At 38.3% G+C, this 144,179-nt stretch overlaps 4 protein-coding genes across 6 annotated transcripts in view; 1 reads left to right on the top strand and 3 right to left on the bottom strand.

Annotated features, from left to right (window-relative positions):
• LOC114652027 (H(+)/Cl(-) exchange transporter 3) overlaps positions 1 to 7,412 on the bottom strand; it is a 183,311-nt gene extending 175,899 nt beyond the window's left edge. For both annotated transcript variants that reach the window (XM_028802180.2, XM_028802184.2), the window contains exon 1: positions 7,283 to 7,412. The gene's annotated coding sequence lies outside the window, so the exon portion shown is untranslated. The remainder of the gene's footprint in view (positions 1 to 7,282) is intronic.
• A 32,374-nt stretch (positions 7,413 to 39,786) lies between these two features.
• LOC127527801 (E3 ubiquitin-protein ligase RNF12-B-like) lies at positions 39,787 to 45,676 on the bottom strand. The gene is made up of 2 exons (XM_051927655.1): positions 45,552 to 45,676; positions 39,787 to 41,395 (listed from the first exon to the last, which is right to left on the bottom strand). Exons 1-2 carry the CDS (start codon positions 45,601 to 45,603, stop codon positions 39,915 to 39,917), a joined length of 1,533 nt encoding a protein of 510 aa, XP_051783615.1. The 5' UTR covers positions 45,604 to 45,676; the 3' UTR covers positions 39,787 to 39,914.
• A 5,293-nt stretch (positions 45,677 to 50,969) lies between these two features.
• Positions 50,970 to 68,416, top strand: ccna2 (cyclin A2). Its single transcript, XM_028802178.2, has 8 exons — positions 50,970 to 51,490; positions 56,779 to 57,010; positions 59,521 to 59,633; positions 60,890 to 61,113; positions 61,202 to 61,406; positions 62,013 to 62,126; positions 62,794 to 62,927; positions 68,217 to 68,416. The coding sequence occupies exons 1-8, from the start codon at positions 51,293 to 51,295 to the stop codon at positions 68,266 to 68,268; spliced, it is 1,272 nt and encodes a 423-aa protein (XP_028658011.1). The 5' UTR covers positions 50,970 to 51,292; the 3' UTR covers positions 68,269 to 68,416.
• A 10,919-nt stretch (positions 68,417 to 79,335) lies between these two features.
• exosc9 (exosome component 9) lies at positions 79,336 to 139,045 on the bottom strand. 2 transcript variants are annotated; one of them, XM_028802177.2, is made up of 12 exons: positions 138,903 to 139,045; positions 135,077 to 135,171; positions 132,918 to 133,037; positions 129,947 to 130,049; positions 127,206 to 127,343; positions 124,120 to 124,202; positions 108,758 to 108,890; positions 101,485 to 101,573; positions 86,298 to 86,444; positions 85,736 to 85,896; positions 81,684 to 81,759; positions 79,336 to 79,634 (listed from the first exon to the last, which is right to left on the bottom strand). In XM_028802177.2, exons 1-12 carry the CDS (start codon positions 138,966 to 138,968, stop codon positions 79,550 to 79,552), a joined length of 1,296 nt encoding a protein of 431 aa, XP_028658010.1. In that variant the 5' UTR covers positions 138,969 to 139,045; the 3' UTR covers positions 79,336 to 79,549. The 2 variants fall into 2 exon arrangements, with proteins under 2 accessions (XP_028658010.1, XP_051783616.1); XM_051927656.1 differs by lacking the exons at positions 132,918 to 133,037; positions 135,077 to 135,171; positions 138,903 to 139,045 and adding an exon at positions 130,351 to 130,978.
• Between the last annotated feature and the right edge of the window lie 5,134 nt (positions 139,046 to 144,179).

The following is a 144,179-nucleotide window of genomic DNA, read 5'->3' as shown; positions in this document are numbered from 1 at the left end:
GGCAAGATCAGTAATATGAACGCCATGCTCATACTTTTCAGTAATTTCTTTCTTTACTTCGATTTCAATTTTCTGCAAAACTTTCTTCTCACCACTCTTCACTTGCTTAGAAGCCATAGTTAACTGCAAAAGCACACGAAATACTGTAGAGCACAAAGAGTTCACAGGTAAAGCACGCACATCTGACTGAGAACAATGAACAGGGTGAGGCTGAACACGTGCTTAAATACAGTAATCAGCGTGTACGAACCGGAAGGGAAATGAAATAGAGCACAAAGAGTTCACAGCGAAAGCACGCACGCATGTCTGACCGAGAACAATGCAATACGTGCGGAAATCATCGGCGCGCACAAATCGAAAGGGAAACTTGCTTGTTCGTATACTGAGTGTGTGGTCGTGAACCGAGGCAAAAGTTTGGTGAACTTTTTGGTCGTAAACCGAGTTGTACGTGTACCGAGACGTTCGTGAACTGAGGTTCCACTGTATGCTAAGGATGTTCTGCCACATCCTTAATTTGTTAAATGGATACTCAACCCAAAAATTATAATTTTTTAATATGTTTTCATGGATATATATACATACACAGACACACACACACACACACATATATATATATATATATATATATATATATATATACATACATACATACATACATACATACATATACATTTTGGGTATGTAAAGGAATATATACTCAAAAAGTAAATGTTAATCCTTAATGCACTAAGGGGTTTTTGACATTGTTTAGTCTAAATTAAATATCCAAAAAAAATGATATATAAAGGAGCTGTAAATGGCTAAAGATTATAACACTCCAAATATTTTAAAAGATTAAAGTATATACAGTGCATCTGGAAAGTATTCACAGCGCATCACTTTTCCCACATTTTGTTATGTTACAGCCTTATTCCAAAATGGATTAAATTCATTTTTTTTACTCAGAATTCTACACACAACACCCCATAATGACAACGTGAAAAAAGTTTACTTGAGATTTTTGCAAATTTATTAAAAATAAAAAAAACTGAGAAATCACATGCACATATATATATATATATTATATATATATATATATAATATATATATATATATATATATATATACACACATATATTCTGCATTCGTCCTGGGTAGGACGTTAATCTGCATCCAGCCCTGCCAAAAGGTCCTCCGATTTACAGGAATACATTTTCATACTAGCTTCTTCCAGTTCTGGGTTATGACATTGGGAACAATTTCTTTCCTAGTAGCCCTGGGCACAGGGCAGAAAACAGCCCTGAACATGGGCCCTCCACACATCACACACACCACACATACACCTAAACCACTGTTTATCAGCAACTTTTGGGTTGCAGGTGGCTATCACTGCGTAGCAAGCACATGAGACTTGTTTACGGTATAATCCATCCCAATTTCCTCCCCACATCGCCACCACCGATTCTAAATGCACTCTCTACAACTTCATGTCACAAAGCCACTCTAAAATTTTTATTTCCGGTCTGTAATTGTGCACATTTCTGCCTTTCTGTGGGGTGTTTGGAGTGTTTCCAGGATGGTCATGAGGGGGTGAGCACACAAGTACTTTAAGTGGGCACGCAAGAAGTGGAAACTGAAAGAGCACTGCTCAGAAAACTAATGTAGTGAGAACATGCAGCAGACAGAGTTCAGATATAGTAATTTCTGAATATGGTATGCAAAATTTCACATCACAACAATTACAATATGCAAGCTGTCAAGGTAACTCAGGCCCATTCTCCAGGCAAGATGCAGATGCCTGAAAAAGGAGCCTGACTTGCATCGAAAGCTTGAATAGTGTAATCTTTTTAGTTAGCCAATAAATTTTGAAATATGGTGGTATCCCACTGTGTGCACAAGTGGTTAATATCCAAGAAAGCTAGTAAATGTTTAGTCTGAAGAATGAAAACTGTGCAGATGTTCTCAAAAAACTTATAACTTAATACCATATTACAGCAGCTTAAAGGTGTCTGATTTAAATTTTCAGCACATTTTTGCATATTCTGCTGAGCACTGGCATGTAATGTGGACCACTCTCTGATATCTGCTAGCATGACAGGGTGACTCCACTGCTTATTCTGTGTTTCATACCTACAAACATTTATCATGCCAATGCTTTTCCACAGTGAGAAAGAATACAGTCTACAAATGCAAGATTTGCTTATTTCAAATGAAAATGTAAACTTACAATCTCATAAAAAGAAAATTCACAAGAATTGGGGCACCAAAAATAAGAGAGGCTAAACCAAAATCATGATGCCTTCTTTACAAGGTTAATTTTTTTCTCATTGATTTTCTTCTAAAGTGCCATTCAAAGAGGACACTGGCACACAGATTGCTACTTTGAACCAACACATCATTTGGGAAAGGACTCGATTGACTCCTTTGGCAAAAGCTCATGACATTTTCCTTTGCTGAGAGATTGAACACACTGTGCAAGCCTGTAAAAAAGTTTTCTACACCACTATGCCACTAAAACTTACTTAAATCAGTAGTGACAATCTGTAAGTTTTGACTGCAGTCACATTAAGTCACTAGAATATGAGAGCGTATATTGAAATGATTCTACTAAAGATGTACACTTTCTCTCTACTTTGCTATAATCTGAATGTTGCTTCCATGCCCATGTTAGAAAATGTGCCATGCCAGAAACACACATATTACTTATAAGTTCTCATTGTGCACCTCAGTCCTCCCCTGTTTGCATGCTTTGAAGAGAAAGGGTTTCACGACCAGTTTTACCTGGGACAGTCAGAGTTGGCTTTGTCATTACGCTTGATTTGAAACTGTTGTGCAAATCTGATTTATAGGATTTATGTAGTTTTACAAGAAAGCTATACTAAAATCGTGTTTGCTTTGTAAAGTGCATTGTGATTGAAGGCGTAGAGTAGGAAGGGAAAGGGACAGAGCCTTAGGTGCTAACAGTTTTTACTTCCTAAACAGTTTTTAATCTTTAAATTTAGCTAAATGCTTCAACATTTTTTATTCACACCCTTAAAATACACACATACAACACACTTAAAAATTTCATTTTTATTTATTCTGAGTGTTAATAATAATGCACTCTAATATTAGAACTGCATTTTAAAATCCAAATTCAGAATTTACAGACACAGAAAGGAGATAACTAACACAAGAAGACATAGAACCTTTACGCAAAAAAGAGACCAGGACACTGAGGTTGATAAACTAAAGTAGTACACCAATCCAAAGGTAAGGTCTACTATCATAACTCCAAAATTAGAAAGATTAAAAATCTCTTTACATCTTAAAAGAAATGTGTCACTGTACAACTGTAGCAGAACAAATGCCAATGAGCATCCTTTACAAACACTGACCATTAGAGATAAGATTCAAGTAATCAATGATCAAATATCAATAATACAACACAAAGAGCTTAATTTTATCAACGTTTCACTTCTGGACAGATTTTTTTGCCCTAATTATGAGTTTAACACTTTGCAAAAATGTATACTGTTACCTTTTTTAGCTTATGTAGTAAGAGAGAAGTAAAGCAGCTGATAGTGCATAAGGTTATGTGAACATAGTTCACTAGTACACTACAGTATGCTAATGCTCCCAACACTCCAGTTGATAGCATCTTTGTTACTGCAATAGTATCAAAAATCATAAAAACACAATGCAATTCTACCTCTTACATCAGTAAATCCATGTATTTTTTATCTGACCTTTTACAAGAATGATTTGACTTAATACAATTTTAAGAATAACAGTGGAGCCTAAGCTGGCAGCACTGGTACAAAGTAAACCCTGACTGGGTGCCAAATCATCTCAGTGGACTCCCATACACACACTCATTCTACTATTCTAGAAGTGCAAGGCAAGAACCACAAATGAGGTGTAAGTTCATCACACAGTACACTTGCACACCAACAATGATTTAACTGGGTCACTTAAGAGTTACCAGATAGCACTAACATATTTTGTGATCTTTGAGTGATGCAACTCAAAATACAGACAGAAAAATCTATATGGACAACAGGCCAAAAATTAGCAAACTGCTTTCAGCTAGTGCCTGGGCTACAATTCCATCTTAAGCTGCACAGCTCCAATGTAAAACATTCCTTGGCCTCTGTGCTACCATTTCCTCTTTCAGTCTTCTACGATATTTAACACACAAAATAGATGACACATAGATTGAAGCTATTTAGAATGCACTTACCAAATGTCAAAAGGAGCAAATCTAAAAGCAAAAAAAAAAAAAAAAATTATACGCACTCTGTGCCGACAGAAGAGCAAAAAGTGAGGAGCAAATAAGGGGTCTTTAAAAAAAACTCATTAAAGCATGCACTATCAAAGAACTGGACAATTTAAAGGGTGAATGCGGAAAACAACAGAACTGTGTACTATCATTTCTGACAAGTTCAGAACAGGAAAACATTTTAATCCACTGTATTCTTAAAACACTTTTTAAAAGGACACACACAAAACTCTTACCCAAACTGTTAAATATAAAACAGCATCAGAAATGTTAAAAAGGCAGCAAATGATATACTTTTAAAGTGAACCATGTCAAACAAAGGTAGAAACCTTGTCTCCGCTGATGCAAAGGTACAATTACAAAACAAATAACAGCACCCAATATTTTTTCCTCTATCAAAAATTTCAGAAACTGAAACTAGGTTAGAACAATCAAGCTCTAAAATACCCAAAATGGCCAAGCAAGTCCAGAGTATAATTTTAAGTTTATCACATATCCTGTTTCAGAACATAAATACTTTAATATGAACAAGAGATATCCATTAAGTCTATTGAGCTCATTATCTTACTTGATAGCTAGGCTGTGATAATCTCATTCTGATATGTTATAAAAGCTCAAAAAAATTAAACTTTTACCTCATTAATTGGTAGTTTGTTCCAAATTCCAACAATCATTTACATGAAGAGGTGACCTTTGGATTATATCTTAAATGCACCTTATTTAATTATCACTAGCATCCTAGAATGTTTCATCCACTATTTAATTAAACGAATTATGCTGGATCAACCTTTACAACTTTAAGAATTCTAAAGACCTGGATTAGGTATGCATGCAGTTTTCTATGCTGAAAATCTTCAGGATTTATTCCTTAGTCTGTCTAGGGAAGGCATGTACTTTAGCCTAAGGATGCATTTGGTTGCTCTTTTCTGTACAGTTTCTAAAGCTGTGGCGTCCAGTAAGGCACAAAATACTCCCAATGTGATCTCATTGGCACAATATAGAGACTCAGCATAATGTCATTAAACACTCCTTAGAGCACAGTGTAAAATGTTTTGCATGCAAACCAACACGTTGTTTGCGTTTTGTCTGATTATACCCAATGCCTAGACCAGTAGAATGTTGACTCAACAGAAACCACTAAATCCTTTAAATCCTACAGTTGCTTCCTGTAGGGCACTGTTAAACATCTTTGCCAGTGTGTGGAACTATGAACTTCTCTAGAACTGTGTTTTAGGGGGTTTCTCTGTTCTGAAGATTGTCCAGGTCATGTTATGTTAAATGCCTTCTCTTGACTTCTCTGTGATTACAACTCTTGTTTTAATAAAATTACTTTATCTACAGCAAAAAAAATCATATTTGTTGATTACTACAATTAAGCAGAATTAAGTAAGAAATTGGAATTATATTTTAGGGTGTTATGACAGTTATTCCCAAATCAACATAAAAAACAAGAAATAAACCAAAATACAAATAACACATATCACAACTATTTTTAATAACCAATTCTAGATCCAGCACTTTTCAAAAAAGCCTGATGACCTACTACATTCTAAAATGTTTAACTAAAATTAAAACAGTGCCTTCAGTACACGTTTATGAAAGTGCGAAGAGTAATCAAACACAAGCCGAACTGAAAGATTTAGTAAGATATTGTTTAAACATATAATGAAAATGCATAATCAAATTGACAAACCTGTTATCAGTTGAGTAACCTACTATGAAAAGTGTCAGACTTCAGACCAAACCATTTTATTTCACTGTTTGGATATGTACAGTCAACTGAAAATTCCTTGTATTTATTTTAATCAAGGTAATATTGAATGATTAATCACAAGGTCAAAACTTCAAATGTCATCACTGCTGTGGAGAGTCCGAAACAGAGCGGTTAATGGAAGGCACCACATAGCTGGGGAATACAGTTTGGCTTTCCAAGTTTCTTTGGTCATAGGCTTAAGCGAAACAGATATAAATTCAGATGCCGTATTCTCCAAAGAAACCCCATAAGATGATGATTTCTTCATAGCGTCTCTTTGTTATTTGTATTTGAAAATTCGTCTCTCACTTAAGGTCAGTAAGAAAACAAAACGACTCCTTGTCGTAAGATGACCTACAGAGACTGCCCAGCGCGGAATGTGCGCCTTCAAATCCTCCTACACCGCACATAAAACACATTCAATGACTTTATAGCCACAATTATAAAAGGAAGACTGTAAACGCAAAAGTCCACTAAAACAACTTGGTCATCGTTAGTTTGCGACAGTGCAGTCGTTCGATCCTTAGGGTCTCCTTTAAAACTATATAAAAAACTATTACAATGAAGATCATACTATAGCAAAATGCTTTTACAAAAGCCGTCCTCATTAGGTGACACGATTTCTATATATCTGAATGGGAAAGAAGGAATTCGTAATATAGAAAGATGCCCAGCAATATGAAAGTGCAGACAGCACAAGATAAGCGCATGATGCCCTAACCACCTCTGTTCTCATCACACGCAAGGAGGCCAGAGTCTTCAGCCTGGGAATTCTGTTCGCAATGCTGCAATCACAATTTACTTTTCTTACGAGTACAGCGTATACCTTATATACCCAATTTGTGAGGATGATTAAAACCCCAAAAAGAAATAAAATTTCAGCAAGAATTATTACAAATACAAAAGGCAGCTGTACGGGGTTTTCGCCGTCAAATTGAGGACGCGCCAAGGTAAGCATGTTAAATCACAAAAAAAAAACTAAAAACTTAATTGAATATTAATTAAAGTGTGTCATATGACGAGATTAGGCCTGGCTATGGTACTTCATTGCATCTCTGCGTCATTCAGGTGCGTTTTCGCTTAGCTGCTTGTTTGTTTTACAATAACCGCCGCATCACCTTTTCCTATTATAATTAGACTGTCGCTTCGAGAAAAAAATAACCTCCCACCAGTACATTTATCATTTACTCCGCCAGCATTCATACTCGATTTGGCGAGGACACGGCGTTTTCTCAAAACTAAAATGACAACTTGCAACCACCCAGGACAGAAGTGTGTTTCAACCCTACCTGCCCCAGACAGTGAAGCCCCCTCGGGTAGCTCTACACATCCTCTCGAGACAAACAGGTGACACTCTTGCTCTCCCTAGAAGAACGACCAGCACACTGCTGAAAATGACGTCAGATTCCGGTTTCGGGTTGGCGCACGCGCACGCGCATTGCTCTACTTCCGATAAGACGCGACATGTTAACGTTTTCCTTAAGAACTGTACAGTGTTGGAAGGTGTGAAAGCTCTTGTGCAATTTTTGTTACTGATTGCTATAATATAGAAGTAAAGAGCTTTCCACCTCGCCTCGTATAGTGTTAGTTAAGAATGGAGGAGGAGGAAGGTAGGAGTTTGTTTAGTACACGAAAACGAGGTGATCACGAGTGAAAAAGTTCAAAGAAAGCTCTTAAAGGTTATTTTACGCTGGTTATGCTGCGTTTGTTGGATACAAATCATTGGCGCGTCTAGGGTCAGTAAATATCTGGGTCTTATCCCTGCTGTGACGTATATAAAATCCAAGAGCTGAGGGAGTGCCCCTTGGAGTTTCACATACGTTCATATAATGATGTAACTTACATTAATTAGAGCGTAGATCGTTTATAGTGGACAGAAACAACAACAACATTTATTTATATAGCACATTTCCATACAAAAAGTAGCTCAAAGTGCTTTATATAATGAAGAAAAGAAAAATAAAGGACAAAATAAATTTAAATAAGACAACATTAGTTAACATAGAAAAGGAGTAAGGTCCGATGGCCAGGGTGGACAGAAAAAACAAAAAAAACTCCAGAAAGCTGGAGAAAAAAATAAAATCTGTAGGGGTTCCAGGCCACGAGACCGCCCAGTCCCCTCTTGGCATTCTACCTAACATAAATGAAATAGTCCTCTTTGTAGTTAGGGTTCTCACGGAGTCACTTGATGCTGATGGTCATACAGACTTCTGGCTTTTAATCCATCCATCATTGTTGGAACATCATGGTGCTTTGAGTAGATGGTGGTGGCAAAAGGACACCGGAAAAGGAAACAGAAGATAGAGTAGGGGTTAGTACAGATTTTAGAGCCACCATGAATAGTTATTATAATGAATTGGATATACAGAGTATCAGGATTTAAATTACAGTGAAGTTATGAAAAGGCCATGTTAAAGTAATGTGTTTTCAGCAGTTTTTTAAAGTGCTCCACTGTATTAGCCTGGCGAATTCCTACTGGCAGGCTATTCCAGATTTTAGGTGCATAACAGCAGAAGGCCGCCTCACCACTTCTTTTAAGTTTTGCTCTTGGAATTCTAAGGAGACACTCAGTTGAGGATTTGAGGTTTCAATTTGGAATATAAGACGTCAGACATTCCGATATATAAGATGGGGCGAGATTATTTAAGGCTTTATAAACCATAAGCAGAATTTTAAAGTCAATCCTGAATGACACAGGTAACCAGTGTAGTGACATCAAAACTGGAGAGATGTGCTCGGATTTTCTTTTCCTGGTAAGAATTCTAGCAGCTGCATTCTGCACTAGTTGCAAACGATTTATGTCTTTTTTGGGTAGTCCTGAGAGGAGTGCGTTACAGTAATCTAGTTGACTGAAAACAAACGCGTGAACTAATTTCTCAGCATCTTTCAATGATATAAGAGGTCTAACGTTTGCTATGTTTCTTAAGTGAAAAAATGCTGTCCTAGTGATCTGATTAATATGCAATTTAAAATTTAGATTACAGTCAACAGTTACCCCTAAGCTTTTACCTCCGTTTTGACTTTTAATCCTAATGCATCCAGTTTATTTCTAATAGCCTCATTGTATCCATTATTGCCAATCACTAAGATTTCAGTTTTCTCTTTATTTAATTTGAGAAAGTTACTATTCATCCATTCTGAGATACAAGTTAGACATTGTGTTAGTGAATCAAGAGAATCGGGATCATCAGGTGCAATTGATAAATACAGCTGTGTGTCATCAGCATAGCTGTGGTAGCTCATATTGTGCCCTGAGATAATCTGACATAATGGAAGCATGTAAATTGAGAAGAGCAGCGGACCCAGGATAGAGCCTTGTGGAACACCATATAGGATATCATGTGTCTTTGAGTTGTAATTACCACAACTAACAAAGAATTTTCTCCCTGCCAGGTAGGATTCAAACCAATTTAAGATGCTGCTAGAGAGGCCCACCCATTGACTAAGGCAATTTCTCAGAATATTATGATCAATGGTGTCAAATGCGGCTCTCAGATCTAAGAGGATGAGAACAGATAAATGACCTCTGTCTGCATTTACCCGCAAATCATTTGCTACTTTAACAAGTGCAGTTTCTGTGCTGTGATTTGTTCTAAAACCTGATTGAAATTTATCAAGAATAGCATGTTTATTGAGGTGCTCATTTAACTGCATAATGACTGCCTTCTCTAGAATTTTACTTAAGAAAGGCAGGTTAGAGATGGGTCTAAAATGTTCAAGAGCAGAGGGGTCGAGATTATTTTTCTTAAGTAGGGGTTTAACTACAGCAGTCTTAAGACAGTCTGGGAAGACCCCCGTATCTAATGACGAATTTACTATGTCAAGAACATTATAAATTAGCACGCCCGATACTTCTTTGAAAAAATTTGTTGGTATTGGGTCAAGGACGCAGGTGGAGGGTTTCATTTGAGAAATTATTTTATGTAAATCAGGTAAATCTATCCTAGTGAAAGAGTTTAATTTGTTTATAACAGAATACTGGGGTTTAGGAGGATCCTTAGTGTTGGGGAGATATACTATGTTATTTCTAATATCATTAATTTTTTGATTGAAAAATACAGCGATAGCCTCACAGGTTTTACTGGAAGTACTTAGGAGGCATACCTTTGAGTTACCTGGGTTTAACAGACGATCAATCGTCGAGAATAAGACTCTGGGATTACTAGCATTGTTATTTATAATCTTAAGAGAAATAGCAGCACCTCTCAAGACGGACTGTGTTATTGTATTCTGTTATTTTAACTTTTAATATTTCATAGTGGATAGTTAGTTTAGTCTTCCTCCATTTACGCTCAGCTCTACAGCATGTTCTCTTTAAAACAGACACTCTTTGGGTCTCCCATGGTATAACAATGCTAGAAAAATTTTTAACTGTCTTTTCAGGTGCAACTATGTCAACAGCAGCTCTCACCTTTGTATTAAATCTTTCTGCCTTACTATTTACATTATCCTCGCTATTATAGTTGGCACTATAAACGGACTGATTGCTTAGAATGTTTGTAAGTTTTAGATAGATAGATTTTAAAGCTGCTGATGAGTCAAAGAAGCGTTTTTTAACAATATGCTTCTCATGAGTGTTTTCTATCATTATTTCTATATTAAAAAGTAGAAGAAAATGTTCTGATAGACCCGTATCAATGACCTGCTTTATATCAACTTTTAGTCCTTTAGTAATCACTAAGTCTAACGTATGACCTGCTTTATGTGTAGGCTGATTAACGAGCTGTCTCAAATCAAAAGAGTCCAGGAGGTTCATAAATTCTTTTACTTTTTGGTCACACTGATTATCTATATGAAAATTAAAGTCGCCGACTATTAAGAGTGTGTCATAGTTCGTAATTAAAATTGACATTAAGTCAGAGAATTCCTCAAAAAAAGACGCGTTGAATTTTGGAAGTCTATACACAGATAATACTAGAACGTGACAATCTCCATGGATAACAAGGGCGAGATACTCAAAGGACTTGAATTTACCAAAACTGACATCTTTACATTTTAACCGGTTTGAGTAAATGTTTGCCAAGCCACCGCCTCTTTTCCCTTGGTGATCTGCACAAGTAAAACTGTAATCCGGAGGCGCATATTCGATTAAAACAGCTGCGCCATCTGAGCTTAGCCACGTTTTACTTAGTGCAATAAAATCTATTTTTTTATCACTAATAAGATCGCTGATAAAAAATGTCTTTTTAGTTAAAGCTCTAACATTTAATAGAGCCATATTTAATGTTTCGGAGGTGTAGAGATGAATACTATGTGCGTTATTGATATTTGGAACAGGAATTAAGTTATTTTTATTAGCGCCGCTCTGTGTGTATTTTTTGTTTAATCTATAATCTGTGTTTATAGTTTTAATACATTGTTCATCTAAAGTAGTAATTTTTATAAAATTTTAATTAAAGACCAGGTGCTTGACGTAATAGATAAGCAACTTGAGACTCTGAAGCCCTCCTTCACGACGTCACTGATACAAATTATTACCATCGAAGTAAGAGTTAAAAACAACGGTTAATGACTGAGTAATAATAAGTTTGAAAACAATTGTTTAACATCTACTATTATTGGTGAATTACTGGTGGAGCCACACATTCCTCAGTGAGGGTGGTCATTTCGGAGATCGCACAGATCAAACTGAGAAATTTTTAAAGGAATTTCAAAATTAAAATTACATATTAAATAACTGTGGTTTAGAATTAGTGGGGTGAAAGTGTCATAACTGTGTCATATGTTTTGGGTTAAGCTATGTATTGCAAATCTATCGAGGTATTTTAATTGTCACTGTTCTTGACATATAACTAAGTGCCTGTCTAAAGAACTAAAGTGGTGGGGTTCTTTTCTGCAGGATTAAAAGTTCCAGATATACAATTTAATCATCCATTTACAGAACCTGCAGTAAATAAATAAATACGTTTCAGGAGTGTAGAGAGTTGTAAAAAAAAAAAAAAGACAAAAAAATTAGACGGGGCCCCAGTCCATTGTAAGGTTTTCAGATATGAGAGGACAACTGAAGTCTTCAGAGGAAAAAAACCCCTCACAAATGTGTTCAGAGCATGTAAACTCTACACATATAGTAACTGGGGTGGATTTCTAAAGTCTACAGGACCTGAGGTAGTAGTTAGTGCTGCTGCTTTACATCATGCTGCTATAAACAGTTAAATTCAAGAAAATGGATGGATGATATGAAGCTAATACAAATAATATTTGAAGTGCTTAAAAGTCGTAATTATTGGGTATTTATTATGACACAGTTGCTGTATAAGCAGTTACAGACTGAGCCATAAACACTGTTACCTTCTTTCTAAAAGCTGAATACATCAATGATATTTAATGCTCCATTAATGATGATTTATGACTAGGGTGACCAGACATCCCATATTATCCAGGATAGTTCCATACATTATCCTCAGTTTAGATATGTCAACTTATCCCTCACAAGTGTTTATTTGTCCTGTATTTCTTCTGTTGATTGTTCAGTGCACATTTTCTGCACCATCTGGTTTTGTGATGTACATTTAAGCACCAATCATATAAGTTCTTTAAAAAAAAAGATGACCTATAAGATGTAGTACTATCAGTCAAATATCCACCTGTTTAAGCAAACAGTTTCTCACCCATAAAAGTTTGTTTCAAGAGAAGCACATCCTTCCAGCTGACAGAGAACATTTTAAAATGTTGTTTTTGTGTACTATAGCATCACAGTCAGTGGCGCTGTTATTAACTTTGCTGAGTGGTTTTTCTATCAAGTTCAGACTTTGTTGACAGTGGTTTGTTTCCTTTCCCATTTTTTGTTGTTGCTGTTGGCTGATGTGCGTATCTGGTTGTTTGTGATTCCCCCATAATGTTGTGTGTATGATGTTAATGGCTGTTCAAGGCCTCCCAATTCTGTGGAGTGGTCATATGAGAAATTAGTATTAGCAAGGAATAAATACTGTTTGTTTTACTAAAAAATAAAAAGTAAAACTTAGAAGTTAACTAAAACAAAAGAGCTCAACAGCTTGAACCTCCCCTGGGTTAAGAAAATGGATTGGTGGATTAAGTATATGAATGTGCATTTTAATACCAACACAGAATTAAGAAAATCTGAAACAATATAAATTATACATATGCCTCATCATGGATTTCTTTTACCCACCCAGAGAGGGTGGTTTTGGCTTCTTGCCCCTTGCACAGGCAGGGTCTGCTCTAAAGAGACTGACAGTTGTAGAGATCCAGTCAAACTCCACACACCATAATGCACATTTTCTAAAGTGAGCATATGAAGGCCAGAAACCGCTTGCAGAGTAGAAGATCAAAAACTTGTTTGATCTTAATTTTGATTGTGAGAAAACAATCTGTTTTTCTGGGTGTTAAGCAGGAAGTATCAGTAAAGATACCATAGAGATGACTGTCTTTTGGCAGCCCAAGTGTTCATGCTGTTTTTTGATCCCTTTGAAATCAGCTCTTACTGTCACTAGAAGCTCACCAAATATTGAATTGTTTATCCACTAACAGCGAAAGTGAGCTGGTCGTGAGTCTGGTAAGTCTTATGTTACTGGTGTGATGTAGCAACAGCAAACCTATCAGTACAGGAGAAACTGAAGATTCAGACTTTAAACGAGCCAAGCACCAACTCCAGCTCCAGGAGGGCTGCCCATTCTGTGGCAGTCCATCACAGTACAGAATATACCTGTATAAAATGTGAATAATGTGATCAAAGAAATGTTATAATCTCCTTGAAAGCCTCTTGAAATTAGTTTATGTTTTGATTGTTTTGAAAGAAATCCATGCACACTTAATTGTTAAATTATGACAAGAACACATACAGTATTAGCATTCATTGGAAACATCACAGTACTAAGTAATGTCCAATATATTTCTTTCTGTGTTTTTGGTATTTATAATCATGTTTTGTGATCATTTTTTAAAAATATTATAACAAAACAAAGAACAATACAAAAATTGCAGATAGCACATGTAGTAGGGCTGTGATGAAACTCCAGTTCATGGATGTGGCATCTCCCATGGATCTATGAGCAGACTGATGACTCGCAGTTTTCACAGTTGTGAATCCTCATTCAATGTGAGACTCCAGTGTGATACCTGATACTGATTTACCATCAGTATTGTTCGTTTACTTTATGTTCAGTTAGGTCAGTGGTTTATTCAGAGTTAAAAAAGCAGCAAAACACTGCTTTAGTTCAACTCAGTTCAATTTTCATGTTATTACTTTACCAAGAATTATATAACGTGTATCATCACCATATTATTTTTGCAATGTGTACATTAAAGATGTTGCTTCCATTCCCTTGTTTATAGCATTCATTTTTTGATTCTAACTGTAACACTTTGTAAATACTACTATCTGATATGTTTAGCCAGCCTTGAGCATGGGAAAGGTGCTATATAAATAAAATGTTGTATTATTATTAGTCACTCTGTTGTCATAACAGTATCACTTTTCTATGACAATCAGTGCAGGCTGAATTTTAGTAAGCCACACTCCTCATGGATGCATTGAAGACTGTGAAGTATTCCTCCTTTAGTGTGTTTGTGGCCTGACAAACACTGCAAGTACTGACAGAATTACTTTTATGAAAAGATCTTGCAGACAGCTTGTCCAATTGTTTTTGAGGCTGTCTTTTGGATGATAAGTCTTCTGCATTCATGAGTTAAAACATTACATTGCCTTTTCACCGATAATAAGCAAATTCTTCACTCTCATTTTTGGCAGTGACATTCATGTCTCTGGTGACTCTTCCTATGAAGTCAGTAGATGGATTGGGAGACCATGGGGGATCATGAGGTCGCTGGAAAAGGGTGTGTGGCACTCCCAATATCTATGCAAAAGGACGAAGGTCCAAGTCTTTAGAGTCCTGGTGCTTCCTGTCTTGCTATATGGTTGCGAGACATGGATGCTATCCAGTGACCTCAGACGAAGACTGGACTCCTTTGGTACTGTGTCTCTTCGGAGAATCCTTGGGTACCATTGCTTTGACTTTGTGCTGAATGAGCGGTTGCTCATGGAGTCTCGAATGAGGCACAATACCTGCATTGTGTGGGAGTGTCAGTTACGGCACTACGGCCATGTGACGTGTTTCCCAGAGGGTGATCCGGCTTGTAAGATCCTCATTGTTGGGGACCTGAGTGGCTAGACCAGGCCAAGGGGTCACCCACCTAACACCTGAATGTGGCAGATAGAGAGTATTTTCTGGAGGGTGGGACTGGACCACGTGTCTGCCTGGGGGGTTGCAAACTGGGATCCCGAGTTGTTTCGTCGTGTGGTGGGTGCGGCAACGCACTGTACCAGTGCATGCTCCCCAACTTGACTTGACTTTTGAAACAGTCTGTCTTTCTAATTATTTCCTCTACCTCCAGCAAAGTAACAAGAACACAATAATCTGGTTATATACTCTCATCACTGCCTTTTTTGAGAACTTTCAGAAGAATCATCCTGACCATTCATTCTTCAGAGCCAGTAATACCATCATCAGATTAATCACTTTCATTAATCTTCCCATCAGAATTCCAGTTTCTAGGAGAATCAGTTTTTTTAACATCCCAAACTCTTCGGTTATGGTAGCATAATCAAACCCCTCACTTTCATTGGTGCTGCCTTTTGAGCTGTCGCCTATAGCAACAAAATTCATGCCTCTTACAATTGACAGTGATTTACTTACAGTAGCATAACATATCCCCTCACTGTTAATGCTGATGCTTTCTGATCTCTCACTTTAACATGTCTACTTTATGTATACTGATGTCCTAAAATAAAAGTGTGATTTGGCCCCTTACTTGTACCACTGCTGCTTTTTTGTCTCTTAACATTGGCATTTATTTGCATTCTGTAGTAAGATTTTGAAATTTTGACTCATCACTGCTGCTGCTTTCAGGTGCTTTAATTTATAATTACTTTTTGTTTCAAAGCATACCCATATTCTTAAACAATGCAACACAATCTGGTCCCTCGCTTTTATCACTGCTGCTGTTTATCTTCTTGTTTTGAGCAGAATTCAGGTCTCTTAATATTGCCATCACTTCCTTTGGAATGACTTATCCCTTCAATTTAATTGTTAGCATTAACAGTATCCACGTCTCTTGCATCTCTACTACATTAGATGACACAGCATGCTTTATTTTTTCACCCTTCTTACTACTGATATCTGCAATCTCTTGGTTAGCACACTTCACATTTCTGAACACTGGCAAAATCTCAGATCTAGAAGCATTGGAGTCTTGTGAAACCCCATGCATACCTTCTTCCTTTTCTGGTAATATTAGTTCTAGTTTTGTGCATATTTGTGGACAGGCCTAGAAATTACCAGCAGGTAAATGATGATCCGTTATTCTGGTTACTGCAGTTTTTTTTTTTTTACAGAGATTCCACTTGTCCTCCCTGAGCTGAGTCACTGGCAGGATAGTGAAGGTCAATTAGACCAGAAGGTAATTGGTTTGTCTTGCCATAGACCAAAATGAAAATTGGTTTGTCTCACCATTTCTAAACTCTTACAATGATAATGTTTTTATCTGAGTGCTCCATTTTGATTTGGGTTAATCTAAATGGAGAACTGTACTAGTATTTCTATTGTTCTACTCTAAAAGTGACCTGAGATGAAGACTGGACTCCTTTGGTATTGTGTCTCTTCAGAGAATCTTTGGGTACCGCTAGTTTGACTTTGTGTCAAATGAGCAGTTGCTCACAGAGTCCCAAATGAGGCACATTACCTGCATTGTGAGTGAGCATCAGTTACAGCACTACAGCCATGTGGCACGATTATTCAAGGGTGATAGATGGTCATTTCCAGGAGGGTGGGACTGGACCATGTGTCTGCCTGGGAGTTGCCAACTGGGATCCTGAGCTGTTTCATTGTGTGGTAGGGGCAGCAATGTGCTGTACCAGTGCATGCTACCCAACCTGACCTGACTCTAAAAGAAATAATACTGTTAAATCAGTTGTATGCTTGGTTCCAACTGATAGGCACATCTGTTATCAGGAGCATTACTTTCTTTTCCATATTAAGTATAGCGTTCCATGTGAAACTATGTTACTAAATGCTACAGTACCAATTTAAGAAGTATACTAAGTATTAGCAGATACTTTTTTATTTTTTGGGTGTGAGAAATAAACCACATGATTACATGAAATATGAGATAATTGAAAATTTAAATATAAAAATAATTTATAGAATTCAGCCCCCTTCTGTAATCCTTTTTCATCTCTGTACATCCAAATTGTTAAATCTGTTGATGACCCCACCATCATGTGTCTGATCACCAACAATGATTAAGCAGCTTACAGGGAAGAGGTTTACCTGTTGACTCAGTGCTGCCAGGACAGCAATGCTTCCCTTAATGTCAGGAGAATGAAGAAGCGGGTTATAGTTCTCAAAAGGCAGACCACACTTACATCTACTTAAGAAGTGATGCTGTTGAAAGAGTGAGTGGCTTTAAATTTCTTGTATTGACTGTTCCTTAACAACTGAAGTGGGCACAACACATATAATCTTTTGTCAAAAATGCAAACCAACACCTCTACTGCCTCAGACATCTGAGGACAGCTTGCATTTATCCATCTGTTCTCACAAACTTCTAGCGATATACAGTGGAGTCCATAATCACTGGTTGCATCACATCTGGTGTGGCAGCTACCTGGCTGCAGAATGTGATGAATGTGGCACAGAACATTATTGGCACTCAGCTGATTTCTATTAAGGATATATGGATCACTCACTGCTTTAGAAAGGCAAACAGGATAACTAAAGACCTCAGCTGTCACCCACAGCCATTTTCACTCCTACCTACTGGTGATCAGTCCAAGACCATCATACTAGTAGATTCAGGGATAGTTTCTACCCACAAGTCATAAACTTCAAGAACAAATATTGTAATATATAATGTATGTGTATAATATACAATATTTGAAAATATATATTTTTATATATCTTATATTGTGAGCTGCGAAGCTGATCGCACCCCCAGAAGTTACAGACGCCCCTGGGAAAACCCCTAAGAAACATGGACAGATTACCTTCACATTCCTCCTTTCCCTTCTAGCCAGCTCTGTCGCGTAATATGCCTCTCGCGCGGTGCTCCGCCTTCTTAAAAAGCCTGCTTGCTTCTCCTTATCTCTCTCTCAGACATTCTCTGCTCCTGGCAGAACTGTCATCTCTGACTTGTCATGGAGCACGTTTAAACTTTTGAAAAAAAGACAAATGTTTGTTTGCAGTGCTTTGAATAAAGTTCCTTTTTTTCTACAACCTCCTGTGTCTCTGTGCAAATCTGTGACCCAAGCATGACAATATATAAACATGGAAGTGTGTGTGTCTGTCCGGCCCGGAAGTGAGAGGTGAACTTGGGGTAAGGGCTCCACCTCCAAGGAAACAGAAAACTCGCTTAGCTGCTAATAACACAAGTAGGGCCAGCACGTCAGCAAAACAAAACCACAGAAGAAAGACAAAGTCGCTTAGCTGCTAACATCGGCAAAACGGTATCCCTTTTACTTTTCTTCCCACTGCTAATGCACAAGCGATGCGAGCATGTTGGCAAAACAAATACCCCTAGGAGAGAGATGCCCAGAGTAGTTCCTTTCAATTACCTGACATCTCTACATTTCAGTTTTTTTTTCTGACAATTTCAATAGTTTCTAGGACCCCAGGCTTTTTACAGCATGGGCTTACACAGCTAGTGTATATATATATATATATATATATATATATATATATATATATATATATATATATATATATATATATATATATATATATTATAAAAAAAATCCTGGGAGAGAAAGACTAGGGAGACGAGACGTGATCTTCACGTGAAGATCACGGAAGACACTTAAAAGACCTGCAAGACGATAGAGATTGGCCACAGAGCGTCTTGCGGGGACCTTAAACATGAGACTTTGTGCCAAGAGACTGACTCAGGACTGTCTCGCGGGGATGTAGAACATAAAATTCTTGCAAGACACGCCCTACTTACAACCAATATCAAATAAGACCACGGGCAGCAAAATACTCAGTCATGTAAAGGATTTCAGCACACACAGATCCAGGGCTCTCCACGCATATAAAGCGTATAAGGACAATACATTATAGATGAAACGTCGACGACTAAGCAAAGAAGAAAGAGCAGAACGGAGAAAAGAGACTCAAAAGCGTTGGAGAGAGAAAAAATGCAAAAAAGAAAAAGAATAATCTAGGTGCAAATTCAGAAAGTAAGGAAAGTAATAATCAGCTCGGAACAAGTGGAATTGAAAAAAAGCATGTCCAATCGGGCTCAGAATTAAAAGACAAAGAATAAAAGACAAAGTAGAACTTCATAAAGATGTTCAACAACGTTGGCGCTATACACATGCAGAACAGGTTAGAGATTATGAAAGCAGTGGAATTCGAAAGGCTCAAACAAACGGCGCAATACAAATGCAGCGAAAGTTAAAGAATATGAAAGCAGGAAAATTAGAATGTATCAAAAAAAAAGAAAGTAAAGATCACAGTAGCGCAAACAAACGGAAATTATTACTCAAAACAAGGGAAAATAATCACCACGGACCAGGTATCATTAAAAAAACAGGACAAAGCAAAGAATGGAGATCGAGTATATGGACGTAGGTGATATGTCAGAAGTATGTAAATATTGTAAGGCTTTGAAGTTTAAGTCAGAGTATTTAAAAAATGGGGTTTACCTCACATGCATTTATTGGTTATGTGGCAAAAAAAATTATTAACTGCTGATGATGTAGATCGTTTTGTCTGTGCTGAAATTCCAAACAGAGAAACTTATCCTGAATTTTGGTACAAAGTCATTAAACACATGTCCCACGGACCTCATTTAAAAGATTCGGCATGTTGGGACTCGAAAGATTCCAAATATTGTTTTTAACGAAGTTCTGAAATAAAAGTGAAACTAATGAAATAGCAACAATTCAAAGAAAAAAAATATCATGAAATTGTGTATCCGGAAAACCAAACACGGGGGTTGGCGAGCGAAGTGAGCAGGGGGCAAAGCCCCCTAGTGTATATATATACTGTATACTAGACAGAGAGCCCGTTTCGACAACATAAGATGAAACGGGCACGAGTTTGTGTCAGCAGTGTATGAAGAACAAATGATAAGTAACGAAGAAGTTGTTTTGTAATGATTGTAGTCCGCTTTACTCATTACTGTACAGGCTTGTACTGTTAGTTGATGAATTTTCCAGGCCTATAGTATAATATTGAATGATGAATGTTCCAGTACAATATGGAATAGTAATAAGTATAAGCACCACAAACCTGATATAGGTGTATTGAATGAATGCGTAAGTGAATCAGAATGCGTAATTAGGCCTCGAGCTGTAGTCGAAATCGCCTTTCAGGCCTCTAGAGCTTTAATTGAAGTCGCCTTTCTCTTTGCATTTTTGCGGCCGTAAATCCGCCGCCTGCCGCGATGTTGGGGTTGGATGTCGGTCTCGTAAGGTTTTTCGGGCAGCTGCACAGAAGGCGACTGCGCATTCGGCTTCGGACGGACATGAGTGAGTGAGTGAGTGAGTGAGTGAGTGAGTGAGTGAGTGAGGAGGCAGGCGAATTATGTATTAAGATATATATATATATATATACAGGGTATATATATATATATATATATATATATATATATATATATATATATATATATATATATATATATATTGTCACAGACGGGTGCTTGGGTAGCAGCTAATGGATTCAACGACGCGGGATAACACAGAGAAAGTGTGTTTTGTACAGGGCATTAATGTCTCTCTCGTTCAACAGAAAAATGAAGAATAAAACACACCGTTGGAAGACTGGCAGACGGTTCCACACACCCGTTAACAAATTCATAACTTCCGACCTCACCTGACGGCTGCACTTCCAGCCTCAACGTTCCACGTCATTTCCGCTCAACCTTCTTCCCAGCAATTTTCTTCCAGTCTTACTATATAAAAGCCTCTCATTCATTTCAATGTTGTCCTCTGTATGATTTATTTTGAATGCATAAGCCAGGAAAGGCTACTTTGGACCTTACAGTACACAGGGCTAACACCCCAAATCTTTATGAGCGTGTTGTCTCAAGTTCTTCTTTTCACAATATATATAAATATATATATTGTAAAACAGGAGACACAAAGCAGAAAAAGAGTTGGGGATCCACCCCATATATTGTGTACAACTGCACAATAAAGAAAAATAACTCCAGAGTACTGTCTGTTTTTTTTTTTTTTTTAATTAATTTTTATTGTAATCATTCCATACAAATAGATCAATTTATAACCAAGCAAAATTGAAGACAAATCAAACCTCACCCCTGAGAAGGAGAGCTTAGCCAGGAGAATCTGCATCCCAGCTGGGAAGGAGTATGGTTTTTGACCCGGAGGGGAGGCCAGAGTCGAACGACAGATGGAGTGGCCAGCAGGATGGAAAAATAACTTTGTGTCCGGCTGGCATGATATTATGGATAGACCAGAAGAAGCCGAGAGTCGGGAGCTGTTCTATCCCCCATACGCCAAATGGCAGTGGTCCTCTTATGGCAACCCAGGTGGGACACCCACAGGGTTGCTCGAGAGTTGGAGTGCAGCCATGTCGGGGTCTCTGGGTGTCAGTAAAGCATGCTGTCGGGTGAGGATCTCTCGACTTTCTTCATGGCCTAGAAGTTCTTTCTAGGATACATGGGAGTGGAACCAGAAGAATTCCCGGGTCCGGCTTAAAAGGGAGCCCACAGCCTCACATCAGTGAATAACAGTCAGGCAGTGGGCAACACTCCATGGAGGACAGAAGGAGGAAGATTTGAAAAATTTATTGTTTTGTATTGCGTTGTGGCTGATTACTGGAGAGAGGATTGTGGAGAAGTGCCTGAAGAGAATAAAAAAAAAACTTTACTTTATCCTAATAACATGTAGTGCTTTACTGTATCTGTGGTTTGAGGCTCTCTGGCGTCCCATTGTGATCACACTTATATTTGCAAATGAAATACTAAATTATAAAAAGTAAACTCTCCCCAGAAGTGAGTTTACTAATGATGACTCATTGAGCAACAAAAGATAATCTGTTTCACTGATAGGGGTGAAGCACATATCCCAAGAGGGTAAGCGGCAAGTTAAAAGCCAAGTTTCCATGGGGTGTAAGTCCAGAACACACACCCCAACACTTACACATATTTTACCAATTTATTGTTTTTATTAAACCTGGCGTGGCAGAGTTTACAAAAGCGCATATTTGTATCTGATAGACTTTGTGTGTAGATTCTGTGACTTAGTAGCAAAACCTCAAGATTTAAATTTAATGACTGCAGTAAGTCACTTAGCTAGCCTGACTGTGGTTTAATTGCAAAAACAATGTACAGAGTTTATTAAAATCTGTGAAGGAGGCCACATTTCACTGATATTATGTACAGTTGTACTAAATCAAAGCACATAGGCTAAAATGATTATCAACAAGGATCAGTAAGGGACTCACTCACCTCAAAAGATGTATTATTTAAAATTATTTAAAAATCTAAATTCTTAAATATAGAACCATTTCACTAGAGGCCGTTCTTGTAATATAAAGTTAAGTTTTTGATGGTTAGACATGTAAGCAGTGGTTGTGTTTTATGTATATATGGCAAGAAGATAAAGGGATGCAGATCTTGTTCCCACTTGTGGTGTAATTGAAAGCCATGTTTTAGTCTGACTTCTGCAGATACTGTATATGACTATGCCTGTCCACAGGGCTCCTGATAACATAGAGTAATTACTCAACTGTCCTTCAGGGCCTAACTGCTTCCTTAAGCACTACTTTAACAATTATTTGTTAACTCAAACATATTTTTCTTTTGCGAAATTTGCCCCTACATCAAGATTTTATATTCCTGTTACCAATCATTTTTCACTAGTATCTTTTGTTTATATTATTGCTTTGTTAAGGGTTTTTGATCCTGTGCCTGACCTTGACTATATCTTCTCCAAGTTTCGTTCTTGTTCTTGTTCATACCAGTTTGAATCACTGACGATTTAGTAGTTGTTTATCTTATATCCACCTATCATTTTTAATCTAATTTTAAAAAATATCATTGGGGACTTTTGCCTCTTTTCAGATTCATTTGATTAGCAAAATATAAGGATCAAAGAAAGAGACAAACTAACTTTGGAGTGATGTCTTCAAATGGAGACTTGCATGTATATAAAGTGGCGTCAAATCAAGCTCCACCTAGACTACTGATTGTATTGTCAGATATTATTTACTTAATTGAAGACTTACAAGTGACTTGAAATATGTGGGCATTCTGGCTGATTTCACAATACATATTATAGCCCAAGTCAACTTCCTTCTAAGCTATTGAGTCAATCATTATGTCACCCAATTTAAACTGACCTTGAAGTTGATGAGACTGATAGATAGATAGATAGATAGATAGATAGATAGATAGATAGATAGATAGATAGATAGATAGATAGATAGATAGATAGATAGATAGATAGATAGATAGATAGATAGATAGATAGATAGATAGATAGATAGATAGATAGATAGATAGATAGATAGATAGATACTTTATTAATCCCAATGGGAAATTCACAGTATCCATCCATCCATTTTCATAGTTTATTTACTCCAACACAGGATCACAACCAGCATCAGACCAAAGGCAGAAATCAACTCTGCACAGATTATTAATCCATTATACAGCACATAGATGCACTTAGCCATTCAGGATCAATTTTGTGTTACCCATAAACTAGCATGATGTCTTGGGATGTGAAATGAGCTTGAAACAGCAGGATGAAGTTCAAAGAGACAAGGAATTTATGAAAAGGGGATTGGACTGAAATTTGAACTCGAGCAAATCAGGCTAACAACTAAGTCACCAGGAAGCCCCAAAGGTATCATGGCTGCTATATAAAGCAGAAAAGTATTGGTTTATGTGGATTTTTACAGTTACTAAGATGTATTTATACATTTCGCCTTTTTACTTTGTACAACTAGAATGCAGATGTAAATTTCCAAACACTTTAGAATCATATGAAACAGCCAGAAGATATTCAAGATATGCTAGAAAGCAAATTCATTTTATGTCATTGGCTCTTTCAAAGAGAAAATAAAGACAAGAAAAACTGAAATTTAACATATTGTGACCACTAGCAAATGTTCAATAAACCAAGAGATTATATTTCTTAAACCAGGCATTCTAATGTATATCAAGTAACTATTGGACAATGACCCCTTTACCTTTTGGTATTGCCTTTCTAAACTTTCTTTTAACTTGCAGGATGCCTAGAGCAGCCCACAGACTTGAGTTTTATTCTTTAAAGAGGAGTGTTTTTCCTTCTGCCAACATCCCAAGCTGTTACGTTCTGTTTGCACTTGATGGGTGTGTCTTGGTTTACACATTCTGTGTCTTCCTGGAAGAAGATAATGATACATGTAAGCCTTGAAACATTCAGAGCTTTCAGCCATTATGGTACAACATATAGATAAATATCAGTGTTGTGATGTGAAATTTTGCATACAAGTTGATAAATATTTTGTATGTCTTTATTTGTAATTTAGGCAAAGCAATGTAATTTTAGTGTTACATCAGCGAGAAGCAGTCATGTTTACAACCATGACTGAATCTCTTTGAATTTTACAGGATTTGGGGGAAGAGCCTGAAATAAGTTTGGCTAATGTTTCTCTGAAGTCTCTCAACTCCCACACAATCCCAGGCTGCCTAACTGCCAAGCTTTACCTTAAACATATGGTTTTGGGGGATGGCAGGAGTTAAGATGTTCTTTGCCCCATTGGTCTGAAGTATGGCTGTTTGGAACTGGCTTGTATCAGAAGCCTTTAAGTACCATGACGTCCTATTGGCTCTAGGGTTGGACAGAACATCTATAAATTTGCTCACTCTCTCTCTCTCTCTCTCTCTCTCTCTCTCTCTCTCTCTCTCTCTCTCTCTCTCTCTCTCTCTCTCTCTTACTAACATCTGATGAAGGAGCATCTCTTACCAACTGATGAAGGAGCAGCTTATACACACCATGAACTGACAAGGACAACACAATGAAGAGCACAGCTCGACAACCGTATTGAGACAGGCATGCAGCCTGTTCTGAAGAAAGCTGACCACAAATGAAGCCTTAACTAGAGACATTCTAAGTAACTAACAAGTCTGTGTGCCGCCTGAACTACACATCAGGTTGTATGGTTGTCAATATTCAAAAGTACTTTGCATATTGTTATTATTTATGAATATTATCAATAATACATTGTTTAAGTTGTAACTTAACTCCTGCTTGTCTTTTACTACACCTAATTGCCTGAGGTTATAGATGTAGGAGAGAAGGTGGGGAGAAGTTATATACTATAATAACTTATAAACAGTGGTAAGTCTGGGAGATTTGAGGCATTCTGACAAAGGCTACTTATTAATAATACAAAAGGGGAAAGTAGAGCAATTTATTACTTTACCAAGACAAAACAATCAGAAAAATGATTAATCCACTTCCCTAAGAAAGAAAGAAAATAAGAAAAGTCAAAATACAAATTAAAACCTCAAAACGTTTTATTTTTAAATTGATTTGTTATATCATTTTCTGTTCCTTGTTATCAATTATTTAAAGCCTACAAAATGGACAATAATGAATTGACATATTCTTGAGAAAATGTTTTAAGCATTCATCTATTTTATATAGTCCTTTCTTAGTGAATATTATCACAATGGTGCCCTGTCTATATGTTGCTCCTGCCTTGCATCCTATGATTGCAAGGATAGGCTCCAGCTGGCCTGCAACCCTGTCCTGAAAAGCGACTTGAGAAGATGGTTGCCTTGTGTCATCAGAGCAAGTAATGTTTATCTTATATTATGCCTTTAGCAGTAAGTGGAATTACAAAAATTAAATAATGCAACTAGCAGAAATACAGATTTGTTATAATAATATTGCAAGCAGGTGGCACAGCTTAAAATTTAAAATGGAATGTGATATCTGTTGTGATGTAGCCGTTGGCACATCTTAAGAAGTAAAATGTAATGTGGTATCTGTTGCAAAATTTTGTTTTCTTCCTTAGTTTGGGTGGTTGGCTAGCAACAGGTTGCCAGGGACAAAGGCACCATCAAATTGATAAAAAAAAATGGGTTACCATGCAGTAAACTTCAAACAGAGAAACCTGCATTGGCGGGGGTACTGGTACTCAGTATTCTGGAATGGGAAGGTAGGGGTTGATAGGTTATGTATAACTCTTGACATGTTTATTGAACCAAAAAACAATAAAAGAAAGAGCACTATTGCAAGAGAAACAGAGAACTCGTGATATGACTTGTATTTGATGTTGAGATATCCTCTTCTTGTAATAAATATGGGGATTTTATAGATTTGGGTGTAAAATTTTAGTGTAGGTTTTAGCAGTATTGGAAATAAATGTAGGTAAAAGGACCACAGAGATATAACATTCTTCATGTTTCATGGGACTCATAGAACTATTAAATTGTGGACAATATTTAAGAAACCAGCTCCTGCATTTAATAAAGAAATGGAGGTAGAAGGAAAACAATATTAAATAAATTCCACATGAACTTTTTAAGTTCTGTCTTGTGCTAAATGAAAAGTAAATGATAAACAAGTGCAGATTAATTGTCTGTTATCCTTACTTCAAGTTGTGTAATTTTTTTCCAGTGACAAAAATTTTGTATACTAAATTTATTTTGTGTAAAGATTTTTTTCCAAATACAGTTAGGTCCATAAATATTTGGACAGAGACAACTTTTTTCTAATTTTGGTTCTGTACATTACCACAATGAATTTAAATGAAACAACTCCGATGCAGTTGAAATGCAGACTTTCGGCTTTAATTCAGTGGGGTGAACAAAATGATTGCATAAAAATGTGAGGCAACTAAAGCATTTTTTTAACACAATCCTTTCATTTCCGGGGCTCAAAAGTAATTGGACAAATTAAATAACTGGAAATAAAATGTTAATTTCTAATACTTGGTTGAAAACCCTGGTACTGACGGGGCTGGCGACCATGGTGAAGGTGGCTCCATGTACCTTGACTTTGTAAAAGGTTAGGGGCTACGGATCATTGGACCCTCGTTCCAGCGCCCTGAGCTGCAATACATGTGATGTGGTTAAAGTGATTGATCACATCCTCATGGGCAGACTCTGGAGGCTCCTACAGAACTTCAGGGTCTACAGAAGTCCCTAATTTCTGAATTGTAAACACAGACTTGTTGAAGATCCAACTTAGGTCCAGGAGGCTAAAACCTAGTAGCAAACGAGGCTGGACCTGGCCAGACTCCAAGATCAGGTGGTTTCTAATGAGTTTGCATGCAGTTTGTGTTAGGAACTTGGGTGTGACTGCTGATCCTAATATGATATTGGAGACGTTCCATAACAAAACCCTGAAGGTTGCTGAGAGTTGTGTTGGTGTTGCTGGTGTTCTCAGAAGGAGGTATTTCATCACTCACAGAACCCTGGATATCATTGACAGGAGTCGCAGCGCACAGCTTGATGGCAACTCTGGTCTGTGCCAAGAATTGAGAAGTACAGCTGCAAGGGCTCTGAGCGAAGATAAGGAGGCATTTGTTAGAACAATCTGTGTGCAAGTGACACACATCCTGCTTACTGAGGAATTGCAGCATTACGCTCATCCAAATTTGTTCCTCTGAGAGTCTCAGTTAGGACCGGTGATGGAACAATCCATATGGATGACGCTGCAGTTGTGACCTGCTTGGCTGGCTACTTTGAGCAGCTCTTTAAAGCTGATCCTCCAGCAATGATGTTGGACATCTCTGGGTCCACGGTCCTTGAGGCTGATCTTCTAATTAGCTGTGAACCACCCAGTCTCACTGGCATTGCACAGGTGGTGAACCAGCTGAGGGTACGGTAGGCTGCAGGGATCTGTGGTATCCAGGGTAAACTTCTCCAGGCTGGTGAGAAGGCTGTCCTCCTAATAAAAACTGACTGGAAAGCAGGGCTTGTAGTCCCTATCTGGAAAGGGAAGGGTGATCGCCTGGATTGTGGTAACTACAAGGAATAACACTGCTGTCTGTGCCAGGTAAGATCCTTGCTAGGGTCATCTTCAATAAAATCTGTGATCACTTGCTTACCTACCAGCAACCGGAACAGTCTGGTTTTACGCATTAAGAAGTCTACCATCAACCGCATCCTGGCACTGATTGTTCTCACCAAGTGCAAATGCGAATATTGGCAGAGTTTCTTTGCAGCCATTGCTGATTTTCATAATCAACTCATTTCATCAAGCTGCCCTGTGGGGCATCCTAAGACTTTGCGGGATCCCCCCGAAGTTGCTGGATATCATGTCCAGCCAGTACACTGGTACTGTGAGTGCTGAGCAGAGTAGAGGCAGAACCTCAGTGTTTTTTTACAATTGATCCTGGAGTTCTTCAGAGGTGTGTTTTTGCTCCTGCTCTGTTCAATGCTTGAATGGACTTGTTGTTGGGCAGGGTCGTGGGGTATCTGTTGCTGAAGAGAGAATCACTGATCTTGACTTTGACAATGATTCTGTGATCTTTGCAGAGTCCAGAGAGGCCCTGAATGAGGCTCTTGAGAGACTGAGCAAGGAGTCTTAATGCTTGGGCTTGCAAGTGTCCTGGATAAAAATCAAGATCCAGGCCTTTAGTGACCTCTTGGGCACAGCCATCAGCAGTGTCTCTATCTGCAGAGAAAATGTTGACCCCTTTGAGAGGTTTACTTACCTCAGCAATGACATTCATGTCTCTGGTGACTTTTCCTATGAAGTCAGTAGACAGATTGGGAGAGCATAGTGGGGGGATTCATGAGATCACTGGAAAGGGGTGTATGGCGCTTCCGATATCTTTGCAAAAGGACAAAGGTCCAAGTCTGTAGAGTCCTGATGCTTCCTGTTTTGCTATATGGTTGCGAGACATGGACGCTAACAAATGACCTGAGATGAAGTACTGTGTCTCTTCGGAGAATCCTTGGGTACTGCTGGTTTGACCTTGTGTCAAAGAAGTAGTTGATTACAGAGTCCAAAATTAGGCATACTGTATTACCTGCATTGTGAGGGAGTGTCAGTTATGGTACTAGAGCCATTTGGCGCTATTCCCTGAAGTTGATCTGACTCACAGGATCCTTAATGTTGAGGACCCGAGCTGCTGGACCAGGCCAAGAGGATGCCCATGTAATATCTGGTTGCAGCAGATGGATGTTTTTTTTTCCAGGGGGTGGGACTGGACCACTTGTCTGCCTGGGGGGTTGCCAATCAGCATTTCAAGCTGTTTCATCATGTGGTGGGTGTGGCAACGTGCTGTACTACTGCATGCTCCCCAACCTGACTTGACCTGATTTATACAGTGCGGAATGCAGGAATTTTATTCTTTTGGCCAGTGTATTGACTAGTCAGTAAATAACTTACATCACTAAAAGAGCTTACCTCACCTTGGAAAAAATACAGAATTATCTAAAGGTTCAGATATTTTAATGAGTCACGAGATAGTATGTACTGGTATATTGCTGATAATTTCTAATATGCACACAAGATAATGAATAGCTAAGCAATTAACGCTGCCTCCAGTTATTTTTTTATAGAATATAAATGGAAAAAGTGATGTCACCTTCCAGAGTATTCATATCTACTAAATTTCTAGGGCCGTATTTCAGTATGGAATTATTCAAATTTTCTTCCTCAAAGTACTCAGTCAGTGTCTCATAGTTTCTTTGCTTGCTGCACAAAATGTCTGGGTAACTACCTGACTTAAGTCTGAAATTTTCTTAGTTTTTATTGTTGGCTTAGAAAATAATTATATTTATATTGCTCATGAGTTGTAATATTTGGCATTATCTTCACTTATTTCCATGCTTCACAAGTGCCCTGATACTCATACTAGGCAGCATATTTGCCCAGCATCACTGATGCACTTTCCAGTGTAAATAACACTATTTTCCACAGGTTAATACTGTGGTTTGTGTAAAACTGCTTGATTGCCAACAATAGAAGAAGCACCATATGCACTATTCCACCAAACAGTCTGATGTATAATAAAATTTTAAGTCTAAATTTAAAGTACAATTTGAGGCATTTGTTGACAGATATATATGTGCTTTCATCAACTGTTAATGTATGAAAATGTCCTAATGTGATTTCTTCAATCAATTAAATGCGGCTGGTAATCTAAAGATTCAAACCTTTAATTTTTGATTCATCAGCTGTCAGGAATTTTAAAATATTTTGCAATATTTTCATTAATTTTAGAAATTGTGAGGCCAGAGTTATTTATTTTAACGGCTAACTAAACACTTTATTCACCTCTGGGTTTAATAGTCTTCATTCTCATTCATCTGGACTTTTCCGCAGCATATGCAACAGTCCTGTAATTGGTAGGGAAGGATTTTGGTTGAGTTTTTGTAGACTGTCAATATGTAATTTTTTCGTTAGATGACATATTAAAACATTTTTTTCAAATATCTCCCCACCTCTTTCCACTAGTAAATCTCTTGGAACTTTTGCATCATGTCAGTACAAACACATAAAGCCATTTTGTATAAGTATTTCTCACAATGGTGGTGCAGTAGTATTGGTGCAGCCTTACAATAAGGAGACCAGGGTTTGTGCCCCAGGTTCTCCTTACATGGTGTTTGGATGTTGTTCATGTGGATGAGCGAGCAAGGATGAGAAGTGTGAATAAAAACTGTATCAAAAGGCTTAAGAGGTACAAAACTGTATGAGCACAGTTACTGATCACTGATTTACAATTTGGGACTCTTGCAGTCAGTTTTATATTTGTCAGTTAGCACCTGGTTTTGTTTTATTATTATCACTTTTTTATTTTTATTTTTTTATGCACAGTTCAGTTTCATAAATTTGCTAATTTCAAACCCTAGAGGGAACATAGATTTATTTTCAGTCCTACTGGCTTGGTTCAGAATTGGCAATTTCCAATAACACATATGCCTTTGGATTGTGCAAAACCAACATTGAAATGGTGATAACTTGCAAAGTCCACACTGGCAATTCTTTTTTTTTTTTTTTTAATTTTATTAATTTTATTGTAATCATTCGTACAAATCGATAAATTTTTACAAAAAATAGGATTGAAAAACAAGTCGACCCCCACCTCTGAGAGAGAGAGCATGGCCAATGAGGTAAAACTTAAATTGATGAGTTTAATAGGCCAGTAGAGATGAATGGAGAGGAAAAAGAAATGCGGAGATAATTACTTCCTCTGTGCTTTAAGAGCTTATTCTAAAATTTTATTGATTATATCCTGCCAGGTTTTAAAAAAATTCTGTACAGATCCTTTAACTGAATATTTGATTTTTTTCCAATTTCAAATAGCATAAAACATCGGTTACCCACTGATTTAAAAGAGGAGAGTTAGCAAAATAAGTCTGCGTGCCAAAGGTGTAGTGAATGCAATCACCATTTGTTTGTCCTACTCCAATTTAAACCCATCTGGAAGAACACCAAACACAGCTGTTAATGGGTTAGGAGGGATTGTGACACCAAGGCTGTCTTAGAGGCACTTTAAAAATTTTGGTCCAAAATGATGTTAATTTGGCGCAGGCCCAAAACATGTGACCCAGTGAGGCTGGGACCTGATTGCAGCGTTCGCAGGTTGGATCTTGCCCTGGAAACATTTTGGACAGTTTTAGGCGAGACAGATGTGCTCGATATATAATTTTGAGTTGAATAATTGTACAGTATGTTTTGGAGCTCAAGTGAATTCTCTGCATTGCTACTTTCCACTCCCTTTCTGATATATTGATTAAGAGATCTTTTTCCCATTGTCCTCTCAGATCTTTGAAAGGGAGGGACTATAAAATAATTTTATATATTGCAGAGATGGTATCTAAGTCCTTGAAGTTGAGCAATATTTTTTCCAGCATGGATGAGGGTGCAAGATGAGGACAATCGGGCAGGTTCTGTTTAACAAAGTTCCTAATTTGAAGATAGCAAAAAAAAAATCTGAGCAATTTAATCTCAATTTTTTTCCAGATATTAAAAACTGCATATGTTTGCGAGGGTTGAAAGTGGTGGTTCTCTTGCAGAGGTGCCACAGATAAAAGTTTCTCCATCTTAAAATGCTTTCTACATTGGTTCCATATTCTAAGTGAGTCAAGCCCAATTGGGTTATTAGTATATTGCCGATACCTTGCATTTATTGGGGCACAAAGCAGGGAATATAAAGAAGTACTGCAGGATTTTACTTCTATTGTGGACCAAGCCTGTGCATGTTCATTTATTTGTGTCCAGGTTTTTATAGCTTGTATGTTTGCTGCCCAGTAATAAAACTGAAAGTTAGGTAGAGCCATGCCACCTTCTGCCTTAGGTCTTTGTAGGGTTGCTCTTTGGATACGTGGATGTTTTGAGTTCCAAATAAATGAGGTTATTGTTGAATCTAATTGCTTAAAAAATTATTTATTGATGTATATTGGAATGTTTTGAAATAAAAAAAGAAGCTTAGAAAGAATATTCATCTTAACAACGTTAATTCTTCCAGCTAGAGTGAGATGAAGGGTTGACCATCTATGCAAGTCTTGCTTAATTTTTTCCATACAGATGGCGAAATTTTGTTGATAAAGAGCTTTGTGTTTACTTGTGATGTTTACCCCTAGGTATTTAAACTGATCTGCAATAATAAAAGGAAAGGTGATCAATATGATATTGTGTGCTTGAGAATTCACTGGAAAGAGTACACTTTTATTCAGATTAATTCTGAGACCAGAGATCTTTTGAAATTCTGTAAGTGCTGTTAAGACTGCAGGCACAGAATTTTGTGGGTCATATATATACAGTACCATATCATCTGCATATAGAGAAATTTTCTGTTCCAGTCCTTCTCTGATAATCCTATTTATCTGATCAGCATTTCAACAGTGAACCGCCAGTGGTTCAATGGTGATTGCAAATAGCAGTGGTGTCAAGGGGCATCCTTGTCTGGTACCATGTTCTAGTTTAAAGTAGTCTGAACAAATGTTGTTAATACAAACTGAAACTTCTGGATTGGTATACAGTAGTTTGATCCATGCACAAATGTTCGGGCCAAACCCAAATTTCTCTAATGTAGTGAAAAGGTATTTCCATTCAATCATGTCAAATGCTTTTTTTGCATCCAATGATAATAATATTTCTGGGGTGTTTGACTTTGTTGGTGAGTATATTACATTAAACAGGCGTTGAAGATTGCAGGATAAGTGTCGACCCTTGATAAATCCAGTTGATCTTGTGATATTACCGAAGGAGGCACTTTCTCCATCCTTCTAGCTATGATTTTTGAAAGTATCTTAACATCATTATTCAGAAGTGAAATTGGTCTATATGATGCACATTGTAATAAGTCCTTATTTTGTTTAGGAAAGACGGTGATTAATGATTGGCGAAAAGTTTGAGGTAGAATTTGATTGTCTCTAGCTTCTGTAAATGTTGCTAATAGGAGGGGAGCTAGCTGAGCAGAGAATTTCTTATAAAATTCTACAGGGTAGCCATCAGGGCCTGCTGCTTTCCCACATTGGCAATTCTTGGCACGTGATTCAAACTTTGTCTCTCTCAAACTTTGTTTCTGGATCTTCCCACACTGGCCATCACAGAGTTGTAGAAGATGTAAAAGATGTCACTTCGCAAATTAAAGGAACGTAGTCTCTTAAGGAAAAAGAGCTTGCTCTGCCATTTCTTATATTGTTTTTCTGTGTTACAAGACCATTCCAAAGTGTTATTGATGTGGACCCCCAAGTACTTGTAGGAGTGCACTATCTCTACATCCTCTCTCTGAATAGGGACCAGACATAGGGGCCCCTTCATGCAGTGAAAGTCAATAACCAGTTCCTTGGTTTTGCTGATGTTAAGCTGTAGACAATTCTTTCTGCACCAAGAAACAAAAGTTCTCCACCTGACTCCTATACTCTGTCTCATCCCCCTTATCAATGCACCCCATAAGAGCAGAATCATTTGAGAATTTCTGCAAGTAAAATGACCTGTTGTTATATTTACAGTCTGAGGTTTACAAAGTGAAGAGAATAGGAGACAGGACTGTTCCTCATGGCGATCCAGTGTTGCTCACACCTGTATCAGAAACACACTCCTTGAGTCTCAGAAATTGCAGCCTTCACAGCTCCTTCTCTTTCTAGAGAATGTCAGTTTCTCACAGGCCAGCAAAAGGATGTAATTTTTCCAACATATTCTATGTCTGTCCACAGGTTTTCTTTTCAACCAGCCTGTATCCAGAGCATCTCTCACAGGAACAGTATTGTATCTACTTCTAGTTCTTTCCAGTTTGCTGAGTTTCAAGGTTTAAGGTTTTACACCAAAAGAATGAGAGTGATTTACAATTAGTAAATTCAAATTTGATTCCAATAATAACTCTGTATTATGTGACTTACTATTTCCAAAATACATATCAGGGTAATGGCTCTAAGTCTGCCTGTTTTAATTATTGTTATTATTTAAAACATTCACTAATGTATTTTCTTTATCCATCTATCTATAGCACACATTTTGGAATAAAACAGATTAGGGAGGCTTTTCCTTTTTGGCATGTGTTTCAACAGCACAGTTGTGAGGTTAGGCTCCTATCACACAAGCAGCCGGACATCAGAAATTAGTCTTCTGATTGGGTTGTAACTTTGGCTCTGCCAGATTTATTTCTATCAGAGTTTCTTCCAGTTTCCAGTTGCCTTTGGATAGTGTAGGACATCATACTCACTGGCATTTTGATTTTTTTTTTTTTGCAATTTCTCTCAATGAAAGGCCTGCACTTCTAAGGGTAATGATGCTCTGTCTCATTTCATTTGTTAATTGCCATTTTCTTGCTATTGTCACTGGAATATTGTCCAAGAAGTACTTCAGAGGGAATAGCAACACAATCTGTTCCAGCTCTGCTCTAAGACAAATAGAGGGTTTTTAAGTAGTCAACAGAGGTTGGGACACATGTGCAAACTGTTTGCTTCAACTTGCAAGGCTTAATTTACTTTAATTGCTACAGAACATCTGTAGTTTCTAACCTATTAGTTGTTTCCTGAAGAAGGCTCATTTGTAATATTCTGATATTTCCTTTTTCAGTTTTTTCTAACTTAAACTTTAAATTTAAACCTGTGGCAATTTACTGCTTACCCTTTTCACCATTTAGTGAAATTCAGGCAAAAAAACGTAAGATATTATAAATCACTGTTTTGCAGAACCTGCGGTGGGTTGGCACCCTGCCCGGGATTGGTTCCTGCCTTGTGCCCTGTGTTGGCTGGGATTGGCTCTGGCAGACCCCCGTGACCCTGTGTTCGGATTCAGTGGGTTGGAAAATGGATGGATGGATGAATGGATGTTTTGCAGAACAGTGCTGTGGCATGTTACACACAGCCGAGGGTTGTGTCTGTTTAAAGCTAAATTAAATGTTCAGACAAACTAAACTTATTAATTAAGTAGTAGAGAGTTAGGACTGTTGCAGAAGGGAACTCAAATGTACCCTGAGTTTTAACAATTTAAGCGATCATGCAATATAGTAAAATCAAACCAGATTCAAAACCGGAAAATTCTAACCAGAAGATTTCCCCAAAAAATGTTTCTTCACTAAGTATCTCCTTTATTTTACATCAAAGTTCAGACACTACTTTAACTGCCTGGCCATCTCATATGATATGGCTGCCATGATTTTATGGGTCATATGGCATATGTATTATTTTCCTAGTAACCACACAGCATCATAGTAACTTGATATACAAAATGAAAGTGCCCAAGAAAAATTACTTTTATAGAATGATGCCAAGGATTATGTTATATTATTATTATAAACCAAGAAAAAAAATATGAAAAATTAAAACTTTCCCAGCAGCAGATGTCCCAGATGTGTCACTGAAGACACAAATGGACTGGCACACGGCTGTGCTGGTGATGGTTCCTTACCTGGCAGGGAGGCCAGTGTAATGGATTGACTGCTGGTTATTGCCTCCCAAGACCACATACTCCCCCAACAAATGAGATGGCAGCATTCTTGGGCCAGTATCCCAACCTGTCACCCACCACAACCATTCATGACCAGCCTGTCCGATGACATTTTGCAACAAAGTGATACCCTTAACACAGTGGCAATCTTCCAAGAATTTACTTTTTTACTCCAATACCCTTGCTTATTTATTTATCAGGGCAAGTGTGATATATTGCAGGAGGGTTGCTAGTGCTAGCTAATGGTCCACACCATGTCTTGCATGTACTCTACCACAGTATGCACACCATAGAGATTTTGCCATTGCATGTAGCCACTTACAGATTTAACTTTACTTGTCCTCTGGGGGAAATTTGGCTTTTTACAGAAACTCGCTAAATACATACATAGATATATATAGACAAACACACACTATGGACTGGATATACACCAAAATGACTAGAAAGAAAAAAAATCTGACTTAGCTGTCACAGTCACAGTGAGAAATTAGGGAGCCATACTACTCCTGGTATAAAGGAGCCTTGGTAACTTTTGACACACTTCTCTTGAATAATTTATTGGCTGAATGTACTCCATATTAGTATAATGGCCCAGTTTTGTTTTAACTCTTTCCTTTGCTACTTACATCCATGGGTTGAAATTAGTGCCATGTAATGGACTGGCATCCTGTCTAGAGCTAGTTTTGGCCTTTAAAAGTTGCTGTGAGATTAGGTTCCAGACCCCATCCATATTACTAACCGAGAATGCTAAACCGGATGATGGACGCAGGCACATCCGGCAATGGGCCGTAGCTGCAAAAAGACGTACTGCGCAGGCGCTAAAAACAGTCCGCGAGAGTCGGCTGAGGAGCCGAGAAAGGCGGACAAAAGAGGGCGAGAGAGGCGGATGAGGGGCCGCGAGAGGCGGACAAGACCACAGAAAAAAGGAGTGAGCACAGGAAAAATGGAGAAATGAGGAAACGCAGGCAAAGCACGAAACACATTGCACACGAGACTAGACCCAAAAAAAAAAAAAAATAGAGGCTCGCGCACAACAGCAAGGCACCCCCCCCCCCCCCCCCTACAGGCACCGGACGGGACACACACCAAGAGGGGGATTCAACAAGCCCATGGAACACAAAAAAAAGAACACAAAACCACCCCACAGACCCTACAAGCAAGGGACGGGACACACACAAACAGGGGGATTCAACAAGACACAGGAACACAAAAAGAAAGAAGACGCTCGCGCGACAACAATCCTCAACCCCCCCCCCCCCCCCCCCACACACACACATCCATAAGAAGTGACACCCAAAGCCACATATTCTAAAGTGAACATCAACACCTTCACACTAGACAGCATAGGTGTCAGCATTGGTGGATCTCCTTACAATAAAGCACTATTAACCGTTCAACTGCAGAAAAGGAAACATATTAACAGTGACTGCGATCCTCCATATTACTTATCCATATTTCGCATGCTGAGAAAGAAACAAGTCATGAATACACGGTCACGGGTACAAAACGAAAAGGAAAGGATAACAGGAACAAACACACGAACACGAAAGAAACAACAAAATAGACGGCTATGCAGCATAGGTGGATCTCATTACAATAAGGCACTATTAACCGTTCAACCGCAGAAAAGGCTCCATATTAACAGTGAGTGCAATACTCCTTATTACTTATCCATATTTCTAAAAGAAAAAATGACTCGACTCCAAATACGCAAAGCTCAACTAAAGCTTCTAACTAACGATGTACCTAAAAGTAAAAACTTTATGAACTGCATTAGATCCTACAATAGTTCATTTAATATGCACAAATCTACATCCTAGATCCACATGACGCAAACTATCAATCAAAGTGCTGCATCGCAACAGGCACGGATTCAAAACGAAACACCTCCCGTCTCAGACATACGTTAATGGCAGCGAAGGCTACAACGGGCTTCTCACACAGCACAGGCAAATCGATTACAGCTCCAAAACAACATGTCCCAAATAATACACATGCGACAACGCGCCTCTCAAACGGCACGAGCAAAACATACACCAGGAAAATTCATTCGGATTAATGAATGTCATTTGCAATCATTGTCATTCAGTTCACTTCCCTGAAGAAACAACTGGCAATACAAGTTATACATTTACACGTTGTTGTCAAAAGGGTCAAATTAGACTGCCTTCTTTACATTCATATACTGAATATCTACAGAAGCTTATAACTGACGATGTACCTGAAAGTGAAATCTTTATCAACTACATTAGATCCTACAAATCGGAATCCACTATGAACATTAACGGTGGCACTGCACGTGACATCCGTCTTGAAAAAATGTTGTTTATTGATGAATGTTCAATGGCATGAACAAACGTTTATGAATAATAATATTCGATTTGGAGGAAAGGTACTTTTATGAGGAGGAGATTTTAGACAGTGATTAGCTATTTTTCCAGATGCCATGCAATCAGCTATTGTTCAGTGCACCTTAAAATACGCAGACAATTGGCATTGCTTTCAAAAGATACAGTTAGTAAAAAAGATACGATGTCCAGAAACAGATCATAACAATTGCTTATTACAACTGAGAGATGGTACACTCACCAATACAGATGGACTTCACCCACATATTATTACAATTCCTCAAGCCTTTATCTGCGACGACTTAGTTACAGAGAGATTTGGAACAGCAATCTCATTAGACCAAATGCCCCTTTTAACACAACGCACTATATTATGTCCAAAAAATATTAATGTGGAAAACATAAATACCCAAGTCATTCCATTACTTCCTGGAAAGACACAACTCTTTCTAAGCTCTGACAAACTTGACTCTGATCACAACAATAACCATCTTAAATGACCTTACAAGTTCTGAGCTGGAATTACCTTTTACACTTAAACGGCGTGTGCAAAGAAATTTTCAAATAAACCTTTATACTGTGCCACACACTTTATTGTTTGCTTTCTATTTGCATGATCTACACCGTCACACTATTCTATATCTCATTCATACATCACGCTCTTTGTCATTCCCAACACCAGGGGTTGGCGAGCGAAGCGAGCAGGGGGCGGAGCCCCCTAGTAAAGAGAGATTGGGATTAGATTGGGAGCATGTGCTGCTTTTACAATGTTGTTGCATCCACCACACAACAAACCACCCGGATTGGGACCAAAGTGCAGCTGTGCAAAGGGTGACACCTCACTACCACACTGGAACAGTGTGAAAAAAACTGATTTTTTTGCAAAGGGTGACACCTCACTACCACACTGGAACAGTGTGAAAAAAACAATGATTTTTTTTTTATTTTTTTTTTTTTTTTACAGTGGCTAGAGTGCCAATTCTGCTACCAACCCACAAGTTTTCCCTGAAAGTTGGAGGACCTGCTTGCAGGGCTGGATGCAGATTAGCATCATACACAGGATGAAGTAATTGTGCAGATGCTGTGAAATTAGGCTCCAGTTCCCATAACCATAAATTGCATTAATCAGGTTCATTAAAGCCTAATTCTGGGTTTTTCCCAGTTGCTGCCTTTACAGACTAATTTTACACTAAATAAAATTAATCAATTTCAAAAATGGGTGGATAGTTGAATAGAATGGCTGACTAACTGGAATCATACTTTGGAATTCGGGAACAAGACAGGCAAAGAATCCTTGAATTTTTTTTCCCCAAGAGTGCTATTATTGCTAACATACCCAAAATTTCTGCTGCCTGCAATCAGTTTGAGAGCCATTATTCTATATTGACACCAATAAAGGGGTATTCGTACAACCTTATTGTGAGGAATGGTGCCAGTAAAAAAACAAAAATGTTACTTGAAGACCAATAGTCTCAGTATACAGTATATACATTTATAGTCTTGTGCTCAGTAGAGGCTGGTCAATTATGAATGGTTTACATGAGGCTAGAAAAGCAGTCAAAACAATGATCAGGTCAACATTTTTTTTTGCTTTATTATTTACCAATACAATTTTATTTGTGCAATACATAACATGCAACATTTTATTATTTTAAATATTAATTTTCAGATGCAAGTAGCAGCAGCAGTAACATTTTACCATATTGGAACCACTCTGTTTGGCTAGTCTCATAACATGAATCACGGCAACACATTTGCACGACAAATTGGGCATGTTGAATTTTTAGAAAGCCATTGGTCAGAGCAGTTCATGTGAAATTCATGAGAACATGGAAGATTGCGAAGTATGTCACCCTCAATGAATGCGGCCAAACAGACGCTACAAGTGGTGACAGAATTATTTTCATGAAAAGTCTTTGTTGACAACTTGTCCAGTTGTCTTTGAGACAGACCTTGGGGATAACAATCTTCTATATTCATAAACTGGGACCTGTATACTTCACCGACATGATCAAATCCTTCACTCTCATCACTGCTTTCGGGGCTCTCACTTTCAAAAGAGCCAGTGTCTCTGACTATCCCCACCACCTCAGATACAGAAACAAGAGAAGCATCTGCTTCCTCACTCTCATCACTGCTGGTTTCTGAGCATTCACTCTCTGAAAAATCCACATTTCGTACCATTCCCAGAACTTCAGACACAGTAGTAATAGTAACATGTCCAGGTTCTTCATATTCATCATTGTTGCCTTCAGAATTCCAACTTCCTGAGGAATCTCTCTCTCTTGACATGCCAAACTCCTCAGACACTGTAGCATGATCAACCCCTTCACTGTCATCACTGCTATCTGAGCTCTCACTTTCAGATGACTCTGTATTTCTGAGCTTACACAAAACTTGGGACAATGCAGCACTATCTGGGCCCTCACTTTCATCACTGCTGCTTGAACTTTCACTTTGCCCATAATTCTGGACTCTTCGCAGTGACATTACTTCACATGCAGCAGAATGACTTGGCTCTTCACTCTCACCACTGCTGCTTTCTGATACTTCACTTTCAGAGGATGTTGTGTTTCTAAGCATACTTAAGACCTCAGACACTGCAGCACAGTTTGGTTCCTCACTTTCATCGCTGCTGCTTTTTGAGCTCTCACTTTCAGCAGTGTTGATTTCTTTTAACACTGGAATTACTTTATATGCAGTAGCTTGCCTAGGCATTTCATTCTCATCGCTACTGCTTTCTGAGCATCTGTTGTCAATTGTATCTGAATCTCTTACAATCTTGAGCACCTCAGATACTGTAACACAATCTGGCCCCTCACTTTCATCACTGCTGCTTATTGAGCTCTCACTTTCAGTGGAATTCATGTTTCTTAGCAAAAACAACATCGCAGATGGAGAAGCACTGGAATCTTGTGAATACAGGCAATTTTTTTCCTCTCCAAGGGATGGACACATTAGTTCTTTTGTCGGTGAAGAACCCCAGTGTTTGTTGGGAGCTAAATGATTATAAGATACTCTGGTAACAGATGGTCTTTTTTCAGTCTGAGATCTCTCTGGTTGTCTCCAACCTGATGCTTCAACAGGACCAAGATGATGACTGGCATGACCTGCCACCTCTGAACATTCACAATTTTCCAGTTCGTTGGAATGCTCCATTACCTTTGGATTTGTTGGAAAGTTAAGCTCTCTGAGTGATCTTGCATTCCTCTTGTTTTGCCCTAAAAGAAATGCAACATTTATACAACTCCATTAGGTGAGTCTAAAATTACCAGCATAATTTTTAATAATTATGCATTTTATATAATGCAAAATTACAGCATAAATGAAATACAAGTATATGTATAGGTGTATTTAAGATGTTTATTACAAATAAAGTGTCAGTGCGTTTAAGATTAACAATATTGAATGCTTATGTGTAAGTTTACAGAAAGTGAAATACTGAATTACAGTATCTTGTGAATATGAAGACAAGCTAAATGAACTAAACATTTGTTGTAGACATAGATCTCTGTTTCTAACCAATAAGCAATACAAAACTGAGCTAAAATGTTTGCAAACAATATACTGTTGTATCTAGGGAACTGTGTGTAGACAGTATAACCCAGAGGCTAATTCATTAAACTCAAATAAAAAGGGATCCCTTCCTTTAACTCCTTAGGTAAATAATTGTAACTTTATAGCTCTGTACATGTAAATCACTTTCGGGTTAAAGTATTTGTTTGGTATATTCAGGTCTCTCGCGTACTCAATATAAAAGTCTGTGTAGCCTTTATACTTTCTGCATTTCAAAATGTCCCAAATTTACATAAAATAATAAAAACATATGCCTGTGTTTCAGGTAACTCCATGTCACAGTCTGATATAAAGCATATGGTCTCACATGTGCATATCCAAATATTCCTGTGCCTCTCTTATCTGCTGTACTGACAGAATTGTCATTCTTTGCATTATTATACTCTAAAATGGCACACAGGTGGGTACACCTGAGAATCAGTTATAAACCAATCAATTTTGATGTCATGATATTTATAAGCTTCTGGTACATTTAAATGGCATTATTATTCTGTATTTCTAGGAATGTAGAAATTGGCAAATAAGTGTGTTCTATAGAAAAAAAACCTTTCTTCCATCCATTAGTCCATCTATTCTCTAAACCCATTTGGTACTAAACAGGGTAGCTTAGACTCCATTCCAGCTAGCAGAGGACAGGAACAATCCCTGGACAGAGCGTTTAGTCCACCTCAGGGTGAACACACATACACATGCAAGACATACGCTAGGGCAAATTTAGAAATGCCAATCGACCTAACCTGCATGGAAATGAAATTTGATGTGAATCAGTGCAATGGCCAGACTAACCAAAAACATGGCCAATATTTTATCAGTTAGCCAAGTATTCACATCTTTGCAGATACAGGAATGATTTGGAAAATGCAAGATACTTGTCTTGTGTTTATTTAATCAAGCAGTTCAGGTTTACTGCCCAATATAGATCTTTGCCAATCATCCTTTCATTTTGGGATGCCTGAAGCAGCTGCTCGGGCAGAGTTGGACTTCCTACTTAGAAGACAAAATGTCCTTCATCTCCACTCTTAACTTTTTATTCACTTCCTGATGGAGCTAAAAGTTACGAGTTGGTCTCTCTACTCCCCTCCCTGAACTTCCTGGGTGTTTTAGATTTCCAGATGCCAGTATAGGCATGTTTTGGTCTAAGATATGAAGGTGCTACTTTCTTGTGAAGAGAAGAGGGTCAAGCTAGATGCTTGCATAGGTCTCTGGCTCATTTTTGTGGTCTTCCCTGTGCTCCAAGAGTCTTTGATATATGGTGATGGAGCCAGCTGTGACAATTTCTAACCTTACATGATAAAGTGAAAAAACTCTAAAAGGTTTAATATATTTTACAATGTAAAAATGAAACATAAAACTTACTGATTTGCTATATCATTACATAATTTATTTCTTTATAAATTAAACAGTGCTTATAGTAATAATGAAGAACTGACTTTTGATTTCTTTGGCAAAATATTTTCCTTTCATTTATTTTATCTAGTGAACATTACCACAAAGCTTTATAAACAACTGCAACTGTGGCAATCAAGGTTATCTCAAATAGTGCCTTACACAGCAAATACCATTCCAAAAATGAAATAAAACTAGTAGATATAGATTTCAATGCATTTACACAAGGTAACAGTCAACATTTAACTTTGCATCTATAGTGATTTAAATTTAAAAAATTAAAAATTTTATTTCTTCCACAGTATTATATAGGTTGTTGGCTGGAAAGTTGTTGCCAGGAGCAAAGAGTTGTTCTACATAAAATCTCCAAAGACAAACACTCAGCATGGCAATATCTAAAGGTAGTGACCATCCTCTAGTAGAGGCAGGGTCAAATCTTGATGTGTTTTGCAAGCTGGAAATGATACAATCGGAGTGGGCAGAAGCTCAAAGAGATTCTGCAGCACATTAGAGGGCAGATGGTCTAGCTGGTGCTAGAGGACCCTTGTTCTGTTTTTGGAGATTAAGGCAATAGGGATTATCAAGATAACACAAGACTTTCTCTGCCTGGGGAAACTGCAGTCAGCTTACATAAGGCTTACAAGAAGCAAGTGTTTCCACAAGGGGCAGCATAAAGTCCCCCTTTTCTCTTTCAAAGAAGCAGCAGCTGGTTAACTGTTGTAGCCTTTAAAGGCTCCAGATGCAACTAGGTTGCAAGAAAACAGGGGTACAGGGTTAATAGAATATACCTGGTATATGTACAGGTATACGTATTTAAAGCCTACAAAATTATTGCCATGAAAAAGGTTTAAAGGGATCTTAAAGCAGAAATAGGAAATTAAATGAGGGTGCTTTTTCATGTTACTTAAAAATGTGGTCAAGAAGGAACCCCCACCGCCCCAAACACACACACACACACTTGACTGATAAAAGTTAAAGCCTGGTTAGGTGGGCCCAGAGGATGGTGGGCTTGTTTAGTCCAACCATATTTTAATTTTATGTTTTCTCTTATTTACTCCTCATTTTTGTGTATGTTTCATTTTTATAATTAATGACCCATTGGCACTATTCAATAAAAATAAAATCATATATTGACTCCTCATTATGTGCTCTGCTAATTAGCCTTGGTTGTTTCCATCAGTGCTGTGTAATTTCTTATAATGAATTCTTTAAATTTTAATGCAGATCCAATCTTGAAATTAGTTAACATGCATTTATGAAAACCTTCATACATTTCAGTCTAGAGCTTTCTTCCAAAATGAAAATATGTGGAAACTCAATAAATGGATTCTAACTACACTACCAGTAGCAAAATATCATGGTACAGTTTTTGGACAGTTAATGTAAGCCACAGAGCAATTGCAGTTTTAGTACCTACATGGGGAAACCAAGAAGGGGGGCAGTGAGAAATGTTAAGAAAAAAGAAATTCCACATTCTTAATCTGATTTTTTTTATTAATTAATGACAAATAAGCACAAGGTGTACATCATTTGCCTATTTTAACTTAAGTATGACAATCAGTCCTATCCAGTGGGAAGGAGATTCAATGTTTAAATTTACCTAGTCTGCTACATCCTTCCCCGGTAGAAGAGAAAATCATGTCCATTTGGGTTTTCATAGGGAATCACAGACTCTATAAAGTGCTAGGAGGAAGAAAAGAAAAATGTTTTTCACAGATTACATGCTAGCATTCTGTCTTTCTGTTGGAGTAAAAGCAAACAACTGTATATTAACTTGTAATTATAAAAACAGTACTGGTGGTGGAAAACAGTGGTTATCTATTTAATTGGTCATTCCTTAGTATTACTAAATGCCTAAAGTACTCAGACCTTTTAAACTCAACTGTTGCTTTAGTGGTGTGCATGAGGCAATGGTAATATCAACATTTAACATGCATTTCAATTTCTCTTCCCAGAAAAGTCTAAAAATATAGATAATGTATTGCATCTACCCATCCATCGTCTAAACTCACTTATTCCATTACAGCGTCACAGGAAGCTGGAGACTATCCCGACGGCATCAGGCACAAGACAGGATTCACCCCACTTTCATTCTTACAGGGCCAAAGTAGAGTTTCCAATCAACCTAATGAGCACATGTTTGAGATTCAGAAAACTTCTACCTAGGTCCATGGAGCTGTAAGGCAGCATCATTAATCACTCTGTGCAGCCTAATGCATTTCAGAAAGAGCACACCATTTTAGCAGCTTTACTAAACTGGTAGTGAAAAAGGCAAAAATTACATAAAACATTAAGTTAGTTTGTTTTAATGTATAGCACAAATGCAAAAGAGTGATAAATAGGTAATTTTTTTTCCATTAAACATACATATTCATATCCTGAGCTTTGTTTACTACAATCTTTATTTAATCTCACCCTCACTCTGTCTTCTCTCAGAATTTGGCTCTCCATAGGTTTTTTCTGACATCTTCTCTTTAAATGTATTTAATCTTAGCTTCTGAAGCAATACTTAATTAAGACTAGTTAACCATCTAGAATCAGGTTCCAACTTTCAATGTGGTGATGGTCATGTGTTTTCAAAGTTTAATAACAGGTAATGATGTCACACTTCATAAATTATTCATTTACTAGTGCTTAGCAACAGCCAATTGCCAAGTGTCTGCATTCATGAATTATTCATATTACTGCAATAACAGGAAATTAAAGTTTTAAGTTTTTACACTTTTTTCAACATTGCAGTTCCCTTTCTGTATAGGTACTGTTTGAGTAAAAATAGTTCACAACTGTTTATGTTCAAATTTAATTGTGAAAATTTTACCTCTAAGAGGGTTGTTATATGAACACAACTATTACTTGAATTGTGTATGAAAAATGGTCTGAAAACTTAAAATTCATTTAAAAAAAACCAAACAGTTGCCATGGGGATAAAAAAAAAATCCAAAATAAGAGATGGCTTTTCTTAAAGGTTGGTTACATATACACAAGGAAACATATGGTATAAACAAGACAAGGTAGAATAATGATTATATACCCAACCAATAACCAAACAGTACTCCCTTCCCCTTGGTCCCACCAGCTGAGCCCTGTGCATAACTGTAGTTTCAACTTCTAGCTCAACAAGCATATGGCCAGGAGGCGATTTTAATCTCCAGCCATGACCTACTTCCAGATGTCCCCTAGGACAAGTACAAGTAATATATAATATAATAAAAGGATAAGTATATGTTAAATTGAAGCACAAAGGCCTGTAAAACCTCCAACACTTCTATACATAAAATAACAAGCTCCAGATAGGCTGCATTTCCCAATAATAATTGAGGAGCCCACATCTACTACATAATACCCTCCAGTGACACAAGGTACTTCCATTATACTGTACTTATAGGATTTCCTATGGTTTTTCCGTAATTACTTAAGGATTCTGCTTAACTTAATTTTGGTTTGCTAGTAACTCCCTGGTAATCCCAAATGGGTTCATTATACAGGTTTGTTTCACAAAACCAATTTGAATTTTGCTTTTAACTTGGAGAACAGGAGCAGGAAATGATGGCGTCATTTAGTAACGCATAGCAACAACCAATTGCCTATGATCAGCATTCATGAATTATTAATAATACTGAGCAATCATCAAAAATAACAGAAACCTCAATTCATCTGAAATTTTTAGACTTCAATATTTTCACTATTGCATTTATTTTTCTGTATGTACTTGAATATTAGGCTATTTATTTTTTGGAGCAAGTATCACGACCTACAATTATAACTATAAAGTGCAATCATATGTTTAAAGCTATAAAGATAAAAGCTTTTTTCATGGCTACATTTCCCTCCATTTGCATTTAGAAAGACACTAAAATGTTTATTTCACTATACGTTGTGAATGTCTTAGCTGCTTTAACTTAAAGAATGGCAGTGCATACCTTCATTACAAGATACAGGGATTTTTAAAATTCAACCATCCATTTTATAAAAACCTTTCAATCCAGTATGGGTTTGTTGGGAGCTGCAGCTTTTCCTGGAAAATCAGGTACAGTACAGGAGTCAGTCCTGGATAGGATGCCATTTGACTGAAGAGGATGTTGACATGCATATGCACACTTATACCTGGGCTGTTTCAAAATGGGAATCAAGCTATTACACACATCTGTGGGATATGCAAGTACATTATCCCATGCAGGTTAAAGGACAACATATATACTTCATATCTCTCTGGAGTTGAAATAGTGCAATGATGTCGGCTGTGCCACCTTGTCACCTGTCATTAGTGTGACAATTATGAGGTTGAGTTGTGGCTAACCTTTTTTTTTTTCCTTTTTCACTTAATCCCCTAATAATCCCAATGAGACATTTTCTGCCATTGCTGCCTTTACCAAGTTATTCCTCTACAGTATTTTGACCATCAGTATGGGCTGTCCATGACTGATGACTGGGTGAGGAGACAATGGAGGATGCTACACACGGGAAAAACTGCTGAAATGGATGGAGTTAGTCCTTAAGTAATAAGGCCTGTGTTGCCAAGCTTTGTGGTATCATGTTCTACCTGTTCAGTATGGCACTAAGCTTCCAGAAAGTGTGGAAAATATCCTGTATTGTTGCAGTTTCAAGAAAGGCAGGCATCTATTTACTTAATGACTGCAGACCAAAGGGCCCTTACATTCCACATCATGAAGACCTTTGAGAAGCTGGTCCTAGACTATATGAGTCCTCTTGTAAAAGGCCATTTAGATCCTCAATAGTTTGCCAATCAGACAAATGCTGAAGTGAAGGATTCAGTTATTTAAAAGCTCCACAAGGCTCATACCCATTGGGACAAACCAGGCAGCACTGTGAATGCTTTTTGATTTTGCCAGTAAATTCAATACCACCCATTCATCCCTGTGAAGAGGTAAGCTCAGTAATATGAAGCAGATGGATGAGCCAATGGAGTCCTGGATAATGGACTATCTATTTGTTGGGCATACCACAGTTCATGAGACAACAATGGAGCAGGAATGATCCTATCCCCTTTTCTCTTCACTCTCTACAACTTGAACTATAAGTATAATTCAAAGTCAGGTCACTTGCAGAAATTCTCAGATAATTCAGTATCAATGAGGTGCATTGATAAGGTGAACGAGACAGAGTATAGAAGTCAGGTGAATAACTTTGTTTCTTGATTCAGGAACAATTGTCTGCAACTTAACAGCAGCAAAACCAAGGAACTGGTTACTGACATTCATCACATCAAACAGCCTCTAAGTCTAGTCACTATTCAGGGAGTGAATATGAAGGGGATATATTGCTATAATTTCTTTGGAGACCACATTAATGACAGGCTGGATTGGTCTAGTAACACAACAAAATTATATAGCAAAGGGTATAGCAGACACGTTTTTCTTAGGAGACTGTAGTTTTATAATGTGGGTAGAGACATCCTATACATGTACATAAACTCAGTTATAGCCAGTGTAATTTTTACACTGTGGTGTGCTGGGCAAGTAGGATTGCTTCAAGAGAGGCCCACTGAATTAAGAGGCTGATTAAGAAATCAGGCTCAGTTATGAGTTGCATTGTTGATCCACTCAAGGTAATAATGTATGAAACGAAACTGATGGTCATTGTGAACAATGTTGCCTATCCTCTCTCTATCATTTAGTATTTTAAGCCAAGTTGAGACGTGCATAGGGGATATGTTATACATACAGGAATATGCCTTTATAATACCTCACTGTGACTGCTCTCTTATCTTTAGCCAAGTCAGAATTTTGCTTCTATTTTTGTAATTCTTATGTGTGTTTGAAGTGGTTGTTGTTTGTTATAGTGTTTCTTCAACTTGGAATTTCTTGGAATGAACCATCAGGACAGATGGGAGATAGTGGCATGAACAAAGACAAACACATTAATCATGATATTATTCTCATAGACACAACCCTGCATACAATTAAATGGTACAATACCCAGGAAATGCAAATCAGCCATTTGAGCTTGAGACTGGCTATATCTTTTCCTTAAAAGGATTATACAACTCCAAATGAAAAATATGAAATCCAGGCTAGTCTGTGAGCTAAGCCCCTCTGAATGACACAGAAGCACCTCTACAAGATAAGTTGAGAAACTTTGGGAAAAACTTTTTTTAGAATTAAAATGACCAATTACCTGTATTAATATTTGAATTTATTTTAGACTCACAATTAAAAAAATATATTTTGTTTGTCACAAGTTTTAATTTTTTGGCAACTTTCTGCAAATTTATTAAAAATAAAAATATCAAATTGACACAAGTATTCAGATCTTTACTCAGTAGTTCCTTAAAGCAATTTTGGCAGCAGTTACGACTGGGAGCCTTCCTGATGGAACAAGCTTCACATACCTGGATTTGGGAATTTCCTGCAATTCTCTTCTGCATATCCTCTCAAGCTCTGTCGGGTTGGATGGAGATCATCAGTGGACAGCTATTTTCAGGCCTCTCCAGAGTCAGTTGAGTCAGGTCTGGACTATCGCTGGGCCACTCATGGACATTCACAGAGTTGTTTCCAAGCTATTCCTGCATTGTGTTTGCTTTGTGCCTAGGGTCATTGTTCTGTTGGAATATAAACCTTTGGCCCAGTCCAAGATCCAGAACATTCCCTGTGATTCTACTCAGGATAAAATGGGTTTAGAAAATGGATGGATAAATGGATAAATCTGCCTTTTCCTCCATTCAGCTTTCCTTCAACCCTGACTAGTCTCCTAAATGTATGCAACCTAAATGTATGCCAATACCCTTAAATTAAAGTCTGCAATGTGCCCTTTAATCATGTCTGAATTGCTTGATTTGTAATTTAAAATGGTGGAGCAGAGGGGTAAATCAAGGAAAAATGTGTCTTTGTCCCAAACATGGAGGGAAATACAGCTGTAGCTTATCCAAGCAACACTGAAAGTGATACTGAAAACAGCCAATCCATCACAAGTCACACTTACCCACTCTCTGCCAGTTTACCTAACCTGTCTTTGTGGACGTGAGTAGGCAACTAGAGCATCCAGAGAAAAGTCCACACAGACAAGGGAGATGAGAGAAAAAAACTCCACACAGACAAGAACCAGACAGATTTCAAACCCAGGATGCTGGATTCATAAAAACATCAGTGCTAGCCATTGTGGCATGCAGTTCAATTTATAATTTGTAATGTATTACTTAAAATACATCTAGAGACCAATAAAAATAGTGTTTTTTAAATATGTAACTCAACATAGAGTATAATGTAACTTCAGAAATCAAGATAAGAGCAGGATATTTAAATTTGGCACGTCATACGCGTGTGGAAATTAAAAAAAATATATATAGTTAATTAAAATTGAAAGCTGTTAATTTTTTAACACTATCCACGAAAAGGCATAAGGGATAGATCTGGAAGAGATCAGTCCTAAAACCGACATCTTTCCACTGAGCAGCATGTTCTCACACACACAGACTCCCAAACTGAGCTAAAAGTGCGATTTCCCTAGAAACCGCACAGACTGTCCTGAAGTAAAACAATTCATCCATCCTACGAGCGATGGGGAAATATATTTAATAAAATAAGAATACATTTTACAGAATATATTAGACCCGTAAAATAGTACATAACATTTCACACAGAGCTCGAAGGCCGTAAGTAAATGAACTTTCTAACGTTCAAGAAAAAACAGAACCTTTTCTATGCCCTTTAAATTGCGTCACTCGTCAGACTAGTCCTTACAAATTGTTGTACGCCGGCCACCGTAGTACAGTGACGCGTACAGTGAGGGGCTCATTTATTGGCTAGTTTCAATAGTCGCGGGCTACTTGAATCCTAAATTGAACAGTTTAGTTGCAGGCAGTAAAGGGAGCTGTGATTACACATTAATTCAGAGCTGTTATAGTTTTTAATTGCAGCGAAAAGGTTAAGAACAAAACATCTTTAGGATGTCAAATTAGCAGCCGAGTTATTAGCAAACCCCCCCCCCATTTTGTTTAAGTTTTAAGATTCTTCTGGGCTGCAACCATCCAGTGGGGGCCTCGGCAAATGCTGTTGTGCTTTCGGAGTCGTTTGTTTTAATCTGTATATATCCTTTTCAAAGGCAAGAGAAGCCTGATTTTATTTTCTAGTCAGTAAAACGCGTTTTGGATTTGTTTTTATATTTTTCTTTAAGTTTTATCGGCTTGCGGGGCTACAAAAATGTTTCCGAATAGTCAGCGGACAGCGGCGGCCATAAGGCCAGAAAATTACTCGCAAGAAAACCAAGAAAACCTTTTGGGAAGACAGAGAGCTGTCGGAAAGAGTCGACTGGAAAATCAAGAAAACGTGAACCCCGGTCGGAAGGCGCTCGGAGTCCTAGAAAGCAACCGTGTGCAAGTGCAGCGCGGGATAAAACAGGTATGGGGCTACAGAGGAGCGTCAAAGTAGGCTAGGGGGTGCCGGCAGGGTAACGTCAAATGTTTGAAGTGGAAAAATATTGCTTAAAATTAAAGAGAGGTGTCCTTGTCAAATGAAAGTGGCGCGTTTAAAATTGGGTGGGGGTGGATGAGGATACATAAGTCGGTGTACAACTCAAATGCAAACATTTTCTAACTATGATTTGAGGTGTGTGTTTTTGGATACCTTTATGGACAGTTGCTTTGAATTGCACACTATAACTTGAGTTTTGTAGCAATTGTCGAAGTCCGCCATTTTTTCCATTCTGACGTGGTACTGGGTGAAGCAGCCAGTTGGGGATTAGTTATCTGCTGATTCTTACGTCAACACGTATCGTAAACGAATGTTACCAAAACGCCCTTTGTTTGAACATCCGTTATCGTGATCCACTTTCAGGGTGCAACATTCTTGGCAGCTAAGTATTTAGTTTTTAACGTATATGTGACTTATTTCTGAAGCGATTGGTATGTACATTAAGTGTCCTTGGTGCACTAGCACTTCAAATAGCAAACATTTCTGTGTATCTCATTTTAAGGAGCACCAGTTTTTCTAATGGCTTCAAGATCTAAATCCTCCATCAGTATTCCAATCCTTTTTTTAAACGTCTCATTTTACGTTTCATCTGTAGTACTAGGGTGTTGTACCGTGTTAGCCATTATGAATGTAGAGAAAAGCCAAGCAAAATGACACCTTTTATTGGCTAACTAAAAAGATTACAATATGCAAGCTTTCGAGGCAACTCAGGCCCCATCTTCAGGCAAGATGTAATCGATTGATCGAACGAAATGATTACATCTTGCCTGAAGATGGGGCCTGAGTTGCCTCGAAAGCTTGCATATTGTAATCTTTTTAGTTAGCCAATAAAAGGTGTCATTTTGCTTGGCTTTTCTCTACGTTTCATCTGCAAAGTCTTAGACGACGCAAGCTGCTTACGATATACTGAAATGCATCAGCCGCAAACAAAGCCTGCAGAACATAAAGTAACGATCCATCCATTATCCAACCCGCTATATCCTAAATATGTAAAACCAACCAAGTCTGGTTGTCAGTAATATTTAAGGAAAAAATATTCCACCCATCAGATTTCCACTAGTGAGTCTTCTGAAGCTACTTCGCTCAATACAGTATAAGGATTCACAAATTTATCTGGTATAAAGCGAGATCTAGCCCTGGACGTATCGTCTGACCTGATCAGGATGTTTCCATTTAAATTGGTCCCTCGTAATATATTGCAACGTGAGATGCCACTTCCGAGGTGAAAGTATGTTGTGGATAGCAAAACTGGATTTGACACGTAGTGGAAAATACTGAAAACTGAAAAATTACACGGTTTCTTTACGGAACCGCTCGTACAGAATACGTGTAAAATCCCTCAGTTCTTGTTTAACTATTTTCTGTTAACTAAAGGCGTATTTACGGAGGCTTTTTTTATGTAGGATTGTGTTTGCAAAAAACACAACTGGGCACGGGACTGGTAAGGGCAGACTTGGGCCCTTGATCGGTAAGATTGTGAATGGATATCTAGAACATAAAAAGTGGGAGTTGATTCTGAAGGCATTCGATTAACGTAGGAAAAAAACTTTCTAAGCCATAGTTGGGGCACTTTCAGAAAATCCAATGCGTTAATTGACCAACCCTTAATTTCTAAATAGGTGTAAACTAACTTGTTTAATTTTTTGAATAGGTGATCTACTGTTTCTTTCAAGGTATACTGATTTCTTCTTAAAACACAATGGAAGTGTCAGCAGCAGATTAAAGCAAATGGAATTTGTAATGCTTGTGTACAAAACTGGGGTGAAAATATCACCTTGTGCTTATGCCTCTTGATATGTTTAGATAATAGTTTTTGTCCCCAAAGGGAAGTTAAGACTACATAAGATCAAGAAAATGTAAATATAAAATCACAACTTCTAAATGTACACAAGAACTTTTGGCTTGGGTGATAAAAGAGCTGCTGCCGTTTGATAGCTGGCTAGGATGTTGGATATCCCTGGGTCCTCGGTTCTTGCAGCTCATCCTCCAATCAGCTGTGAACTATCCAGTCTCACTGACATTGCACAGGTGGTGAACCAGCTGAGGGTAGGGAAGGCATCAGGGATCTGTGGTACCTGGTGTGAACTTCTCCAGGCTGGTGGTGAGACTATCCTCCTTGCATTGCAAGCAATCTTTGCATCCATTTAGGAGATGGGCATCATCCCAACTGACTGGAAAACGGGATTTGTCCTTATCTGGGTGATTGCCTGGGTTGCAGCAACCTAGGGTCAACCTCAATAGGATCCATGATCACTTGCTTGCCTACCCGTGACTGGAGCAGTCTGTTTTTATGCATAAGTCGTCTACCAACTGGAACTGAGTGTTCTCCTGGAGCACAAATGCGAAAATCGGCAGTTTCTTTGCAACGTTTTTTTTTTTCTTTTTCCCCCTCTTTCCCTCTCCCCATAAAGTGTTCAAATCGGTTGATTGAGCTGCCCCGTGGGACATCCGCAGACTCTGTGGGATACCCCCAAAGTTGCTGGTTATCATGACCAGCCTGGACACTGGTATTGTGAATGCTGTGAAGAGTCAAAGCAGAACCTCTGTTTTTCCCTAGATGATCCTAGAGTTTGTCGGGAGTGTATTCTAGCTCCAACTCTGTGCAGTGCTTGCAAGGATTAGGTGTAGGGCAGGGTTGTGGGGTTCAGTGGCTGTGGGGCATCTGTTGGTGAAGAACGATTCACTGATCTTGACTTTGCCAATAATGCTGTGATCTTCGTGGAGAGCCTCTGATCTGGGCTCTCGAAAGACTTAGCGAGGAGTTTGTGTGTCTGGGCTTGCGAGTATCCTGGATAAAAACCAAGATCCAGGCCTTTACTGACCTCTTGGGCACAGCCATCAGCAGTGTGTCTGTCTACAGAGAATGTTGACCTTGTTGAGAGGTTTACTTACCTTGGCAGTGACATTCATGTCTCTGGTGACTCTTCCTATGAAGTCAGTAGGCAGATTGGGAGAGCTTTGGGAGTCATGAGGTCGATAGTAAAGGGTGTGTGGTGCTTCTGATATCTTTGCAAAAGGACAAAGGTCCAAGTCTAAAGATTCCTGCTGCTTCCTGCTTTGCTATGTGGTGGTTGTGAGACATGGATGCTAGCCAGTGACCTGAGATGAAGACTGGACTCCTTCAGTACTGTCTGTCTTCAGAGAATCCTTGGGTACCGCTGGTTTGACCTTGTGTCAAAGAAGTGGTTGATTTAGAGTCCCAGATGAGGCACAGTGCCTGCATTGCGAGGAAGTATCTGCTACAGCACTACAGCCATGTGGTGTGATTCCCTAAGGTTGATTCGACTCGCAGGATCCTCCTTGTTGAGGACCGGAGTGGCTGGACCAGGCCAAGGTGGGACTAGAATGGATGTCTGCCTCTGGGGTTGCCAACCAGCATTTCGAGCTGTGTTGTCATGTAGTGGGTGCGGCAACGTGTTGTACCAGTACGTGCTCGCCAACCTGACGTAGTAAGATGATGTCAAATCTGCCCAGTTGTGCCACAGGTTTACATTTACCCAGCATTAACATTAAGATGGTACCATTTGTGTACACAACAAACTGTCTGATTTTGGAAGAAAAAAAAAAAAAAGATTCCCTGGTTGAAATCGGCAGCATACTAGGGTAAGAATGATTCATCATTCGTGTTAAATTGCATGATCCTTTGGTAATGATGATCACCTTTTGGCATGTGGACAAATTCATAGTATTTAGATTATTGGATTACACATTTTATTTCTAATTGTAATGTGCAAGCTTTTTTTTTTTTTTTTTTCTATTGCTTATTCAGAAAGATGTCCAGTCACTCTCCGCCTTTTTCAGTTCATCTGATCATCACATGAAACCTGTCTAGCACTAAAATAATGTCTGAACTTGGTTTCAGCTGTTCTCCACAGTACTAAAAAGCCTCTGTACCAGAACTCCCCATGAGATGTGACCGTTCATTCAACTTATGTAAAACCAACTGAACATTCATCATTATATGGAGGAAGGCCAGTTTTGAAACTTCTCCACCTTACTTTTATCCCCCCCCCATCCCCCCCGCCCCCGATCTTTGTAATGGAGTTCCATAGGTAGTAGTGATGCATAATAGAATAATACCAGAAAATGTAATACAAATCTAGACTGATTTAACAAGATTAAATAGGCCAAAATTAACTTGTGTGTTTTTATTTAACTCTGCTGTTTACCTTGGTATTTCCAAAAGGAGGTACAACATTCTGCTAGCTGCGTAAGGAAGACATTTATTAGATTGACCTTTTTCTTTTACTGAATGAGTGAGCTTTGAGTAGAATGTTGAGAATGTGAGGTGTCTATAAGCCTCCAGTAGTTATAGGCATCTGTAATAGAGCTGCTGAGTGGATGGCTATTTGAAAATGGATAAGTGACAGTTGTAGCAAATCTGAAACAAGTATTTAGGGTATATCTACCCAAAGATGGGATAAGCCAGTGACTCTTATGCTGTCATTGTATGACAGAAATATATTATTTTTTTGAATGTCAAAACTGTCTGATTTAATGCTGCAAAATTGGTACATGCTTTTTGTATGTTTTGACTATTGTAACTCTTGTTTACCATTAAAGACCAATTGGATTATATTCATAAGTGTTAACACATTACCTTTTCTAAAAATTGCATAAGCCTCTTAAGGTTGGTTGCCTATAAAAAAAATTTCTAATATGTGGTCTGTGTTTTATTCTTTATTGCCTCTGCTTTTATATATTCACAAGACTCTTGTATGTAGCTTCTCCAAATTAACATCTATTCTTGTACATAAGGCTGTTTACTGTGGGTGACCTTTTAGATTTTTTTTTTTTTTTTAGGCCCAGTCTGTATGCAAAATATCCTGAATCTCCTGCAGCTTCTGTAAGAGTTGTAATGGTTTGTTTCTAAAATTGCATTTGGAAATTCAGTGATTGATCCCAATTCCTGGTTGTGATCTGTCTTTTGGTTTTAGTCTTCAGGAATTTTTAAAGTTAAGTGCAAGTATCAACCTATTCTACAAAATTGAAAAACACTAGTTTATGAAGGTGTTTATTGTAGATGTCCCCAAACATCTTATATTTTGTTGTAGGAAAAAAAGCTAAATTGTTTGTTTTAAAGAGGCATTGCCCCTGTCAAATGATTTCTTGCATTTACTCAAAAGAGCATTATTTTCAGGTTTGACCTGTCACATTTGTTTGAACTAATTATTAATCCTTTCCAAATGTATGCTTGTTTCATTTATTGCATGTAGACTACATTAGGATCCTGCACCAACAATGAAAACCATAGCAAGCTTTCTGCTGAAAATACTGGTACAAAACAGCCAGCTTTCACAATTCATGTGGATGAGCCTGGTGGTGCATGCATCAAGATGCAAAAGGCATCGAGTGACAAGTCTCTACTCTCCATAAATCCTACTGTAACCTCTCTTGGGATTAGGCAACCACTTGCAACAATTGAGTGCTCTATGGACACCAGTTTTGGTAAGTATCTCGCAATGCTCAATATAGGGTTGTGCCCCCCAACCCCAATTATTTGTCCACTCAGGTCTATAGAGTATGGAATGGTATTTACATGCTGTAGTCGGTCATACTCCAAACAGGGCTGTTAGATGATTAGGAAATATTGTGAATCCAAGTCTTGAATAAAATTGTTTGCTCATTTATCAGAAAGTAAGATCCAAATAGGAACATACCTGCTTCACTGGATCACATCCTTCAGAGATCTTACAGCATGTTTTACAATTCTGAATCTGAGCTGGGTACACATTGGTTAGTCTTAAGTGAGAGTGTTCTGTCTTTTTAAATCAAGCCAGTTATGTTTTGCACACACAGATACAGAAAGTATTCCTCATTATCTGGTAATTGATAATTTGAGGCAGCCTTAGGTACAAGATCTTTTAAGACATTATTTTGAAAACGCTGGAATGGTTTGGAAATAATCCCTGTAGCTTTATCACATAATGTACAATCTGTGAAGTAGCTAGTGACGAGAGGCTGGTTTTGGTTAACTCTCTAATTTGTGTGTAATAAAGCTTTAATGGGGTAATGTTTTAGCCACCATTATTCAAATGATACAAATACATTGTTAATATACAGAAATGAGTGATGGTTTACTCCGTTCTAGTTCTAGGCTAATACATTAGTGGAGCTCAAAGTAGACACTATGCTCTTCAAATGGCAAGGCATGCTGATGCTCTGCTCAGTTATGCCTGACCAATATCAAGTCTGTGGTTAAGAAGGGAAAACGTTACTTGGCTAAAGTTTCTCCCAAAAATATCCATGTGAAACAATTGTGTGTAGAGAACACCTGTTTAAAACCATCCTTTTTCAAGGGGGGAAAAACTCCTTTCTGTCAAACAAGATTGTTCAGCATTCAAACACATCACTTGTAGTGAAAGTGAACAATGCACTGTTTGACTGTATGTGGTCAATGCTATTCAGATATGAGGTACTAAGAATTGACTGCTATGTTCACAAAATTTAACCATTGTATCTTTGTACTAAACGTTGTGCCATCACACTAAGTAAAAAGGAGATGAGTTCTTGTTAATCAAGGTCGTCTTGCTATTGATGAAAAGGCACAGGACATGCAGATTTCTGTGCACGGTATGTTGGAAACAGTTAATGTGCTGAAGGATATACTAATATTACCATGCCATAATCCAGAATATAGTCCGTGTTTTAACATTGTGTGTGTGTATAGACCACGGTAGCTCTTTGAAGTAGGCATATCCGTCTCTCTTGACTGACTATTGTTCTGGTGTTCCAAAGAGAGTGCTGAAAGTGCCAGAGGTTATTTTCTCATACATTTCTGTATTGTGACCTATATACGCAGCTGGGATCCCCTTTGCATTTTTTTTAAAAAACAAACTTGCTCCTCCATTATAGATGTTAGTGGATGGATAGCCAAAACTTGGTAAAATAAACTTTTCCTCTATTCTGTTAAAACCTTTCATTTACCCTGAGTAAGTGATTCAAGCAGCTTCTGAAATCACTTCCGTAAACTGACTTGTGCATCAAGCACCCCCAACAGAACCAAATTGTTTTTAATACATCCATTTTGAAAACTTTCAAACTGTTAATGTTACCTTAAAGTGAATAAATGTTTAACCCGGATTTTGCTTTGCGGAGTGCACAGACTGGAGGAAGTTAATTAACCTGGTGTTTCGGAAGAAACCTTGTGGGTGGAGCCTTTTCAGCGGTGGAGTTCGCTTCTTTTTAACTACAAACTATAAAGAGTTGTCCCTCGACATGTCCTTGTTCGAGTATTGCATCCAGCTCCATGGGATTACTAAAATACAATCTCCAAATTGTTTTAGATCTTTTTGAATATTTGAAATATAAAGAAGCCATGCAATACATTGGAATGCACTGAAACAAAGACTTAGATATTTAAACTATTTTTTCCCCACTAAAGTTAGATGAATTTGAGTTTAACTCTTTCCATCCGGGTAGCTGTTAAATTTGAAAAGGTCTTTAAATGGTTGTGTGAAGATTACTAAATATGAGACTTTTTAAAAGAAAATTGATCAATACTTAAGGGTATAAGCAGGAAATATTCTGTATCTTTTAATATTCCATCTTTTTTGGAGGTGTTGCCATAATTGAAGTGAAAAACCTGTCCAATCCATCTCAGCCTAGGCTGATGTTTAAACGTGTCCTATAAAATGCTATATATGACTTAAGTAAAATATGTTGCTTTTCAATTCTTCTTTCAGAACAGTAGCATTCTAACAAAGTTTATTGAATGTTGTTTCTATAGTCTTTGATTTTCGCAATTCTGGTGAAAGAGGTTGAGAATGCCCCCCCCAATTAAATTTCTACTATACTTACGATACTGGTAAAAATTTTGAATCTTTTTTTTTTTTTCCCCATGTGAAAAATCATTGTTACCAGTAACGGTTGTGAGTTGTGTTGAATTTAATATTGGTTTACCTTTAAGCATATTAAACCTTTACACTTTTCTTTTTTTTAAACTTGTGTATATATAGACTCCCCAATGGTTACAGATATGTCATTAATAGAAACTGAAGAGAAAGTAGCTAATGCAAATGAAGTTCCAGACTATGCAGAAGAAATCTACCAATACTTAAGGAAGATGGAGGTACAATATACTTTTATTTTGTTGTAGAAACTGCTAGAGGACTATAAAAGGAAAACTCTCCTGTCTCTTTGGGATACACGTGATCTGATCATGGTTGGGGGGTGGCGGCATGTGCATATCCATATGTGATACTTGTGGTAGCTGTACTGAATGCCTAAGTCTCTATCTGACTTTTTTATTTTTGGATTTGAGCACTTAAGATGGCAAAGTATCATGACATGAAACAACTTTTATATTGTGACGTTCATAGTATGGATTACCATGAACTGTGTTTCAGCACAATGAGCCCATTTACATGCTGAATACAGGCAAACTCAGATAAAAGCAGTACATTTCGGTGGGCATTATATTGTGAAGGAAGGGAAAGATGAGTTATTTTAAGCACTGACGTTAGCGGTGGTGTTCCTTTTTTTTTTTTGTCTTTGCAATTACTGTAAAAAAAAAAAAAAAAAAAAGGTGCCTTCTGTGTTGTTAAGCAGAGTTCATGGGTAGTAATTTTGTAGTGGAGCAGAACTAGCATTTGTTTCTAGAACTGTATTAAGCTAAATGTTCAGTCATCCTGTTACAGGATTGCATAATCATTTTCATTGGCTGGATTTTTGTCTGGCTAAAGGAATATTTTGGGCTTTGGCACAAATGCCATACCTATTTTCTTTGGAATCTTGCTTTGTTGAATTGTGTAAAAGAATCATTTATCCACTTGAAGCCTGTAAACATCTGGATAAGTTGTATTTAAATGGATTTACATTGCCAATCTTCTGCTTTATGTAATATCTTTCCAGGTTTGATATACATTTTTTACTTGGAGAATGACTTCTGTACTGCGTAATTATCTTAATGGTTCATGTATATAAACATTTTGAAGTGTGGCGTATTTGGCGTTTTTGTGGGGGTCAGAAGATTGTTCTCCTTAGGCTGTTAAATGAGATCTGTAAGTGAAATCCAGTCAATCCTCAAAATTTGACAAGCATTTTCACAATTTTGTGACTTTTTTTTTTTTTTTACTTTCATGTTGACATCCTTACACATTTGACTCACAAACTTCAAGGTCTGACATTTTTGCCAGAATTGGATATAATACTTGTCTTGTTCATCCTAATGTGGTAAAGAGCTCCCCATGCATTTGTTGCATACTTTCATTGCTTTGCTTTATATAAAAAAAAAAAAATTCAGTAGAACAGTGAGTTGCTTTTGATATAGTACCAAAAAAAACTTGGTCTTTTTTTTTTTTTTTTTTTTTAAATTCCCCTATGCAGTTACAGTTCCAGCCGAAGGTAGGCTACATGAAGAAACAGCCAGATATCACTAATAGTATGAGGGCAATCCTAGTGGACTGGCTTGTGGAAGTTGGAGAAGAGTATAAATTACATAATGAGACCCTGCACCTGGCTGTAAATTATATTGACAGGTTTTTGTCTTCAATGTCTGTGCTTAGAGGAAAATTACAACTTGTTGGTACGGCTGCAATGCTACTGGCTTCGTGAGTATACATTTGCATTGAATGTCTCAAGACCATGCTTTCCAAATTCCTAACATTAAGTTCAATTTTTTTTTCTTTTCATAAACAGAAAGTTTGAAGAAATCTACCCACCAGAAGTTGCTGAATTTGTGTATATAACAGATGACACATACACAAAGAATCAGGTGCTCAGAATGGAACACCTCATTTTAAAAGTGCTGTCTTTTAATCTTGCAATCCCCACAATAAATCAGTTTCTCACACAGTACTTCTTGCATCAAGAGATCAATAAACAGGTGGAGAGTTTGTCTATGGTGAGTATAACTTGTGGCGAGTCTACAACATTGATGTGTTAAAATACTATTTTGAATTAATATTGCTAGAGGAAGTGTCTATATAGTAACTCAAAGCTTTGAAGCGCATTCATGTGAAATTACCAAGTAAGAGAACTCCTTTGCCACATGCAAAATAGCATGAAAACACAGCATGGGTGTTCATCTTGCCCTTAGAAATATATTGAAGTACCACATGTGGTCTTTGGGTGTGATATTTGGTCTTCATTGTAAACTTGCCTTATGTGAGCAGACATACAATGTCCATAATGTCATTTTTAATATGGCAACATATAACATTTATGAAGGACTGTTTTCATTGTAGTAGTTTATACCTGTATTAACCTAATAACTTGTGTGTAGCCTTCTGATTGTTGGATATTAATGTTCAATCAGTTTTGTAGCCCTTTAGAAATTAACTGATTTTGTTTACATTTTTCTGCATATAATCTAAATTTAAAAATGGTTAATCTTTTAATAATGGGGTTTCTTACAATTAATTAAACTTAAAAAAAAAAAAAAAAACTTTTTTATAATGGAGGACACAGAGGACCAATTTGTTTTTTTTTTTTGTTTTTTTCCTTTCAGTTCCTTGGAGAGCTGAGTCTTATTGATTCTGATCCTTTCCTGAAGTATTTGCCTTCACACTTAGCTGCAGCAGCATTTGTTTTAGCTAACTATACACTAACAGGCTCTACCTGGGTAAATATTTATTTTTGTTTTGTGTTTTTATTTTTTAGTTTCAGTCTAAACTGATTGTGTGTGTGTGTGTGTGTGTATACTGGTATGGGCTGGAAACATCTTTTCTGCATTGAAAAACAAGTTATAGATTGCCACCTTTTTTAGTGAATTTACTGAATTTGTATTAGCATTTCAACATATTAGCTTATGCAATGAGATGCTAAATTTGTCAAATGCATGAAAGCTCTATTTAAGTGCATTTTTAATTGGCGCATTTCTTTTGGAAGAATACCTGTTTGGGCCAGAACAAGATAAAGGGTGCACTTAGTCAGTTTTCTGTGCTTTGAAATGTTGCCAGAAACAAGAGTGTGGGCCATTGGTATATACTTACGGCATGCATGCCACTATGGATTATGCTACTCCACTCTGTCCTGACTGCAGGAAAGGATTTTGGCAAAACAGTAGGATTAAGACATAACCACCTTCCTGCCAATGGCCAGCAACTTGATTGGACCCTTGTGCAGGAATGGAGTAATGCTTTCTTTATACTGCAGACTGTGAGGATAAAGGCTTGTCAAGCAGTAGTGACCTCCAGAAGCACTCCCACAAGATATTGAAAGGCTACAATATGATTGTTTGTTTTTTAACCTAGTGGGTTTTTTTTTTGTTTTTTTTTTCCCATTTTTAGCCAGAATCTTTGGTGAAACTGACTGGTTACACCATCGACATAATCATGCCATGCATCATGGATTTGTATCAGGCCTACCTCAATGCTCCAACTCATGCACAACAGTCCGTACGGGAAAAATACAAAGGTTCTAAGTAAGTAATTGCTGTTGTCTCAATAGGAAATCATTTTTTATCTTGGAATGTAAATTAATTTTTTGAGCATTAATATGACCACATATTCTAAACTTTGTATGAGTATATCTTGTAATTTTCATTTTGTACCAAGAATCTGGACCGAACTAATATTCAAGATCTCATAGGTGTTGCATCTACTGTACATTGATACGAGACCGATCTCCATTAAATGTTTGTTTAACCTCTTGGAAAATATGATGAAAATTACTTCAGTTTTAAGAGCAATAAAGTTAGTTACATTAGATACTTAGCTTTACTTTTATCTTTAATGTTTTCTTTTACAAAAGATGTCTGCTTCTTGGTGCTTGCTTATATGCAGTTTCACAGTTTAACACTGTAGTTGGTCCAAACTAAACTTCATTTATAGTCCAGTACATTTTTAACTCTTGGGCACATGTATTAAATATATTTTTAGTTGTGCTAATGATGCCACTGCAAGCAAGTTATTTTACAATAGACCTGTCTTAGCAAGGCAGTGCCATTCTGCATATTAACATCAACAAGGTTTCCAGAACAATCCGATTCTTTGAGTAATTACCACAGCCTTGGGGAAGGGACAGGATTGCAATAGAAAGTTAATTGGAATAAAAAGAACTAGCCTTAGAGCCAGTTCTGTCAGGTTTCTGGTTCGAGTGGAAACGTGGCAAGTTAATTTTTACATCTAAATCTCCAGGTTTTCAAGCAAATTTGTCAAACGTAGAATCCTTGGCATGAATGCATGTATCTGTTTCCATATCACTGCCCTGTTGTCACTAAACACATGGATTCCAGTGGTAATTATTAACTGTAAGGATCAAATCTTTTCTAGGCTGCTCTTTATATTTGACACTGGTCCCAGAAAACATTTTACATTAGGTTGAATTCTTGAAGGACAGAACTTCACCATGGGGTTTGGCAGGTTTACGGCTGAAAAAATGGGTGGAGAAAGAAATGGATAAAATAGAAGATGGGGAGTTGTACTGTATTATGAGTGACAAACCTGCATAGGCCACAGGGCCACTGGAATCTTCAAACTTAACTGGCCAGCTGCATTAAAGGAACTATCAACAGTTGAATTAATTGGAAAACGTGTATTTCAGTCCTATTCTAATTTCCACTTTCTCTTAGAATTTTCTTTCCCTAATTTTACAATCGAGTGGCTTTGTTTAAAAATGTCATCCAGACAAAGGGCTATGATTTAACTAGCAACAGATAAAATGAGGGAGAATCAAAGTAAAGGTAACTTACCCTTCAAAAACCATTAACTGTGTTCAGATGAACATAAGTTGTATCACTTTTCCACACAGTCTCCTGGCAGGTTGATGACTTCTTGCGTCGTTCTAGTAACTTCCTCGCTTGGAAGAAGCAGGTTTTCCCTGCCCCTGAATATAGGTTTTCATTGCTTTCTTAACTGTGACCATGCAGAGTCTTGAAGTGGACCTAAGATGCGAGAGAGGAAGGCTATTAAGGTTGTGCGAAAAAACCTTCAAACCGTAGCTGTCGCATTGGCTCCACCGCTGCAGCTGCTGCATGGGAATGTTAGTTGTCGTGGAGCAGCAAGACTGTTTTTGCACTGAAATGATTAGTTGCTAATCTCCTACGACTGTGTCTTGAGACCAGCATAAAGGGAGGTCAGGCAGTGCACACCTTTTGTGGTCTGCTGAATGCCACTTTCTGCAGAGCCTTGCAGACCTGCTACATGTTTTTACCAAATCAGGTGGTAATGCTTCCTGTCAGAATACGTTTGATGGTTGATGTATAGAAGTTCTTTAGTATTTGGGAGGGTAGCCTGAGATCCGTGAGGCCTCTGAGGAGGTGTAGATGTTGTTGTGCCTCCTTCGCCAAGAAGTTGATGTGCTTGGACCAGGTCCGATCATCTGATGTGGTCACAGAGGTATCTGAAAATGTAACCGTCTGTGGTAGTGCCTCTGCTGTTTCTTCCCAAAGTTCATAATCTGCTCCTTTTGTCTTGCTGTCCACTTAAGCCTGCCCATAGTTGCTGGATATTGCGTCTACCACAGCTGTGTCATTGGCAAACTTGACAGTGTTAGTTGTTTACAGCTGTGCAGTCACTGTATGTAGAAAGGAGTACACAGCCCTGTGGAGTGCCTGTGTCGAGAGTGAGGAATGATGAGCTGTGGCCAAACACTAACAGGCAGATGGTAAGAGTAAGTTAAAACTACAGCTGTGCAATGAAGTGCTCAGACATTATCTGGGCATAAGAAAGATGGCAGCATTGTCAGATTTGCCACATGGAGGCAACATGTTTGCCTTTAGCCATCTTTTAAATGGAGTATAGCAATGTTAGTGTCCTGTCTCCTCCTTATCGAATATGAAACGTTAATATTTCCACACAATCTTTTTGAGACTTGCCTTGTTGACTTTGCTGCCCACGGTTAGTCACCACCAGAATGATAACCTAGACACTGCCCTAAGTCTTTTATATACAGTTGTTCCACCTGTGTCTGCTTGAGGTGAAATATACACAACCGTGACAATGACCAAAGTAAACTCCTGAGGAAGATAAAAAGGATTATAGTTAATCATTGGGAGCTCCAGATCAGGCAAGCAGTAGAGTGATCAGACCATTGCGTTCCTACTGTTGAACCAGTTGACAGTTGGACACCTCACCATTCGACTTGCCAGACTCCTCTGTTCTGTCCTTCTAGTAAACGGTGATTGAGCAGGTCGAAGTGTATGGTCTGGTATTGTCAGTCAGCCATGTTTCTGTGATTTTCCCAAATGTATTGCTGGAACTTTTATTCTTGTTCTGATGATGATATGCACTCTGGTGCGTTTTTTCTTTTGGGTGCGTCTGCTGATTATTGTCCCTGTTTTAATGAAGGATCTCAGTCAGTGAAGCTGATTCTGTGAACTGGATAGCTGGCGAGTGACACACCATCTTATCGGCCTCGATACCACATTTTCTAAAGTACTCGTTAAAAGTCCCCCGATACTGGGGACCGATACCACGGTCTGAGAAATGTCTGTTTGAGCGGCGTGTAAGGGGTTAATCACAGGCGCCGAGTGCCCGCCCCCAGGCCCCGGCTGCAGCTCAGAGCGGGGAGAAGGCGAGGCGAGACATGTCAGCCGTGTGGAACTATTTCAAAGTGAATGAAGACGACAAAACAAAGGCGGACTGCAAATTGTGCTCAGCAAAATTGTCCAGAGGAGGCTCAAAAGGTAGCGCATTTAACACAAGTAATTTAATCAAGCACCTAAAATCTCAACACAACGAGTACAAAGAGTTTACCCACGCTTCTAAACCAACACAACCCACGCTGCAGCAAACTCTTGCAAGACGAGAGAAAATGTCCAGAGACAATCCACGTGCTGTGAAAATAACACAGGCAATTATCGAGTACATTGCATTGAGTGACCAGCCACTCTCGGAGGTAGAAAATATGGGATTCCTGCGGCTCCTCCATGTTCTGGAGCCCAGATATGATGTCCCAAGCCGCCGCTACATGACTGACATGGAGCTGCCTAAACTACACGACTCCGTGGAAAAAAACATATCCACAGCCTACTGCAAGCCTCCTCTGCGTTTAGTTTCACCACGGATATTTGGGCAAGCAGTGTTAGCCCCGTGTCGCTAATTAGCCTAACCTCCCAGTGGATAGACGAGAGTTTCTTGTTTTTTTTGTTAAATTATATGACTAAAGCTGTTACCTGTAAATTTAAATCATGTTTTTATTAAGTACTCGGTATCGGCGAGTACTGAAATGCAAGTACTCGTACTCGTACTCGTTTTCCAAAAAAGTGGTATCGGTGCATCCCTAGTTTCCACTGAATGCTTTGTCTTTTGCTTTCCAGCTCATTGTAATGGACCTATGTCTCCTCTCAGGTGACAAATTTGCTCCAAAACACTTGGATCTTCACAACATTTCAGCATTATTGGGTCATGCTGTTGCTTTTGTAGATCAGTAAGCTGTTTGGGTACTCCTCTTGTGCAAACTTTATGGTACCCCAAGTCATCCTGCACTATGGCATGTACAGTTCCATAGCAGATATCCAAATGTGCAGAAACCGCAGACGACGTAACCAGTCAATCTTCTGAAGGCATTTATGCAAACCAGTCCACATCAATGAGGCAATGTTGATAGTTGACCAGATTGAATTTCGTTACTTACACTTGTTCCTGTTTTAAACCTTTCTACCCATTTGTAAATGTTTCGCTCAGTCATGCTGTTTTCACTTTTGAACTGAGTGGATATCCTTTGGAGAGCGGGTTTCACTTCCTCTGCCCAAAGAAATCTCACTACAGTGGTTTCAGCAATGGTGCAATCCCTCTGCAGTGTGCGCAGTTTTATTTGACCTTTGCTTCAACTAGACGGTGCGTGGTGCATGTTCAAACTACCCATAAGCCATCTATCTGTTGCAGTTACAATAGTATGTGATTTTCAAAATTGCTCTCTCTTCTTGATTTACTCTTATGTTAGGTGATTGCGCAGTCTGTTTTCTTTAAACAATGGTACCATTTTCACCAGGGGAAAAATTCACATAAGCTTTTTAAATGTTAATATTCATGGTACAGTGTATAGAATCATAATTTAAAAAAAAAACAAAAAAACGAACTGAGTAAACAATCCAGGAAGTGAAAAGCAAATCAACAGATCTCATTAGTAAGAGTTTTCTTGGTCTACCTTCCCACACTCAAATCTAGCTGAATGTTGCCATAGGTCATTTATTGTGGAGTAAATTTGTGGTTTTGCTTTTCAATTGCTTTGTCATACTTGAATTTTGAAGGTACGGTACCAAGTAGAGAACAACAAGAACAGCTCATTAAGTCTAAATTGTTAATCCCAAAACCAAACACGTGATAGGTGACCATTTTGCCCCAGACATTAAAAAGTAAGTGGTAATCTTGGAGTTAGCCGCACTATTACTGTAGTGGGTGCACACTTACCCATGTTTATATTTTTAATTTCATATTCTAAGGCACCCCCACTACACTTGTCTGTTTTGGGGTTGTTTTAAAATATGCAAGTATAGTCCAACTAGTGTGTTCTTTTTATATATAATTGCATTTCAGATTGGGACAAAATGTGACAATTTTCTGAAAGTGTGACTTGCTGTCATCTGTGTACCTGGTAATCTGAAGACTAAAACAGTTGCTCCCCGCACACACCCACCCCCCAATAACTTTTTGTCACCATGAGTACTGAGTTCACCTAAAATACATTGGAATAAGATGCAATATGTTATTAAGTTTGGACGTTGTCAAGACTGTTTTTCTTTTAACTTGCTTTCACTTTTTCTTTTCAGATATCATGGAGTATCATTGCTTCAACCCCCAGCAAAATTAGCAATTGTGTAATGGTGCCTTTTTCCAGCAGTCTGTACAGTGTATTGGATTTTTTTTTTTTTTTTTGTCAAGTTTTGGGTTGCTTTTGTTTCTATACTTGTATATTTTTTTATGTGCAATCTTTTACTTGAGTTTTTACATTGTTCTCTATCTTTAATGTTCTATTTTTGGGCATTCGAAAAAATACTGAAATGGTTTTGCAATAAACATTTTATTGACTTTTTTTTTTTTTTTTTTATATATAAATATTTCAGGTTAGTGCTGTTCTGAATGAAGAGCAGACCCTCATTTTTTTAGTAATTAAGTATCAAGTGGAAGATTTAATGTGGATAATCAAATGCTGATATGTTAAGCATTAGTCAAAGTGTAGCAGGCAGGCTAATTTTTCAAATACTGTAATACTGTACTGCCTGAAAGACCAGTAGTACAGCATTTTGCTGTGCTGTATGCATAGTCTTGAAAAATGAGCACTGTTTGCCCCAATCCCTGATGTAATCATACTACAAAATATGATCTTGCAAGTTACAATACTAAATTTTAACATCACTGTAAAGGAGCAATTCATATATATTTTCGAAGATGATTCCCCTTTGGAAAGGTCCTTATTAGCAACAAGCAAAGACGGAGTGACCAGACGACGTTCTGCTCCTCTCTGTGCAATTACCAGTCTAGCTTGTCAGTGGGTCTTTAGGGCAACCCTAAAATCTGCCAGTGGCTTGTGTTTGGAGATCAAATCTTGTCTAAAAAAAACTTAACCCATTCTTTTGAGTTGCAGTCTGTCATGTTGGCTGACTGTGTCATTTGTGGTAATGAATACAACATAGGCAATGCACTGACAAGCCTTTTTTTTTTTTTTTTTTTTTTGCTTAAGTTTTTATGGGGCGTATGTTTTGTGTAATCACTTTAGGCTGTTGGGGTGGTGGGGGTATGGGTGTGGTTAGTAGTGAACTTTAATTTATTATAGTAAAGGGCACTTCAAGGGTAAGCTTGAATTCACACATAGCCAGCTATTGGATCAGGTTACAAGGTTGTCCAGATTTTTTTTTTTTTTTTTTTTTTTTAAACCAGACTGCTGGTGTGGGGAAGTGAAGGTTATTAAAGGAGTAAAAGTTCACACACACACACACATACAGGGGTTCGTTCCATCCATCCAGCCATTGTCTCCCGCTTATCCGAGGTCGGGTTGCGGGGGCAGCAGCTTGAGCAGAGATGCCCAGACTTCCCTCTCCCCGGCCACTTCTTCTAGCTCTTCCGGGAGAGTCCCAAGGCGTTCCCAGGCCAGGCGAGAGACATAGTCCCTCCAGCGTGTCCTGGGTCTTCCCCGGGGCCTCCTCCCGGTTAGACGTGCCCGGAACACCTCACCAGGGAGGCGTCCAGGAGGCATCCTGATCAGATGCCCGAGCCACCTCATCTGACTCCTCTCGATGCGGAGGAGCAGCGGCTCTACTCTGAGCCCCTCCCGGATGACTGAGCTTCTCACCCTATCTTTAAGGGAAAGCCCAGACACCCTCCGGAGGAAACTCATTTCAGCCGCTTGTATTCGCGATCTCGTTCTTTCGGTCACTACCCATAGCTCATGACCATAGGTGAGGGTAGGAACATAGATCGACTGGTAAATTGAGAGCTTCGCCTTGCGACTCAGCTCCTTTTTCACCACGACAGACCGATGCAGCGCCCGCATTACTGCGGATGCCGCACCGATCCGCCTGTCGATCTCACGCTCCATTCTTCCCTCACTCGTGAACAAGACCCCGAGATACTTGAACTCCTCCACTTGGGGCAGGATCTCGCTACCAACCCTGAGAGGGCACTCCACCCTTTTCCGGTTGAGGACCATGGTCTCGGATTTGGAGGTGCTGATTCTCATCCCAGCCACTTCACACTCGGCTGTGAACCGATCCAGAGAGAGCTGAAGATCACGGCCGGATGAAGCAAACAGGACAACATCATCTGCAAAAAGCAGTGACCCAATCCTGAGCCCACCAAACCGGACCCCCTCAACGCCCTGGCTGCGCCTAGAAATTCTGTCCATAAAAGTTATGAACAGAATCGGTGACAAAGGGCAGCCCTGGCGGAGTCCAACTCTCACTGGAAACGGGTTCGACTTACTGCCGGCAATGCGGACCAAGCTCTGGCACCGATCGTACAGGGACCGAACAGCCCTTATCAGGGGGGCCGGTGCCCCATACTCTCGGAGTACCCCCCACAGGATTCCCCGAGGGACACGGTCGAATGCCTTTTCCAAGTCCACAAAACACATGTAGACTGGTTGGGCAAACTCCCATGCACCCTCCAGGACCCTGCTAAGGGTATAAAGCTGGTCCACTGTTCCGCGACCAGGACAAAAACCACACTGTTCCTCCTGAATCCGAGGCTCGACTATCCGACGGACCCTCCTCTCCAGGACCCCTGAATAGACTTTTCCAGGGAGGCTGAGGAGTGTGATCCCTCTATAGTTGGAACACACCCTCCGCTCCCCCTTCTTAAAGAGGGAGACCACCACCCCGGTCTGCCAATCCAGAGGCACTGTCCCTGATGTCCATGTGATGTTGTAGAGGCGTATCAACCAAGACAGTCCTACAACAGCCAGAGCCTTGAGGAACTCCGGGCGTATCTCATCCACCCCCGGGGCCCTGCCACCAAGGAGTTTTTTGACCACCTCGGTGACCTCAGTCCCAGAGATGGGGGAGCCCACCTCTGAGTCCCCAGGCTCTGCTTCCTCATTGGAAGGCATGTTTGTGGGATTGAGGAGGTCTTCGAAGTACTACCCCCCCACCGACCCACAACGTCCCGAGTCGAGGTCAGCAGCGCACCATCCCCACCATATACAGTGTTGACACTGCACTGCTTCCCCCTCCTGAGACGCCGGATGGTGGACCAGAATCTCCTCGAAGCCGTCCGAAAGTCGTTCTCCATGGCCTCCCCAAACTCCTCCCACGCCCGAGTTTTTGCCTCAGCAACCACCAAAGCCGCATTCCGCTTGGCCTGCTGGTACCTATCAGCTGCCTCAAGGGTCCTGTAGGACTTCTCCTTCAGCTTGACGGCATCCTTCACCGCCGGTGTCCACCAACGGGTTCGGGGATTGCCACCACGACAGGCACCGACCACCTTACGGCCACAGCTCCGGTCAGCTACCTCAACAATAGAGGTACGGAACATGGCCCATTTGGACTCAATGTACCCCACCTCCCTCGGGATGTGGTCGAAGTTTTGCCGGAGGTGGGAGTTGAAGCTACTTCTGACAGGGGGCTCTGCCAGATGTTCCCAGCAGACCCTCACAACACGTTTGGGCCTACTACGGCTGACCGGCATCCTCCCCCCCCATCGAAGCCAATTCACCACCAGGTGCTGATCAGTTGACAGCTCCGCCCCTCTCTTCACCCGAGTGTCCAAGACATGTGGCCGCAAGTCCGACGACACGACCACAAAGTCGATCATCGAACTGAGGCCTAGGGTGCCAAGTGCACATATGAACACCCCTATGCTTGAACATGATGTTCGTTATGGACAATCCGTGACGAGCACATAAGTCCAATAACAAAACACCGCTCGGGTTCAGATCGGGGGGGCCATTCCTCCCAATCACGCCCTTCCAGGTCTCACTGTCATTGCCCACGTGAGCATTGAAGTCTCCCAGCAGAACGAGGGAGTCCCCAGAAGGTATGCCCTCTAGCACCCCCTCCAGGGACTCCAAAAAGGGTGGGTACTCCGAACAGCTGTTTGGTGCATACGCACAAACAACAGGACCCATCCCCCCACCCGAAGGCGAAGGGAGGCTACCCTCTCGTTCACCGAGGTAAACCCCAATGTACAGGCTCCAAGTCAGGGGGCAATAAGTATACCCACACCCGCTCGGTGCCTCTCACCGGGGGCAACTCCAGAGTGGTACAGAGTCCAGCCCCTCTCAAGGAGATTGGTTCCAGAGTCCAAGCTGTGCGTCGAGGTGAGTCCGACTATATCCAGCCGGAACCTCTCAACTTCGCGCACTAGCTCAGGCTCCTTCCCCTTCAGAGAGGTGACATTCCACATCCCAAGAGCCAGCTTCTGTAGCCGAGGATCGGACCGCCAAGGTCCCCGCCTTCGGCCACCACCCAACTCACACTGCACCCGACCTCCTTGGCCCCTCCCATAGGTGGTGAGCCCATGAGAAGGGGGACCCACGTTGCCTCTTCGGGCTGTGCCCGGCCGAGCCCCATGGGTGCAGGCCCGGCCACCAGGCGCTCGCCATCGAGCCCCATCTCCAGGCCTGGCTCCAGAGTGGGGTCCAGGTGACCCGCGTCCGGGCAAGGGAAAACGCCGTCCAAAATTGTTTTCCAACATAGGAGGTTTGTTTAACCGCTCTTTGTCTCATCCCTCACCTAGGACCAGTTTGCCTTGGGTGGCCCTACCAGGGGCATAAAGCCCCGGACAACAGAGCTCCTAGGATCATTGGGACACGCAAACCCCTCCACCACGATATGGTGGCGGTTAAAGGAGGAGACACACTGGTTTTTAACTGCAAATCAAGATTTCTGAAACTTTCAGCCAATTTTATCTGGTTTTCGGGTGGTAAATGGAAAAACTAGTGGTGAAAGCATATCCAGAAATAGAACTTGTAATAGTATGAGATCCTTTCCTTAGGTTGAGGTTGGCAAAAGCAAGTACCATAGTTAAAGACCCACAGAGCCTGTACCCAGGCAGAGGTCTGAAGCAGTGAAGCAGTTTATCTGCAAGAACGTTTGTGTGTGTGTGTGTATATATGGAATGTAATTAAAAATAGGCCACATTGAATATTGATGTACGTATCTATAATAAATTACCAAGGACTGTGTGCAGTCCTTTGGGGGGTGGTGTTAGGTTCCAAACAGGTGAATCGCATGGTTCCCCTTTGGTGTGTGGTAAACTATTCTTCCCATTCCAAGCCCCTATCCCCCATGTAATAAAGAAAATAATCAGAATTGATTAATGTGGAAGTCTACAAACTATTTGGCTGTGGTTCGAAACAGGGGATATAATTTTAGTACAAAGTCAGCCTGGGTTTATCCTAATGCTTTCCTGCAATTGACCGAAGGAAATGGTTGTAGTTTATGGTGGTGGTTTGCTCTGGGTACATAAAACTGACAACAATGGTATGATGTATTGTGGACACTACTGAATGGGGTGTTTTTCTGTGTTTTAAGTTAATATTTTGGAAACCCAATATGACAGTCTTGCTTTTCCACTGTCTTCCTTGCATGATAGTTTTGTCACACTGACAAGGAAAACCTTAAAAATAAGAGTAGCATCCATTGGTCTGCACAGTTATGCAATCTGTCATTTTAAACTGCTGAGGGCTACCATTGCCATTTAGAAGCAGTGAATAGCAATCTGTTAAGTGAGCTCTGATACAAAACAAGCCAAACACTACCATAATCTGGAATAACACAAGTGTTTTGTTGTAAAAATACAACGTTGTAATTAGTTACCATGAAGTCAAATAAGTGGCAAGTGCAGGTATTTTTAATTATATTAAAATGTCAGAAAGGAAGATAACCTTCATGAGTTGAATTGGTGACATCTAGTTATCCCTGTAATTTAATATGTAAACTTTTCTGGAAAAAAAATGAAAATGACAACTCTTACATACTTCTTTGACACACTGCCAAGTCTTTATGCAGTTTTGTCTTATTGTGGGGCAGCTGTATGACCAATCCTTGTGTGCCATACATACTCCTTTGTGAAAACTGATGCAGTGTCTCCTGAAGGTCACTTGAGCCTGCCACTTTTTAAGGACCATTCTAACAGAAGCAATTGAAAAATCATTCAGTAGGAAATAAGTAGCTGGTTTCCTGGTTCTAAACCCTATGGTTGGAGGATTCCTGCACAATGCTAGCCTCAATCTGTGAAACTCTTAAGATCTGGACTGTTCTTATAGTGGGATTTGCTTTAACTTTTGATATTTGGATGCTTATCAGTCTTGGTTGGCTGGACTTCCAAAGAGACTCCTCATAACTGCTGGGTGCACCAACGTAGACCAAATTACTCCGTTTCTCTGCAGTAGGTTAAGCTGGGGCTGTTCCAGAAAGAGAAACCAGAAAATCCTGGATCTCTGAATGAATCCCCATTTGCTTTATTGTGATTTCGAAATGGCGGATTAAGTGGTACCAGAACCCTGCAGTTCAATTGTTTTATGCAATCTGGGATAGGTTCATCTGGATTAACGTGTTCACTGCCTTATTTACAAGCCCTGATGAGTCCCGAACTAAAGTGCTGATCAACATGTTTTTCTATTTTTCCTGATTCTTCTATGAAACTGGACATCACAGTTGTCTCTTCCATTCATGCTTGATGCTTTTCTAACCTCACAGCCAATTGCAATGGGGAAATCCTGTAATGCATTTAATCATTTAGGAAAGGCTTTTAACCAAAGCAACTGACATGGAATGAACTCTAGTGGAGTAACCATTGGTCAGGATGACTGCAGATACAAGTGTCACACACCAAGCAGTAGGAGGAACTATGGGAGTAGTGAGAAGTGCTACAAACAAGTTAACAGTCGTTGGGCAAATAAACTACAATACAACAGAGAAGCCATATTGTTTTGTTGTTCCCTTATTATTCCTGTCTTTAATATGCATATAGGAATGTGTATTCATGGATGAGGTGAGTCTTCAGTTTTTTTTTTTTTTTTTAATTTTTAAAATGTGAGGGACTCTGTAGAATGGCTGAAGGTGGACAGCTTCCTCCACCAGTGAATCTATTATAAGTTGTTACTGCTCAGAAAATGCTGCTGTTAAAATTTGATTGCCCTACCTATGTTTCTGTGGAATTCCTCTTTGATGCTAGTTATTCATGTTTTGTATTGTGAAGACAGCCACTTCAAAGTAGGGCACACTTGTGTGACTGTTTTCCATCTTCAGGTGACGTTTATACAAAAACTTCTGTTTTATTGGGCAGAATTTGGAGAAGGGGTTATGCTTCTGTGTTAACTGTTCATTCAGGAAGGGGCACAACAATTTCAAAGCTTTGTCGGCTTTTTCTGCTTCTTAAAGTGCAGCTGGGATGAACATTGCTGACAGGACACTTAAGCCTTTTGATCTTATGAGTGGACTCACTGATCCTTAATTATTGGGGCTTCAAGTTAAACTTGCCCTTTTGCAGGTTAGTTTCAGAGCATTAGTTGCCCCAGTTACATCAAATCTTTCCTTCTGGAACAAGCAAAGGCTGGGCTGCTCCCATTCAAAAAGGGAGGATTAGCAAGTTCCCTGCATCTTTGGCCACATGGATCATGTAATTCTGTCTTAATCTGTTCTAGAACCAGCTCAAATCCAGATTTCCTGCCATAGAATTAACCCAATTTCTATAACTACTGATTTACTTGAGCCGCATTTCATGCTTGGTTCAGCAGAACTTTGAGGTGGACTATTCTATAGGGTACACTGGTTTATTTATCAGGTGTAGAACTTCACGCCTTGCATTTCTTAACTTTTAGAATCCAAAGGGATTATTCATATAGCAGGATCCAAAGGGGAATGGTAATCATTTCCCCCAAGGATTTAGGCACGGACGTTGGTCACTGCCTCATAAAACACGGCCATAATTTTAGAGCATGGTAAGAACACACAAAAGTACTGATTGTGAGCTACAAGAAGATTAAGGTAAAACGTATTGGTCAAAATGAAGAAGCAAGGTCAGGAACAGACAAGAGGACAATAATCACAGGCGACATTGTAAAAGGTTTGCAGACCACCATGAAACGCTGCATACTCGAACTTACTCAGTCCATTTCAATTACTGGGTGTGATGCAGGAGCCAAACTTGGCAAGACACCAGTCCAACAAAAGGGCCTCTTGTGTATCCACCTTCACATAAGGCCAATTTGGGACTGCCAATCCACCAAATAATATGCCAGCTCTACAAGTAACTTAACCACTGTCCCTCACACTGAAGAAGACATCCAAAATTAATTACATAATCTTGAATGAGGGAAATCTTGAACTTGATAAAGGAGAAAAAATGTGCAAGACAAAAGGTAAAAAATCCTTAGGACTAGGCTATACATTTGGCCTTTAAAAACTGTAGCCAGATTTTTGAATGAATGACTACTAAGAATGTGGTCTACTCATCACTCAAGTCCATAATGGACAGGCACAATCTGCTTAAACTAAATAACACACAAACAACTGGACTTCTTGTCTGTAAAGAATATATATTTGTGAAACATTCACAGGAAAATGTCAGAATTGTTGTATTTAGTAACTGGCAGAACCTCATTTTGCACCACTAAGCTTGACAAATTGTTTCCTGGACCTACTAGTCAGACTTTCACAACAGTAAGGAAGAGTGTCTGATCATTCCTCCTTACAAAATTCTTTCAGTTCATAGATATTTCTAGGATTCTTTACAAGAACAGCACCTTTCAGGTCATACCGCAGCATTTCAGTGGTATTTCCAGAACATATATTTTCATTTGGTTAAGCCTCTCTGCTGTTGATAGACTCCAGTGTCATGCTGCATTACCTGACTTCGATTAAACTTCAGGTGACAGTCTGCCACCCTGACATTCTCTTGTAAAATTTGACACAGTTCCCTCTACAACAGTATGCCGTCCAGGCTTAGAGACAGCAAAGCAGCCCCAACCCATGATGCTCTCTTTGGTGTTCAAGAGCACTGGTTGTTTTCCTTGAAATGTAGGATTGTGGTTCATCTTTTGTCTCATCAGTTTATAAAACATTATTCCAAAAGCATTACAGAACATCCAGCTGGTCTTATGTAAACTTCACACATGCAGTTTGTTTTTGGAGAGCAGTAGCTTCTTCTCTAGTGCCATACCACTCCATTAAAATTATTCTTTTATTTTTTTTTTTGAATGGTAGACACATGAACAGAGATTTTGCATTGCACACTGTGACCCTACTAAGAGTGCTGTCAGCAGTACTGCATTTCTCCATGTCTAGACAGTTTGTCTTACTTTTCCTGTCTCCACCATCTCTTCCTCCTCATCTCTTTTGCTGAACAACTCTTTCTTAAGAAGAGCAGGTTGTCAGTAACCAAACTTGATGTATCTTGGCCTAAAGCTGAGCCTTCCAAAAGGGATGGATTGGCGGTTGGTCACCATGTGGCTTGAGGGGTGTCAAGAAGGTGATACATTTTCAATACAAAACAAACATCTGTAGTAGGGCTGGCAAATTAGTCAAAAATTAAGATTCAAATACATATAGAATGTACATGTTAGTGTCATGGTGCCAGACAAGTGACAACTCCTTAAAAAGTGTGTAGCGAATTGCAGTGAAATCCTGTGCTGCAAAGGCTACTCTCTCTGGGCTTCATCGTAACACACCGCCCCCAATTTCTCTAGTCCGTACGTTTTAAACAGCTGCTGGGGCATCAGGGAGAGAGCAAAAGATATACAAAAAAAAAAAAAGGTGTCATGTTCAAAGAAAATAAAAAGCTAAAATTGCTGTTGGTCATTTAGGAGTTCAGCAGCACAAGGGTTAGTTTAATTTTTAATTTACATGTTGTAATGAGCGCTGCAACAGTTGAGACAGACAGACAGAGACCACCGCAGGTACTGGGCGCCACTCATTTGAAAAATTATTTTAACTATTGCATTATTATATGACATAAGAGTGGCAAACTGAGTGTAGATAGACATTGAGGTCCATGGATATGCAACGTGTTAAAAAATGATGCAGCTATGCAAGTTTGCATTTCCAATTAGGCAGAAGGTGGATGTTGTGCAGTTCTCGTCTATGCAGATTTGTTGATTTCGGCGTTTTGTGTATTTAAACCTGCATCTCCTGTGGCTGTTCATTATCAGTTCTGTTAGCATCAGTCCTCTTAAAGGAGTGTGACACACCATTTTTTTCAAATTCTATATCTTCCAATTCATATTTTCACAAGTATAGCAGACAATTCTTTCAAACTTACATCGACTTCTACACAATTATTGTCATAACGTTGAACAACAGGTAGCACACGCAGCATGTGTGACACACAGATCGTTCACGTTTGCCACTCTTTGAATGCCAATGTATACAGTGGTACCTCTGGTCACGACCGTAATTTGATCCAAAACTCTTGTCGTGACCCAAACGTAATTTCCCCATAAGATTGTATGTAAATACAATTAATCCATTCCAGACCATACGAACTGTATGTAAATATATATATTTTTTAAGCACAAAAATAATTGATTATACCATAGAATGCACAGTGTAATAGTAAACTAAATGTAAAAACATTGAATAACACTGAAAACCTTGAACAACAGAGAAAACCAACATTGTAAGAGTTTGCGCTAGACCCTTACGAGCCGCTTGCTGTAAACACTTTTTTTTTTTTAATGAGTTTTAAGCACAGGGAAAAAAAAATTAAATTCCACTTCTCTTGTGAAACTTTTCACACCATCCTCTACTGGCTTTAAATTCCTCACCTTCGCCACTCAAAGAAGGATTTTTTTTTCAGTAAATCGCCATGAATCTTCCTGGCTTTTTATGTGTGAAATTATATATTCATTGTTTTTTAAATTATTTTATATTATGGAGGTGCAATGCAACCACTTTCCATCCTCTCACAAATTGCTTTTCCATGTTTTGCTTATCATCATATTTCATGAGATCAGGACCTAAATTTGGGCTGGGGTGCCTTCTGTGTGTTGTGTATGTGTTGCATGTTCTCCCCAAACCTATCAAACCTTCCTTGCTTCCTTGATTGTTTCAGTGAACAGGGCTCAATGGCCTGTCCCCTCCAAACCTTCATGTTCTTGTTTGACTGGAGGCTCGTCTTGTTATCTGTTGCCAATTCTACAGACGCGTAACATTTCCATGGGCAGATGACACCCTTGGCCACTGTTCAGTGTCAGAATTCTGTGCTAAACTGTATAACCCAGAAACTGCACATATTGAACATTACGAATACAATAATTATTCTTTAAAAAGAAACAATGCTGGAGCATCCTGAACATAAAAGAGACAGTGAGGGTGGAAAGACCGACATCTACAGAGTGGCCTGGATATGAGATGGAGCTCATGGTGAATTACAAGGACATCTAGTTACCACTTCTTGACCATGGCCTGAAACACTGTCTATCATAATCTAAGGCTGCAAAACAAGCTGAAATATGTTAGATTTAAAATTTAATGTGTAGCAGAGAGCAGATAAACAAATTTACAAAAGCTTCTCAAAAATTGTATGCTTACTCATTACTAATGCAGCCAGAATCTGCCTTTACAATATAGCTTAATTCAATTCATTTGTTACAAAGCTATTATTTCCTGTATCAAAAAATAGAAAAAAAAATTATTTCAGTGGTAGGCAATTTCATTTTCCACATTCACTTGACTAACTGACTCGGTTTCTTTTTTTTCTTTTTTCTTGATCCTGATGCAGTGTCTTCATGGAGATTGGAAGCTTGTTTTCTGTAAGAAATAAAATGCTGTATGTATTTCTTAATTTCATAACAGCTACTACTAACATTAAGTCAAATGCTGAAATAATTCACCTCAAATCGCACAAATCCTTAAAAACTGAGCTTAATACAATTACCTAATACCTACTCCTGCTGCTATCAAAAAATATAAAGTATGAATTCTTCTACTGCTTTAGCATTAATCGGTTTTTTATTGTGTAAATCAAAAAAGGCTACAGCAAAGAGACTTAAAATAAAAGTACTTAAAATCAAGGAAGTATGTCACCCTCAAGAAACATAATCATTTACAGTTATAGTTGTCTAAATTTAACAATGTCAACAATAACATTTATAAAATCCCAACAATAAAGGAGTTCTGAGGTGTGTTAACATCACACACAGCACACTGGAGATTCATCAGTAGTGGTCCTGGGAAAACTTGCACAAACCAAGTGTAATCAAGAGTCCCGGTTCGATCCCCACTCACTCTTATATTTGCAGTTTTCAGTAGTAAGCTGCTCTTTTTGTTAATATTATACAGTACACACATGCACTTGGTTTGCGTCTGTACTTGTGCTGTTACTTAGAGAGTCAGATCGGGGGAGGGGTGATGTTAGAGCACGTGAGCTTATTCAGTGCAGCAGGAACAACGCACATGTTGATCTTTTTCTTCTTTCAGTACATGTGCCTTCCCTGTTTATTTATATATCTCTGCCTGTCTGTCTCCCTATTATGCAGTGCTCTGTCCGTCTGTTTGTTATGGATCTTAAAAATAACAGTTATAAGGACAGTAGTTCGTGTTAATTGCAGTCTCAATTGTTAAAAAAATATTTTAAAAGGAGCATCCCACATGAAAATATAACGATCTCATTAACGGACAGTGCATACCAATTTATAAATTTTATGTCCGTTTGAGGTTAAAAAGAAAAAAAAGTAACACTTTATCCCCTGCGGGGAATCGAACTCAGGTCTGTAAGGCACGGCAAAGTTGCTGCTCTCTAAGAAGCAAATCTTAGCGCGCTATGCCACGGAAACTGTTGCGTCATCATTGAACCTTTTGTGAAAGTGTTTATTTGAACTTTGGAACTCGGGCTTTAGACATTCTATTGTTTATGCCTACATTTTGTAACATTTATTACTAAAATATGAAAAAGTTTCTGTTTTAACAATGTGTTTACACAGATTACTTTAGAAACGGAACACACATGAAATGTGTGTGTTCCAAATAACCATCTATTATTTCCACTCTAAAACTCCACTTCACTCCCAGATAATCAATCAAGGCATGAGCTGGGAAAAGTTTGTGCACGCTCTAAGTCAGTAGGGGGATGGAATAGCCGGCTGCTGGCAGCTTGTCAGTATCAGCATATTTAGAGTACAAAAGACTCTGGTGGAGAGGTGTGAATGGATTTAAGAAGCAATTTAAGGTGGGCCGGATCTACGAGTTTTTTCGTAGGCCCTGGTAATTCTAGTGTTAAAGGCTTCTGATACAAGCCAGTTCCAAACAGCCATACTTCTCACCAATGGGGGGGATAGAACATCTTCACACCTAACCCCCACAAACTATGTGTTAAGGTAAAGCTTGGCAGTTAAGCAGCCTGGCTTTGTGTGGGGGTTAACAGAGAGAGATTAAGGGGAGACAGAGGGGAGAGATTAAATATGAATGGTTCTCACTAATGCAACACTAATATTACATTGCTTTGCCTAAGTTACAAATAAAGACATACAAAATATTTTCAAGTTGTATGCAAAATTTCACATCACAACAGGCGTCAGTTCATTTTCTTTGTTCTATAAGGTTGCTGAATTTCAATCAAATCTGTCAAAGCATTTTTGAGATTTTGGGGCATTTAGTTTTTCTATTGTAGGGAGTTTCTTTACCAATAAATATTTCTTAGAGAATACCTACTGACTTAAATGTATCACCCTGCCAAATTTCAGCTTCTTAACTAAACTGGAAATAGCATTTCTATTAAAATGAATCAGCTTTGCATTATATAAAAATATGCATTATAATTTTGTACACTGAAAATAATGCTAAAAAACACGTTATACTTACTGGAATTTTTTCTCTGTTTTGTCTGGATTTAATATGATGACTTCTTCCTCTTCACTATCAGAAAGAATGACGGTCTCTGTTTAAATGAAAACCAAGCAATATTATCATATTCTCAGTGTTTCAACATTTGGTATTTAAGATCAACTCAATGTTTTTAGAGAAGCAGAACACTGAATTGTAGTCTACATTTTATTATGCTTTGTTCACATCTAATTAGACAAGTTCATAATTTTACATCTTAATACTACAGAAATGCCCCAAAGTAGCCTCCTTTGAACTGCAGTACACCTGTACTAACAGTCCTCTTCGACATGTATTTAATTCTCCATTCCTTAAATAATTGGACAATCAACATGCACCAAAGCAGAAGGTAGGTAAAGAGTTTTATTTTTCTCCATTAATTTGGCGTTGTCTTGCAGGATTGCAGCTTTTGTCCTTGAGCACGTCTTTTTGTCTTCTTGTGGGTTGTGTTTAACGGTGTTCAATTTCCAAAAGAAAAATTTTTCCCCAATTTATTTATACCCAGGCAACACCAGGCACTTTAGCTACTACTCTTTAAAATGTTTTTTAATGAAATGTTCATGAATTAACATGCCATTTTCAGATTAAAACTAAGGAGAAATATATTCTAAAGGAGAAAAAAAACTTCCCTAATGAAACTTTTCAGGCTGTTTATAATAGTTTGTTATTTTCTATAATATTGGGATAATTTCATGAAACCATCGTTTTTGTTGCTAATAGTTTAATGCACATTTAGCACAGTATTACTAGTGTTTTAATGATGAAATTTCAGATGGCTTAGTTTCAATTGCCACCTACAGAGATGAGGCCAATGTATCCTGCAGTGGTTTAACCGCTACAGTGCTTTGGCATCTTTTCAACCAAGCTAGCCACATTTCTTTACAAACTGTAAAGGTTTAATACCCATAAAATACAGGTATATAGCCAACCTGGGCAGTCTCTGATGGCACAAAAATATTTGCAACATAGTGTTTATATGGTACAGACTTTTCTACAAGCAATGACAGTTGAAATTAAATAAGGGTTGCTGTTCATTAAATGCAATTCTACATGCAAGTCGCATATGCTGATTAAACAAATATTTTTTGTGCAGAACAAATTTAAGTATATTATGAATTCATTTTAGTGCTTAGAATGACTAAAACCTAAACAAATCTTAATTTACAACATCCACTGCCTAATAGTGTAGTTCTGTTTAACAAACTGTAGTCAATGATGAAGTTCTGCCTTGAGGCAAGCTGTAGTTCCAGAAGCCACCAGTCATTAATACCTTGTGTTGGCTACCACTACTGGCACAATTAGCAGCGATGAACGAACAGGCAGAATCTGATGTAACACTGACCTGAGCTCATCCAAACTAGAAAGCTGGAGTCTGTCATGACAGTTACTAAACAGCTCTATCACTTGATGCATGCAGTGTTGTATTTGTCACTGGTTATATCTTATTTTGCTATACCAAAACAAGTAAATGACTCAAGTTAGATTTCTTTCTTTCTTTTTTTTTTATATATTTCATGTAAAAGTTTACTGGTTTTCACAAGGTCAGTTCTTTAAAAAGTCTTTGTGATGATTTGAGAGAAGAAATAATTATACAGTAATCCCTCACTATATCGCGCTTCACCTTTCGCGGCTTCACTCCATCGCGGATTTTATATGTAAGCATATTTAAATATATATCGCGGATTTTTCGCTGCTTCGCGGGTTTCTGCAGACAATGGGTCTTTTAATTTCTGGTACATGCTTCCTCAGTTGGTTTGCCCAGTTGATTTCATACAAGGGACGCTATTGGCAGATGGCTGAGAAGCTACCCAACTTACTTTTCTCTTTCTCTTGCGCTGACTTTCTGTGATCCTGACGTAGGGGGATTGAGCAGGGGGGCTGTTCGCACACCTAGACGATACGGACGCTGAAAGATTATCTTCACGTTGCTATCTTTTGTGCAGATGCACGGTGCTTCGCATACTTAAAAGCTCGAAGGGCACGTATTGATTTTTGCTTGAAAAACAAACTCTGTCTCTCTCTATCTCTTTGTCTGCTCCTGACGGAGGGGGTGTGAGCTGCCGCCTTCAACAGCTTTGTGCCGCGGTGCTTCGCATACTTAAGCCAAACAGCCCTATTGATTTGTTTGCCAGAGATTGTTTTCTCTATCTATGTGACATTCTGTGCTCCTGACACGCACTCCTTTGAAAAGGAAGATATGTTTGCATTCTTTTAATTGTGAGACGGAACTGTCATCTCTGTCTTGTCATGGAGCACAGTTTAAACTTTTGAAAAAAGAGACAAATGTTTGTTTGCAGTGTTTGAATAACGTTCCTGTCTCTCTACAACCTCCTGTGTTTCTGCACAAATCTGTGACCCAAGCATGACAATATAAAAATAACCATATAAACATATGGTTTCTACTTCGCGGATTTTCTTATTTCGCGGGTGGCTCTGGAACGCAACCCCCGCGATGGAGGAGGGATTACTGTATTCCCATCACACAAAATGTGACCTTCTGCAGTTTGTCAAAGGGCTTAGTGAGGCAAGGAGGCCATCACTCAGTCAGCACTTTGAATTATTTTTTCAACATTACAAATCAGTAATACAAAAATTGACTATAATATGAACAAACCTTAAAAATTACATGCACATCCAGTTTTTTTACTTATTGTACTGCCTCTTAAAGTTAAATAAACAAATATTTTTATTTCAAAAGTGTTCAGCTTTACAGAATGCAGTTTGCACCACTTTGCCGCAACAAGAACATCTGAGAATCAAAAAAGCACCTTCAAATTTTGAAGCCACATATTGCATTCTATTTCCATTAATTTTCCCTATTTTCTAATATAATATTTTTGTGCATATGTCTTTTTGTGAAAGCTCATTTATTTCTGGAATGCTATTAAGTATGTCAGTCACATATACAATGTCTTTTACATGTTTCTTGCACTTGATTAAAAAGGGTAAGGTGCCTTTGAGCCCACAGGACAGAGTTTTGAAACTTCCAAGTATGTAGAGAAGTGTGCATAATTAGCAAAATTGGGAAGTTTTGAGGTTTGCAGTCACAAAACTCAATAAAACAGCTTATTTTTTATGCTAAAGCAAAAGCAGTAAAGAATGTATACATTTTTATTTTTTTAATTACTATTTTGCATGTTTTATTATTTTAAAGTGAATCTTCTAAACTTTTTTTTTGGAAATATTGATTTTTACCCATTTTTCTGAGTATGTACTATATCATGGAGTGTGTGTTGCAATATGTATTGTATATACATTAAGTGTTTTGTCTCATGCTTAATAAAGATATGTGGGTGGGGAGTTGAGAAAAAAATGTGCCTTGTCCCGGGCAATATTATTTAACGCACTGCCCTGCATAAAATGTTATTATTCATTTTATTGCTCGATATAAATGGAATTCATTGAGCAAACATACAATTTTAGTGGTGTAATATTTGATAGGGCAGCAACAGACACACCTCATATATGGAAATAAAAATGATCACACTTTAAGCTCTTATGAAGATTATTTTTTATTAAAAAATATGTTATAACCCTTGTAAATAATCTGTGTGTTTATTTTTTGGGGGAAAACCTTAGATGTGTTCAAGGGTGGATTTCTTATGAATTGAGAAAAGGTCTGAGGAGGTCGCCAATCCAGGGCAGCACTAATATGGGCTTTAATTGATGCTTATTCATTTCTGGGATGGAACATTCCTGATTTTGAGCTTTGCTCTATGTTAGTGTGAAGAGAGCCTTCTTTGTATTTATGACTCATGATTTTGTTTAGTTTCTAAACAACTTGGTCTGCCACATTGTGCAACCATCATGGAACAATTTAAGCAAAGTGAATAAATTAAATAGTATTTAATACAAAATGTATGAAGCTAAAGAATAAGCATCTTGTAGTTGAAAGAAGTGATAAAAACAATAGGATTGTGTTACAAGTCCCAAAAGGTTATTAGTGCTTTGATTTTAATATTTTATTGTATTTCAGGATTTACAAACCTAATGCATACCTTACACTTCTAATATATATTTTGAATGCATACCTTTCCTTTCGTGTCTTGGTGTTGTTGAGACTTCTTCTTCTTCTTCCATTGATTTGTCATCTGCTTCTTCACTTTCATGTGGCTCCTCGACTTCCCAAGTATTCAGCACCCCTTCTCCGATCTGAGCTGTTCCAGAAGCCCACAATATGGGTGATGGTACACTGTTTTGTTAAAGAACTACTATACATCCAGTGGTGCTCACATATTTAGTGCATCTTGCCCAAGCAGTCATTATAGATTTACATTAAGAAAGCTGTCTCATTGTGCAAAAAGCAATAGGAGTTGCAGGTCTTTGTAACAGTTAATCTTTTAAACTGGAAACTAAAACTTCTAATTCTATTTACCTAAATTAAACACAGTGCGCTAACATCTCAGGCACAAGCTATAATTACACTGAATCATATATACAGCTTACTTGGCTACAGGCCACTGCATCTTTCCTTTACCCTGAAAGCCACGATTTTTAAAATGATTAAAAATATAATTTGTACCAAGCATTTTAAATTTCTTTAAAGCATTCTATAAGCACCTAGACCAGATATTTACTAAAATATTAGGATACATTTCTGTTGGTGGTACTGTATTATGGGTAATCTCTTCAACTGTCTCTTCGACCTCTGATGTATTAACTGGTGCTCCCTCGATTTTAAATGCCGTTATTCTCTGGTTAGGCAAGGATTCTGCAAAGCCAAACTTTCCACCTTCTTTCCTGCAAAAACAAAAAAATATTAAAGGCTGGCAGATAGGAAACAACATCTTCTTGGCATGTTTTTCTGCTATGTCACATTTGATTGGTAGATGAAAAGATGGGACAGAGCTATTTCATCAGCGCCTTCCAAGTTTTATAAGAAAATTTTTACTCTGGCAACTTCAGTAAATAATGCTATGAGACATATAAACATAAAAATAGTAAAGTATCAAAATCGTTATCACTAGTTGTGCTTTCATATTTTTTATATTAAGGTATTGGAAAATGTTTATTCCTTGTAGGGTTTGAGAATCTTCACATTTCTAAATACAAAATGCAGTATAGTTTATATGTATTTTATTTTTTTATTTTATTGATTTTATTAAAAATCACACAACATTCCATACAAATAAATCAATTTTTACAAAAATAGGATGTAAAACAAATCAACCCCCACCCCTGAGAAAGAGAGCTAGGCCAGCAGAGTAAAACTTAATGCTAGTAAAAATAAGTAAATAGATGAATTAATAAGTGAATAAAGATAAATGGGGAAAAAAAAGAAAAAAGGGAGAGAATCTGCTTCCTCAGTGCTTTAAAAGCTTATTCTAAAATTTTATTGATTAGATCCTGCCAGGCTGCGGTGGGTTGGCACCCTGCCCGGGATTGGTTCCCTGCCTTATGCCCTATGTTGGCTGGGATTGGCTCCAGCAGACCCCCGTGACCCTGTGTTCGGATTCAGCGGGTTGGAAAATGGATGGATGGATGGATCCTGCCAGGTTTTGAAAATGTTCTGCATAGATCCTCTAAGTGATTTTTTCCAGTTTCAAATAGTATATAACATCAGTTATCCACTGACTTAAAAAAGGAGAGTTAGGATTCTTCCAGTTGAACAAAATAAGTCTACGTGCCAATAGTGTAGTAAAGGCAATTATAGTTTGTCTTTCTCCATTTTAAGACCATCTGGGAGTACCCCAAACACAGCTGTTAATGGATTAGGAGGGATTTTGACACCAACGCTGTCTGATAGGCATTTAAAGATCTTGTTCCAGAATGATGTTAATTTGGTGCAGGCCCAAAACATGTGGCCCAGTGAAGCTGGAACTTGATTACAACGTTCATAGGCTGGATCTTGCCCTGGAAACATTTTGGACAATTTTAAGCGAGACAGATGTGCTCGATATATAATTTTGAGTTGAATAATTGTATGCTTTACGCATATGGAGCTCGAGTTGATTCTCTGCATTGCTACCTTCCACTCCCTTTGTGAGATATTGAGAGAGAGATCCTTTTCCCATTGTCCACTTGGATCTTTGAAAGGGACGGACTGTAAAATGGTTGTATATATTGCAGAAATACTGTCTGATTCCTTAAGACTGTTCAGTATTTTTTCCTGCACAGAGGTGGGTGGGAGGTGAGGAAAATTGGGCAGGTTCTATTTAACAGAGTTTCTGATTTGAAGGTAGTGAAAGAAATGTGTTGCTGGAAAGTTAAATTTGGAATGTAATTGTTCATAGGATGCAAAGACGTTGTCTATGTACATATCTGTAAGTAATTTAATCACAAATGTTTTCCAGACATTAAAAACTGGATATGTTTGACAGAGTGGAAAAATGTGGTTCTTGTGTAGAGGTGCCACAGATAAAAGCTTCTTTATCTTAAAATGCTTCCTACATTGGTTCCATATTCTGAGTGAGTGAAGCACAATTGGGTTGTTAGTATATTGGCGATAACTTGTATTTATTGGGGTACAAAGCAAGGAATGTAAAGAAGTACTGCAGGATTTTATTTCTATTGCGGACCAAGCCTGTGTATGTTCATCTATTTGTATTCATGTCCAGGTTTTAATAGCTTGTATATTTGCTGCCCAGTAATAAAACTGAAAGTTAGGTAGAGCCATGCCACCTTCTGCCTTAGGTCTTTGTAGGGTCGCTCTTTGGATATGTGGATCTGTTGAATTCCAAATATATGAGGTTATGGTTGAATCTAATTTTTTAAAAAATGATTTTTTGATTATATTAGAATGTTTTGAAATAAAAAGAGGAGAAGCTTAGGAAGGATATTCATCTTAACAATGTTACAGTCATATGAAAAAGTTTGGGAACGTTTCTCAGCCTGCATAATAATTTACTCTACTTTCAACAAAAAAGATAACAGTGGTATGTCTTTCATTTCCTAGGAACATCTGAGTACTGAGGTGTTTTCCAAACAAAGATTTTTAGTGAAGTAGTATTTAGTTGTATGAAATTAAATCAAATGTGAAAAACTGGCTGTGCAAAATTTGGGTACCCTTGTAATTTTGCTGATTTGAATGCATGTAACTGCTCAATAACTAAATTGAGTTATTTGGTCATAACAAAAAGTGCTTTGCATGGCGGAAGAAGAACACCGCTTTCCATGAAAAACATCTGCTACCCACTGTCAAATCTGGTGCCGGTTCCATCATGCTGTGGGGCTGTGTGGTTAGTTCAGGGACTGGGGCCCTTGTTAAAGTCGAGGGTCAGATGAATTCAACCCAATATCAACAAATTCTTCAGGATAATGTGCAAGCATCAGTCACAAAGTTGAAGTTACACAGGGGTTGGATATTTCAACTAATATTGTGTGCTTGAGAATTCACTGGAAAGAGCACACTTTTAGTCAAATTAATTCTGAGATCAGAAATCTTTTGAAATTCTTTAAGTGCTGTTAGGACTGCAGGCACAGTATTTTGTGGACCTGATATATACAGTACCATATAATCTGCTTATTGAGAAATTTTCTGTTCAAGTCCTTCTCTGATAATTCCCTTTATCTCCTAAGCGTTTTGACAGTGAACTGCCAGTGGCTCAATGGCAATTGCAAAAAGCAGTGGTGACAAGGGGCTTCATTGTCTGGTACCACATTCTAGTTTAAAGTATTAATGTTAATACAAACTGAAGCTTCTGAACTGGTATACAGTAGGTTGATCCATGCACAAATATTCGGGCCAAACCCAAATTTCTCCAATGTAGTGAAAAGGTAGTTCCATTCAATCATATCAAATGCTTTTTCTGCATCCAATGATAATATCTTCGGGGTGTTTGACTTTGTGGATGAATATATTATATTAAACAGGCGTTGAAGATTGGAAGCTAAGTGTCAGCCTATAATAAATCCAGTTTGATCTTGTGATATTACCAAAGGCAGCACGTTCTCCATCCTTCTAGCTAGGACTTTGGATAGTATCTTAACATCATTATTCTGAAGTGAAATTGGTCTGTATGAAGCACATTGTAATAAGTCCTTATTTTGTTTAGGAAAGACGGTGATTAATGCTTGGTGAAAAGTTTGAGGAAGAATTTGATTGTTTCTAGCTTGTGTAAATGTTGCTAATAAGAGGGGAGCTAGCTGAGTGGAAAATTTCTTATAAAATTTGGCTGGGTAGCAATTGGGGCCTGCTGCTTTCCCACTCTGAAATGACTTTATAGCATCTAATAATTCTGATAGCGTTAGAGGTTTATCCAATTCCTCTACACTGAGAGTATCTACTTGTATCTGTAATACATCCAGAAATGCATTAGATTGCGTCTTGTCTTCTTTAAATTCAGTAGAATATAAGGATTTATAGTAGTCTCTAAATGTGTGCATTATATTTTTATGGTCAATGATTTTATCTCTGTTTGTGTTTGCTGGGATTGCATTGCGAACTTCTTGCTTGTGGATTTGTTGAGCTAAGATCTTATTAGCTTTCTCTCCATGTTCATAGTAATGATGTCTTGATTTAAAAATAAGTTGTTCTGTTTCTTTAGTTGTCAAGAGGTTGAGTTCTGAATGCAGAACCTGCATTTTCCAATGAAGTGCCTCACTTGGACACCTCGCATGCTCTTGATCAATTCTAGTAATTTCGTTGATAAGCTCTGATACCTTCTTGGTTTCCAATTTATTTCTGTGGGAAAGATATGAGATAACTGCCCTCTTAAGAAGGCCTTCAGGGTTTCCCAGAGTATTCCTGCAGAGACCTCTGAGGATGCATTTGTCTCTAGAGAAAAACTGATTTGTTTGGATATAAATTCTGTACAGTTCTCATCTGCTAATAAAAGTAGGTTAAGATGCCATCTGCGAGATGAGTATGTGGGGCATAATGATTTTAGCTCCAAGATCAAAGGGGCATGGTCGGAAATAACAGCGTCACACTTGCAAGATTTAATCATAGGCAAGAAATTGTTATCTACAAAGAAATAATCAATTCTTGAGTAGCAATGCTGCACTGGTGAGTAGAAGGAATATGCTCTTGAGTTTGGGTTTAGAAATCTCCAGGGATCTGATAAGTTGTGATCAATTACAAACTGTGTAATTGTCTTTGTAGTGTTAGATGTCATCACCCCTGTGACAGGAGACCTATCTAAGTCTGGATTTAAAATACAATTAAAGTCCCCAGCCATTATAATTTTATGAGTGTTCACATTGGGAATGAATGCAAATACATTTTGCATGAATTCCCTATCATCCACATTGGGTGCATAAACATTTATCAATTTCATTTTACAGTTAAATAAATTACCCATGACAATCACATATCTCCCTTCAGGATCAGATATTGCATCTGACACTACAAATGAGACTGTTCTCTGTATAAGAATTCCCACGTCTCGAGTTTTCTTTGTAAAGCTGGAATGGAATACTTGGTCAGTCCAGTCCTTTTGCAGCTGGAACTGATCCTTGCTTAATAAATGGGTCTCCTGTAAAAAATAGTGTTTAGACCTGTTAGGTGAGAGAGTACTTTCTTTCTCTTTAATTCGTGATTCAGACCTTTAACATTCCAGCTCACAAAGTTAACTGTCCGGTCATGGAGACATTGATTATGAATTTTTGATGTCATTTTGTAGTCTTAACTGAAAGATGAGTCAGCTTTGACCTAAATTTCCAATTTTCCCAGGAGTTATTGCCATGAAGCCTATGGTTATGTTGGCACTTATCATTATAAGGATTAAAAGGTTAGATCAGATATAGCTTGCTCTCTTTCTCTCCCCCCTAGTCCCCCCACCCCCATTTTGCCTCCCCACTTGAGGCTGGACCACACTTCACAAAGTCCCAGTCCTCTGACATACCTAGAGACAGAGCACGTCCAAAACAAAACAAGCCCCCCAGCAGCGGCGTATGAGGATTCAAACTGAGATATCTATTGCCAACACAGTCCATATACTTTAAGCATAAAATATAATCTTTAACAGTCTTGAAATAGTAAGAGAGTAAACCCAGGAAATGGTGTTAAAAAGTGGCCGTGGACAAGCATAGTAAACCCTAATATAATAACAACTAGCAAAATACCCGCGCTTCGCAGCGGAGAAGTAGTGTGTTAAAGAGGTTATGAAAAAGTAAAGGAACCATTTTAAAAATAACGTAACATGATTGTCAATGTAATTGTGTTGTCATTGTTATGAGTGTTGCTGTCATATATATATATATGTATATATATATATATATATATATATATATATACACACACATACATATACACACACACATACATATACATATATATATACATATATATAATATATGTGTATGTGTATAATATAATATATGTGTATGTGTATAATATATATATATATTTATATATGACAGCAACACTGCAGTGGAGTGTGTACACCTGATGAGCTCAGAATGAGGGCGAAACACGTGTCGTGTACTCTTTGCATTTATTTGACAGTAAACTATTTCAACCATTCTATGATCTGCTCATCACAAACTGAGGGCACCGTGGCGGATGTTAGCAGATGGCTGGCCAACCACAAGCGTTACCTGGTAGGTAACCACCCATACAATCAGATTGTGACACAGACTACGAATGCCGTGAATATATATATATATATATATATATATATATATATATATATATATATATATATATATATATATATTACACACACACACATACACATATATTATATATATTTACATACATATACACACATACATGCAGTTTCAATAACATAGAAATCAATATAAACAACATTAACATCATTATCATATGAGAATATGAATATATAAGAAGCACATTTCATATAAATATAAATTATTAAACAGTAAAATCTTCTTCTATAATTTGCTACCGTGCCTATTCGTTTGTCCAGGATTTTAAATCACCTGTACCTCGCAAACCGTTTCACCTATTGACTTGAAATCTGGTACACATATAGTACATCACGTCTACTATCCGCTTTATGGGTGATGATTGTATTACTCTTTTTATCTTTATTTTATTTTATTGTAGAATCAACTCCTATCAGCGCACACCAGGGCGGCCGTGGGCGGATGCGTATGGTGTATTCACTCCATGTTATCGTGCATTGCGCTGTCACTGGTATTTTGATAAAAGAATTTGAAAAACATATAAGAAGCGTATAAATTATTAAACAGTAAAACATTAACATTTAAGAAGTAAAGTTGCATTAAGTACTACTGCAGTGCCTTCGGGTATACCTCATTTTTTGTTTGCCCATTACATGCTTAAATGTATACATTTTTTGGTGTACCTACTCGAGAACACGCGACATATAACCGAGCGTGGGAGAAGCATGGATTTTAAACACGCGTTGAGTTCATCTGCTGGTCTCCCTCGTGGAATAACTGGTAATGTTTGACTAAAATCTACAGCGAGTAAAACGACATTACCTCCTATTTTTTTTTACGATCTCTGAGATCTTGCTTTTTTCGGTTCAAGGCTTCATAAGCTCTTTTATGTTCTATGGTGTACTTATCCCAAACCATCATCTTTGAATGTTGCAAGACTTTCGCCTTGTATGTAGATCGGGGTAATTACATTCATTGCATTCCTAGTCTGAATCACAATCTGATTGTATGGGTGGTTACCTGGCACTGTAGGGTTGCCACCCGTCCTTTAAAATACGGAATCGTCCCGTATTTGAGAATGAAATTGCGCGTCCCGTTTTGAATCAATACGGGACGGGATTTATCCCGTATTTTTTTTATCATTTTTTTTAAAGCAGCGTCTCATGCAAATCATCCCACACGCATTTTATGAAGATGCCTCCTTTCCTACTTTTGATTGGGTAATACTTGATGTCATCGTTAGTTTGATTGGTCTTTTTAACTGTCCAGTGAGGAGGGCGGGTCTTTTAAGTAGAGTCTGCAAAGTGTTGGCATTGGGATGTGGCACCCTCTGCAGTATGCGTCCCTTATTTTTTTGTATTAAAAGTGGTAACCCTACCTGGCAGGTAACACTTATGTTTGGTCATGAAGTCGTCTAAAATCCGCCACGTGCCCTCTTTTAATTGCGAGAAGCAGATATATATAGCCAAATTCTCGCGCTTCGTTGCTGCGAAGTACTGCTTTTAATTTTTTAAGAAGAAAAGAAAACCTTTTTAAACGGATCGAAAATATACCAATAGCAATTTGTTAAGGATCTGTTTTTTTGTGAACCTCGCTTTTCACAGCTGTCGCGCTACGGCGTGCGTTTCGTTTATTTGACAGTATGTAGATCGTGGTAATTACATTCATGGCATTCGTTTTCTGAATCACAATCTGACTGTATGGGTGGTTACCTGCCAGGTTACGCTTGTGATTGGTCAGGAAGTCGCCTTACATCCACCACGTGCCCTCTTTCTGTTCCCAGAAGCTGATCATAGAATGGTTTTAATAGTTTACTTTCAAATAATGCAAAGAGTATGCGACACGTGTTTCTCCCTAATTCTGGGCTCATCAGGCATACACACTCACTGCATCCCCTCTCGGGAATCGAATCTCTATCGTCAGCGCCAGAGTTGAAGCCCCTAACGTTGCGGTCAGCAAGTCGGCTAACATCCGCCATGTGCCGTCTTTCAGTTGCGAGAAGCAGATCATAGAATGGTTGAAACTGTTGCCCCTAACGTTGCGCTACGGCGTGTGGTTCGTTTATACCTCGTGTCTTCTCATTAAACTTTTATCTTGCGAATATGTTATTGCAATCCGCAGCGGGAGCGTTTCTATAAACTTAAACTTACGTTTTACACCGTGCTTTGTTTCCCTTATGAAGATGCTTGTATGCTTCACTCGCTCGCTTCTTATTGTTTCGCTCCCTTCTCAATTGTTTAATTAATTTTTTGTTCTTCGCTGTTTGCAGCTCTTCCTTCATTTCTCCCTACTGCGTTCACAGTCTTTTCACGTGATTACGTGGGAGGCGTGATGACGTGACACTCAACTCCGCCTCCCACGGCCATCGAGCTGCCGTCCATTACAGTATATTGTCAAAAAAGAGGTTCCAGTTATGACCATTACGCGTTGAATTTCGAAATGAAACCTGCCTAACTTTTGTAAGTAAGCTGTAAGGAATCAGCCTGCCAAATTTTAGCCTTCCACCTACATGGGAAGTTGGACAATTAGTGATGAGTCAGTCAGTCAGTCAGTGAGTCAGTGAGGGCTTTGCCTTTTATTAATTAGTATAGATAAATCAAGGGTATGATGTTAAACAGTCTCCTATAAAAAAAAAACAAAGTTACTAATTTAATTTCTTCCACACATACTGTACATACATATATGGATATGATTGTAATTAAAGTAATTAAAACATAAACAAAGTGGCCGAGATGGGAAAAGGATGTATAATTACAGTACCAATATCATTGCAAGCGGATCAGACAGCTGGTAAGATCTTCTTTGCCATACCATGACAGGGTGCGACTCACGATCGTATTTCAGAAAAGTGTCAGGCTCAGTTTTCTTAGTTCTTTTTCTGATTCCTCCATAGAGGTATAAATGTAAAGCTTGCCTTGAATGTCCACTTTCAGTTTGGCAAGACACAAAAGGCTGTATCTGATCTCGGCTTTCCGTAAGCGCTGTTTAATGTTGTAAAAAGCGGCATGTTTAGCAGCTGTTGAGGGTGAGAAATCAGGGAAGATACGAATGTGTTTATTTTCAAATATAATCTCTGTAATGTCACTTCTCAGACAGAAACAATTTAGATTGTAATTTCTCGAAGCGCACAACAACAGTCCTAGGTTTAGAGGTATTTGATCCCCGTATGCGGTAAGCTGCTGCTATCTCGGTGTCTGATTTAAAGTCCTCTCCAATTATTTTTGAGAATGTTCAGCTATGAATTTCAATGGGTTTGGGCTTTCACGATTCTCAGGTAGACCTTCGATTCTAATATTATTCCTTCTGCATCCATCTTCCAGAGCAGCAAGTCTGTCTTCAAGTTTTTTGCATTCGGAATTCGCAGCTGTTGCTTTTCCGTCAAGCGGTGGATGCCAGATGTTCGGCTGTTTCAATTCGAGTCGTGAATGTCTGCTTAACATCTTCCAGCTGATTGACAAGTGCTCTCAGCTTATTCTCAAACTTTTGCCTCAAAGCGATTATATACACGTTTCTCCAAGTCTTTATTATCCTGCCGCAGCTTCTTGTCTGTCTTGAGCATACCATTTATTTTTTTCTTTATATCTTTCTTGAGCTCATTTATGGCCGTGGCCATTGTAGTGATCATTACCTTCAGTTTGGACTGATCGTTTTGGCTTTCATGCTCCATAGGTGAAACGGCAAGCCCTATTACAGCTGATGCTCCTGGCTCGCGAGGAGTAGATGAAAGTGTGGATTGCAAGGCTATTTCCAGTTCAAGTGACCTTCTGGAATCAATGAGCTATCATGACTAGCATCACTTGCACATTCACCCCATTTTTGCTTTCGACTGGAGATGATGCAGCGGAGCCTGTCTGTTCCAGGTCAGTCTCTGAAAGGCCATACCTTGAACTTGGACTTGATGCCTGTCTAGGCTTGAATGTAGTTCTAGATTTTGTTTCTTTCCGAGCCCCTTTCTTGCCGCTCATGTTTATATATGCTTAGATATACTTTAATAGAACCTCCTCGGGTTGGGTAAATACAGGATACCTCGGGATAATAAGAAATAAAAAAAAAAAACAACATCGCTGCTAACGAAGCTCCACTTCAGATATCCATCTCCCATAATGGACGAGTTTATATGTATATTCTTATTAGTTTTAAGGGCGTTAACATCTTGAACATGACAGAAATGTACATAAACTGACGTGAAAACAGTTCTGGGAACTTGAAAGTTCTTACCATGTTTCAATTTTAAAAACTAACCTTAAATTGCACCTTTAGTGATACCACCTTAGTTAAGTTGGCAATTAGAGTATCACATCATGTAAAATGAATAACTAATCATCAGGCAGTATATATATTTACATGTATGTCAAAGCAGGCACCTTGCAGTCAGATTTATGGGTAATGCACCTTACTTGGATTCAAGGAACTCTGTGCCATTTCAAGAAAATAATATACACATGTAGCTTAACACACTGAATGAGCATAAAAATGTCCAACGAATACAGCAGCAAATTTTTCACACCACAGTTAAAAAGCTAATGGTACCAAAGAGGAAGATTCAGAACTGTTGAGTGTTTAGGTGATGCTGTCTAAATTGCATCAAGACGTTGATACATAGTCCTGAAGTATTAAAAATCCTAAATTACATCTGGGGACTTATCTTCTATTGCTACCGAAAGGTTATAAAATTAATGCAACAGTAGCCAGGAGGATCTCAGCCTAAGAAAAAGATGTGTGCACTTAAACAAAAACAGAAGACCTTTGGAACAAAGCTAGGAACTGCAGGTGAGGCCTAGATGGCCCACCAGTCAACCGAAGGGCATCCACACACACCCAGACTCACTAATACTGGGCCGATTTAGAGACCCAACTTGCTTAACATGTTTTACTGGAATGTAGGAGGAAGAGAGGAATACCTGGAAAAGAACCTAAACTAAAACTAACTAACTAAAAGCTAACAAGGAGAACATGCAAACAGAAAAGATACTGTTTGGGCCAGGATTCAAACCGAGTCACTTGGAAACATGAGGCTACACTGCTAAATGACTTCTACAAGACAACCTTATAAAGAAAGCTAAAACTCCAAAACACATTGTGGAACATCTTAAAGAGCTGTGCTTACCAGAAAGTCCACAGGCATTAAAAGCTGTAGCAGCTGTTTGAGGAAGAAACTTGTTTGCTTCACTTGTCAATAAAAAACAGAAGTTACTAGGAGGAAAGGGGGAGGAGGAGGTTGGGAACGTGTGCTGATTATGGAGCGCTGCTGTACCCAGCACACGAAAAACCACCCGGAGTGGGACTCGAGCTCTACCGTGCAACAGGTAGATAAAAATGAATTGAAATTCAGTTTAAAAGAAAATTTTTGGAGATGCATGTACTTGTTAGTATTTGTAGAACTGCTGTAACCAAATACCTCCATGTATTAGAAATATTAAGCTCTGTTACAACCCTCCTCTATTCTGTTTCTCTTCTTGTCACGCTGTGGCTCTACTTCCAACCTGTTTTCCTATGCAAGGGAAAGACACCAGAGGTACTGGGTGACTTGGAATCAAAGGATGAAAAGATTCTATTGTCATATTAGTCTCTCCAGCACAAATGTATACTGTATGATGGGCAGGAAAGGGTGGGCAGCCAGTTGGCCTAGGTCTCCAAGTCTTTTGACTTTGTGACACAAGTAATCATGACCATAGCTCAAAGCTAATGGACATATATTGCTAGGATACATTAACATTAATCAGTTTGAAATTGAGAAGAATATGGTGTCCCACAGGGCTCAGTACTGGGACCTTTACTATTTTCACTTTACACGCTTCTGTTGGGAACTATCATTATAAAACATAACATTAACTTTCACTCATATGCAGATGACACCCAATTATAGTATTCTCTTAGATCAAAAGATGTTTGTCCAGTGTGGATGGATGAGAACTACTTGTCTACGAATATAGAAAAAAACAGAAATGTTACTAATTGGAGGGAATGATGCTGGCTGTAACAACGCTGTGTCATTCTTTAACTCTGTTGGAATCACAATTAGTTTTACTGAATCAGCCTGCAATTTAGGCGTTATTTTTCATACTAGCATGTCATCTAAAAAACACACATTATAAAACTATGCAAAACATGTTTTTCCATCTTAAAAACTTTGTAAGATTAAGATGTTTTCTAAATATTCAGGATACTGAGAAATGAATACATGCATTTATTTCTAGTAGGATTGACTACTACTACTAATAATAATATTCCTTCTGCATCCATCTTCCAGAGAAGCAAGTCTGTCTTCAAGTTTTTTGCATTCGGAATTCGCCGTTATTCGATGACTGTTCGAAGTGTTCTTTATGCAGTTTTCAGTTAATTCAAAATTCTTCTGCAAGAATTATAACGTGAACCAGAAAATATGAACAAGTTACTCCAGTTCTCAAATCCTTACATTGGCTCTCAGTTAAGCTTAAGGGAGATTTCAAAATCTTCCTTTTAACTTATAAAGCCTTAAATGGACAAAGTACGGCTTACTTATCTGAACTTATCATTACTTACAAACCAGAATGCACATTAAGATCTCAAGATGCCACCCTGCTTATGATTCCAAAGTTCAACAAAATAATAGTGGGAGCTTGAGCATTTCGTTTCAAGGCCCCAAAGCTGTGGAATGGTCTGCCTGCTAATATAAGAGATGCAACTTCAGTCTGAGCTTTTAAATCCAGGCTGAAGACTCACTGCTTTAATCTAGCATACCCTGAGTAGAGCTGCTGATTAGTTGGGCATACTGCATTTCTGTTTGTTAGTTATTTGAACAGAAATACAAGTAATACAACATTTTTAAACTGTTGCATTCTGTTTCTCTTCTCTGGATCTGGATGAGGCATTTGGTTCCACTGCTCTACTGCCAGGCTTCTCTTTTGCATATGAAAAAGTCATTGGATAAATCTTAGTTAGAATCATCAGATGAAAAGATTCTCTCATCAGACTGAACAGCCAGCACAGACTCCACTATAGAAAATTCAAGTGTGGTTAGGTGGCAGTTGGATGAGGTCTTCAGGACTGTGACTTTATTTTTCACTTTCTCTTTTACTATTTTAATCTCCACCATTGTCAACTGGCCATAGTTCATCAAATATTACTGGTTTACATTTATGTTTAATGAGTTTCTACTTTGTTTTCAGTGTTTTAACAAATCTGCACTTATATGTGTACCAGTTCTGTATTTAGTAATTAGTACAATCTATACTAGTATTTTAACAGAATTGTTCACATCGCTCTGTGCCTGCCTTCAGTGAAGCTTTATGAAAAAAATAAGTTGTATTGTAATGTGTGAACTGTGTAGTTGTACTTTACCAGTGAACTTGTTACTCTGAGCCTGTAGTCAATGAACAGTACTATATAAAAATAAACTGAATTTAACTAAAGATGCAGTTTAACTGAGCAGCCGTGGAGCCCAACAAAATACTTTGTGCTTATTTATACTTATGTTTCGAGATCTGGTCTGAAGAATTTTAAATGGAATAACATTATCTCATAGGACCATTAAAGTCTATGGTAAAGTGTGTTAAAGATCCTTGGTGGTACAAGATTTTTAAAAACAGCGAGGAAGCGCTGACCCTGTGAGTGCAGGTGAGTGACAGAATAGCTGTGTGGCCATGGGGTTCTTAATGAAGGAAGTTGCTAATTATGCTTAATGTACATGGGAGCAGTTAATGCAACTGTCCATAATAAAGGCTTAACGGGGATTAAAGGGGAAAGGACAGGGAGAAAAATGGAGGTAAAATCAAAGAAAAGAAATAGAAAAAAGGAATGTCGGGATTGAGGCAGAGCAGCTGCACAAAAAAGTAAGCTCTATGTGGATCAATGGTTCTCTGGGAGCAGGATTGCACCTGATGAGTGATAGATAGGAGAAGTAAAGCTGATTGCTCCAGTGTAGTTCCACAAATACTGAGGGAGTGTGGTGGGAAAAGGAAGTAGGGCTTGCAGGGTCCCCATGGACGCTGAGGGAGGGTGGTGGCAACCTGAGCCAAAGAGGGTTGACTGTCCTTGTCAGTTTGCATCTCCATTAGCTTAGCAGATCCCATGGGTGAGCAGAGGAGACGAGGCTGAGGAAAGATGCACTGGGGCTTGTGGCTTGAAATAATTGATACTGACTGTTGTTTTAATTTTTGATTTTAACCTGTTTAATGATGTATTTACTTATCTGGATTTTAACCTACACATGGACCTGTTTATATCATGGATTATGTGTTTATTTATTTATTGAATAACTGCACTGCACCTTATTTATTTGGACACCTTTGTTGTTTTTCTGGAGAATGAATGCATTTTGCACATTTGCAACAGCATTGCTTGTTTGTGTGCCCTCATTGCATTAGTCTATCCTACTCATGACTAATGATTCCCTGGGTTCAAGAAGATGCCAAGACTGTGGGCAACCTGGGCACCAGAAACTCAAATTTAAATCTATGCCAAATGAACAATGAGGCAAAAGCTATGCAGGTATTACCAGGACTTCACAAAAGATTTGGTAAGAAAGTACTTCCTGAGTAGCACATTATTAGCAAAGCCAACCACATGTAGCAACTTAAGCAATACAGTAAACAAACTACCTTCCAAAGAGAAGTAAGAAAACTAAAGAATCTAGTTTATAAAAAGACATAAAAAAATGATCAGTCCAGCATATCCAGTTTTAGCTCTTTCCAGAAGCTATGAGGAAGGTCCATCGTGAAGCCCATCTGTTGCCACAGCTCTACTCAAGGTCCAAATGAAACAGGGCCTATATATGATACAGGATTTCTGTCCTTTAATTCCTCAAGGAATCTCAAATCTAGAGAAGATACTCATTGACTTCAGTGTCAAATATGAAATATGCATTGCTGTTTTTTTTAAAGTATAGATTTTTAATCACTAAGCAATGTATCTTACAGCTAATGGCAAAAAGAAAATAGCTGTTTTAAGAATCTAAACAGTACTGTGCATGAACATAAGAAACAGCTTGGTAAAAACTTCAGTGGGGATGAAGAGGGGTGAGGAATGTTATGACTAAAATATTCAGTCCCATTTCACGATTTCAAGACTTTGGCCTAATCACTGGCTAAGGCTGAAGTCAACACACTAAAACCAGCAACAATGCCTAAACTATCTAATGACTGGTAATGCAGTTATCTTCCAGTAAAATGTGGCAGGTAGGCCTTCCTCAGCCAGTAGGGAATGCTGATACACAGAGTTGCAAATAGTGCACCTGCAACTTAATGCTAATGTACTTGTAAAAATTTCTCACCTTATTTTTTTATCATTTTCCAGGGCTTTCTGAATAAGCTCTGTAATTTCCGTTACTTTCACACCGGCAATCTGGCTACACCTTAGAACCTGTGAATTTGACATTCATATTACAATTACTGGAAGGGACAAAATAGAGGTGCATGCTGATGTAATTAACAATTCATGTTAAGCAGAAAATAACATTTAGTAATTTCTAACCTTTAATAACCAAATTAACAAAAAAATACTTAAAAAACACTGCATTCATATATGTAATATTTGTTTTACATCAAATATATAATATAAATGATCATTATATTGAATTGAACATTCCGTTCTTACAAATCTTTACTATTTAAATTAAACCCAGAAAATACTTCCTCATATAATTTCCAGAAATGTAAAGAAAAAAAGTTGGTATTTCTGAAGTTGAAGTTAGGTTTTCACATTCATTGCATGTTTATTTGCCCCCAAAACTTGTGTTCTTAAGCAAAACATTATAAATAAATTAAGCAAATAAAAAAAAGGGAATGATTTGAGGGAACATTAATTATAAGCCTAGACTTAGATAAGCTGCATATAATGGCTCTACCTCACCTGACACAAGTTGCTGAACATGAGTGTGTAGAAGTTTCTCACGTGCTACATTCTTGCGCCATGCACTATAAAGTCTTCCTGATTTTTTAATCATTACAAATTTCTGACACTTTCAGGTCTTTCATAAATGTCTTTTCATATTTGATAAAGGGCACTTAAGTAAATAAAAAATATTATTTGCTTACTCATGTAATTTAGTAGTAGAAGTAGTGTAACAACTTTATCAAGTGCAGAGAATACAGTGAAATTTAAAACCATGTGCTGAAAATTAAAAAAAAATTAAAGAAACTTGAATAACCTAATAAACTGAAACATGTGAAAAAATAGTGTTTGGAAAACAGTACAAAAAATGTAGTAGTAGGAAAAACACTGAATTAACAAAGTAATCCAGCACCAACCAGAAACCATATGAAAAATACATTTTTCCCTTACACTTTTAGCAGGTTGCACTACCTTTAGCTGCAATGACTATAACCAAATACTTTCCAGGATTCAAAACCAGTTTTTCTCATGACTGCGGAGAGGATTTTAGCCAACTCTTTCCTTGCCTTGCAGAATTTATTTAATTCAAATACATTGTGAGGATTTTTAGCATGAACTGTACATTTCAGGTCCTGCCACAGCATCTCTATTGCGTTAAGGTCTGGACTTTTAAGACCAAAATTTTTACTTCTTTTCTGCAACTCTCATGTAGACTTGCATTTTTAGGTCATTGTCTTGCCATGTGAGTTAACTGTGCTTTAGTTTTAGCTCATGGATGGACAGTCTACTTAATATTTTTTAATACAGAGCAAATTTCACGGTTCATTAATTTATGGCAAGCTGTCCAGGATCTGTGACAGCAAGGCATTTTCACACCATCACACTAACAACATAATGTTTCATTATTGGTATGGTATTCTTACTGTTAAACGCATGCTAGACATAATGGCAGTCATGTTGTTTAAAAAATTCCACATACCACATTTATGTTGTCTGTCTATAAAATATTTCCCCAAAAGGATTGGTGATTGCCCTGGTACTTCCTGGAAAATGACAGACAAGTATTTATGTTCTTTTTAATTAGCAGTGGATTCTGTCTTGTTACTTTGTTTATTATTGGCATGGCAGAGTGCCAATGTATTACTTGCATGTCAAACCAACATGTAAGAGGTCCATATTGGCCTAGTGTCATCCAGACTGTTGAGTTATAAACAAACTTTGCTAAGGCAAAAGAAACCTACAGGCCTCTGGATGGTATCCTCTGTGACCCCCTTCTCGATATCAGATGTTGGCATACTGAATGTAGGCATTATACACTATTCAAAAAACCTAAGGGAACACTTAGTCATCACAATCTAACACCAAGTCAATTAAGCTTCGGGGAGATCAGTCTGTCCAGTTAGGAAGCATAAACGATTATGAATCAACTTCACCTGCTTTGGTGCAAATGAAAGTGACAACAGGTGCACTGGAGAGGCAACAGCAAGACACCCCTAAAAAGGGAATGGTTTTGCAGGTGGTGGGCACAGACAATTACTTTCTTCTTATTCTTCCTGACTGCATGAGGCAGTACCTGCTGCTAATTCAGGTTACACAGGTAGTCTGGCTCCTCCAGGGTGGCACATCCATATGTGCTGCCGCAAGAAGGTTTGCTGTGCCTCCCAGTCTCAAGAGCATGGAGGAGATACCAGGAGACAGGCCATTACATAAGGAGAGGTGGACAGTGGCAGAGAAAGGCATCAATCCAGCATTAATTTCCTTTGACCTCAGTAATAGGAACATATTGTAAATTTGCACTGGTAAGTAGACTCTTATGGAAAGGGTCAAAATAAGTTAGATCTGTATCAAGCAGAGCCAGGCTGTGTTCAGTCAGCTAATTCTAACTATCCCTTTAATTAGGGTGATTTAGCCAGGAGAAATTAGTTTTGTACACCATTATACTCAATGTTGGATATCTTTGTTCATTAGAAAAATTAACTAAGCCACACAAATGTGTTGTTTTTTTGATTGAAGATCTGGAAACATTTAGTGTCAAATTTTGCAGCAATTCGGGGAAATCAGGAAGGGCCAGATACTTTTTAACTATACTATTTACTACCCTTATCCTTTTCTGGTCTTTGCAGAATATTTTCATGTAGCATCATTTATTCCCTCCTTCCCATCTCCAACGTCAGAAGATGACTTCTATCAAACCTTTGTTTATGTTAATGCAGAAAGCCCATGGATTAAGTACAAATATGCATGTATATTCTCCTGCTTCCTGAGTGTAGAATGGTCAATGACAACTACAGTAAAAGTACTTTAAGTGCAAACTTGCATTGGGTCACCATGAGCAAGTATCAGGGCACATGGTGAGCCAGTGGTTTCTTTCTGCATTAGGGGAGGAAAAGACTACTTTCTGCTTAGAACTACCTTTGACAATATTAATGGGATAAGTACCATCAGTATATACTGTATATATATATATGGACATATGCATTTTTGAAAATCAACTTAAATGTGAGTAAGAGTAGAAAGCATGATTTGCTTTACCTAAATGTGACTGAAATTGCCATTCCAAGGAATACAATGTCACTGTATTTTTTAATTATAGGGGCGGCACGGTGGCGCAGTGGGTAGTGCTTCTGCCTTGTAGTTAGGAGACCCAGGTTCGCATCCCAGGTCCTTCCTGCGTGTAGTTTGCATGTTCTCCCTATGTCTACGTGGGTTTCCTCCAGGTACTCTGGTTTCCTCCCACAGTCGAAAGACATACAGGTTATGTGCATTGGTGATTCTAAATTGTCCCTATTGTGTGCATGGTGTGTGGGTGTGTGCGTGCCCTGCGGTGGGCTGGACCCCGCCCGGGGTTTGTTTCCTGCCTTGCGCCCTGTGTTGGCTGGGATTGGATCTAGAAGACCCTCATGACCCTGTAGTTAGGATATAGCAGGTTGGATAATGGATGGATATATATACAGTGATCCCTCGCTATAACGCGCTTCGCCTTTCGCGGCTTCACTCCATCGCGGATTTTATATGTAAGCATATTTAAATATATATCACGGATTTTTTGCTGGTTCGCGGATTTCTGCGGACAATGGGTCTTTTAATTTCTGGTACATGCTTCCTCAGTTGGTTTGCCCAGTTGATTTCATACAAGGGACGCTATTGGCAGATGGCTGAGAAGCTATATTGCTTACTCTTCTCTCTCTCTTGCGCTGACTTTCTCTGATCCTGACGTATGGGGATTGAGCAGGGGGGCTGTTCGCACACCTAGACGATACGGACGCTCGTCTAAAAATGCTGAAAGATTATCTTCACGTTGCTATCTTTTGTGCAGCTGCTTCCTGAAACGACATGCTGCACGGTGCTTCGCAACTTAAAAGCTCGAAGGGCACGTATTGATTTTTGACTGAAAAACAAACTCTGTCTCTGTCTCTCTCTATCTCTTTCTCTCTCCCTGCTCCTGACGGAGGGGGTGTGAGCTGCCGCCTTCAACAGCTTTGTGCTGCGGTGCTTCGCATACTTAAAAGCCAAACAGCCCTATTGATTTGTTTGCTAGAGATTGTTTTCTCTATCTATGTGACATTCTGTGCTCCTGACACGCACTCCTTTGAAGAGGAAGATATGTTTGCATTCTTTTAATTGTGAGACAGAACTGTCATCTCTGTCTTGTCATGGAGAACAGTTTAAACTTTTGAAAAAGAGACAAATGTTTGTTTGCAGTGTTTGAATAACGTTCCTGTCTCTCTACAACCTCCTGTGTTTCTGCGCAAATCTGTGACCCAAGCATGACAATATAAAAATAACCATATAAACATATGGTTTCTACTTCGCGGATTTTCTTATTTCGCGGGTGGCTCTGGAACGCAACCCCCGCGATGGAGGAGGGATTACTGTACTGTATATATAAATATATATATATACACACACCTCTATCTACAGGTGCATCTCAATAAATTAGAATATCATCGGAAAGTTAATTTATTTCAGTAATTCAATTCAAAAAGTGAAACTCATATTATATAGATTCATTACACACAGAGTGATATATTTCTTTTTATTTTGCCGATTATGACTTACAGGTAAAGAAAACTCAAAATTCAGTATTTATCAGTTTTATCAAAAATGCTCTTTTGTTTTCTTTTACAAGCATTTTATGAGCATTACCATTGATTTCAATCAAACACTTGAAAATTGCTGCATGCAGAAGTTTTCTAAAATGCTTGCTACTAAAATAGTTAGTTGTGAATAGTGTTATTGAAAACTAGCCGACGGCCACCGTTGCATACGGCGGTGTAAGAATAGGAACGGAAAACGGTGAGAAAGGAATTCAGAAATCAAGAAGAAATAAATACTTCTTGAAAGACGCAGTTGTGAAATCAGGCTTTCCGAATTTATGTACTATGGCCATGGCATCCTGATAGTTTTGTTGCATGTATCTTGGACTTCCTGGAAATGTGGACGGTAATATGATCATTTTGCCTACATGTACGTTGTTATTTTCAGCGTTTGCTTGTAGTGCGTCTGATAGTCCTTTGTATTGTTCCACGCGCAGATTTTGTTGATGTAATCTGAGATAGTTGAGACACGCGCCCTTTGTTGTAACATACGCATCTACAATGTACTGTTGGAATAGTTTTCCACTGGAGTGCAAAATACTAAATGTACTCCTAATTGCTAATCTGTACGCATAAGCATTATTCGCTTGGCGGTTCTTTTATCGGGAACATGTTGAAAAACTTTGTGCCAGCCAATGTCTCCATAAGCGAATAAAAGTGGAACCATAGGATCGCAATTCATATTGAGCATGGAAATCTGTTTACAGGAGTTGCGTATGAGATAGATGCAAATGTCCCTTTCGGCAGGCGGTTCGCCATCTTCTCCGACGAAAATCGCTGCAACATCGGTGTGACATGTCGGGGCATTGTATCGTCGTAAATCCTGCCTAGGGTTTTCCTTGAAAACCACTTGTACAGATGCTATTGGATTGGACTGAACGATTTCATGCATGTGTTTGTATGATTTAGCACAGGGGTTGATGGTTCTGAGCATGGAATCTAGCTAGAGAAGTAAATTTTCGCTGCATGCAGAGTTTGCTTTATTTTGTAAGCGTACTTCAGTAGCTTACGCTGTGTCAAAAACATACAACTGTCCATATCCTGGAGAAGTAGAAGTGTTAGCGTATAGTGGAGAGATTTGGTGATAAATTTGCCTTTGTCAACCGTTTGTGTCAAGAAATAACCCACTGATAGGAACAGGCAGTTGCTGGATCCCGGAATAGAAACGACGTTGTACAAAAACCCGTCGAAAGAGAAGATATTGTCGTTCATTTTATAGCAAAAGTTTAGGAAACAACCGTCACAGTATAACGAAAATAGCAGGGTGTATGGGAGGCTGCAGCCAGCGTGGGGAAGGGTTTGGAAGAGGACGAATAGGAATCTAGAAATGCCGTGTCGGCTGCGTGTGGGTGGGACCGGTTTTGAAGTGGAGCCACAGGCAGCGTGGGGAAGGGTTTGGAAGAGGACGAATAGGAATCTAGAAATGACGTGTTGGCTGTGTGTGGGCGGGACCGGTTTTGTAGTGGAAGCAGGACGAACCAGAAGAGAAATATATATAAGAGATGATGGCATATAACTTTACAAGCAGTTTTTTCTAATGCTAAAACACTAGAAAAATGCTTAGGTATGAATGAGGCCTGTATGTTAAAAAGAATAGGCAGAATATGGCTTCTTAACTAAATTAACTAACTTTACTATGATATAGCACACTTGCCATTTAAGACACTGACAAAATTGGGGGTTGAGTTCAACCCTCTTCCAGCAATAAAAAAAGAAAAAAAAAAAAAGGTTTTGATAACATCCACAATATTGTTAATTTTAAATGTCTTGCTTTCAATTGTCTTTGACTAGGTTACCGTGAACAATCTAGAATTTTATGGACTTTCACTTTGAAAATTTGTTTTGACTATTGTCAGAACTATAGCCATATGTGCAGCACAAATCCATTCCACTTGCAACTATGCCTATTGACAACATTATTATGATTATGATATTATTATGGATTGTACACTGGCACAAAAGTATTATAATACTGAATATAAAACAGTCACACCGGCACTCTCGCTAATTGCAAATGAAAGTTATATCAAATTTAATGTTGCTCAAAAATAAGTTGAGGTTTCAAATTATTCGTTAATTCACCCCGTCTTTCAACTATTATATTTTTCATCATTCTACTATATCTAAGCAACAATCCAACCCTGCCGCCTTGAGTACCCTATATATCTCATTTACCAACAACTATCCCCTTGAGGCTTTAAAAGCACTATAGTATTTTAAGAAAGGCAAACTCTGCTCTCATATTCTCTTTATTAATATGAAATTTTTCATAACTGATATTATGTGATTTGCTGAGTTTATCATTGTTAACACCTTCATGTTGATAGTTGGTTATACAATGTTACCAAATAAGCTTCCACAACATTCTTAAGTAAATTACCAGTGTGCATATTTCACCCTCTATCAACAAGGGCTGCATTCTTGCATTACATTTAGCTACAGTTTAGGTGAACATAAAAGTGGCTAAAAGATGTGCTGGAAAGCAGGCATGAAAAGACATTTCAATCTGTTCATGCTAGTAAATACTGAAAAAAGAAGTGTTAAACACAAATAACATAATACAGTTTTAGCTTTTTGTGTAAATGGAAAGCAGTTTTAACTAATTATATATCTTACCTGTTCTTTTAAGAGCATGATTCCTCCACTTGACTGAATTGTACATATCTCACGGTGCTTGTTCATGGCAATGACTAATAATCCATCCATTACCTTCTCCTCACGTTCATTTGGGTCCACCAATAAGAAGGTCCTTTAAAGAAAGCCAACACCACTGCTCAGGGACAATTCATTTTCAAATTCTTACATTATAAAATGGGAAAATTTCCTGTTAACTTTAATATAAACATTACTTGGAAATAAGGAAATAAAAGAAGTATTTGGCTTTACACTTTATGTTTTTAATTTATTTTAGCTGCCAGAGCTTGAGTTTTCTACCATTACTGCTTGAGCCTAGTTACTAGTATATGCCCCATATTTAACATAAAAAAAATCTGAAAAAATAAAATGGAAAACTTCTAAAATTATATGTTTTCATGTATTTGGCTTATCCTTTTATTTAAAGTAATATACAATGTACTGAATAGATCTCAGACCTCAGCCATATTTCAGTCTGTAAGGACACTGTTTGTTCACATAAAATATTTAAGTAGTTAGTAATGATATACTGTCAATATTTAATAATTCAACAAGAATCCTCTGCATTTGATGCTAATAAATACAACTACATTTTGCTGTAAATATCTATGTAATAGTATACTTGATGTCAGTGTATACAGTGCTGTTATTATTAAACCCTAAAAACTACTGGATAGTATCATGTTTGCCCTTTCAAAACAGGTAAAATACTAAAAAGTCAATCTAGACTACAGCATTTCTTGTGGAGTCTATCTTTTAATGGCAATACTTCAGGTAAAATGTTTCCTGGTAGTATTGACAAATGGCCGAAATCAAAGCCAGGAACAAATGCAAGACAGGATGTCAGACCATCTCTGAATGCACTGAGGCACACACCAAAAGAAATTGATTTTTCATTTATTTTTAAGATAAAAGATACACAAGTTTTTACATAAAAGAGAATGGCTACTGCATATATGGATAGGAAATTAAAATCTGCATCCAAGGAACCATAAAATTGCCGGTCTAATCAATGAACTACCATACTAGACTACTACTACTTTCATACTCAGCTGGACAGCTGTAGCAAACTTCCACATTGACTTGTAGGAACTACCCATTCTGTGTTCCATCCAGTATGCTGCTAGGATATATATCTGTCCATAAATATGTATAACAGTGTCTGATGAGCAGACTGCAGAAAGGCAGCGTTAGAGCTAATGTGCAGATAAAAATACTCAGTGGCTCCAAAGTATACAGAAATATTGATTTTCAATGGGCTATAAAAGGAAACTACAATGAATATTTAAAAAAGGTTGTTCGCGGATGACCTGTCCAGGGTTTGTGCCTGGATTCTGACTAATGCTGCTAGAACAGGCTCCACACAACTTTAATGCTAATTCAAGTTTCTAAAATGATAAATGGGGTGGGAGTACACTCTCCATACAAAACTGAAAATGTCCTTTCATTGCTTGAGAGTAGACAAGAATGTTCTAGGATCTAAATGGGGAAGAATTAACGAAGGAGCTGTTGTTTCTTTCATACTTTATAGGGATAACATAAAATGATGACAACCCCTCAAAAACAATACCAATCTTTGATTTTAGAACTGGCATATATTTTAAAGTTCTGCAAATTGTGAGACTACTGAATAAAAGATAAAAATGATGGCACAGGGGAGTGTAAAAACGGTGTTGAATTTCTTTCATTTGTACACCATCTACCTCACAGTGGACTGGTGCAGTTAAAACTCTTTCGAAATTGTTTTGAAACATTTTCCAGCCTTGTGAGCACCAACAGCTTTTTTCTGAGGTCCTCAGAATTGATTGAGGTATGACCCAATTCCACAAACCTGCTTGATGAAGATCAGACTTTGATAGTGGAGACCCAGATTTATATACGGCAGGGCTGGTACTCACACATTCACATCTGATTGATTGAAATACCTGACACAAAGTTCCCCTTCAAATGAACTGATAATCTAAGATGTTCATACTTTTTCATACATAAATAACATTGGATCATTTTTCACAGTAAAAAAAAATGATCAAGTATAATGTTTTTGAGTCATTTGTTTATGTGGGTTCGCTTTATCTAGTTTCATGATTTTAGGAAAAATTTGATACATTTTACGTCATATTTACGCAGAAAGAGAAAATTCCAAAGGTTTCACAAAGTTTCTAGTACTACTGTAGTTATATTTTACATAAGGTGAAAAAAATGACCAAACAAAAACAAAACAAACTTAAAGTAAAGTATTTTTGGTGTTTTATTGCTGTATGACATTTTTTTCCTCAGGTGAATGTGGTATCCATGAATGGAAAAATCAATAAAAAAAAAAACAACATATTTTGTTTGTCTAACTTTCCAGAAGTCAGTTTTATTAAACAATGTATAGTTACAATAATGTACTTAATTAGAACAAAATAGTGCTTGTACTGTATCACAAAGTCTGCCTGGTGATTTGTAGTACTTTTCATTATGATAGGTAAAATAAAAAAATTTAAAAATACTGTAAATATCTGCATTATTCATATATAAGGCACGGATATTCCATGGTTGTGGGCGATACATTTTAAAACTAAATATCTGAATAATGATAAATATTGACTTAAAAGTGACATACTTTCACTTTTTTCTTAATATAATGAAAAAAGCACACTACTGGGAAGTACTAATTTGTTAAATGTTAACAATTGGCTACTGTTTTTTTTTGTTTTTTTTTAAATGCAAGATGTACTTAACCTCTACTCTGCAAATTGCCAATGGTGACCTCTGCCAAATGTCATGAAATAGTGAAATGCAAATAAATATAAACACAATATTTTGTGAATATGTGGGCAATGGTGCCATGCAATGGGCAGACTGCTTGCCCAGGACTGGTTTCCACCTGATGCTACCATATAAGACAGGTTGAATTCTAAGTAATTAACACAGACCTCTGCATTAAAGTTTGCAGTGCACGTTTATTGGAATGCATTTTGTAACGCATGTAGTAATAAAATGCATTGTATTAGTCATTCCAACAGATGGCATATCACAGCCATTTGTAGTAACAAAATACATTACTACAAATGTTCGTGATAGGCCTCCTTTTAGAATGACAAATGCCAGGGATATGTCTGTTTTACAGGCCATTTAGTATGGGATTCATAAAAGCAGTGTTAATGTTTGTGATATTTCATTAGTTGGCATGGAAGAGACATAGAAACCAGACGGACACACAGCCACTTATCCTTTTATTAAGATGGGTTATCTGACCAGTTATTAAAAATTAGGATCAAAGTAAATGTAGACACTATCATATCATCCAATTTTCTAGCATGCCATTATTTCTAAAACCAGTACTCCGTATGCTGTGCAGTACACCTCAAACATGTTGCTATTCATTATCTAATCATATTTCTATTTCATAAGCTATTATTAATAGATGCCCTCCATACTGCTGCTTCTAGAGCAGCAATTGGATTATAGTGCATTTTGATCAATTGTACAAAGTCTGCCTGGGAAGTAATGCTTGTTCTACATCTTCATGCTCACTTGTCGGAAATGGCTTCGTTTTATTCAGATGCGTTCCTGTCATTTGTGCTCCTAGATGCCATCTGCTGGTGAAAATATCTGAAGTACAGTACCTCCCAACAACACAAAAAGGGTAGAATCATGCAGTACCTATCTTCAGAGTCTGAATTCTGCCAGGACTCCTCACATCTTATGAAGACCCTGACACATTATTTTCTACTCATTATGTTGCTGAAAGGGATTTGAAATATAACAAATCAGGTAATTTAAAATGTGCTGGATTTGAAAGTTGTCTTTATCTTTATTTAATAGAGCCACCCATCCATCCTCTTCCGCTTATCCGAGGTCGGGTCGCGGGTGCAGCAGCTTGAGCAGAGATGCCCAGACTTCCCTCTCTCTAGCCACTTCTTCTAGCTCTTCCGGGAGAATCCCAAGGCGTTCCCAGGCCAGCCGTGAGATATAGTCCCTCCAGCGTGTCCTGGGTCTTCCCCGGGCCTCCTCCCAGTTGGACGTGCCCGGAACACCTCACCAGGGAGGCGTCCAGGAGGCATCCTGATCAGATGCCTGAGCCACCTCATCTGACTTCTCTCAATACGGAGGAGCAGCGGCTCTACTCTGAGCCCCTCCCAGATGACTGAGCTTCTCACCCTATCTTTAAGGGAGGGCCCAGACACCCTGTGGAGGAAACTCATTTCAGCCGCTTGTATTCGCGATCTCGTTCTTTCGGTCACTACCCATAGCTCATGACCATAGGTGAGGGTAGGAACATAGATTGACTGGTAAATTGAGAGCTTTGCCTTATGGCTCAGCTCCTTTTTCACCACGACAGACCGATGCAGAGCCTGCATCACTGCGGACGCCACACCGATCCGCCTGTCAATCTCCCGCTCCATTGTTCCCTCACTCGTGAACAAGACCCCAAGATACTTGAACTCCTCCACTTGAGGCAGGATCTCTCTCCCAACCCTGAGAGGGCACTCCACCCTTTTCCAGCTGAGGACCATGGTCTTGGATTTGGAGATGCTGATTCCCATCCCAGCCGCTTCACACTCAGCTGCGAACCGATCCAGAGCTAGCTGAAGATCACGGCCTGATAAAGCAAACAGGACAACATCATCTGCAAAAAATAGTGACCCAATCCTGAATCCACCAAACCGGACCCCCTCAACACCCTGGCTGCGCCTAGAAATTCTGTCCATAAAAGTTATGAACAGAATCGGTGACAAAGGGCAGCTCTGTCGGAGTCCAACTCTCACTGGAAACGGGTTCGACTTACTGCCGGCAATGCGGACCAAGCTCTGACACTGGTTGTACAGGGACCGAACAGCCCTTATCAGGGGGTCCGGTACCCCATACTCCCAGAGCACCCCCCACAGGATTCCCCGAGGGACACGGTCAAACGCCTTTTCCAAGTCCACAAAACACATGTAGAATGGTTGGGCGAACTCCCATGCACCCTCCAGGACTCTGCTAAGGCTGTAGAGCTGGTCCACTGTTCCGTGACCAGGACGAAAACCACACTGTTCCTCCTGAATCCGAGGTTCGACTATCCAACGGACCCTCCTCTCCAGAACCCCCGAATAGACTTTTCCAGGGAGACTGAGGAGTGTGATCCCTCTGTAGTTGAAACACACCCTCCGGTCCCCCTTCTTAAAGAGGGGGACCACCACCCCGGTCTGCCAATCCAGAGGCACTGTCCCTGATGTCCATGCGATGTTGCTGAGATGTGCCAACCAAGACAGCCCTACAACATCCATAGCCTTGAGGAACTCTTGGCGTATCTCATCCACCCCCGGGGCCCTGCCACCAAGGAGTTTTTTGACCACCTCGGTGACCTCAATCCCAGAGATGGGGGAGCCCACCTCCGAGTCCCCAGGCTCTGCTTCCACATTTGAACGCATGTTAGTGGGATTGAGGAGGTCTTCGAAGTACTCCCCCCACTGACCCACAATGTCCCGAGTCGAGGTCAGCAGCGCACCACCCCCACCATATACAGTGTTGACACTGCACTGCTTTTCCCTCCTGAGACGCCGGACAGTGGACCAGAATCTCCTTGAAGCCGTCCGAAAGTCATTCTCCATGGCCTCCCCAAACTCCTCCCATGCCCGAGTTTTTGCCTCAGCAACCACTGAAGCTGCATTCCGCTTGGCCTGCCGGTACCTATTAGCTGCCTCCAGAGTCCCACAGGACAAAAGGGACCGGTAGGACTCCTTCTTCAGCTTGACAGCATCCCTCACCGCCGGTGTCCACCAACAGGTTCGGGGATTGCCGCCACAACAGGCACCGACCACCTTACGGCTACAGCTCTGGTCAGCCACCTCAACAATAGAGGCACGGAACGTGGCCCATTCGGACTCAATGTCCCCCACCGCTGTCGGGACGTGGTCGAAGTTCTGCCAGAGGTGGGAGTTGAAGCTACTTCTGACAGGAGGCTCTGCCAGACGTTCCCAGCAGACCCTCACAACACGTTTGGGTCTACCAGGCCTGACCGGCATCCTCCCCCACCATCGAAGCCAACTCACCACCAGGTGGTGATCAGTTGACAGCTCCGGCCCTCTCTTCACCCGAGTGTCCAAGACATGTGGCCACAAGTCCGACGACACGACCACAAAGTCGATCATCGAACTGAGGCCTAGGGTGTCCTGGTGCCAAGTGCACATATGAACACCCCTATGCTTGAACATGGTGTTCGTCATGGACAATCCGTGACGAGTACAGAAGTCCAATAACAAAACACCACTTGGGTTCAGATCGGGGGGGGCCATCCAGGTCTCACTGTCATTGCCCATGTGAGCATTGAAGTCTCCCAGCAGTACGAGGGAGTCCCCAGAAGGTATGCCCTCTAGCACCCCCTCCAGGGACTCCAAAAAGGGTGGGTACTCCTAACTGCTGTTCGGTGCATACGCGCAAACAAGAGTTAGGTCCTGTCCCCCCACCTGAAGGCGGAGGGAGGCTACCCTCTTGTCCACCGGGGTAAACCCCAATGTACAGGCTCCAAGTCGGGGGGCAATAAGTATGCCCACACCCGCTCGGAGCCTCTCACCAGGGGCAACTCCAGAGTGGTAGAGAGTCCAGCCCCTCTCAAGGAGATTGGTTCCAGAGTCCAAGCTGTGTGTCGAGGTGAGCCCGACTATATCTAGTCGGAACCTCTCAACCTCGCACACTAGCTCAGGCTTCTTCCCCCTTCAGAGAGTTGAAATTCCACGTCCCAAGAGCCAGCTTCTGTAGCCGAGGATCGGACTGCCAAAGTCCACGCCTTTGGCCACCACCCAAATCACACTGCACCCAACCTCCTTGGCCCCTCCCATAGGTGGTGAGCCCATGAGAAGGGGGACCCAAGTTGCCTCTTTGGGCTGTGCCCGGCCGAGCCCCATGGCTGCAAGCCCGGCCACCAGGCTCTCGCCATCAAGCCCCACCTCCAGGCCTGGCTCCAGAGGTGGGCCCTGGTGACCTGCGTCCAGGCAAAGGAAAACGCCGTCCAAATTTTTTATTCATCATAGAAGGTCTTTTGAACCGCACTTTGTCTCATCCCTCACCTAGGACCAGTTTGCCTTGGGTGACCCTACCAGGGGCATAAAGCCCCGGACAACAGAGCTCCTCAGATCATTGGGACACGAAAACTCCTCCACCACGATAAGGTGGCGGTTCGAGGAGGGGTATTTAATAGAGCAAATAAAGATAATACAATTAAAAAGAATTTACTGAATAAAAGACATGCAGGTTAGGTGGATTGGCGATTCTAAATTGGCCCTAGTGTGTGCTTGGTGTGTGGGTGTGTTTGTGTGTGTCCTGCGGTGGGTTGGCACCCTGCCCAGGATTGGTTCCTGCCTTGTGCCCTGTGTTGGCTGGGATTGGCTCCAGCAGACCCCCCATGACCCTGTGTTTGGATTCAGCGGGTTGGAAAATGGATGGATGGATGGAAAATGAAATAATGTACTTAAGGACTTAAGTGCAGCATTTGACACCATCGACCATTCTATTTTACTGCACAGGCTAGAAAATGATGTTGGGCTTACAGGCACCATTCTCGATTGGTTTAATTCTTACTTATCAAATCGATTCCAATATGTACAGAAATGTGCTGACAGTACTCCATCATTATACACAGAAGTTCAATATGGTGTCCCACAGGGCTCAGTACTGGGACCTTTACTGTTTTCACTGTACATGCTTCCACTGGGATCTCTCATTAGGAAACATAATGTTAATTTTCACTCGTATGCAGATGACACCCAGTTATACCTTTCATTTAAATCAAATGAAGTTTCTCCAATGTTGTCTTTAATTAGTTGTGTTAGCGAATTAAAAGGAGTGGATGAATGAGAACTACTTGTCTTTAAATACAGATAAAACAGAGATGTTAAATGTTGGAGGGAATGATGCTGATCACAACAATATTTTGTCATCATTTAACTCAGTTGGAATCCCAGTCAATTTTACTGAATCAGCCCGCAATCTAGGAGTTATCTTTGACTCTAGCATGTCATTTAAAGCGCATGTTACAAAGTTGTCCAAAACATGTTTCTTCCATCTTAAAAATGTTAGGAAATTAAGGCGCTTTTTGAATAAACAGGATTCTGAGAAACTAATTCATGCATTTATCTCTAGTAGGATTGAATACTGCAATGCAGTGTTCACTGGATGTTCAAACTGTTCTTTATACAGCCTCCAGTTAATCCAAAATGCAGCTGCAAGAATTATTACAAGAACAAGAAAATACGAACACATAACTCCAGTTCTTAAATCCTTACACTGGCTCCCGGTTAAGTTTAGGGCAGATTTCAAAATCCTTCTTTTAACATATAAAGCATTAAATGGTCGAGGTCCGGCTTACTTGTCTGAACTTATCATGACTTACAAACCAGAGCGCACATTAAGATCTCAAGATGCCGGTCTGCTTATGATTCCAAGGATTAATAAAATAACAGTGGGAGGTCGAGCTTTTAGTTACAGGGCCCCTAAACTGTGGAATGGTCTGCCTGCTACTCTAAGAGATGCCCCTTCGGTCTCAGCTTTTAAATCCCGGCTGAAGACTCACTACTTCAGTTTAGCATATCCTGACTAGAGCTGCTGATTAACTGTACAGACTGCATCTCTGTTGTTAGTCATTAGCACTTAAACATAAGTAACATGACAGTTATAATTGTATACTAACCCTCACTTATTCTGTTTTTCTTCTCGGTACTCAAATGTGGCACTTGGTGCCACGGCCCACCTGCCAAGTTGTTTTGCCTGCCTAAGGAAAAGTCATCCCAGATGGAGGATCGCAGGAATCGTGGGAAAGAGGGGTCCTTTCATCGGATTGGCTGGCCCAGCACTGTTTCAGCCGTGGAATGGCCAAATGGGGGAGGCAGCTTGAAGGATGAGGTCTCCAGGACTCTATACAAATACAAATCTTATTATGGGATACATCATCTACTGTTAAATTCTGCTCTGTACTTCTAAAATGTATATTTTTTATTTCTTACTATATTGAGAAATTGTTCTGTTCTGTGTACTGCATTGTATTGTATTGACCCCCTTCTTTTGACATCCACTGCACGCCCAACCTACCTGGAAAGGGGTCTCTCTTTGAACTAACTTTCCCAAGGTTTCTTCCATTTTTTCCCTACAAGGTTTTTTTTGGGAGCTTTTCCTTGTCTTCTTAGAGAGTCAAGGCTGGGGGGCTGTCAAGAGGCAGGGCCTGTTAAAGCCCACTGCGGCACTTCCTGTGTGATTTTGGGCTATACAAAAATAAACTGTATTGTATTGTATTGTATTGTAATGTGCTGTTTTTAAAACTACATAAACTCATGGACATTGACAGCTTGTAAAGCTTTAGTCTTAGCTGCCTGAAAATTACTCCTAAATCATTCTGTTTTTGAAACAAGTTAAAACTCTAAAAAAGAATACTAAACATCCCAACATATAAAAATATTCTGAAACAAAGATTAACTGCGTTCATTTAAATTCGCATGTTACTCTTTCAGAAAATAAATATTTATAACAAGATTTCTATATAACATGCAATTCTCTTAAATCTTGTAATAAATTCAGTTGGTTGTGGGATAATGATTTCTCTCAATAAAGGTCCAAAAGAAATGCAGTTAGGAAAGCATAATGCAATTGTGATGAAAATATATACCTTGCACATACATGGTAGGGTAATATACAATACAGTAATGTTATTGTATAGCAGGCAGAAAGAAAATCTGCAATTCAGATTAACTAAAATTTAACTTTAATAAGAAAAAAAATGAAAAAAGTCTAAACATATATACTGTATGCACCAAGTCCTGTTGACTAAATCATGATTGGATGTTTTTGAATGGCAAATTGCTGCCAGGGAAGTATAATGTTGCAATACACGCAACCTTCGTTTTGTAAGCAATAATCATTTGTATCTGTTCGAGTAAATCCAGTAAGGTTTTAGAAATTGAGGAAGAATTTACATTAATGGATACATATTTATACTGTTGGGAGATTTTTTTTAAAACTGAAGGACTTATTCATAAAGCACAATGGGACTTTGGAAGCTAATAAACTGTTAATGACAAGCAGACTTTCAAATTTTTTTTATATCCAATTGTTTTAAAATACAGTTTTAAACTCCTAGTACAAAATGTAGTGAACTTCTATTTACATAAAATTCTATCAAGATTTTTTTATAATTTATAGAGACAGGAAGCCCTGTTGTACTGCATTTATTCCAATGATTGTCTTGAAGATTAATTATAGGCAGCAATGAATTTCAATAAATATTATCACAGTGGTCTGTGTATTTAATAAGCATTGCACACAAACATTATTTGCTCATTAAAGATTATTCTTTTCTGTACCACATACATTTCTATTTTATAATATTATGTTTACTATTACACTATATGGACAAAAGTATTGGGATGCCTGACCATTATACCAACTGGGACTTTAATGACATTGCATTCAAATACATAGACTAATATGGTGTTGTGCCCCATTTGCAGCTGTAGTAGCTTCCACTGTTCTTGGAAGGCGTTCCACAAGATTTGAGTGTTTCTGTGGGAATTTGTGCAGATTCATTTTATAGAGCATTTATGAGGTCAAGCACTGATGTTGTATGAGAAGGCCTGGCTCGCAATCTCCATTCCAGTTCATCCCAAAGGTGTTAGATGGGATTCAGGTTAGGACTCCCTGTGGTCCAGTAAAGTTCTTCCACACCGAACCCATCCAACCATGTCTTTATGAACCTTACTTTGTGCACTGGGACATGGTCATGCTAGAATACAAAGGTTGTAAGCAAAGCGTTGTCCAAAATGTCTTGGTATTCTGAAGCATTAAGATTGTCCTTCACTGGAAGTAAGGGGCCTAGCCCAAACCCTGAAAAACAGACCCACATCATTATCCCTCCTTCACCAATCTTCATAGTTGGAAAATGCAATCAGGGCAGGCAACATTCTCTCGGTATCCACCAAATACAGAATTGCCCATCTGACTGCCAAACAGAGAAGTGTGATTCATCACTCCATAGAACATGCTTCCACTGCTCTACAGTCCAGTGGTGGTGAGCTTTACACCACTTCATCTGATGCCTGCCATTGGACTTGGTGATGTGTGGCTTTCATGAAGCTCCTGCCGCACAGTTAATGCCAGTGGAAGTTTGGAACTCTTCAGCTACGGAATCAGTAGAGTGCTGGTGACTTTTATGCTTCTTTTCCAATAATACCACTTACAGTTGACCATGGAATACCCAGCAGGGATGAAACTTCACAAACGATCTTATTCGCACTGTAACATGACGCAAGCACTAAAGCCGAAATGTGCTTATGCACAGAAAAATCCAGATGCAGGAATCTGTGCATTCGCCAACTTCCGCGTTCTTCCGCTACATAAATCCCGCTCAACGTGGAAATAAACGCACGCGCGTGCTGTCCCGCCCCAACTCCTCCCAGAATTATGCCTCTTTGAATATGCAAATCAATATAAATAGCCCTTAAGCCCAGTGTTCTGTTAAAAGGCAATGGCAAAAGTACGAGGAAAAACAGAAGAATTTCAGTGAATAACAAATAGAGGCAAAGAAAAACGCACTAATTGTTGGTTAAAACAGTTATATAAGCAACAAAAGGAAGTTGATCGAATGACATAGCGTGTCGGAGAAACTCGAAAGCTCAAGTTCACAAAGTCGCACAGTGCCGAAATAAAAAAAGTTGTCACATATCAAAGTTGGCGTGAAAAGGCGACTCGTAGCCCAACGTCTGAGTGTCATATGAAAGCTTATTAGGGTACAGTGGAAAATAAAAGGCACACACTGTGAAAAAAAGCACGAAATGTCAACTTTAATCTCGAAATTTCCACTTTAATCACGTAGTTTATTTTGTCATTAAAGTAGAACATCATAAACTTCATCTTAAAATTGTTTAATTTACTAGTTTCTCAAATCCCATCGTAACTAAAGTAGCACGTTAAATGCTTTGTTCTGTATTTGATCTTCTATGTGCTCTATGTGTGTGAATCACTACCTGCTTCTTAAACGGGCTTTCTCTTTCTCTGACAAGACACATAATCCATTACATTTGTGATATTACAGCTCGCTGAGTAATTAAAATACTGAGATGTATACGTGATATCTTTATCATGATGATAGGAATGAAAGCATGTTATTAAACATGGGAACACGGTGGCGGAGCTGCAGTGCTTGGTCGTGTCTCATGCAAGAGGCTTGCTGCGCCATGCGTGACCTTCGATGAAATAATTTATTACAGAAGTACTGTTTCTTTTAAACATACTAACCTCCAATTCCTGTCCTTACTTTTCTTTCTCCAAATACCCAATCGCCACACAATTAGCTCTGTAACAGACGTGAAGCCATTTGTAAGCTTAGAAAGCAGATTCTTCAAAACTTTTAAGGAACATTGAAATATCTTTGTAGTACGTGTTTAATTATTCTATCCGTCTATCCTTCCAGTGTCGCGTAAGCACCAGCAAGAATACAATGCAATGCAGGAACAATCCCTGAACTAGCTAGCACTGCGGCACCGTGTCCTCACATGTTTAATTATTAACAATACAGATTATTTAAAAGAAGTTAAAGTTTTATCTGTAAAATATAATCAACATATTTTGCTGCAATTCATCTTAAAAATGATACCATCATCATATGTAAATACGCGCTTTATAAAGTGGCGCAGGTTGTGCAATATTATAACTGTAGTGCAAGTTTACAGTGAGGTAATTGTACTTATAAGTACAAACAGTTCTACAAGGAGCACTTGATGGACTGATTGAGTGTGTTTATAGTTCTTGGGATGAAACTTTTTCTAAACCCCGAAGTCCGTACAGGAAAGGCTTTGAACTGTTTTGCCATGGCTGAGGAGCATGCTTGATACTGTATACCGATAATTCTCTTTCCAATCAGCTGCTGCTGTGATTCTCCACTCAGATACAGTGATATAAATACTCCGAGTGGTGCAGTGAGAGTAATATGGAAAAAGATGATCTGCTGTGGCAACCCTTAACGGGAGCAGCTGAAAGAAGAAGAAGATGCAGTGAGGTTAACAATGCTAAAGCAGTTATGGTATTTGGAATACTATAGCTATTCCCTGGACCATTATATTGCTGCAGGTTTATTACAATCAGATACATTACACTAAAACAATATGCAGTTAGTTTCAGTGTATTTATAAAGCCGCGCCAGGAACGTGGATCTAAGAAAGAAAGGGTGACCATACAGGAACAGTAGCACTGCTTTGACGCTGGGTGCCGCCAGTCTGCAAAACTGAGCGGAGAAATTGCGTACGCCAGGGTATGAGGTACCGTGGAAATGTGCGTGGCTTTACGCCAAGTTTAGGTTTTATACATCGCGATTTGAGCGTGGAAACGTTCGTATGCAACATTTCTGTGCGTACGCACCGCTTATACATGAGGCCCCTGATGTGGCTGTAGGCTTAATGGTTATTCAGTAAAGGCTAAGTATAAAAATTTTATGCGTCTTTGTTGTAGCTTTGAGGCGGGACTGTAAGCAGAACTAGTGCATTTCCCAGCAGTGAACCTGGTTCATGCCACTAACACTTCCTAACTGGACACACTACTAAAAATGTGTTTTTTTTTTTTCTTCTTCCTACCATGATCGTGTTTTGGCAATTATAATAGGCTCATCCTTTGAAGGTAGATAATCGGAAATGACCACATAAGTGAGCTATAGACTAAATGAAAAACTTAATCCTGGATAACTGATGGTGAATTGTTCCTATAATATTTATTAGTATAACACATGCACTTACGGTCCCAAAATAAAATGCGAAAACCCAAGTTAAAGATAAGAAGCCGTTGATACTTCTTTCATTTTCTTAAAAGTCAGAATGTATTTTATTACTTCTGGTGGCTCATTTAAAGCAAGCAGAATAAATAAGAGGTATTGCACTTTGTAACCTGGACTTTGCCTTGCATGCCTATGTGATATTGTGTTTGTCTGCTGTTCAATTATTTTGTATTCAGGATTACTTCTTGCTTGTAATCTTTCGCTGTCTTTGTCACTTAATCCCCTTCTGAAATTCACTTGATGCTCGGCAGATGTTGCTGCTCTTTTTCTTTCTGCTGTTATAGTGGTTATCATTTGGTTTTACTGCAAACACATGACCACACATCACTTTGCTATCCATTATTTAAGTTTAATAAAGTGTAATGTTTGATGAGCAATTAACAGAATACTTTATTATAAATTCTGAACACACACGTACCATATCCTGAGGTATTAACAATAGATGGGCTTGCGGAGACCGTGCTTTGATTACAATAAAGTTTTCTGCCCACCAGTAAAATGGCCAGTAGGTTGCCGCAACGTACTGTTTTTTTTTTTTTTTTTTCCAGAACAAATCGGTCTCAATTCAGGCTTACTTCTTGCTTGATTATGTGCTTTAACATCTTGCATGCTCATTCGCCTTTTGTGATGTGCTTGACGTTTAGCAGATGTCTCTGCTGTTCTTTTTTTATGTGTCATTATGGAGGCTATCACTTGATTTCTCTTATTATTTATATTTAGCTGTAAACACATGACCACATGTCACTTTGCAATCCTTTATGGCCAACCTGTTGCTTCTACCACCTTCTGCAATGGGCCTGATGCTGCTGCTGTTCTTTTTCTTTACACTTTGTCATAAACACATGACTTCAGATCAAGTCTACCAGGGTGCCACTACATAATCCAGGACATATCAGATTCTAAACTTTCAATTAAGACAAAGATCAAGGTTCTATCCCTATTATTTCACAAGTAATTGTGAGACAGATGAACACACACACACACACACACACACACACACACACACACACACACACACACACACACACACACACACACAATGTAGTTACATGAGCTGTACCTTGAGTTTTTAAATCTGTTGAAATGATTAAATAATCTGACTTGAAAAAAATAAAATAGTCCATGACCCCAGCATCTCAACAACAAAAACACACAAACATAAAGCAAACATATTACGAATTACACATTCTTTGACTTGGTCAAATAACTAAAGTCTCTTGTCAACAAAATGGCTTACTAAACTCTATTGAAAAGGGGTGGTTTTGCTCCAGACAAAGAATCTACACCTCATAATTACTGGAGGTTTTGGAAATTTGCAATTTTAGGCAAATCAATATAGTTTATTAAACCTTTAGTATGCACTGTAATTACAGCATATGTGAGTGTATGAGTCTTAATGAGCACATATACAAAGCTACAAGAACACAAATGTAAAGAACTGTAGCTACCGGTACTGCTTTATACTACTTCAATACATAGAATAAAACAAACTTAAAAGGACATTTTTCACATCTCAAATATACTACTTTCTCATAACACATAAAACGGCTTTTCAGCAGCATATGCTTACCCTTGCTGGAAGAAGGAAAAACTAACACAGATAGGCATATGATGAATGCATAATGGAACTGGGTCACGTTCATCCACGCTGTACTGCAAAAACAGACAAGAAACAGCATTGAGAAACATAAGGAAGGTGATGGCTGTAAAATTTATGAATATAAATCATGGAATTATGCATTTGTTTAGGGAAATTAACTGTGAATATAACAACAAGTTCAAAAGTGAAAGTGAAGCAGTACAAATTTTACTATAGTATAAAAAAAAAAAAAAAAAGTACTGACTAATTACCCAAGATAAAAAGGCTTCTTCAACAAGAAAAAGTGCAGAATGAGCAATGTTAAGTGATCACTTCCAGAGTTCCACATGTAACACGTGATTTGGTAAATTTTTATTAACAGCTCTTTTCCATGTTTGTAACATACAACTTACATTGAGGATTCCTCTTATTTGCAGCACAAACCTGACCACTGAAGCCAAACCAAGATAATTTATTATTTTAGTCTTAGTCACTTACTCAAGGAGATTCTTTTCCTCTGTCTTTGCTAAATGTTAATAATAAATGGGCTAACTTAGTTCAACATTTTTTTAATTAAAAATTCCATTGCATAGTCTCAGAGGTTTATCAAGCTCTTCTATGCCTCACCTTCTCTACATAGTAGTATTGCTTAAATGTATCAGTATCTCTTTATGACAAGATTATAAAATAAAATGGGACAATATATTGCAAATGCACAAGACAATAAATATTAGAATTAACCATATTTAGATAAACTATAGCAAAATACAGTAAAATACATACATAAGGACCATAATATACACAATAAGCAAAGCAGAAAAAAAACCTAAGAATATTGTCTTTAAAATAACTAGTAAAATACCCATTAACAATGATCCAAAACAAAATACAATAAAAAGGTACTGTATATTACCCAGGTTTAAATTTAAATTACTTTATTAATTGTTAAAGAATGTTTTGTTTACAATGTTTTTGCCAAAGGCATGATTGTTCGATAAAATATCACCGTGTTCCTTTGAGCTGGTAAGTGGATGCAGACAGTTTCATGTTTTTTGCTTCTTATGAAAGCCACCATTGGTGAGCAGAAAGTTGTGGTGGTGTTGACAACTTCTTTTGGGTGTCTGACTAAGCTCCCTTTTTCCTTTCAGCCTTCTTTCTAGCTGGTGCATTGGTCTTATTTTCTGTGCTTTGTAGTTATGAGACAATAGGCAGGGACCTTCAACTGCATTCATTTTTGATTAGCCTTAATCCTTGGTTAAAATAAGATATCCCTTTGATGTCAGCATTACTGCTTTACAGCTTTCCCAGTATAATTGTTATGAAAAGTTTTTCATTTTCACAGTTCAGTGTGAAAAATTAAATACGAGTTATGTACAGACATAATGAAGCAAATTAGATATCTGGGATTTACATTTTAGTAGCATTTGTTTTATTTAAGCTAATTACTCTTGTATTCTTAAGTTGTACAGCCTTTGGTCAAGATTCTTGCTACTTTTATGTTTTAGAATACCACTTTCCAGGCTCTAGATCGTGCCAAAATATGGAACGACAACATTTTTTAGAGTTAAAATTGAAAAGGCATAACATCCACTTCTCCCTCCTCTGGAATACGTATAAAACGTCAGAAAGCCCATCCACTATTTGAGCCCAAAATGGCAATGTCAGACGAACTAAGTAGCACAAAACTGACCATATTTCCATGAAGTATTGCATGCTTATTATATATATGTATAAATACATACATAATCATAAAGAAAGAATGAAAAACTAGTTTGCTTTCATTTTTAAAGTGCAGAATTTAGAAAGATCTGCAGCAAATATTCAACTCACTTTTTGCTATCCTGCTTTTCATTTTCTATGTACAGTATCAGCCTAGCATTAAGTCATAGGCAGATACTTCAGCAGCATTTAATTTTTACTCCTATCACTTTTTTCTTTCTTGTCTCTTTTGTAATATTCTAGCTGTCCCCTGCGTAATAATGAAACAGGCCAAACTTTAAAAATCAATTAAAAAAAAAAAAATTGTATTGAGAACAATTTAAATTGGTAAGTTTCCTATCCGAGGGCATCTTGATATATAATATTTTTGGTTTTGTTCTCAGGGGCAAGGACATGTGGGTTTCTTGGGGAACTAGCCCAAAAGAAAGCAACGTAAAGCTGACAGTGCAAAAAGCATGCAGAGCTAAGATCAACCCCTGCCAACTTGAGTGTCTGTCCCTGGGCCTTGTTAATTGACATTGCAAAGCAAAGCTTCACCAGGAACTGTAATCTCTTGAATTGAAAGAGCATTTCTGCTATGATTAGAGGAATGCGAGGGATTAAAAACCTCTTGCTAATGCCACATCCTGTGATGATTATTGCCTCTATGATGTTGTTCCGAAGCTGACAGACCTGGAGATGGGTACCATTGCAAAGTTTAGGTGGGCTCAGGTTTCTCAAAAGGATAATTGGTGCTCCTACTTTCAATGCTAATTTGTGGGACGGCATGCTAGGAGGATTAATTGAATTTAAAAATTCTGTCAGATAATGAACTGAATCGTTGTGTTCTAAAATGGTATTTATTGAAGTGCATGTCCGAGACAGTGTGTCAAATAATTTGAGCACCAATTGATTACTTTTATACCTCCCCCTCCCCTCAGCCCGCAGCCTTTTTCTTTGCTTTGTGCTTATAAATTGCTGCCATAAGCAAACTATGATACTTGGAGTGATGAGAGAAGTCACAAAATCAACCAGAATGTTCAAGCAAATTATATAAAACAAACCCGATCTAAATCCGTTTAGTAGTTTTCTTGTGAAAAGTAGACAGACATACAGAAAGACAGACGTAGGATTTTATATATACAGAGATGTGCATCGTTGTAGAGATTTATCTTCTGATCAAATTTATTCATGAACTTCAGCCAGATAAAAAAAATGTCACAATTCCCAAAATAATAATCTCACCATACAACAACATTTCAATACTTTATATTCTGAGACCAACATTGTATGGAAAAATATTCCTGACAGTTAATTCTAAGCCTATTACACATATAAAAGACAGTAATTTGCAAACAAAAATCAAGTTAAACACATACCACAGTGACCTCTTCCCCTATAACAGACACATCTGGCCTTCTGAAATGGCACAGTGCGGTTATAGCTGCAATACTTGCTGCATCCATAATGTTACCATCGTGATTTAGCAAATGCAAGTCTACCCGGATCTGCCACACCTTTAAAATGAAACAAAGTGTTAATGCCATGAAAAGTAAACCTCCTATATATGCAGTCAACAGATATATTAAAATATATTACAAGAAACATTAAATCATACACAAATCATCTGTAAATATTAAGAAAATCCAGGTAAAAAAAAAGTTTTAAAGATCTAATTCTACGATAACCTTTTGGAAACTTGTTATCTCAGTAATAGGTACAGTAATTTGCTATAAATCATGGTTATATGAATCCAGGAGTGCATCATCTTATCATGTCCCTGAACTGGGTATTCTACAAACGATGCTTGTAACTTGATTTCCTGTTCGTAAAAATAATGAAAAGAAGCACCTTCAGTGGAGTCACAAATTTGAAACCAACTTAGTGACAAATATGATGACAAAACATTCACTTCACAAATACAGAGACCAAATGGCACATAGCAGCATGCTTAGAACCCACAACTATTAAATGCCTTCATACCCACTGAACAAAGCAGAATTTATTGCTCAACTCACAATTGGGTGGGGAGGGGTAGCCTTGACATGACCCTTTCTGTATGCAAAGTTCATCAATTGGCAGAAGTCTGTTCAACCAGAACAGATACTCTACTTCATCTTTTTAAAATTTGGTTAACAATGCCCCCCGTCTGACAAATTAAAACTAATTTCTTCAAATTACACATACGTACATATTTATGTTAAACAAGCCTACTATACAATATCCATTTTTCAGAAATTCTGACTTGATTTTATCTACCTCTTAAATACCACAGTGAATCTCAGCCATAGAGATGGATCCAGTTCTACTAGATACATCTGGCAAATCATTCCTTCACAGACAGAGAACCTATCAGGTTTATGCAGGTTATGCAATTTGCTCCTACTGCAATATCTTCACTCAGTGCTGATCTGTTCTTCTTGAGTCACTTTGTATGGCTTACTAGATCTTCTCTGAGACAATGTAAAAAGCATTCTCCATGAGCTCAGGTATTTTACTACAGTTACTATTATAAGGTTTCCTTCCTGCCTTTTCAGCAAAAATCTATGCCCCTTTCTGTAAACACTGCATGGTAAGCTGCATTCTTCAACTTGACAACTATTGTCGCATTCTCCATTGCTTCCTAATGTTTCTGGTTTGTTTGGAAACATGCAGCTCCTCTCAGTTGAAAGAGAAAAAAAAATCCACCAGAGGGCAGAATTGAATTCTCTCTGAACACAGATATTTGTTAGGGACAATCTCACCACTGGTTTGTGGTGCTTTGGGTCTCCTAAGAAGGACCAGTTGATATTCCAAATGGGTGAGCCAGCTCTCCTACATGTGGAGAACATATGATAACTCAAGATCTCTCTTCATCTAAAAGTGATTTATTGGACTTCAACTCAAGGTATTCAATCATGGAGTAGACTTATAGATATTGTGTAAAATGGGTAGTATGTGATCAGCACAGTTCATCACTTGAATTAGGAGCAGTCCTACTTTACCTACCAGTCATTACTCCCCAAGTATATTTGTTACTCTCAATGTGAGTGATGAAATTTTCCAGTAGAATCCACAGCATGCCATTCAGTCACCAAACTTCATTGTAGGATTTATGTATCTTGTGGCACATTTCATGCCAAGCACTGCACTTTAAATTTTGATCAAAGTACTAAAGCTTGTTAATTTATGACAATTAAGAATGAATGAAGAACTTACATGGTTCTCTTTTATGCTTTTTGGTCAACACTAGACGGGAATTCAGATAATTTTTTTAGTAAAGGTTTCTTTCTTACCAACTTTACATACAGGCCAGTGTACTGCAGAACTCTCAGTTTATCCAATCTAATCTAATCTAATCTAATCTAATCTAAAACCTGACTGGTGCAATTTTATTTCACTTTAATCCACTAAACTTTCAAGACGTCTCTAGTTGAGTGTTGGCCTCAGAATGGCTTAACCAAAATAGAAGTTTCCGTGGCAATTGTTTTGTGGGCAGTGTTACAAAAGATTAATGTACATTCCAGTTCTTGACCATCAAGCCAAAAGTGCTCAGAGGCAGACAAATACCATTACATAAATATTGTACTAAAGTAAAGTTTACAAATAATTATAGGATTTCCTTAAAATGCACCTAAGTATTAATTTTTAAAAACCATCCCTCAAATTTGGGAGCCAAGGATTCCTAAAACTCATGTTTTTTGCCTAGAAAATGTAACATTGACTTTACTTGAATATTGTGGTGGTACACACTGAGTTAACAATTACATTATTCTATATCTTAAAATTTAAAAGAGTTCACATACTGGATATTTCAGGTGTTGACTTGTGTATTAACTTCTGTATGCTGATAAATAGCTACATTTGTTTTTAAAAACAACCCGTTTGGCACGGTGTCCCATAAAGCTGAACCGGAGTTTAAAATAAAAATACATATAGGAACAAAACCTGTTGTGTAATTTAGACACTAACAGCATATTGAACATTTGGTCTGAATACTTTTGCAAGGTACTATTATAAAAAAAAAACAAAAAACAAAAAAAAAAAAAAAACAAAAAAAAACACACACACACACAGTATTTCAAACCAAAATGAAAAATAGACATGCATACATGTATTTGATCAAAATGTATTTTTGTACCTTTTCTCCAGATACAACACATAAAGATTCTGTGTCAATACACTTAGAATTTCGGAAACATCGCTCCAGTAGTCGATTTAACTTCACAAGCAGCTCAGAATGTCTATAGAGTAGAAAATGATTACATAATGATTAGAATAATTATGATTATTATTAATACTGTACATAATTATTATCATTAGAAAATGATTACATATTCCATGAAGACAGTTTAGTACTAATGCACACAATCTATCCTTTGGAAAAGTAATTCTCACATATGCAATGACTATTGACAAAAGTGATTTAAATGTTTTTAGTTTCTAAAAATAATGCAATTAGTTCTTTTGTTCATTCACTTTTTAAATCACCTTTTCTAATATACGGGCTTTCACTGAATTATCAGGCAAAAGACTGAAACAAACCTTGGACAGCGTAGAAGGCTCTCACAAGTCACATTCCACCAGACCTGCATTCAGACATGAAACAGCCTCAGAAATGGCTCTGTAACCTTTTCATGATTGGTATGTTCCAATAACATTCCATCTCTTCTGGAATTTCCTTTGATCGAAGAACAGTGTTTTATAAACCTTGCTATGACTACTCCACTCTCATAAGGGTCCAATGAAACAATCAAAAAGAAAACATTAAGAGGACAGCAAGTGTGTGTGTCTCTTTAATTAAATTAATATGCTCAAGGTCAAAAATCTCAGTATATAAACAGGGAACAGCGTGGCTCAGAGTAAATACATTTTAAAATAAGTGTATCATGGATAGTATCAAATTGTGTACATTTGGAATATAAACATGGAAACATTATTTAAATAAAATACCACAGCCATTCAAATGTCAATTATCTGGCCAAGTTCCAGGATATAATCCTGATAACAGCATTTTATATGAGCTGATAGAGGACTGCACCCTCAGATGCAATGGTTGCTCAGTTTTTATAGTAGATTGTTTAGTACTGGTGCAATATGGCTGATGCTACTGTGTTATCTGTGCGCTCTAGTGAATTTACATCAATTGTCTTATTTTGTTGACAGAACCCGGAAATTACATTTTTGCTTTACCCAATTTTTACTTTTTGTTGCCACTCAGTTTTATAGGATTTTATATATTATATTTTTCAAAAAGTGCAGCTAGTTTTATTTGGTTCCATCTACTATATTTGTAAGCCCTATTCGAACAATGGATTTGCTGGTAGTGTTTCGGTCAATCCGAGATGTCCATTATACAGTGATTACAAAGTTTTGATAATTTTGAGCTATAGTGTAAAGTCCAATTGTTCTAAAGACCCTTCTGTCCTTGTTCAGCTATGGCATTCAAAAGCAGAAACGTCCCTTGCCAGTCCTGTATGCCACAGATGTGTACAGTTGGAAATAATGATAAAAGTCAAATTGTGGTTCACAGATTTGTCTTTCGTCTGCTGACCACCTACGAAACAATGACAGTATGTTTTAATTACTATCCTTTTAGGACTATTCATATGGTTCCATTGGCTCCAGTTTGTTGCACACGTGTGGTCCTTCCCCAAGTACTGAATTAGAAGGCAACGGTGGCACTTTTAAACACTTGTTCTGTATTTAAGAAGACTTTTTCTATTTATGCCATTATTCTAGACAAGAACGTTGACATTTTTGCACTTGTTGAAATGTGGATCCCTTTAATTGATACCGACATTATGACTTAAGCTTCCATTGAATTTCCTTGACTTTCAAGTTGTTACCAATGTGATCGGGCGTTTTCCTGCCCATGTTTCAAGAAGACTGTCATTATTTATTGGCCTCCTTTGGGAAGCAACAACACTGCCTTTTTAATGAACTTTACTCCATCTTCACTTTGTCTTTCTACAGAATGCTCATTTTAATGGTTGACCTTTTCCTTGTCTAGCTCAGCTATATCCGATTTTAATTCATTATTGGTTACTTTTGATCTTGTTTAAGTTGTTCACTCTCCTACTTAAGTAAAAGGAATCATTTTAGATGTAATTATTGTAAGAAATACTAATATATCAGCTGTAACCATTTTAGATGAATGCCTGTCTGTTTTTTTTTTCTGGTACAAGGAATGAAATCGTTGTACCACTTCCTAAACGGTTAGATAAATGTTTCTTTTTGATGATGGAAGAAAGTTTCTTAGGTGACTGTTGCAGAGATCTGGTTAAACTCTGGTCTAATTAGTAATTCAAAATTTTTTAATGTACAGATAGAAATCAGTGCCTTGATTGTTACTATATGACTTTTTAGGTGCAGTTTTGTCAGATATAGCTCATATTTAAATCTATCATTATATGACATTCTAGATATTTTTCTTGGCTCACAAATAACTTCAAATTAATAAAATCACATACACATAAAACTAAAAATATTTGCTGTTCTAGACAGTTGAAAATTCATAAGCAGCATTGGATGGATAAAGTAAAATGTATAGGAAGACGTTAGGGCTTGATAAAATTAATTAGCATTCTTCACTTATTTCAGCAAATGAAAAGAGAGAATTTGATTTTTCCTCCATGATAAAGCCTCCTTTCTCCTCAATAATTTTATACATTCCCTCTTTCATCTGATGTTGCCTGTCAGAATTTAATGGATTACTTTATAAATAGGGTTAATACTTTTTAAAAAGCTAGCGAGATGTCATAAATCCTTCAGAATGTTAGATGGCATTACTAAACCTGCAGTGGAGTAGTTCTACAGTCCGAAGGGAGGTACTTTAGGGGAAAGACAAGCACCATGCAGGCCTGCACACCTGATCTCTTAAGGATAACTTAGTTTTCAGGTATGCATGGACAATAGGGTCTGTTCAGATGCATCAAACCTGGTATTAGTGTAGCAAAAAGGAACCATCTTTCACTACAGAAATGATTTTGGGCATTAGAATAATGTCACCTTGAAAAGAAACGTTTAAAGCCACCTCAGAGATGTATATACACACCAACATTTTATTATATACTGTATGTGAACAGCAAGTAACTGTTTAAAAAGTATACCTGCCAGGTTCAAATGATGGTGATGCCATTGGTGAAAGTTCTAAGTTAAAGAACAAAACTCCCTCTGTTGGACGATTACTCTTTGGAGCAACAAGTTCACATGACACCTGAGCCAAAACTCTAATAAAACACAAAATGATGAAAATGTTAGCAATTAAAACACAATTTAAGATTTTAATCTGCTTTTGCATTTTTTCTGTAACACTGAATAATAAGCAAAGAAAGGATGATTTTTTTATATTTTTGGTGGCATTGATTCTTAGGAAAAATTAACACATTTGCAAAGTAATAACAACAACAACAACTTTATTTATATAGCATCTTATCATACATTTACATGCAACTAAATGTGCTTTCCACATATTAATCAACAAAAACAAAGATTTACCACATTTACTTGGATTATTATCATTAATTAATACTATGATAATTTGTTTTTTTTTTTAAATTGTATTTGTTTTTTTGTAATCACACAACATTCCATACAAATAGATAAATTTTAACAAAAATAGCATCGAAAACAAATCAACCCCCACCCCTGAGAAAGACAACATGGCCAGCAGAGTAAAATTTAAAGCTAGTGAAAATAAGTAAATAGATGAATTAATACGTCAGTCAGTCATTACCCAACCTGCTATATCCTAACACAGGGTCATGGGGGTCTGCTGGAGCCAATCCCAGCCAACACAGGGTGCCAGCCCACCGCAAGGCACACACACACCAAGCACATACTAGGGACAATTTAGGATCGCCAATGCACCTAACCTACATGTCTTTGGACTGTGGGAGGAAACCGGAGCACCCGGAAAAAATCCACGCAGACACTGGGAGAACATGCAAACTCCACGCAGGGAGAACCCAGGTCTCCTTACTGTGAGGCAGCAGCGCTACCAATGCGCCACCATGTCGCCCTAAATTAATAAGTGAATAAAAATAAATGGAGAAGAAAAGAAATGGGGAGAGAATCTGCTTCCTCAATACTATGATAATTTCTAATAAATGTTAAGTACACTAAATCCAAAATCAACCAGGTATTGTTAAGCAAAATTTAACCACTAAAATGCATAACAAACCTTCACTTATTAGAAAAAAGGTTTTCTAAGTAAAATATTTATACATTTACACATTAAGGTTGACAACAGAACAACCAGATCTAATTAATATATATAAAAATAAATACATATAGCATATATCTACATTTTACCTAGGCAACCCATTTAGCTGAAACAGTCTGATGTTATTAAAGTCAATGAAAAAATAAAAAAGCAAATAAAACAGTCCTTAGCGGTTTCAATTGAATTAGGATGTAGATGAAGTTCTTCATTCCCGAATATTATTGTTTGACCAGCTGACACGGAGGAGAGGAAAACAAAAAACTCCTCTGATGGTCATATGAGAAAAATAAACCCCTGTAGGGCCACAGTCAGACGACAGAAATGAGCAAATCAAATAGTAGGCCTGATGGCAGCCAGTTTCTTTATAATGAAAGTCAGAATGACCAAGGCAACTTGGTTGCTATTCACACACTGTCAAGCTAAGCCTAAATAGATTTCCAGGACGTCACAAATCTTACACTTGCAAACTATGACTTTCCCATTATTCTCTAAGATCATTTCATTATGGTATTAAAAATTAGTTGAAGATAATAGATCAGGCCAAATTCACGGTCCTTGAATGCCTAGTTTCTGTTTGTTTCCTTTACTTTCAGCAGCTCATTATTACAATCCATCTTAATGTTTGAATCATTGGCTTGATACTGAATAAAAAAATACAATTCTAAAATTTCTATTTATAACTAATCAATTGTTTTAAAATGTTCAGTGTTATTAAAAGGAGAAATATGATGACTGTGCAAGCTGATAAAATTATGATAGCATTGTGCTAGTTATATTGTTCTCTTTTAATCCATGCTGTTCTACTTTTCTAGTGATAAATTAAATAAAACCGCTCATTAAGTCAGTGATGTGAAATATGGCATGCAATAAAAAACAATCCAAAATATGTAAGCAGTACAACTAGAAGAAGGAGAAATGAATATTCCTGCTACTACTTATTAGAAACACTGTCAAATTTATGACAGAAACAGTAATAACGGACAACACAAAGAGCAATTCCAATACAATGTAACCAAACATTATAAATAAAATGAAAAGTCTCACTTTGTTTTCCCAAGCTCAACAATACAGCAGCCATAGTCAGTACCAAATGTTATCTTAATGTTTCTGTAATCAAATGTCTGCCTTCCATCGACGCGCTGCAGGAGGAAAAATGGAAAACACTGTCAGTTTGTTAAATGTCTTCATACTCTATACAGTGGCGTAGCTAGGGGCAGTCTGCCCCGGGCGGCACATTTTTGAGGGCGGCATTATTGGCCAAAAGGCTCAGAACACTTCATGTGTAAGCAACAGGGTTCGGAAAAATATCGCTCATGAATGAATTCTCTGATTTTCATCCACAAATGATGGTGATGCCTTCTATGACGGCATCAGACACGGCAGTTGAAATTTATGAGGCAATAACAAAAATAAACAAACATTAGATAGATAGATAGATGCTTTATTAATCCCAAGGGGAAATTCACAAATTCATTACACCGATAATAACTTTTAGGAAGATAAACAACTAATTCACAATGTATAATTTCATTTCGTTAACAATCCGAATGCGTTCTTCCTCATCCCCACCTATCACTTGTACACCACACCGGTTCTGGTTTTCGCAGCGTAATTATATTAAGCCGTGTTCTGATTATTAGTTTATCAGTGCGTCTGTACTATATTCTTGTCTAATTGATGCTTATAAATAATTATATGTGAAAAAAATATTGCTGTTTCTATATAAATAAATCTATGCAAAATGTATCTTAAATTTTTCTCTATACCTCATTTTAATTTTCTATTTAAATAGGTTAAATAGAAATTACAACATATGTTGGAGGGCGGCAAATTGAAGCCCCGCCCCGAGTGGCGCAAACTCGAGCTACGCCACTGATTCTATATACTGTACTAGCAGAATTATGTACTGATGGGTGAACACTTCTTGAAAGACACAGTTGTCCAAATGGGGTGGGTTTGAGGATACCACTGTAATTGAATGAAAAGATGGAACTCTGGAGAGAGCAATATACAATTGTCCGTGACTGAAAACTGGGTTTGGCAGATACAGGCATATCGTTTTGAAAATGTGGCCCCGTGCCTTAGATTGGCCTTTGCAATGACAATTACTAACAGGAAATTGTCTGCGTGTAAACGTAAAAGTCAAATTTGAATCTGATGGGGTCAGGGATTCTCTCTCGCGCCTGTGTGTGTGTGTGTGTATGTGTGTGTGTCTCTCTCTCTCGCGCGCGCGCGCACCTGTGTGCTGTAAGCGAATGAAAAGATGGAACTCGGGAGAGACCAACATACAATTGTCCGCGACTGAAAACTGGGTTTGGCAGATACAGGCATATGTTTTTGAAAGTTTGTCCCTGCGCCTTATTGTCATTTCTGTGTGTAAAAGTAAAAGGCAAATTTGAATCTGATGGGGTCAGGGAAATCCGGGGAATATGGACAGTTTGTGAGGTAGGAGCTGCGATTTTTTTACACTCCAGTACATTGCGGTGAATGCTGAGAATAGTCAGTCTAGTGCCTTTACGGAGACTTCTTGCTGGCATGAGGTTTCTCAGAAGCATGATGACTGAATCAATTTTAAGTTTGACTTTATACGGAGGCATGCCAGTGGGAGTAATGGCTGCCCGGCGGGTCATGGGAATAACGCCGCCGGATCGCCAGTCGGCATCGTTTATGGTCGGAATTACGACGGTATGTTATCTTCTTCGAACCTCCGACTTTCGTTCTTGATTAATGAAAACATTCTTGGCAAATGCTTTCGCGCAAATTGTTGGCTCTGTAATGCGTGTGCCATGGTCGGCTGCTTAGTGAATTGCTGAGCGGGGCACGGTCTTGCGTGCGTCTTGCTTGCCATGGACTTAGTGAATTATATATATATATACTAGTCCAGGGGTAGGCAACGTCGGTCCTGGTGAGCCGCAGTATGTGCAGGTTTTTGTTCCAACCCAGTTCCTTAACGAGAACTCAATTATTGCTGATGAAGCACATATTGCTTAAGTGACATTTTGATGCTTCATTTTAGTGGTCTCGCTTGTTAAGGTTCTCCAACCTTAATTGCTTATTTCAATCTTAAACTGCTGCATTCAGTGTTTTAATTGCTCCTTATTAGCAATAAGATGTAAAAGACAAAGCAGCCAGCAGTTCTCCAGCTAGCTTTTTTCCAATTACATCTGTGTGTGTTCATCATGCACTGTTTGATTTAATAAAACACTTAATAGAAAAATGTGACAGACTGAAAATGATCTGTTTTAGGCTTCATATCATTTGGATGATATCTTTGGAAAGGAAAAAAATCTACGATATAAGAGCCTTACATTGCACAGACTAACAAGCCATAAAATTAAATAAGGTCTGAGATTGGCAATGATTGGTTTCTAATTAAGCAATTCGGTTGGAATGAAAACCTGTAGCCACTGCGGCTCACCAGGACCGACGTTGCCTACCCCTGTACTAGTCATTTAGCCCGTTACAATAACGGGCGCTAGAACAGTAGTGCATAAACATTAGTAGGAACAGTCTATATTAAATGGCAAGTGGCTTTGACCTCATTCTTTTTGTTGGTCGAATTTTTCTTTCTTTCAGCCTTTCTTGATGTTTACTTGCTGAGCTGATCGTTCTTCGTGGGCTGCCGTTGTGTATTGTGTGTCTTTAATTTTCTGTGACAGTAATACTGTCTTGTACGTCCGCTGGCTTGTACGTCCGTAATATACCTTTAATTTTCTCTGGCGGTAATACAGGCGTGTGCGTCGGTAATATGCCTTTAATCTCCTCTGACAGTAATATTGGCGTGTATGTGTGGCTGTAATATGAGTGACTGTATTGTGTACCTTTAATTTCCCCTCGCAGTAATACTGGTTCAAATTTCCATAAAACGCCTGCAACTTTCTCTGACAATAATATCGCGCACCGCGCATGCGCACTTCACCACGGACGCCTTGACGCACACAGGGATTTTATTAAAGAGGATATATATAGATTGTGTTAAGTACAAGATCATTTTGAGCTTAATTGTACCAGTTTGAAAAGCTTGTAAATGGTACCACAATACTTACTCACCGATAAATCTATTTAAAACATAATACACACATTAATCAATTTTCTTAAACCCTTATTACAAAATATGGTCAGGGGAAGCGAAATCAATTTTGCTCTCTTTGGGCTCAAAACTTCTGCCAATCATGGACGGCAGGTCAGTTCACCGCTGAGCACTCATTGAGCCAAAGATTACATATGCAAATAAACCTAAAAATTTTTATTTGAGGGTGTGGGAATAAACGGAAGTCCATGGAAAAAGGACTCACAGTCAATAATAATATACAGACATTAGTCAGGCAATGAATGGGCTCGGATTTGAACCCACGACTCTGGAGGTGTTGAGCAGCACTTTTATTCGTTGCTTTACTATCGCTTATAGTTCCCATTTAAATAAATCAGATTTAGCGCTGGGTAAACCCGGAGAAAACAGCGGATTTCCTTTAAGCCATTTTCCCATTGTCTATCAGCATCAAGTACACTTTGAGGAAGACATCATGGCTTTTAATTGGGACAGTCTTTTCACGATTTCAAGAACTGAAGTCATCGCATTGCAGCATATTCGCAAAGCACACTCCATGTAAAATTCGTATAATCGGTTAAAAGGTGCACTTTTTAGAATATCTAACAATATCCAGAAACCAAAAACAAAGGCATCGGTACTTTTACTACCATACAGCACTAAGCACCTCTTAATTTTAACAAAAATGAGTGTATATTTGTTGGGTTAATGAGAAATAAACAGTTTTCACTATGTAACCTTCTATAAAAACATCGATATTAACCATAGTCTACTGAATTTCAGATGTTTAAAAATAACTATAAATATTACAATAATCATTACCTTTTTCTCTGCGATAGCTTGTAGTAGAAAAAGCCTCTCACAATTTGATAGTGGTGTCTCTTTCATTACTGTTCTTTTCGACTTTCTATTCTATCGCGAAAACACATGGAGAAGCGCGGTCTTATGACGTAACAAAAGAGCGACGCACGGTTGAGCAGTCAATCATATTGCAGAGTTGGAGTGGAGCTGCCGGAATTCATAACTGGATAGTTTTGGTAGTTTTAAAGGCATCGGTTACATTATAAAACCATCTATCCCTATTTATGGAAACGTATTAGGGCCATGGAGAAGATAAAAAATACGGATTCATGTTGACTTTATTCTCGACATTTCCACTTTAACCTCTTCGTTTATGTAGCGATTAAAGTCGACATTTCCACTTCAAACATTTGTTTCTCTCTCTATCTTAACTTTGCCATGTCGTACATATTATCTTAAAATCAATGTTTATTGGATTTTCTCAAACTCCGTTTTAACTAATGTAGCACATTAAATGCTTCGTGTGTTCCTATCATGAAAATGATATCAAGTGTCTTAGCATTCTAAATGTGCAGAGAGCAGTAATATCATGAAGTGAATGTATTCTGTGTGGCGATCGCGGCCTGCAAGAGGACGTTGGTTTAAGAAGCACGTAGCGATTAAGAACTGGGTGGGGGAACACTTAATACGAAGCATTTAATGTGCTACATCAGTTATGACGGGGTTTGAGAAAATCTAGTAGATTAAACATTGATTTTAAGATGACGTTTATGACGTTCTACTTTAATGACAAAAATAAACTACGAGGGTAAAGTCAACATCACTGTGTCCATATTTTTTTTTCTTTTTCGTAACCTTAATATGCTTGAATTAAAAATAAAGTACAAAAATTACATAGTTCATTTTATTTCTAAAAATTGTCCAGGTTACTCAGTTTGGCAATCATAGCACTTTCAAAGTTAAGTTTAAAGTGTAATAGATTTCATCCATCCATCCTCTTCCGCTTATCCGAGGTCAGGTCGCGGGGGCAGCAGCTTGAGCAGAGATGCCCAGACTTCCCTCTCCCCGGCCACTTCTTCTAGCTCTTCCGGGGGAATCCCAAGGCGTTCCCAGGCCAGCCGGATACAATTGTGCACCAGGGAGGCGTCCAGGAGGCATCCTGATCAGATGCCCGAGCCACCTCATCTGACACCTCTCGATGCGGAAGAGCAGCGGCTCTACTCTGACCCCCTCCCGGATGATTGAGCTTCTTACCCTATCTTTAATAATAATAATGTAATAGATTTATTTATTTAAAAACAACTATGAATCTAGATTTGTTTGCCATGTTAATGAAACATACAGGATTTAGCATAGTGTCTGACTGCCCTCTGCTGGATTGCATGAAATACTAGATTAGTTTTATTAGGTCTTGGGTTAAATGTACCAAAAAAGATAAGGGAGTTTAAGAATTTTTAAAAGAAAAATACAACTGCAAGATGGTGAAGCATTTTACTCAGGTTTAACAACGTTTTCTACATTGATGATAAATTAATAATTTCTTGTTTCTGTACATGTGATTATATAACTCAGCCAATACAGGACCACAGATAGTTAGAAACTGTAACTGCAGAACAGGGCACAATGCAGGAAGTAACCCAGGACAGGACACCAGTCTTTCAAAGGGCCCACCTGTGCCCACACCCACTCATACATGACCACTTTAGAGTCGTCAGAACCAGTATGTCTTTGGGATTGTTGAAATAATCTCTCATAGACACAGGGAGAACAACCACAAGTGAGATTTGAATCCAGGATGCCGAATATGAGGCCAGTGTGACAGCTGTATTAAAATTTAGTTTCTTTTATTTTAAAACACATTTACTACTTATGAGGTGAGGCTGTAAGGCTCTACGTACATCAGAGATTTTAGGGATTTGATAAGGTTGTGTTGCAATGGTGACAAGTATGAACTACAACCTGTTTGATTTCAATTAGAATAGGAAACTGATATGCTAAGTTTTATATACCTCAAACAATTTCAAATTTTGTACGAACACCAAGATCAAGAATAAAGCTGACTGGCTGCCAGTACCCAGGTGTACAAGCAAGAAATCTAAAAGAAACTGTACTTGTACAATAATCATATCAAACATTGAAAAATTGGTATTTGTATATATACAAGTAATGGAGTTGTACTATTGTTTGTGTAGATTTTTTGTAATAATTTTTGTGTTTTAATTTTTTCTCAGCACACCTCTTTTATAGCACTACTGCATGGAGAAAAGCTTCCAAGTAGTGCTGAACATTTTCAAAATTTGCTTGCATGATGTCTGTGCTCCAGTACACTAATTTGCTTAAAAAGCAGGTATTGAACAAAACTTGGTTCTAAACTAATAAAGTGAATACATGTAAAGAACAAGCATACCAACAGTATTTTGACTACAGGGCATCTATATTATGACAGCACTTGTACTCATAAATCTAATCGGTATAAGTAAACATTAACTCACCTTTGACTTGATTAATCATTTTCAGGAATTACATAATCTCCAAAATTTCACGAGTGTTTCCAAGAACTAGATAGATAGATAATGTCTTTTTTTGTCCCCAAGGAAAAATTAACACTTCACAGAAGCTCAGCAAAATATAAATATTATAACAAACAACAACTTCCCAAACAAACACAATAACATCTGACTTGGATAAAAACAGTGCTGCTGCCATGTGATAAAGGGCTAACAAAAACTTCTTTGAAAAAAGGAACATGGGCTAGTCTGATCTGCCTGTTTTATGATGATGTAGGCAAAGCAACATATTTTATTTTACACTGAACTGCTCAAGTGGGCTTCCTCATTTACAGATACCATCTAATGATTTTAACAAGGATACAGTTGTTATAATTATGAGGGTTATAATTACATATATAATTGACTATTTATGTTAGCTTGCCTCATACCTCAAAGGATTAGGGTTCAGTGCACTTTTTATTGAATCTGCACATTCTTTCTCTGTCCATGTGTTTTTTTTTTTCTTTGATGCTGCAGTTGACTGGTGACTCTGAATTGGCCGTATACGTGATTGTACTTTTCCCATATATGGATTTTTCAGGGCGCTGTTAGTGGTGTTTTTATGTTTGGCCATTTACAAGGTGATTGTGATTTATAAAGGGTAAATTATATAGAAATACATGTGCACCCAGTCAAAATCAGCTTTTTGGCTTATGCATTTTCCTGCTTTTTTTGGTGTGCACATATTTTCATGCTCAAATCCACACAAAGTTTTATAATTAATGCCTCAGAACACTAAAAGAGTGTAAAATCCTAAAAATCAACAGATGAAAATCTTTTTCACATTATCTTAATACACATAAATGCTTGCTGCATTCCTATAAATGTTTACCAAACCCACTTTGAAATGTCTGAATTGCCAAAAAAACTGAAAAATAAAGCTTGCTTAATAAAGGTAGGAGTCCAGTTAAAAGTAAAACTTGAATGGGCTGTACACCTCCAGTTACAGTGGTCTACAGAACTGAACTTGAGAACCACTGATTTAAACCATTTCTTAACTATTACCCATATATCCTAATAACATATAGACTCATAACAGGCAGAGTTGGTGGAATAATGGTTAAAGCTTTGGACCTCAAACCCTGCTACTGACACTATGTGACCAAGAGCAAGTCAGTTCCTCTGACTGTGCTCCAGTTGGAAAAAAAAACAAAAAAACATTAACCAGTTGAATCTCTCTTAAGTGCTTTGGATGGAGGTGTCACCCAAGTAATTATATGTGTACCTAACAAATGTTGTTGATTGTGGTAATGAATATTTTGTTTCACTTGCTTAAGGGTTTGAGAGTCCTCCCAAATCCAAAATACATAAAAATATTTGTATCTCTCTGATCTTGTCAGAGCAAATCACTTTATTTTTTCTTGAACCTATGAATAAAAGAAACTTGCCAGTTTGCTAAAATATGTATTTCTGTAAAGCTAAGGAGGCATTCATTATTTGGAAAAAAAGCATTGGTAAGCTCCTTGTGATCATTGAACTTTTGTGTTACTATATCTTTAAATACTTTGCAAAATGTATGATGTTCTTTTTTGGTTTGACTAAACATATGGTTATTGCTACATTATTTTTTTAAATTCACTAATCAGTAATGAGTTAGGATAGTTTGTTCCCTTTTCCAAAATATTTCAATTACAATTTTTTGGAATACAAGTTTGAACACAGAGTCACGGGGGTCTGCTGGAGCCAATCCCAGCCAACACAGGGCATAAGGCTGGGATTGGTTCCTGCCTTGTGCCCTGTGTTGGCTGGGATTGGCTCCAGCAGACCCCCGTGACCCTGTGTTTGGATTCAGCGGGTTGGAAAATGGATGGATGGATGGAATACAAGTTAAAATTTTAAATTAGATTAAAGGTGGAGAAAAAATAATAAATGATATTTGTTTATTATAACAACAACAACATTTATTTATATAGCATGTTTTCATGCAAATTATGTAGCTCAAAGTGCTTTACAAGATGAAGAAAGAAACGTTTATAAAAAAAAAAAAATATATAAAAATAACATTAGGCAATACTAAGTAACAAAGAATAAAGTAATGTCCGATGGCCAGAAAGAAAAAAAAACAAAACTCCAAAGGGCTAGAGAAAAAAAAAATCTGCAGGGGTTCCGAGGCCACGAGACCACCCAGCTCCCACTGGGCATTCTACCTAATATAAATTACCTCAATCAGCCCTCATAGTTTTCAACCTTCACATTGAAGAATTAGATGATGATGGTCATGTGGACATCTGGCCTTAAATCCATCAATGTAGGGACTGCATGGTGCCTTGATCAGGTGGTAGTGGCACAGATCGCCACCACAGAAAATCGGTAGAAGAACAGCAGAGAAAGTAGGGGTTAGTACAGATTGTGGAGCAATAATAAAAATGTTAATTAAATGCATATACAGAATATCAGGGTTACACTAAAATGAAGCTATGAGAAAGCCATGTCAAAATAATGGGGTTTTAGCAGTTTTTTAAAGTGCTCCTCCGTATTAGCCTGGCGAATTTCTATTGGTAAGCTGTTCCAGATTTTAGGTGCATAACTGCAGAAGGCAGCCTCGTCACTTCTTTTAAGTTTAGCTCTTGGAATTATAAGCAGACGCTCATTTGAAGATCTAAGGTTATGATTTGGAGTGTAAGGTGAGAGGCATTCTGAAATATAGAATGGAGCGAGATTATTTAAGGTTTTGCAAACCATAAGGAGTATTTTAAAGTCAATTCTAAATGGCACAGGTAACCAATGTAGTGACATCAAAACTGGAGCG

This window comes from Erpetoichthys calabaricus, chromosome 5 (assembly GCF_900747795.2).
Source record: "Erpetoichthys calabaricus chromosome 5, fErpCal1.3, whole genome shotgun sequence".
NCBI classification, from domain to species: domain Eukaryota; kingdom Metazoa; phylum Chordata; class Cladistia; order Polypteriformes; family Polypteridae; genus Erpetoichthys; species Erpetoichthys calabaricus.
This window is presented reverse-complemented; position numbering and strand designations above follow the sequence as displayed.

What these genes read in the sequence shown, in the direction of transcription:
- LOC127527801 (XM_051927655.1), bottom strand. Translation starts at nt 45,603, where the DNA reads ATGTCAGAAAAAACCTATGGAGAGCCAAATTCTGAGAGAAGACAGAGT. An exon ending in TGAGAGAAGACAGAGTGAGG is followed by an intron (nt 41,396 to 45,551) that starts GTGAGATTAAAT and finishes CATTTCTTTTAG; the next exon opens with GGCAAAACAAGAGGAATGCA.
- ccna2 (XM_028802178.2), top strand. Translation starts at nt 51,293, where the DNA reads ATGTTTCCGAATAGTCAGCGGACAGCGGCGGCCATAAGGCCAGAAAAT. An exon ending in TGCAGCGCGGGATAAAACAG is followed by an intron (nt 51,491 to 56,778) that starts GTATGGGGCTAC and finishes TATTGCATGTAG; the next exon opens with ACTACATTAGGATCCTGCAC. An exon ending in CACTAACAGGCTCTACCTGG is followed by an intron (nt 62,127 to 62,793) that starts GTAAATATTTAT and finishes TCCCATTTTTAG; the next exon opens with CCAGAATCTTTGGTGAAACT.
- exosc9 (XM_028802177.2), bottom strand. Translation starts at nt 138,968, where the DNA reads ATGAAAGAGACACCACTATCAAATTGTGAGAGGCTTTTTCTACTACAA. An exon ending in GTGTTGTATCTGGAGAAAAG is followed by an intron (nt 127,344 to 129,946) that starts GTACAAAAATAC and finishes TTCATTTTAAAG; the next exon opens with GTGTGGCAGATCCGGGTAGA. An exon ending in ACCAAGACACGAAAGGAAAG is followed by an intron (nt 81,760 to 85,735) that starts GTATGCATTCAA and finishes TCATTTAAACAG; the next exon opens with AGACCGTCATTCTTTCTGAT.